General features: G+C 41.8%; 2 protein-coding genes across 12 annotated transcripts; both read right to left on the minus strand.

Moving 5' to 3' along the window:
* Positions 1-9,277: 9,277 nt before the first annotated feature.
* On the minus strand, positions 9,278-91,498 carry SETX (senataxin). 10 transcript variants are annotated; one of them, XM_041724777.1, is made up of 27 exons: positions 90,816-91,498; positions 89,623-89,738; positions 88,658-88,734; positions 84,677-84,860; positions 83,459-83,669; positions 80,697-80,806; positions 71,497-71,716; positions 70,600-70,719; positions 68,359-68,530; positions 68,138-68,225; positions 63,398-67,657; positions 50,718-50,817; positions 41,354-41,527; positions 39,115-39,347; positions 37,915-38,082; positions 37,024-37,180; positions 33,357-33,458; positions 33,042-33,157; positions 31,228-31,299; positions 28,824-28,973; positions 27,429-27,536; positions 24,141-24,328; positions 23,017-23,109; positions 21,337-21,501; positions 17,190-17,288; positions 16,023-16,110; positions 9,278-12,225 (listed from the first exon to the last, which is right to left on the minus strand). In XM_041724777.1, the coding sequence occupies exons 3-27, from the start codon at positions 88,669-88,671 to the stop codon at positions 11,479-11,481; spliced, it is 8,139 nt and encodes a 2,712-aa protein (XP_041580711.1). In that variant the 5' UTR covers positions 88,672-88,734; positions 89,623-89,738; positions 90,816-91,498; the 3' UTR covers positions 9,278-11,478. The 10 variants fall into 10 exon arrangements, with proteins under 10 accessions (XP_041580711.1, XP_041580710.1, XP_041580709.1 ...); XM_041724776.1 differs by lacking the exon at positions 90,816-91,498 and adding an exon at positions 90,414-90,503; XM_041724775.1 differs by lacking the exon at positions 90,816-91,498 and adding an exon at positions 90,381-90,503.
* Positions 91,499-110,239: 18,741 nt separating this feature from the next.
* TTF1 (transcription termination factor 1) lies at positions 110,240-136,043 on the minus strand. 2 transcript variants are annotated; one of them, XM_041725991.1, is made up of 11 exons: positions 135,995-136,043; positions 131,657-132,718; positions 129,848-130,074; positions 128,304-128,489; positions 126,535-126,613; positions 122,281-122,411; positions 120,085-120,319; positions 117,720-117,809; positions 116,560-116,625; positions 113,602-113,687; positions 110,240-112,937 (listed from the first exon to the last, which is right to left on the minus strand). In XM_041725991.1, the coding sequence occupies exons 2-11, from the start codon at positions 132,709-132,711 to the stop codon at positions 112,756-112,758; spliced, it is 2,337 nt and encodes a 778-aa protein (XP_041581925.1). In that variant the 5' UTR covers positions 132,712-132,718; positions 135,995-136,043; the 3' UTR covers positions 110,240-112,755. The 2 variants fall into 2 exon arrangements, 1 of the variants encoding a protein (XP_041581925.1); XR_005983163.1 differs by lacking the exons at positions 110,240-112,937; positions 113,602-113,687 and having other exon boundaries at positions 120,092-120,319.
* Between the last annotated feature and the right edge of the window lie 2,526 nt (positions 136,044-138,569).

Raw genomic sequence — 138,569 nt, forward strand, 5'->3', positions numbered from 1 at the left:
CTGGCTCAGGTTATGATCCTGGGGTCCCGGGATCGACTCCCACATTGGGCTCCCTGCTCAGCGGGGAGTCTGCTTCTCCCTCTCCCTCTGCCGCTCCCTACTGCTTGTTCTCTCTCTCTCTCTCTCTCTCAAATAAATTATTTTTTTTCTTTTCTTTTTTTTTTTTTTTAATGATAGTCACAGAGAGAGGCAGAGAGAGAAGCAGGCTCCATGCACCGGGAGCCCGACGTGGGATTCAATCCTAGGTCTCCAGGATCGCGCCCTGGGCCAAAGGCAGGCGCCAAACCGCTGCGCCACCCGGGGATCCCTCTCTCAAATAAATAAAAATCTTAAAATAAAAAAGTGCGGATCATGGCAGGCTGACACAAAATACAATTTTTAAAGAACTGGAATATTTTACACACAGGAGGTAGAAGAGAGGGCAACTAAATGCAATATGTAATCCTTGATTGGACCCAGAATTAATATCTTAAAAAAATACAGTAATGAAGGACATTTTAGGATAATTGTTGAAATTTGAACACAAACTAGATAATTCTGTCAGTTTTCAATAACAGTATTACTATTATGTTTTATTCCTTGGAAATATGTTCTCTGGTGTGTTCTCTGGTATTTAGGAGTGAGGGATCATGATATCACAATATACTTTGAAACTGTTCAGTGAGAACCAAAAGCATAAAGGGATGAATAGAGCAAGAAAGACAATGTAACATGGTGAGGTGTTGAGAACTGGTGAATCCAGGTACTTTAGGTCTTTATAAATTTAGGTCTCTTCACTGCACTATTTTAACTTTACATTAAAAAATTTCAAAACAAAAAGTCGGATGAAAACAGTAAGAGATTTAAGATAAACTCATTAATAATAGCGTTATTTGGCTGTTATTTATGAGAAGCAGGGACTATACAATTGGATCCTTTCCTCTTGTCATACATAAAAATAAATTCAAGAGGTTAAAGGCAAAGTAATGCTTTGAAACCTTTAGGGGATCCCTGGGTGGCGCAGCAGTCTAGCGCCTGCCTTTGGCCCAGGGCGTGATCCTGGAGACCGGGATCGAATCCCACATCGGGCTCCCGGTGCATGGAGCCTGCTTCTCCCTCTGCCTATGTCTCTGCCTCTCCTTCTCTCTCTGTGTGACTATCGTAAATAAATAAAAATTAAAATAAATAAATAAATAAAAAATAAAAGAATTAAAAAAAAAAAAAAGGGATCCCTGGGTGGCGCAGCAGTCTAGTGCCTGCCTTTGGCCCAGGGCGCGATCCTGGAGACCCGGGATCGAATCCCACGTCGGGCTCCCTGCATGGAGCCTGCTTCTCCCTCTGCCTGTGTCTCTGCCTCTCCTTCTCTCTCTGTGTGACTATCGTAAATAAATAAAAATTAAAAAAAATAAATAAATAAAAAATAAAAGAATTAAAAAAAAAAAAAAAAGGGATCCCTGGGTGGCGCAGCAGTCTAGCGCCTGCCTTTGGCCCAGGGCACGATCCTGGAGACCCGGGATCGAATCCCACGTCGGGCTCCCTGCATGGAGCCTGCTTCTCCCTCTGCCTGTGTCTCTGCCTCTCTCTCTCTCTCTCTGTGACTATCATAAATAAAAAATTTAAAAAAAATTAAAAAAAAATGAAACCTTTAGAAGATGGATAAATTCAACCCCGTTACAATAAAAATCTTCTCTTCCCAGATTAAAGCCCCCGGGAAAAAAATGCACAAGCCATGACTGAGACAAGATCTTGGAAATGCATGAAAGACATAAAGGATTAATGTTAAAAATATATTAAGAATTTCTTAAAAAAAAAAACAGGAATGAAGACAGCTCAAAGCAACGATGAGTGAAGGATGAGAGCCAGCAAATCCTGGAGGAGGGAACCCAAATTGTCAACAAACCTAAGAGAAGATCAACCCAGTGGGAATCTGGGAAATACAAATTTTACCCTCATCAGATTGGCCAAGAAGCTTTTTGAAAAGTCTGGTAACACCTTGTGTTCGTGAGGACGTGAGGCGATAAGATTTCACATGGGCTGCTGGTGGGGAAATAAATATATGATATATAAATATATGATAAATATATGATCTTGTATAATGTGCCTCTGCCTGGTGACTCCACTCCTAGGTATACATTCTAGAGAAAACCCCACATGAGGATCAAGAGTATCCATACAAGAGTGATCCCTGAAGTATAGGACAGTGAGTGATATACAGGAACAATCCAGATGCCTCTCCCCAAGAGGCTAGATGCGGGGGCATCCTGTGCTGGGGTAGCATCCAGAAGTGGCAGGGGATGACTGGGAGAGGGTCCTGCAGCTGCAGCATTGCTGGCGTTTGGGACCGGATCGTTGTGCAGCGGGGGGCCGTCCTTGTGCACCATGCCATGTTATGCAGCACCCCTGGCTTGTGATCGATGCTAGTAGCACCCACCCCCAAATTGCAACAACTGCCAACAACTGCCCCCCTCACTTGAGAACCACTAAATCAGAGCTATATGCCTCACCACGGGTTGTTCTTAAAATACAGTGTTTTTTTTTTTTTTTAATTTTTATTTATTTATGATAGTCACAGGGAGAGAGAGAGAGAGAGGCAGAGACACAGGCAGAGGGAGAAGCAGGCTCCATGCACCAGGAGCCTGACGTGGGATTCGATCCCGGGTCTCCAGGACTGCGCCCTGGGCCAAAGGCAGGCGCCAAACCGCTGCACCACCCAGGGATCCCTTAAAATACAGTGTTGAGCTGCAAATTCAAATCACAGGAGAGATGTAGTTAGTATCACATCCTCCGTAAAAAGGCTAAAACATACAAAACTATTGCATCAATTTGCCCAGAGTCCCGACTAGAGCCAGAGTGGGGCCAGAAGCCCCCCTGGTGGCGCACGTTTGTGCCGTTTAAAGAAGTCAGCGCCTGAAGTTTATAGATTTTTTTTTTTTTTGCGCATGTTGGCGCATCTTCCCTGATGAAGCAATGCATCCAGTGCCAGCAGCAATGGCGCTAGATGCCTTTCTTTTGTCTCCCTCTGCCCCTCCTCCCCTGGGACTTGTGGGGACACTGGCAGAGGCCATCAGGGGCTCCAGGTCTAACCAACTTTGAGAGCAGCCAATAAGATGGACAAAATTCACACCTTTCGACCAAGACTGCAGAACAAATTACATTTATCGTGGCGCACAACTGCACGGGGGGTGTATCCAAAGGAAAATCTGCTCCCCTACCTGCCAGCTCCTTTCAGCTCTGCCTTGCTCTTTGCCTCTTGCTCTTTGTACGTGGAGGCTGCAGGGTGGCAGCGCTGTTTGCTGTCACCATGGCCCACCTGGAACTGAGCAGGGGTGCAGATCCCCAGGCAGGTCCCCTCCATGTGCCCAGGGAGCTGGGGGCAGGCCGACAGCGCCGCCCTGCTGGTGGTGAGTTCCAGCACTGGCACACTTGGCCTGCACACCTGGCACTGGGGACCACCGGCATCCCTGGTGTAGCATCCAGCTGATGTGGACCCTGGGCGGCAACGGAGGCTCGTGTCCCCTGCCACGCAGCTGCCCCCCACCCAGCCATTCATCCTGTGAGCCCCTGCTGCACCCCTAGAACTGGAGGTCCTGAGAGGGAAGGCCAGGGGGCCTGGTGGCTGAGGCCGCGGGGGAGCCCAGGAGCCGGGGGGATGATGAGCACCTGCACAAGGCGGCTACAGCCCAGGAGCCCACCGCGGGCAAGCGGATCATCAGGCAGGAGGAAGATTTGCTAACACAGCCTTTCTTTAGGCGCCAGGGCAACACTATTTGTAAAAGAGAATGACCAAAGGAACTGGTGTTTCCTTTAAAATACAATTATTTTTATTACAAAAATAATTCATGCTCACTGGACAACAAAGGGAAAAATGAAAAAAAAAGGTATACAAAATAAACTTGCATTTACTCCCTGGAATAGTCAGGGCATGGAGGATTTCTCAGGCTTTGGAACTATCCTGGAGCTTGCTGCTGGAATGTCCTATGGGTGTCATCACGGGCCCATCCAGAACCATGGAAATCAGTGAGTGGGCCCTAATGTAAATCATGGACTTTTTTTTTTTTAATTAATTTTTATTGGTGTTCAATTTACCAACATACAGAAAAACACCCAGTGCTCATCCCGACAAGTGTCCACCTCAGTGCCCGTCACCCATTCCCCTCCAACACCCACCCTCCTCCCCTTCCACCACCCCTAGTTCGTTTCCCCGAGTTAGGAGTCTTTATGTTCTGTCTCCCTTCCTGATATTTCCCAACATTTCTTTTCCCTTCCTTTATATTCCCTTTCACTATTATTCATATTCCCCAAATGAATGGGAACATACACTGTTTGTCCTTCTCCGATTGACTCATTTCACTCAGCATAATACCCTCCAGTTCCATCCACGTTGAAGCAAATGGTGGGTATTTGTCGTTTCTAATGGCTGAGTAATATTCCATTGTATACATAAACCACATCTTCTTTATCCATTCATCTTTCGATGGACACCGAGGCTCCGTCCACAGTTTGGCTATTGTGGCAAATCATGGACTTTTGGTGATACCAACCTAGTCAGTGTAGGCTCATGGACTGCAACAAATGTCTACACCCGGGAGAGGGGTGTTGGCAGTTGGGGAGGCTGTGGATGAGTGTAGGGAGGAGGGTCTTTGGAGAATCTCTGTACCTTCCTCTCCTCTTGTGAACCTAAATGCTCTAAGAAATAAAAACTATTTTTAAAGACCCAACTATCTAACCCTTGTTAAACATGTTGGCAAATGTTCTTTTAGGTATTTTTTTAAAAGATTTTATTTATGTATTTGAGAGAGAGAATGAGTGAGCATGAGCAGGGGGAGGGGGGCAGGGGAGAAGCAGATTCCCCACACTGAGCAGGGAGCCCAGCTTGGGGCTCAATCCCAGGACCCCAAGATCATTACCTGAGCTAAAGGTCGATGCTTAACCCATTGAGCCACCCAGGCGCCCCTAGGATTTTTTTTTTATGACAAAAATCTGTGTGTTGTATGTATACACACACACACACACACACACACACACACACATGCACACACCAAAAATATGACCACACCTTACCACAATATTGTGAACCTTTTCCAGGTCAATAAAAATAATTGAAAACTATATTGGGGGTCTGTCACTGTGCCCCAGAGAGGTACCATCATTCGCCACTCCACTGCTGTTAGTTATAATGGCACACCAGGCAGTTGTAATGTGGCTGGTGCTGCAGGACCAGTCCCTATGCCCCATGAGACCTGGGAGGAGAGTGCCAGATATGAGGGTTCCAATCAAGGCATTTGAGTTGCTTTAAAACCTTCAAGGCCTCCCTATTGCCCTTTGGGTAACACCTGGCTGCTCACCAGCCAAAAAAGAACCTGCAGGAGCTGGCCTTCCTTAGCCAGTCCCACCCCCCGCCTCACTGCTGGCTCCTGCCGCTGGGTTCTCAGACCCAACCATGCTCTTCTTTCACTGGGGCTTCCCGCCTTTGTCTGCAATGCCAACTTCTACTCTACCTGTCATCTGTCTGTCAGCCTTCTCTCCTCCCCAGGTACGCAGCAGAACACTATCTCATTCTTCTTTCTATCTCATTCTTCATGGCATTCTTCATGGCATTCTGTGGGTCAGAAATTCTAATGCAGCTTAGCTTGGTGCTTCTGCTTCAGGGACTTTCTTGAGGCGGCAGTTGGGGTGTCAGCTAGGGCTGTACCATCTGAAGGCCTGACTGGGGCTGGAGGGTCCACTTCCAAGATGGCACCCTCACTGCCCATGTTGATGCTGCTGGCTGTTGGCGCAAGGCGGTTCCTCTGCACAAGGACCTCTCCCATGGAGATTCTTCAGTGTTCTCACAGCAAGGCAGCTGGCTTCCCCCACAGCAGGAGGTCTGAGAGAGAGAGAGAGAGAGAGAGAGAGAGAGAGAGGCTCGTACCTCTGCAGTCACACGTTTCCACAATATCCAGCTGCGTCTCAGTACCAGAGGGGACTACCCACTCTGCTACTGGGAGGGACCAGAGGGTTCTAGTGACTGAGAGTTCAGTTAAGCAGAACCACTGTAAAGAATCAACGTCAGGTATTATCTCCTGGACTTGGCCTTATGCAGTTAGGAGCTGGTGGAACCATTCCGGTGAGATGGTTGTCCTCATGCCTCCTGCTGGAGCTTAAAGTCTACAGGCGGGCAGTCGGGGAAGGAAGGCGTATGTGAAGTGGGAAAGGAAAGGCAAGCTGCAATCTGCGAGGTGCACTGGAGCCTGCGTCAGTCTGCCCACTATTTTGGAGACATGGCGTCCCCCAAGAGAAGCTGGGGCCAAACAGCCACCTGGCCCAGGTAGTGGACAAGCTCAACGACAGTTGCAGGCCCCATGCCAATGAGCCAGTGGTGACAAGAGGCACGAGTTCTGACAGGGCCTCTGGCCTGTCCCAGCCTTCAGAGCCTGTGATGGTAGGGCTGCTGCTTTCCTGGCCTCAGAGCTCACACGGTGTCCCCCGGCAGTCCCTCCTAAAGCAAACCTGCAGGGAATTCAGCCTGCTCAAACTGACGACGTACAAACGTACAAACGGCCACGGAAGGAATGTTCGTGTCTCCTCCTCCCCCACTCTGCCCCCCAAGGTGATGGGATCAGGAGGTGGTGCCTTTGGCAGGTGATTAGGTCACACAGTAGGAGCTCACGAGTGGCATTAGTGCCCTTACAAAAGAGGCAAAAGAGTCCCTGGAGAGCTTCCTTTTTTTTTTTTAATTGGAGTTCAATTTGCCAACACATAGCATAATACCCAGTGCTCCCTTGCGCCTCCTGAGGACACAGCAAGGCCAAGGCCATCACCAGACACTGTCCGCTGGTGCCGTGATCTTGGACTCCCAGCCTCTGCAGCTGAGAAATAAATGTGGTTTATAAGGCATCTGATCTCTGGTAACTTGTTATGGCAGCCCAAATGGGCTAGGACAGAAATCCATCACCCTCTTGGCCTTTCTCCCCAGAACCTCATGGATCAGGGCCTAGAATTTTGGAACTTACTTATGAAAAGAATCAGAAAAAAGAACTCAAACGCCAATCTCCACTTTGGGAAAGAAAGCAAAGCCCACGGAGGCTGCTAGCTGTAGGAAGCTGGCGGCCAGGACAGAGCTAAGGTGGACCTGCTTCCCCGCAGCTAACACCAAGTCTCTCCGAGGCCTGTTGTGTGTACACAGGCCTGGGCTGGCATTTGGTCCTGCTGGCACCTTCTGTTGGGCTTGTAAACAAGTGCTGGTCACCAGAACTAGAGCTGTGCTGGTTTCTGGCTCTCTCGCCCCGGGCAACTCATTCCACCCATAGGAGCTTGAACTGGAAAACCTCCAGCAACAAGGTGGTCTGGACATCAGTGCTTAGAGGGAAGGCTCCAGGATCACGTGCGGCGGGGACACGGGCCTCGAGGACCCCCTGTGTATGGTCTTGATTCAGCCTTCCTTGCTTACACAATCACAAGGGCTCCCTGGGGGGCGAGCACAGGCTGGTCGCCTTTTTGAGGACTCTTTGGCCACATGGACTCGCTGTGGATCTCCTCCCTTCTGATGGCACCAGGAGTCACCGGAGAGGTTTCCAGTTCTCCCCGCCTCCTGCTGTCCTTGGGGACCTCCTGAACACGCAAGCGAAGATGTCCAGATACCCTCTCCAGGGCTCCTGGGGGAGATGATGCATTGAGGAAGCAGACACGACCCCCATGGGCCTTCGGGCTACTCCTCTCTCTTCCCGAGCCCTAGGTGCCAGGCCTCAAGGCTGGCTGCTCAATGGAATTATCTGAGAGTGAGTTTAAGATAGTTTATAAAAAAGAAAGAAAGAAAGAAAAAAAAAAGGCAGCAAGCGCTGGGCTCTAAACCCATGACATCAGAAATTCTCGGGTAGAGCCCAGGAGAATTTTTCAAAAGCTCCCCAGGAGACTCGGAAGTGCGTCCCCAGGTTGAAAACTGCACATTAATACTTCTTGCAGGAATGTGTCTGAAATACAAAGGCCATCGCGTCAGCCAACTCAGCCGAGCTGGAGTGCTGGGCAGCAAGGCACACGGGGACTGCCTTGCGGGACTCCAGACACCCCATCTGTCTGTGGACACCGTGTATGCCACTTGATGTGGCCAATGCCTCCATAACAGTAGGACTGGGCGACAATAACTCAGGTCCCTTAAGGGTGATGGAGGGGTCCCTTGTGCACAGAAAGTGCTGCTGTGGCTCTGCACAACACGTAAATTCTATGTTAGCTGAAGCAAAATTTTAGTTTCCTCCCTGAATTATTTATTCCTCAATGAATGGCGAAACCTGGGAGGTGGTGGGGACTGCGTGGGTGAGCTGAGCAGGAGGGACTTTAAAAATCACCACTACAGATGCTGCAGTAATGAATTCTGCAGACAAAATGGCCATCAGGACCCTGGTTTCTCACCAGATCATTTGGCTAATTTAGGATGCCCCCCTTTCCCCCCATCCATCATTTGGCCCTCTCGGGGACCTGTGTGCGTGACTCTGGAATGAGCAGGTGCCATCCCACAGGAGCACGGTAGTCCCACGCCACACTCTGGAGCTACTGCTCGTAAGAAGCGTGGCCCACTTGTGGACATCACCCTCCCCAGCCTCTGCCTAAAGGTGAGCACGCTTCTGGGTCAGGGCCAAGTCTCCACACAGGACTGGCCACCACAGCTGTTGTGACACACCTTGTGACATCATGGAGCAGGTTTCACAGGGAGCCAGGAGGGGGCACCGGAGAAGAGACTTGAATAAAGCCAATCCGGGCCTCCAGCTTTTTGTAGAGGACACACCACACCAACAGCAGGCTGAGTGCACCAGGAGCATACTGCCCCTGAACCCCACCTAACTCAGGCCAGTTTTCCAGTGGCCACTTTTAATTTCACCAGTTTCTCTTAAGTGGAGGTTTTTAAAGAGGTTTTAAAGAGGGCTACTGTTTACCAAATCCCAGCCGTGAACTGAGAACGTAGAGTCAAAGCTGCAGCAAAGAATTATCTACACAACTACTTTTAGAAAATAGTACATTTTTGTTATAAAATCCATTTACAGGAGGTTATTCACATGTACTTATCAAATTTGCTCCTGGAAATATATGAAAACAGAACCATGCATATAAATCCAAGGAAAATTATACACAGAGAAGCAAAACAAGTTTTTAAGCAGAATATATTCAGGTCGAAAAGAACAGAAACTGAAGACAGGATACTTCCTTGTAACACCGTGGCTAAGACGAAGCAAACAGCTGTATTCTTCACTCTGTGAGAAGATTAACTACCAATCAACAACACAGCTATGACAGCCACATCAAGAAAGGCCCTGTTACACATAGGAAATGTTTTATGCCAACATTTATTTAATTTTTTACCAACTGGAATAACAAACGGTTTCAAATGCAGTGTCAGGTAGGATGTGTTTGCAGGGAAGAGGCTGCTAGGACACAGGCTGCAGATGCTCCCCTGCTCAGGCAGGGAGAGTGGGGAGCCAGCCCATGGACACGGTGCGGTGAGAAGAGGGATCACACTCAACAGGAAGGGGGAAGGAATGTGGCCCAGGTGTGGCAACAAAGTCTGCAGGCTGGGAACCTTTCTTTCTTCCCAGGCTGCACCAGCAGAGGGGGAACCTTCCTGACCCCAACTGTGGCTGTCATGCCTCCTTTCTCAGCCGAAAGAGTTGTAGACCTTTTAAATTGCTACCAAGAATCTGCTCAATCAAGCACTTTGCCAAGAGAGTAGTAGGAGGTCAACTCAATGTTACAGTGACATTTCTTGCCAAAGGCACAAGCAGGAAGCTTACAGAGCCCTGGACCTGGACAGGGTGCGGCTCGTCCTGCACTTTCTTACACTGTGTAGCCAAGGACCAGCACTCTACAAACAGGGAGCAGGTACTCCCTGAGGGCCAAGAGCGTCCGCTCCACGTCAACAGACGTCTGGACCCCAGTGGCGGGGGGAAGATGTGGGTAATGAAGAAGCAGAATGTTTGAACTTTTGGCAAACATTGTTTTAATGCTTTTAACAATCGGCTTGAGTAGAATTTCTGACACAAAGCCCTCTTTGCTTAAAGAACAGGTGGCAAAATTTTGAATGGTGTGCACTAACCTTCAGGGGTCTGTTTCCCTCCTCAAATTAGCTAATGGGCTGCATGGCATTCTCCACCAACCACTAGTTCTGACAAGTGGCAAATATCGCTACCATATATTCTTGTGTCTGTTTGGAAAACTGGACTTTGCAATGAGAGAGCCTCCCCTTGTGCAGGTACTCCAACATCAACTCACCATGGCACCCTGTTCCAGAGCACAACCCACTCTAACCAGGTGACCCTACAACAGTGGTGTCTTTTCATCAGTTAACAGTCTCCAAGGATCACAGGAAACCTGTCAACTCTCTTCTTCTGGGGTCCCAACTTCAAGTATCTGCCCTTCCCTTCACCTTTCTCTTTTAAAAAGGTGTTTCTCCCCTGCCTCCAGTATTCTATCTGGCCTACCCTCCCGGATCCCAAGCTGCCGGGTCGGTGAGTGGAGTCCCCTGGGGAGAGGTCTAACATGAAGTTCCCCAGGCTCCCCACAGAATGGACTGGATTCTTCAGGCAAGCAGCAAGCTTGTGCACACAAGCATTGAGTTCTTCGAGGGCTGACCCAGCACCCGGGAACCACGGGACCCATAACCCACCAGTTACAGGACAACTCACTATATGCTGGGGGCATCTGAGTGGTGTGTCAAGAATTATTCTTTCATTTTGTATTTGTCTATTCCAAGGAGAGTAAGAATTTTAGCCAGAAATTCTAAGAATTTCTGAATTCTAAAATTCTAAGAATTTTAGCTAGAAAACTGTGCTTCTGAAATAGGTGGATGGACTTATCAGAGAAATGAAACATCTTGTGCCAAGGAAACTCAGCTGCAAATTTCCAACAACAGCAGAACTTTACCTAACATGACTCTGCTTCCCAAAGTTTCCCCCAGGAGACTCCACTTGTTTTCTTAAAAAGAACCAGAGCCACCTGACCTACCAGCATTAACTCCGCTGCTTCCAGATGACCTGGGCTTCTGAAGAGGTCTGTCCTGCCCTGACAGTGTCTGAAAGGGCCTGCCCTGCCCTCCTCCTCCTCTTTTTTTTTTTTTTTTTTAAAATATACAGTTTGTTCTGTTGAAAATGATTTAACATTTTAAGCAGGGGAAAGAAAAGTGGTCTACTAGGTTAAATTTTAAAACAATTTTGTTATTTGCTATACAAATATACATTTCAACTTTTACAACATCCACTCCAGTCTGAGTCCTTATCTTAGAAGGACAAGAGACCAACATCTCAAGTCTCCCACTTTATGGACATTACAACACACGGAGGCCCTCCGAAGCTTTTACAACTGACAGAAACTATGGAAGATGACCAAGAGGCACAGGTGTTAGGATACATTTTCCATTTTTCCAACAGCACACCAACTCCTTTAAGGAAAACAAAATAATCTTATGTGAACAGTCCCGATCACTGGTCACCTAAGTCTTCACGCTGCTGTGGCTGCAGCCCGTGTCACCAGGCTGTACTATAAAAGCTTTCTTTTCTTAGAGCCACTGTCATCCTTCTCCAGCCCTCTCCTGTCCCAGTCCAGGTTCTTCCTCGAGTGCTTGCTGTCGGGGCTCCAGCTCTCCTGGTCCCCTTCACTGAAGGCCCTGCTCTCTCTTCTGTGGCTCAGCCCTGCTTCCCAGTCACCTTTCCTCTTACTTGTGGGAACATCTGTGCCCGCCGCTGGAGGCTCGCCTTGCACGTGAGGTCTGTGGTTGTTTGGCGTGGCTCCTCGGGTGGTGGCCTGGGGCACACCCCCTGGGTCCTGGTGACTCATGGGGAAGCCTGGCTCTCCTGAGGGAGGTGTTGCTCCAAGATGCTGGGGGCTCAGGGGCTGCGGATCCCGCAGGCACGTCCCTCTGGCCTCGGGGTCCATGCCCAACCTCCGAAGCAGTCGTGGGTCCCGCAGTCGGTCCTGAATGGGAGGCCTTTCGGGGTCCTTTGTAGTGACAGTCCCAGCAGATTCCTTGGAGTCAGATGCCGTGTGATACAGGGAAGACGTGAAAGAGGTCTTGGCAAACTCACTGTCTAGCTTGCCGCTGAGCAAGCCACCCTGGGGTCTGGATGCCTCCGGGGCTATGGCAGGAGGGTGAGTCAGACTTCTCTGCAGCACAGGCTTCAGCTTCAGAATCTTCGCCGCATCGTGCCTATAGTTCTTGTCACAGGTCTTGATGATGGCGCCCCGCTTCTGTGCATCCTGAATCAGATGATTCCAGTGCTGATTTTCCTTGAAATAGAGAAAAGAGAAATAATTACACACCAAAGACACTCACATGCTTGGGAAGCATGAAGTTTGTTTTCATTCCTGAGTAACAAGAAATATACTTCATGAACAGATTCTCAAGAATCCATTAAAGGAAAAATAAGTCCAAATACAGAGCGATGAAGCCATGTTAGCAGGAAAGAGCACTGGTCATCACCTTTAAGAAAAAACTTGCACCATTTTACTTTATGACCCATGCCATGTGGTAACCAACCAGCAGTTCTGCAGACTGTAGGGGCTGCCAGCAGACACAAGCAGCTATTTAAATTTCAACTACTGGGACGCCTGGGTAACTCAGTGTTTGAGCGTCTACCTTCGGCTCAGGTTGTGATCCCGGGGTCCTGGGATCAAGGCCCACCATCTGGTTCCACATGGTGAGCCTGCTTCTCCCTCTGCTTATATCTCTGCCTCTCTCTGGGTCTCTCATGAATAAATGAAATCTTTTAAAAAAGATTTTTTAATCAAGTATATTTGCTGCATGTCCTTGGTCAACTCGTCCTCTCTGAGCCGGTTTCCTAATCTGTAAAATGGGCATGTCTTATTTAACTGATGCTAAAATACCCGTTGTTTTCACATTTTATCATTTCTTAGTTTGGGTCACCTCCTGGCCAGGTAGTAGTTTCCAAGGACCTAATCCTGAAGAATTCATGGCTAGGCAACCACAACTCCCTGACTTTTAATCAATAAACCATTTAAAGAAAGAATGAGGGCAGCCCGGGTGGCTCAGCGGTTTAGCACCACCTTCAGCCCGGGGCGTGATCCTGGAGTCCCAGGATCGAGTCCCACGTCGGGCTCCCTGTGTGGAACCTGCTTCTCCCTCTGCCTGTGTCTCTGCCTCTCTCTCTCCTCTCTGTGTATTCTCATGAATAAATAAGTAAAATCACAAATAAAAAAGAAAAGAAAGAAAAGAAAAGAAAAGGAGTCCCAGCTCTTGCATGAAAACTTATCCACTGATACCTTCTGATAAGAAAGTATGAGTGCGGGCAGCCCCAGTGGCGCAGCGGTTTAGCGCTGCCTGCAGCCCGGGGTGTGATCCTGGAGATCCGGGATCGAGTCCCATGTCAGGCTTCCTGCATGGAGCCTGCTTCTCTCTCGCTCTCTCTATATAAATAAACAAATAAATCTTTAAAAAAAAAAGAAGAAGAAAAAGAAAGTACGAGTGCTAACACTTGGGAGAATGGAGACCAGGAGTTGGAAGAGAATCCTAAAGACCATGGCAAGGCACCCTTAGGAAGTGTGGAGTCGCCAACCCTCCTGACCACACAGGGGGGACAGTCTGTCTAGGAACAAGCCCACACGTGATTGTGACCTGGGAACTGATCCTGTAGTGCAAGACTCGGGAAGTGACATCCCTTCAGAAAGATCTCAGCCTATTCATTTTGTATTTTCTCTTTTATGAATGAACAAGGATGAGAGGATAAAAGTCTGTCTTGTCGAAACAAATCTAAAAGAATTCTTTTAATACAAAAACTCTAAAAAAAACAAAAAACAAAAAAACCAAACAAACAAACAAACAAAAACTCTAAGTGAAGATAAAGTGTCACAGTTTAATAGTAGTCCATGAAAATCATGATTCTTATCATAATGGCTTCTAGAATCTGACGAGCTGAGATTCTGTGAGGGCTAAAGGAAGTCTTGTACACACTCACGAGTATGGGACCAGCGTGCACTGGGCAGGCCCCAGGGCTCGAAGCCCTTCCTCACTTTGGAGCACTCTTCTAGAGATCCTCACCATGAGTCTGAAACATAGATAGGACATAAAGCAGAGGGCCCTATTTTTTGCCAAGTTGACAACACCTCAACTTGGTATTTAATCTGATCCTAGGATCACAAAAAAGTTTTGAGAAGGGGCAACTCCTCTTGATTTCTCAAAGCAAACCAAGTGCTTTCCCTGTTGATTCTACTTCCATAAGGGAAACCGTACTATTTTTAAAAAATAAATAAATAGGGAAGAAAGCTCCAAGGACCACAGAAGTCAGTTGGAAAGACCAGGTAGTAAATTGAAAGCTTTCCTTTTCTATTTCTTCTGTGTCCTTCTGCACCAGTGGCTCCTGTGAAGACACACCCCAGCTCCCTGCATGCTCCTGGGACTCTCCCGCCCCACTCCATCCTTCATGGTCCCAGCTCGTCCACCCCAATGCTGACCACTCCAGGCACATGCAGAAGAGCCAAAGAGATGGGGCAGTCAAGAGAGGGGTGCCTATGAAGGCTCCTTCAATCAGGGTGTCACTAGGAGACATGCAGCTCTAAAATTTTACCTTTCAGGTTAAAACATTACCAAAACTCAACTGTGTAAAAATAATAATTCTAATAGATTAACCAGTTGATAAGAAATCATTTTTTAACACTTAGATCCTTATGATCCCAGGAAAAACAATTCTATAAAAAGTCTATTCTTTTGAGGTAAGTATAGGTTCATAGGAAGCTGTAGAAAAAGCAGAGGAGTTCTGTGTACTGTTCACAAAGCTTCCCCAGATACTTATAAAAATATATATTTTTTTAACTTTCAATTTGTATATAAATTTTTGTGGTAGAGAAACGTAATATAGTGAGATAACAAGAAGGCTTTTAAATATGTATCTTCCTGAATTTTATCCCAAGCAAGTACAAATGGAAATTTAATTTCAAAGAACAAAATGACTCATATTGCTATCTGTCCCACTGGATTTAAGATTGAGGTAAATGATTTATCTGTAATAATTTTAGTTTTATTTTACACCAGTATTTATAATACATTCAAAACAAAATCTTTAGCAATACTTCAACTTACAATAATAAATTTTCAGTATCAACTTAAAAATAGGTGGTATGGGGGCAGCGCCGGTGGCGCAGCGGTTTAGCGCCGCCTGCAGCCCACGGCGTGATCCTGGAGACCTGGGATGGAGTCCCACATCAGGGTCCCTGCATGGAGCCTGCTTCTTCCTCTGCCTGTGTCTCTGCCTCTCTCTCTCACTCTGTATCTCTCATGAGTAAATAAAATAAAATCTTAAAAAAAAAAAAAAGGTGGTATGCAGCTTTAAAGACCACAAATGTGGGTAAGAACTCAATGAGAAAGACTGTATTTGAATGCCCTCTGGTGGTACTAACCAGGAAATAAGGGAAAAAGTAGTGAAAAAATCTCATGTGCTAGCTTCCTGTCCTAAGATAACCAATGGTTTTGTGAAATACAGAAATTAGAAGAATTCAGGGTCCTGACCTCTAATGAGGCAAGCAGCAAACATCTGCTTTAAGAGCTGTGATGCCAGTGAATGAGGCCACACTCTCTCTTACTGATGGAAACTTGCCATCTATGCTAGAGGAGCTCTGACACGGCTTCCCTCCTGCCAACTGACACAGAGCAAACAGTACTGCTTTAAGTGCCCAAACAGAAAAGAAGATCCAAGCTTCCTCTTGCAAACTCCCTCTACTGGCATTAAGCTGGGCCACATAGCTGAGTGCTAAGAGCAAACAATTGGTCTAGCACTTTACATGCATGGTTTATTTATCTCAATAATTCTATGATGGAGACATAAAAAAAAAAAAAAAGTCATCTTGAGAACCTGTTGTGGATACTTGGCCTTTGATGGGAAAAGGGTTACAAGTTTACATGTGTAAAAGCTCCCAGGCAGGCGCTGCTGAGAGACAGGACAACCAAGGGGAACAAAGTTCATGATTTTGTAATCCTGTAATCAATTCCATTTTGATGGAAAATAAAAACATAAACCCAGCATCAGTAACAATGGGCAAACTTTGGAGTACTCTGATCCCGAGAATGCACCTACCATCAGGGTCCTTAAATGTCCGAGGATGAAGAGACTGTACTTGGCTCGTGTGATGGTGACATTCAGTCTCTGCAAACTTGCCAGAAATCTAAGCAAAAAAAAAGCAAAAAAAAAAAAAAAAAAAAAAAAAAGTTCCTTTCTGCAGAATGACTTAATATATTAAGTGCAGGTGAGACCCAGACACTACTTCAGACAGCTTTCCTTGGCTCCTTCTCCTTCTTTAACGGTACATCGTTGTCTCCCTCTTTCCAACAGAGTTCCCAGCACAAAAAAGCAATTCCCATTAAAAACAGCAAACAAAAGGCCTGGAGCTTTCCTTCAAAGTGATGCACCTGTCCGTCAATTTCCTATTCTGACTTGGATGAGATGCTGGGAATTTTAACACTGTCATTCTTAAACTTTACAAACATCCTAAAAATATGTTCCTAGATCAGTTACTCTTAATTGAAATATATTTGAGGATCAGAAAAAGGTTGTGGAGCCGGAGCAGAAACAGAAAAATGCACCAAGAGATCTGAGGAGAGCTCAGAAATAACAGAACTGCTGTATGGAAAAAGTAACTTTTCCAATCCACAGGACGCTCCAGAGATCCCACGCCTCCACTGGTCTATGCAGACTTGCTCCAAACAGGGCAGAGGTAACCCACAGAACTATTTTCTTTAAGAGCAAGTAAACATACTTAAAACCTGTAAATTTTACCTGCTGCTCAGCAGCAGTAAAAGACAGCTCGCGCAAGAGTCTCAGGGTTCCAAGACTCAGGGGGCATTTCTGCCATTCATTATAGTGTTCTTGGCATCATTAGTGAGTAAACTGACAGTAGTTATTAAGGTTTACAAACTTAGCCAAAGCACAAAAACACAGAGAAGACGAAAAGCCACTCTGTGACAGATCATGGAGAGAACAGGCCCCTGCAAACTGCCCCTGAGCCAGGGGTCAGGTCACTCAGGAAGTAAAAGAACAGACTGTCCCTGGATGCAGGTTACATACCAGGTCCCAGAGAAACAGATCTGACAGGGCATCAACTTCACAAATGAAAAAGGAGACTCTCATGGTGTTATCCAAGTTTTTATAAAGGAAAATATAACAAATCGTGGTATTTTCCAACAGTGATCAAAACAGATCTGACTCGAGATTACAGACAAGTAAAAAGCCAATAATGACACTCACCCAATTGAGCCCTGCATGGCATTTGCTCTGACACATGTAACAATAACACAATCCTTCTGCCGGCCCTGGAACCCATCCACGGTATCTACTTCTGCTGGCCTATTTACAAAAGACAAATATGCTTATTGGAATAAGTTAAGATAATTATTAAATATGCAGATTTATATAGTAGCACTTTTCAGTTTTTCATGGTATCTTTTATCAACATACAATTCATGTAACAAAATTCACCACTTTCAAATACAGCATTCCATGGTTTTTCATATATTCACTATGTTGTATAACCATCACCACTATGTACTTCAACATTTCCTTCACTTGTGCCTATTAGCAGTTAATCTCGATTCTTCCCTCTCTCCAGGCCGGGCAACCACGCATCAATCTACTTTCTGTCTGGAAATTTCATATAAATGGAATCATAACATGTAGGCCTTTCCTGCTTGGCTTCTTTCACCTAGAACATGTTCACGGTCCATCCCTGCCATAGCGTGTAATAGCACTGCATCCCCTCTAGGACTGAGTATTTGTACAGATTCCCCATGACTTATTTATCCATTTACAACTGACGGACATCTGGGTTGTTTCCCCCTTTTGTCCATTAAGGACAATGTTGCCATGAATGTTTACTACATGCTTTCGTGCTAACATTTTTTTCAGTTCTTGAAAGTATGAATCTAGGAGCGAAACTGCTGGGTTGTATGGGAATTCTATGCTTCACTTTTTTTGAGAGAGAGAGAGAAAAAGAGAGTGCCCGCGTGAGCTCCTGCACATGAATGGTAGGAGAGGCAGAGGAAGAGACTCTCATAAAGGCTCCATGTCCAGCATGGAACCCAACTTGGGGCTTGATCCCACAACCCTGAGATCACCACCCAAGCTGAAATCAAGAGGACAAGTAACCGACAGAGCCACTCAGCCCCTATGTTTCACTTTTTGAGGAACTGCCAAACTGTTCTCCATAGTGATCTGCCATTTTACATTCTCACCAGGAGTCCGTTAGGGTTCCAACTTCCCAACATCCTTGCCCAAACTTGTTATTGTTAATGCCTTACTAGTCATTTAGGTGGGTGAAATGAGACCCTACTGTGGTTTTCATTTGCCTCTCCCTAATGACAAATGATGTGGAATGTCTTTTCATGTACTTGACCGTTTTGTTTATAACCTTTTAAGAAATGATACTTTTTATTATTGAGTTGAGTTCTTTATATGATCCAGATGACTCATCAGATACATGATTTGCAGGTACAGATTTTCCCTGACTTGGGATGGGGTTATATCCCAATAACCCATCAGAAGTTAAAAATATCCTAAGTCAAAAATGTAATTTACTACACTTAACCCACTGATAAACACTGTAGTTTAGCCTGGCCTACTTCCCAACAGGCTCTGAACACTTCTATCAGCCTACGGTCGGGCAGAATCATCTAATACAAAACCCCTTATAATAAAGCGATGGCCACTTCATAGAATTTATTTACTACACTGGAAGAGGTACAGAATGGTTGTCATTCTGGTCGTTTACCCTGGTGACTGAGGGGCTGACGGGGAACTGCAGCTGCTGATGGACCAGCATCGCAAGAGAGGCTCGTGCTGTATCACCAGCGTGGGAAAAGAGCCAGATTCAAAATTTGAAGTATAGCTTCTCCTAAAGGTGTACTATTTTCACACCATCGTAAAGATGAAAAATTCTAAGTCAAACCATGATAAGTTACGAACTAGACATATAGTTTCCCATTCTGGAGGCTGTCTTCACCCTTTTTTGATGGTGTACTTGGACATACACAAATTTCTAATTTTTAGGAAGCCTAATTTACCTATTTTTTCCTTGGTAACCTGTGCTTGGGTGTTACGCTGAAAAATTATGGTCTAATGAGGTCACACAGATGTATACCTTTGTTTCGAGTTTTGTAATTTTAACTCTTAAATTCAGTGTTCTGATATACTTTTGAGTTCATTATACTCTATATGGTGTGAAACAAGAATCAAAATTCATTCTCACAGTGCCTGGGTGGCTCAGTCAGTTAAGTGTCTGACTCTTGATTTAGGCTCAGGTCATGATGTCACGGTGGTGAGATAAGAGCTCCATGCTCAGCACTGGGCACAGAGCCTGCTCAAGATTCTCCCTCTCTCTTGGCCCGCCCCTCTCACACCCCCACTAGCGTACTATCAAAAAAAAAAAAAATTCTCTTGCATGTGGAGATCTAGTTGGCTCAGCACCATTTATAAAAAGCCTATTATTTCCTGATTGAATGGCCTTGGCACCCTTGTTGAAAATCAACTGGCCATAAATGAATAGGTTTATTTCTGAAATCCCAATTCTATTCTACTGGTCTACAGGTCTATCCTTAGGACAATATCAGTTCTGATAACCAGCTTTGCGGTAAGTTTGGGAATAGGAAAGGGCAAACCCTCTAACAATATTTTTTCAAGATATTTGGGGTATCTTGCATTTCCATGTGAATTTTAAGTCAAGACTGTCCATTTCTATAAAAGAGGCAGCTGGACTGTGACAGAGACAACACTGAATCTGTAGATCACTCTGGGGGAGTACTGCCCCCTCAACAGCATGAAGTCTTCTGATCCACAGACATAAGACTGTCTTTCCATTTACCTTGGTATTCTTTAACTTCCTTCAACAATGTTTCGTACTTTTTAATGTTTAAGTTTTATACTTCTTCACTATTTTTTTCCTATTTTGTTCTTTTTGATTCCATTATATACAGAATTAGATTTCCTTTTCAGATTGCTCGTCGTTATTGTACAAATGCAACTAATTTTTGTATTACTCATCTTGCATCCTACAAGTTGGCTGAACTCATTAGAATAGTTTATGTGGATTCTTTAGGGTTTTCTATCTCTAAGGTCCTGCTAACTTGCTAACTATGAAAAAGGATGGTTTTATTTCTTTTATAATATGGAGTTTTACTTCTTTACAATATGGATGCCTTTAATTTCTTTTTCTTGCTCAATTATTCTGCTTAGAACCTCTGATACAGTGCTGCACAGAAGTGGTGGGAGCAGGTGTCCTTCCTGATCCTGGGAGGGGGGCAGCACTCCGTCTCACCATCAAGTATGATGTTAGCTGTGGGTTTTTCATAGATCCCTTTTATTAGGTTGAGGAAGTTCCTTTCTATTCCTAGTCTGTTGAGTGTTTTTATCAAGAAAGGGTGTCGGATTTAGTCCAATGCTCTTTTTATATCTACTCAGACGATCATGTGGGTTTTCTCCCTTTATTCTATTAATATGGTGCGTCACATTGATTTTTGTATGCTGAACCAACCTTGCATTCCAGATAATCCCACTAAGGTCTTGGTATATAATCCTTTTAATATGCTGCTGAATTCAGTTCCCATTATTCTGTTGAGGATTTTTACATCCATAATCATAATACGGGCCTGTAGTTTTTCTCTTCTTGTGATGTGTTTCTGTGGCTCTGGTACAGTAATATTGGCCCATGAAAGGAGTTAGAAAGTCTTCCCTCCTCTTCTATTTTTTGGAAGAGTCTGAGAAGGATTAGTGTTAATTCTTATCTTAATGTTTGGTAGAATTCACCAGTGAAGGCTGGTCCTGGGTTTTCCTTTGCTGGGAAGTGTTTGATTACTAACTCCCATCTCTGTATTTTTTTACAGGCCTTGTTCAAATTTTCTATTTTTCTAGAGCCAATTTTGGTAGCTTTGTATGTTCCTAGGTTAAGAAATTTTTGAGTTAATGGATTTCCAATAATTAATCTTTAATTTTATTGTTGAGGAGTCAAAAAACATCATCTTCCCCTGTACATAAAGGCACGGAAAGGATTAAACACTTTATTCTAAGTGAAAGTGTTACTTCGCAAATCTTACTAGATGAGAATTCAGATTAACCAGCCCTGGCACTGAAGGAAAAGGCCTGGAGGGTTTCTCAGTCGGCTCCATGACCAATAGCGGTGGTGAGGACACTGCGACCAGCAGGAGGTACTCTGTCCAAGGCTGGTCTGTGGGGCTGGGAGTGTGAGCGTTCCCTACCCAGCATGACCAGAGCCTTGAGTCTCCTCCTGCTATACTACCACCGACTAAGACCATTTCCTAGAGTTAGATTTCCTTTTATCCCCTCTTTCTTCTTTTTTAATTCAACAGAAATACTGGAAATATCTGTAAAAATATAGATGCCTCACCCTTTTCTATCAAACTCTTTGTCCAAATCCTTCTGAATCATCGTCTTCTGAGCCTTGTAATGGGTTATTATGCCAATGTTCCGGAAAGTAACATCCCTTCTTTTGTCTTTAATAAGTTTAATTATTTCCATTACCAGTTTTATTTCTTGAACATTTACATATGAGCTAAATAAGATGAAAAAACAAACAAACAAACAAACACATCAAAACTAGTAGCAGCCCAACTGCTAGCTTCTGTGCTACTTTGTTTCCGTTACAGCAAGAGCAGGCAGGGAGGTTTCACCTTTATTCAGTCATCTGTGCTCAAAGAGGCTGTTACAATGAACCATTAATATCCTAAACTTGAAGACCTATAACCACTCAGTGAAACAGGGAGTTGTAAGAAACAAAAGGCTCTGAAATCAACTGAAGTTTACTCACTGATCCCTGTTGTAACAGGGTTAGCAACAGAAAGAAGGTATTTATGATAACAAAGATATGAATAATAAAGAGCTAACACTAAGAACTATCTTCCACACACTGAGAAAAGTGCTTTAGCTGTATCGTTGTCCTTCATCCCCAGCACCAGCTGTGCTGTGCGGCCAAAGGAGTGCTGTCCACACAGATTGTGCTGCAGCCCCTAGAGGTGAACAGCGTGGAATCTCACAGCGGGGTTGCATCCTTACTGGCCTCCCCACTGGCCACCTCCTGCACTCCCAGCTCATCTCCCAAACTACATGCACCTCCCCCTCCCTTCCCTGCTGCTTTAAGAGCAACATGCACCGCACCTGAGGCAACTTTAACAGCCTCAAATACAATCTTAACTTGTGACTCACTCCACAAAAAAGCCCCCTAGCCGACTATCTCTTCCATCCCTGAAGTCTAATTTACCTTCTTTAGTCACCTCTCATGTCAATGCTCCTCTGTGACCCCCACGATGCTCTATGGCATCGTTCTGTATCCCTAATGTCCTCTCCTCCCACCTGGGTAGCTCACCTAATACCTAATTCTTAACTGAGGATGCCACCTGCCCTACAGCACTCTCAGCAAAGAGGTGACATCTGTATCTCCCTGTGCTCCATGTGAGGACCTATGTTAACAAATGCTGCCTCCAAACTGTTACTCCTTTGTTTTCTCCCGAGAAGCCCGGACTCCTCTGCAGTTTCTATTAGCGGTCACAACTCCTTTCCGTCCCTCACAGACCACCTGCATGTGTTACCTTAATCACAATCCCACACATCAGGTACTGCCCCCTCTGTCTCCCACCTTAATTCAAATGGATCTATACTGAGCCTCACACCGCTTACCCCAGCTTATTACCCCAGGAATAAGTAATTATCTTGGTGGTAGCTTGATGATTACCCAGGTATGTCTGTCTCGCCTCTTAGATCACAAAAGCCATGCACTGGGGCCATGTCTGTCTTACTCACAGCTGTGATCTTAGCATGTACTTACTCAAGTGCTTACCATGCTAGGGATTACAATTCCCGTTATACAGTTAAGAAGAACTAAAAGGCCGAATTGTACAGAGAAAGAGATTAGTAATTTGCAATAAAAAAAAGGAAAAGCTAGTAGCCTAGGTACAGAAGAATGTGCACTAGCATTGGGCAGAGAGATGTAGGAAAAATGTTTTCCGTGTAAATATGAACAAAAATAACAACTGTGGGACTATCACCAGGGATTAGAGAGAGGAGAACATACTCATTATCCCGTCTTTCTGAACCGTCTCCAACATCAAACACCAGGTAAGGTTGAAATGGCCAGTCTGATGAACACCGATTGGTTTCAGTCTGTCTACAAAAAAGCAGCCACCATTCAGGAGATAAGTTATAAGAAAATGTTTTCTTTTTCTTACTAATTTTTTGTTAGGGAGGAAGTTGGGAGTAAGAAATACTTTATTTGACCAAAATGTGTTTTAGTGAAAGGTAAAAAACAAATTTTATTTCTGTTCTAGGTGAGGGAGAGTGATCTCCCTGTAATTAAAGATAACTGCAATTAAAATGTCACTCCCGATATAGTTAAGTGAGAAAAAAGCAAGCCACAGAATACTGACAGTCCCCAACTTAGGGGACTTACAATTTTTCAACTTTACTATGGTACAAAGGCAATACATTTTGGTGGAAACTGTACTTGGAATTTTGAATTTGGATCTTGCCCAGGACTAGCAACACGCAGTACCATCTTCTCACGAGATGCTGGGCAGCAGAGAGCTGCTACTCCCAGTCAGCCCCACAGTCACAATGGCAACCAACCTCTATGCTGACAACTGTTCTGTCACCAACAGTACAGTATTCAATAAATTATACAAGATACCCAACACTTTATTACAAAATAGGCTTTGTATTAAATGATTTTTGCCTAACTGTAGGCTAATATAAGTGTTCTGAGCACATCTGAGTAGACGAGACTATGTTTGGTAGCTTAGGTGTATTAAATGCAATTCTGACTTATGATACGTTTAGTGGGACATAACTCCACCGTTAAGTCAAAAAAGATCTGTACTATGCAGAGTATGGTGTGATGCTTTTTTTCAAAAATTTAGAAAGTGAAAAAGTAAAAAAAGATATACATAGTACAAGGACTGGAAATAGATATACCAAGATGTTACCAGTGATTATTTCTGGGGAGCATAAATAAGGGCAATGTTCTCTTCTTTTTTATCTGCATTTGCTAAAATCAACATGGCTTTTGTAATTAGGAAAAATTATTAAACCTTTGATTTATGCTTTTTATGACAAAACATAAGAACACAGTAAAATAACTATTCTTCCCAAGCACCTAAGCCTACAAATCAAATAAGCTAATGAGCAATGAATGGAACTCACCTATTTGTTTTCAAGCTTCTGTTATAAACATAATTAGAGGGGAAGAGACATATGTCTGGATGCATCCTGTACTGAACAGTCAACTGTAAAACAGGCAGCCTGCCGATCATATTGTGCTCCACATTGTCTTCTAGCAGCTTGTAGAAGCGTGCCATCATTGATTGGTCATAGCCATATTCCTGTGCTTTCTGCAAAGGGACAGAGGGACAGAACAACAATTTCCAACCATCTGTCTATACTTTTCCCACTATTATAAAAACAGTGACTGAGCTCTAATATGTAAACAGCAAGGTTTAAGGTTTAAGTGAAAACAGCAACATAAGATGACCAACAACCACAGATTCAGATCAAGATGTTTCTGACTTCAGGCCTTGAAAAGCCATGTAGCGTGACTATACAAGTTTATTTTACAAAACCCACATACTGATCATGTGATCTGGGGGGCTTGGCTGGCTCAGTTGGTAGAGCATGCAACCCTTGATCTCAGGGTTGTGAGTTCAAGCCTCATGTTGAGCATGGCACCTACTTCCTTTAAAAAAGGAAGGAAAAAAAGGAAAAGGAAAAGGAAAAGATGTGACCTTGTAATGGCCATAAGCGAAACTATTTTAATGCTAACAGAGGTCACCTGAAAGAACCAATGATAAAAGAAACAACTGCAATACAGATTTTAACAATTATTTCTAAGGTATTCTCTCACAAATGGAAATATTGGCTGTCATTGTACACAAGACTTTTTATTTTTATTTTTTAAGATTTTATTTATTTATTCATGAGAGACGCAGAGAGAGAGAGAGAGAGAGAGGCAGAGACACAGGCAGAGGGAGAAAGAGACTCCATGCAGGAAGCCTGACGCAGGACTTGATCCTTGGTCTCCTGGATCACGCCCTGGGCTGAAGGCAGTGCTCAATAGCTGAGCCACCCAGGCTGCCCACACACAAGTCTTTTTAAAAGACCAATCTCCTCATCCATCCATCCATCCAATATACATTGAGCACCTAAAATTTGGGGTGCTGAGACTGCTAAGGTGAATGAGATCAAGTGCCACAGAATTTCCAGTGGGCGGGACAGACAACTGACAGTAATTACTAAGTTGATTTCATAAACCCATTAATGAGTTGATCTGAAAAATCAGTGACCTAAAAGACAAATGAGGAGACAGTTTTAATGTTAACATAGCTGTGCCCAGGGATATATTTTTCAATGTCAACATCATACAAATATTCAAAAAGTATTATGGTCTTAAATAATCTAGAAGCAAATGTGCACTGAAAAATGCCCTAAGACAATGGATATGCGCTCTTCACACGTGATGCTGCAAGACATGGCACTGAAGATGTATGTGCGAAGTTTGAAAAACCTATTTCACAAATAATGAGTGAGCGGGGGGAAAAGGCATTACTTCCTAAATCATAGGTTGTTTCTATATGTGATTTTAAAGAGGTTTGTGTAAATAAAAAAGATATTATTAGTAGACGTTCAACAATTTTATCTACATCCTCAGAAGTTGATCTGTTCATAAGTTAGCCAAAACCTATTTTGAATCTTCTCTCTTGAGAAAAAGAAAAGGGTACAGTTCCACTTGTAGAAAAAAACTGAGTTTATCCTACAGAATAACACAGATTCCTATGTTTCTGTCAAGGAAGGATATTCCTGATCTATTTACCGACTGGAAAAAAGACAACTTGGTACAGAATGCTTCTGCTCCCTTTAAAGCAAACCTTACATATATATATACAACCACACACAAGTCTTACAGCCACCTGATATACCATAACTTAGTGACTTATTTACTTCTGTTACCCCGTAGATGCAAACTCCATAAGGGCAAGGATTTTTCCTGTTTTCCTCACCTTCTTAACACCAGCACCTAAAACAGTACTTGAATTAGGCTTGGCACTCAATGAATACTGAGAGAAAGAAATGAATAAACGAACACATGCCCAGCAAAATCTGTTAAAATACTCACTGAACTGTTCACAGTAATTCTTCTTAGAAACAGGTAGACAGAAAAGCATGTTGAGAAAATTAACTTTGTAACTGTTTTCTAAATTTTTCTCATAAGCCTATATTGCTTCTGTAGCAAAAATAAAAAGCGCAGATTTTTCTCATTTTTGCTGCTTTTATCAATCACCAAAGAAGGCAGTAAAGTTGGGGCCCATCAACAATCCCTTTTCACTACATGCTGAGGTCCTGGGAGAATTAAATCAGTAAATTTGTGAAATTCTGTGTTATTTACTTTTTATTAAAATAAGAGAAATGCAATACAGAGTTGGTTCTTTATTATTTTCCATGAACAAAATCACCTGCAGCTTTTCCCTACTGACACAGCTCTCCACTCAGAGACAGGTGTGCTTCTAGGACAACGCCCTAGCACAATCACACACGTGTGTTCAGATGTGAGGGACCACACATTTTCAGTAACTCTGAAGTCAAAACACAGTAATGACAATACCCACTTGCTTTCATTCCCCAACTGAACAGAAATGCTGTTAAATGATCTGTCCTCTGGTTGTTAATGCATCCATTATTCTGTATGTGTTAGTGAAATATACAACTATTATTAAATTCGGAGCCATGGTCTACACCTATTCAGATTACCCAAAACAACTACCAAGTCCCATTCTGGTATGCATTTCAATGAGCCTCTATGAGCCTGTGAGATAACAGAGAGGAGCACGCCACAGCAGAGATGCTGGCTGGTCCTTCCCACATGCGGGGCTCATTGCTCCTTTTCTTTTCCTGAAGCTGCACTTCAGAGGATGGGAGAGGCAAGGCGGTTTTTTTTTTTTCTTCTACGACAAGACACAGAACTCTAAAACTGGAAATGTACTCTAAAAGTACATTTAAAGTACTCTTTAAAATGTTTTCCTCAAATTTGCATACATTTAAATATAAATCAGGAGGTTAGGAAACGTAAAATTTTTATTACTGTTTTGGTGTTTGTGTTACTAAAATGGACTGGATACAGCCCTTAAAATTTAAATCACACGCTGCCTTTCCCAAAGAAAAAGCCCAACACACACACACACATGGAACATGGTCGTTCTCATCTTCTGGTCCCTGACGCTCACACTGCTCAGGTCACACATGCACATAAGCACAATCAGGAACAAAGGGACATTTTCACAGACCTTTACTATTAAAATTCAAACAGTGGTTCTCTTTTCTTAGCCATTCCCTACCTTTCCCTCCAAATAAGAGGTGATGATCCAAGAAAAACCCCCTCCAAACACAAGAACAAAAAAGGCTCTTCTACTTTAAAGTGGTATGAATGTGAAACTAACTTACCATAGAAATGACGGTGGGAGGGAGCTGTTTAGGATCTCCTACGAGGATGAGCTTGTTACAACGATGGATGAGCGGAGTCAGAGTCTCAACCTCACAAGACTGACCGGCCTTAGGAAGAAAGTATAGAATGAGAAAGTATTCTTAATCATCTTTGCGGTTTCTTTATCCATGTACACTTTTTTTTTTTATTAAGTTTTTTTTTTTTAATTTATTTATTTATGATAGTCACAGAGAGAGAGAGAGAGAGAGAGAGAGAGAGAGAGAGAGAGAGAGAGACACAGGCGGAGGGAGAAGCAGGCTCCATGCACCGGGAGCCTGATGTGGGATTCGATCCCGGGTCTCCAGGATCGCGCCCTGGGCCAAAGGCAGGCGCCAAACCGCTGCGCCACCCAGGGATCCCTATCCATGTACACTTTATCTAATTTATAAAAGTTGGAACATTCAGACAATTATCACATTTTCTCCTCTTGCCTTGAGTATCAAAAATAAGGATTTCTGAGTGTATTTATCATGATGAGCACCAAGTGATTAAAATAACTTAAAAAATAAGAAAAATAAAATGAGAAAAAAATAAGGACTTTTTTTTTAGTTAGAAAATAAACTAGCAACAACAGAAACACTCTAAACAATCAGTTAGAAAGAACCACCACACTTGTGCCATTAAGTCAGCACCACTTGGGTGCCATGACCACTTGGGAACCAGCCATGAGCAGGAAGGCGTGTAATGCCCCAAGCTCTGTTCTTTGTTCCTGCTGGGCACATGCCCAAGTGAACTGCAGGGCTGTGTGTCCCTCTCTATCTGCCTATCTGCCACCCCCTTTCTTCCTTGTTCCCTGTAGGCCTCATCAACTGCAAGACTCAAGCTTCCCTTCTATGACATTTTCTTCAATTATTTTATCACTTCCATGCTTTCTGTTCTTTGGTTTTGGTGAAACTGGATCTTGGATTGATCCTCTGTATCTCATTTTCCGTGTCTTTTCTCTTCTGGCTCTACATTCTGGCAAACGGCTAGTGCCCAACAAATGTCTGCTCAATGAATGAACTGCGAATAAAGGATGTTAACTAAAAATATTGTGGTTTGGGGCTGTCCAAAGTTATATTAAAACTGCTTCAAAAGGGAACCAGAGCTATTCCAAGCAGAAGCGAGATACTTCTTGGGAAGGATCTGCTGGGAATAATCAGGCATCTTTAAGACTATAATCCCAATTCTGGAAAAGCCATTTTAACTGTGGGGGGCCATCAGCAGCATGTTTCAACCTCAGAGACTACACATACATGACAGCAGGTAAAAGCTAGTTGCAAAGGCCTCTGCTCTCCCTATCTTGGGAGCAGCATGGTTCCCCCAGACTCGCTCTCACGGTACCATCCAAGTCACACGGCCAACTACCTACTGACCTCATCGACAATGACACAACTGAAGGGGACACCCCCTTGCCCACGAAAAGCAGACTCAAGCAGTAAACCACCACTCGTGCTCAATGTGCAGCAGATAACATGGGACTCTAAGATGATGATGCTCTGTGTTTTTTGTGGGCGTCCTTGAACCTAAGACAACAAAGAAAGGTTAATTGATATTTAGCTACATAGAGATTCAATTATGATAGGCCTATTTTTACTATAAAATGTCCACCATTTATTATGCAAAGATATTTAGGCAAGTGCTGAGGGGAAACCTTAAGTCTAGAGAATGGCAGAAACCCCTTGAGAGAATGCTGCTCTGCTCTACAGTCTAAGCTCAGAACAGGATTTTAGCACATTAGGAAAAATAAATTCAGGCTTGATTTGGTCAAAGCAAATTACAATTCTTACAGCAGATGTACGTGGGCAGGTATCAGAATGCGTAGAGATAGTTGTGAAGCAATTATCTGAGTTAAACTAGGGTCAAAACTCAGCTTGAACATATACTTTTCTGTTTTTAAGTATATAATGTTCTTTTACAATAGCTTGTACCAACAACAATGCTGTGAAAATGAGGAGCACTCTGCCTGCACAATAGGAAGACTACCTCGGTCTATCCCTGCCACACAGATACCATCACTGGCACCAGACAGTGCAAGTCCCACTAACGTCCAAGCTAATAAACCAGTGTTATTATCAGAGATTCTATGAGCCTGGTTCATCCCCGTGCATTTGTTCAACCACAGACTTGGACCCCCAAGCACGTGTGTAAGCTTCAGGGAGACAGTGGGAACTGTGGCACTCCCACGAGCACCGTGAGAGCATGGTCATATATATACCTTTCCTCTCAGCCATCAACTGAGGGAAACTGACAAGTACAATTCTTTTTTTCTTTTTAAGATTTTTAAAGATTTTTTTTAAGATTCTTTTTTTAAGGGATCCCTGGGTGGCGCAGCAGTTTGGCGCCTGCCTTTGGCCCAGGGCGCGATCCTGGAGACCCGGGATCGAATCCCACATCGGGCTCCTGGTGCATGGAGCCTGCTTCTCCCTCTGCTTATGTCTCTGCCTTTCTCTCTCTCTGTGACTATCATAAAAAAAAAAAAAAAAAAAAAAAACTAAAAAAAAAAGATTCTTTTTTTAAGATTTCTTTTTAAGATTCTTTTTAAGAGACACAGAGACACAGGCAGAGAGAGAAGCAGGCTCCATGCAGGGAGCCCGATGTGGGACTCAATCCCCGAACTCCAGGATCAGCCCTGAGCCGAAGGCAGACAGACACTCAACCGCTGAGCCAGCCAGGCGTCCCAACTACAATTAATTCAATGGCCCACAGAACAAGGTGAAGAGCAGCAAACTTGCCACAATATATGCAAATACAGACTTCATCCTTAAATTTGAGAAGATTAATCTCGGGCTCAGATTAATTTTAATAAAAACCTTTCCACATAATTTTTTATTTAAATGAATAAACAACTAATGGAAATATGGATTAAGTTCAACTATATTTATTCAGCTCTATTGGGAAGGCTAACAATACATTCAAGAGAAAAATCTCAGCTTAAAAATACTGTTACCAGCTGCTATATATAACCTGTTCTCCCTGGCCCCCGCTGGTTTATTAGGGCTGCAATCTGGTGATGAGGATATACATCTGACTCTTCCCAGCTTTGATTAATCTAAATCTTGTTCATTTTTTTTTTTTAAGAATTTTAAATTCTATGCCCAACGTGGGGCTCAAACTCATAACCCCAAGATCGAGTCACATGCTCCACCAACTGAGCCAGCCAGGTGCCCCTTGGTACTTTTATATCCAAAGAATACTAGGGAAGATATGACACATGCTACAGATTCTTACAATCAAAAACAAATGTAAGTTTATGCTTTCAGCTAAGAATTGTAAAACACTTAGTTTGTACTTTCTTATGCAAAAATCCCTAGCCACTGTCACTCTACTTGAATCCAGACATGTGATCTTCCTTTCTTTCTTTGTGTGTGTGTCCCTGGGTGGGCACAAATTTTATTTTCTTTTTGATAGGGAAAACACCTTCAAATCTACTTTCACTAACTATTCATCTGATGATAATTATCATAATGCACTTTTTAGTGGTGGGGCCATGAGGAGCACATAACAAGGGAGTTTAATACTTACCCAGACCTAGAAAAGAACAAGGTATTTTAAAATCACCTCTTTCTCAGAAATCTCAGGTGATGATAAGAATTATTAGGCTGAAGCAAAAAAAGCAAATGTACACGTACATAACTGTACCATTTTCTCTATTCTAACATTTAAAAAAGTTTTTAATAAACATTTTAAATGCAACTGAGAAAAGCCCATCAGTTGTGTGAAAGAATTCATAATAAAGAGAGAGAAAAGCCTGAAAAATGCTACAGGTGAACCACTTACCTCCTTAATTTTGGAAGCTAGTTCCTGCCTCTCTTTTGAAACTTTCGCAATTTTTTCATCTAATTCTTGCCTCTGGAAAAGGTTAGAGTGGAATCATTAAAGTTAAACTGAGCATTTTAAAAAGCTTTCCAGTTGACTGCCTTGCATTCAAGTGACACTACAATCTGCCCAACAGACATGCTATTCACTCAGTTCCTTCTCTCTTCACCAACAGAGACCTGACACCCATGCTGTGCTGCTCCCACACTACCCTGTGGTACTGCAACCTCACATCCATCTTGTCTGGCCAAGCAGCCTACAGAGACCTTCCTTTGACACCAGCCCTCACAAAAACACCAGGCACCAGGCAGGAAAGCAGCCACAGTCCCAGCAAATGGAAGCTCCAACAGGACTCCCCAATTGCCCTCATGACCAGCAGTCCTCCCTGCCTCTGGCACCTGTGTGCCTTATGCATCCCCATGTAGCTTACCAAAACCCCACTCTTGTGGTCTGAGTTGACCAATCCAGCCCTAGCTCAGAACCCCCAAAGCACCCCACCCACAGATCCCTAACAAAGATGTGCACCCCAGATCCTGCCTCTCTGCACTCTGCCTTGACCTCCTTGTGTGGCCCCTTGAGGCAGGACGAGTACTTCCTCCAGAACCTATGAGTAATAAACTTTTAATTCCAATTTCTCTGTGGGGTGCCAGACCACAGAGAAATTAAGCATTAATCTGATAAACCCTTTTTTTTTTTCTGATAAACCCTTAACCCTATACAAGATTCCATTCTGTCCATGTATGCTATTCTGTCTAAGCAGTCCAACCCCTGGGACTCATTTCTCTATGAATTTTTGGGTGCTTCAAATAGGTTATTAATCACATCCCAGTCACTCCTCTAGCCACAGTGATGGGCATATAACACAGGCCTGGTAAACTATGGTTCACATTTCCTTAAACAGGGATTAGACCTGTACACCCAGGGACTAGTCAAACTCCTTCCATGGAACTGATGCATGGATAGTGTGGAAAGCAACCCCTTCCATCCCTATGGGTTTTCTTTTCTTTAAGATTTATTTGAGAGAAAGAGTGCCTGCCTGCACAGTCAGGGGGGTGGTGAGAAGAGGAAGAGAAGCAGACTCCCTGCTGAGCATGGAGCCCAACTCGGAGCTCAATCCCACAACCATGAGATCATGACTTGAGCCAAAATCAAAAGTTGGATGCTTAACCAACTGAGCCACCCAGGCACCCTTCCCAAGGGTTTTCTAAGCTGGGGTGGTGGTACCCAGAATGGTGGCACTTGTCTTTTCCAAGATGAGAAATGTCTAACACACAGAAAAACAAATCAAGGAATGGAGAAATGACATCATCTGAGCCTCTGGATCCAGGTACACTGAAGTTAATCACTCCCAGAGCTCCTAGGTATATGAGTCCATGAATTCCCTCTTTGTCTAACTTGGGTTTAACTTGCAACTAAAAGATATCTAATAAATTCACTACAGCTTTAATATAAGGCAGGCAACAGCAAACTACAGGCTGTGGGCCAAATTCAGCTCATCATTTGTTTTTATAAATAAAGTTGTATTGGAACATAGCCACATCCATTTGTTTATGTATTATCTATCACTACTTTTATGCTACCACAGCAGAATTGAGTAGTTGAAACAGAGTAAACTTTGGCCTGCAAAGTCTAAGTTATTTACTACCTTTCCTTTTTAGAAAAAGTCTGTTAATCCCTAATATAAGGCAATGATAAAACAATGAGATCAAATACTCATCACTAGCTTGTGTTCTTATCAACTATTAAAAAATATTCACCAAGAAATGTTTAGATACCTGTATTTCCCTTCCACCTCGGCATAAAGCACGCTGGCGGGAAAGTTCATCAAGTTGATGATCTAGAAATTCCTTTCTTCTGTGCATCTCCTGAACATGAGAGGGTAAGTCTTTTTCTTAAATAAAATAAAATAAAAAATTATTATTTGATAATTCTGACAAATACATAAATAAGCATACACAATGAAAAGAAAAACTAGGTCTCAAAGCAAGACTATTTCAACTGTCTCCAAAGTACCTTTAATGCCCAAGACATTACTTATCACGTAAAAGGAATTAGAAGTAATGTTACTATGTGCCTTAATTAGTACTTACTCATTCTGTGGTTAACTTGGCTATCCAAACTGAATTTTAGGACTTCATTATTAATAGACTTTTCTGGACCCAGACGAACTAAATTTATATCTCCACAGTTTCCTGTTGATTAAAAAATCATACTTACAGATTAATAAGGACACTGCCAACCTATTGGCAAGTAAGCATATTAACAATCAGGGAAGGGAGCCAACATTAATTATATCAACTACACACCTGAACTCCACTAGAGGCTTCATACACATTAGACATTCACTACCACCCTACAGGGTACTTACCATTTCTACCAAATAAAAGCTACAGAGGTTGCATAAACAGGACATTACAAAGTTGAGACTGAATTGCATCAACACTTCTCAAACTATGTTCTGTACAACATTCCAAAGTAAAATACGTTTGGGAAAGGTGAGTAAAATAAGAAACTTCTTAACCACAGAATATTTCAGATATGTAAAGATTTTCATATATTAATACATATTTGAATTTCCAAGAAAGAATCATTTAGTAAAAACTATCAAATCCTTTTCTGTGGTATATTCACAACAAAGTTTTTGAAACTTTACTCCAAACATCATGCTGCTACCCCAGAATCTAAGGGACACAAGGTGCTGGAAATCGTGGAGTAGAGAACTGCCAACACTAAATCTCATTTAAGTGGTTATTAACCACACCTTTATTTTAGGTCACCACATTTTATATGTTATTTAATCTAAAAATCTCCAGCTCCATCATTGAGCTAAAATAGCAATCAGCACTTATCCTAAACTGACACATCACGTACTTCTTCTATTGTCAATCTCCTTCCACTGAATAGGGTTTTGCTGTGGTTGCCAGCTACTTCAGCAGCTGGCACAGAAGTACAATAAATCTAAGTTGAATGAATGAAAAACTTATTAAAGCAGATATCTACAACATATTTTTGTTCCTAGTTCAGCTCATTCTTCTAAATTTGAAGCCATAATCTCTGGCCAAGATTTACTTGAAGGTTTCAAAACTGCTAACCTACTTGTGTTTCCATGATAAACGAAGACGAAATTACCTGGAAACTCACCCACTACAAACACCTAGAAATGCTCCATAAATTAAAACAGACATCTTTTAAACTGCAGGGTGAGCTCACAGAAATGGAAGAGAAATTCCTAGGAGCCAAAAACAAAGAAAAAGCTCAAAACCAGAATTGAAAGCCCATGAACTGCAGAGGCTTCCCTGGGGGAACAGGATGAGTTGGGGCTGGTACTGTCTAGGTGCTCAGAATTTTTTTCCCCATACACTCAATGAAATGCACATATTTAAAAATCTTTAGTTCTACGGAGTTTGACAAATGTCTATATTGGCAAAACTATCATTCCAATGAAGACAAAGAAACTTTTAAGAGGCTTGGATTTTAAAGACTCCTGGAAAGGAAAAGGGTCTGGAAGAGATGGGAGGATGAAAATGAAGTGAATCTAACTGCCGAGGCTTAGCTGGGAAAAACTAAATTATCTTCCAGGACTTTCCAACCATAGGCCCATGCCACATGTGGATTTAGAGACCAAATATATAATACAGGGAATGACAAAGGTGACCCAATCAAAATATATTGAGAGTTTTAAAATGAGAATACAATGAGCAACCTTGTGCCAATATATTTGAAAACTAAGAGGAAGTGTCAATTTTTCTTGAAAGAAAAAAAAAATTAGCCTAATCCACTAAAAGAAAGAAACCTGAATAGGCCTGTAACAGTTAAAGACATTTGAACAGCAGATTAGAATTTACAATCTGTCAAAAAAAGACAATAAGCAACACTAAAAACAAATTAATCTTTAAGGAATGGATAATCTCTGTCATATATTAATCATTCCATGAATAAACAAAAAATTCTCCCCAATTCCCTTTTTAAAGTCAGTGTAACAAAAAACAAAGATGTGACAAAAGAAAGTCACAGGCCGGCCTCATTCATGAGTACTAGTTTTAAAATCCTAAATAAAATAGCAATCCAGCAATGTGTTAAAAAATAATACATAACCAAGTTGGTCTTACTCTACAAATCAAAGATACTTTAACATTACAAAAACATTGTAATTTGCCCAATTAACAGATTAAAGAAAAAAGCTTCATGAAAATGCAACAAGAAAAATGCATGCAATAAAATTCAATGGCCCTTCAAGATAGAAACTGACACAGGAACTTCTTTATCTTGATAAAGGGTAAATACTAAACCCCAGAAATGAACACCTACTTAATGGCGAGATGTCCAAGACATTTCTTTAAAGACTCTCAGGGGCAGCCCGGGTGGCTCAGCAGTTTAGTGCCGCCTTCAGCCCAGGGCGTGATCTTGGAGCCCCGGGATCGAGTCCCACGTCAGGCTCCCTGTGTGGAGCCTGCTTCTCCCTCTGCCTGTGTCTCTCATGAGTAAATAAAAAATAATAAAATAAAAAATAAAGACTCTCAAGGACAGCTTTTCAGTAGTGAAAAGAAGTGATATGAATGCAGTGTAAAAGATCAAAGTTCTTTCCTACAGCCAGAAGACACTATTTTCTAACAGAATTGAAGGGCAACCCCAGTGGCGCTAAGGTTCACCGCCGCCTGCAGCTTAGGGCGTAATCCTGGAGACCTGGGATCGAGTCCCACGTCAGCCTCCTGCATGGAGCCTGCTTCTCCCTCCTCCTGTGTCTCTGCCTCTCTCTCTCTCTAGGTCTATCATAAATAAATCTTAAAAAAAAAAAAAAAAAACCAAAATTGAGGATCCAACCCGGATGCCTATGTAGCCCTGTCTCAATCCTAGCCCTGCTGGGCTGTCAGCACACATGTGAGAGTGCTCACCTTTCCTCAGCCAGGGAAATGTTAAAATCACATCAATGCATATGCATGGGAGCTGTTCCAGGGCATGTAAACTGTTAGAACCACTTCTGAAAAGAATCTAGCACTACTTAGAAAACTGAAGATGCACAAATCCTTCAACACAGAATTTTCACTTCCAGGTCTACCTATGCAAGATCAAGGTTTTTTATAAACTCTTGACCTATCACATGAAGTCCACTTGACATCAAACCCAATACCGAACTCACACACCTCCCCAATGAAAACAGTACCTATTTGCCCTCACCACCTGTATCTCACTGGAGACAGTACAGTAAACAAACCCCCAAACCTTCGCCTTCATGGGGCTCATTATACTCTAGCTGTACTACACAGAGGTTCTCTCACCTCTGGTCATTTCTAGTGAATAGAAGCTTCTGCTAGAGTTCTCCACATCCCCCTCATCCTTTCCCATGGCTAACTCCTAATTGCTCTGCAGGATTCATCTCAGACATCATTTCTTCCAGAAGCTTTCCCTAACCCTCCCATGACTGGACCAAGGGCCGTTTTAAGGTGTCTGAGAGTAGCCACATCTTACTTTTCTTCTTTTCTTATAGAACGTATAGCTTTATACTCTAATTGCCCACTGATCTGCTTCCTCATTACTGTCTCTTGGAAGGTTTCACTGTTGAAATGTCAGTACTTAGCACAGTGCCTTGGCACAGAGAGTGCCTAATAAAATCTGCTAGCTGAATTGATGAGTACATATGGGCCACAGCCCCAAGCAGAAGTTATTACTCAAACTGGCTTGCTCTTTGGCATTCAAAATTGACCATACTAAACAGAGAATAAAACCAAAAACAAATTAAAAGCCATATAAGTATCATACCCAAAGGATTCTTCTTGTCTTTACATTTTTCTTTAAATTCGAGGATGATTTTTTTCATAAGTTCATCAACAGCTGCGTTGGAAGGTGCACACACAAGGACACGGTTTTGTTTAATTTTGGCATTGGAGTTTTCATCTGAATGCCCTTTCCTCTGGTTCTACAATTTGACACACACATGCCAAACAGACAAAAAATACTGATGAGCTCTGTTACAGAGTTTTCCAGTTTTTCTCTACTTCCATTATGTTTGAAAGCTCCTCCTTATGAATATTTAAAAATAAGTAAGAGGGGATCCCTGGGTGGCCCAGTTTAGTACCTGACTTCGGCCCAGGGTGTGATCCTAGAGTCCCGGGATTGAGTCCCACATCAGGCTTCCTGCATGGGGCCTGCTTCTCCCTCTGCCTGTGTCTCTGCCTCTCTCTGTCTTTCTCATGAATAAATAAATAAAATCTTAAAAAAAATTAAATAAAGTAAGAGCACCTACATCTTTACATGGACATTAAAATTATTCTAGCAGGACACTTTATCATTGCTTCCCTGAGCCTCACTTCATGTCCACTTATTTTACTCCATATTCAATCCAACCAAAACGTAGCCCAGCAATACAATACAATCCAGACAGTTTCCTGGCATTATACATGACCCATAACAAAGCCAGGAGGCCACCATTCTAGCCCTTCAGAACACTGTCACACAGGCCAGCATTTTCTGCCCTCTTCACTCTTTATACTCTCTCTCCTGCTACCTCTTTCTCTGATATGGTTTCACATGGTATCAGAAAGATACACACAGTGCAGGAGAAAAGACCGATAGTAGTTATTTACACATATCAATTAATCCGTGTGTAACAATGCTCTCAGCAAACAGCAATGACACCCTCACATACTCTACCTCTGTCAGGAGGCGGTACAGGAGGCCAACAATAGTTTTTGATTTCCCTGTTCCTGGTGGTCCATGAATCAGACAGATCTTGGCAACTGACGGGGAGTGTTTGACCATGGCATATGCAGTTTCTATTGCTTTCTTTTGGTCTTCATTGAAATCTCTTAAGTAGGCGACCTGTGCAAAAGACATTAGTGAAAATGAGTTGCTCTTCCTGAAGTGGCAAGAAGAGGAAACCTCTGTCTGAATTTCTTCTAGCCTTTATAAAACAGAAGCTTTGATGATGATCACCCAAAATGACCTTTAATCTAAAGAAACAATTTCACTACTATCAAGTTATTTATGAGTGTCTGCAGGCTTCACCCCATCTACAACTACTAAAACTGCATTTGTATTTGTGGTTCTTACAAAGAGGATCACAATAAACTGTTCTATACTTTTCTTCTATTTATTTTTTCCTTTGACGTTCCAATTTTAGTATATGTGCTGCCGAAGCGAGCACTATTTTTTCCTTTGACGATAAAAAAATTCCAAGACTTTCTTTCCTAACTCAAGTGCTACAGTGGAAAGAGCACAGATTTTGGGTCAGACCTAAACTTAAACCTCAGCTTCACTCACAAAAGCCAGGTCTCCAAACTCCTAACCTCCTCAGCCTATGCCTCTGTCATCCATTAAACCTGGGACTTCTGGGAGGACAAGAAGTTAATGAGATACTGCACAGGAAAGCTCTAGCACACAGCAGTGGTTCAAACACTATTACTTTTCTCTTGCCTTCCTCTGTATTAATCTCCTGGAGTGACTATATGGCTCTCACAGCTAGAACATGTTTTCATGCAAAATGGCAACTTTACCTGTAAATTCTCTTTCAATCATTCAAACACAAAATTAACTCTATTAACCCACTCCTACCTCTGAATTTTAAGTCCCTAACAAGCATTTAAGTAGGATACTCATCTAACATTTTAATGCTGCTCTTTAAGCATATTTTCAATTCTTTATTGCACTATGCCTTTTTCCTGAGGTAAGCTGAGTAACATAACACAGGCTGCCAACTTAAAGAAGATGGAGCACTATACTACATCACTGTGCACGCACAGGGATATGTCTTTGTCCCAGATACAAAGGAATATGCAATGAATAAACACAAAATGATGTCACATTCTGACATGAAATTTTCTGACTTTCCATTCTCATTTAACCATGACTCACAATTCTCTCAGACGTTGTAGTTAGTAAATCTTTTGTACAGAAGTCCATGGGATTTGGATTAAGAACAGCTCTGGCCAGTTGGTTCCGTCCACTCAACAGAGACATGGCTTTCAACTTCCTTTGCGTAGTTACCAGAGAACTGATTACAACACATTTCACGAATTCATTTAAATTGACTGGCAAATTATCTTGAGTCTGGATGTAAAGGAAACACTCAGACTTCCCGTTGCGCACTATTATCAAAAAAAAACAATTTCAGTTGCCAGTGAATAATGCGATCCAACTAATAAAAAGGTTATTCAGAATTATGTATTTTATAACTTATGTTTTGGTATGATATATTTATTATTTTTTGTATGATATATTATTTAAGTAATTCACTCAAATGTGAAATAAATGCCCAAGAATCAGACAATTATTTTTTAGAAGAAGGAAGCAGATAACCACATAAACATATCAGGTAGTGATGAGCACAATGAAGAAAGCAGAGAAAGGGAATGAAGAAGTATGAGGGATGCAAGGGGTATTACCATCGATAGGTGAGTCAGGGAAAGTCTCCTGATAAGATGGTATCTGAGCAGAAACTTGAAATAAATGAGTAAGCCACGTCCTTATCTGGAGAGAGGGTGTTACTGGTAAAGACTCAGCAAATGCAAAGACCAAGAAGCAGAGATGTGAATGGAGTATTTCAGGAATAGGATCAAGCCTAGTATGGCTGGAAGAAAAAGTAGGGAGATGTGTGTGACAAGAGTAGAGAAGAAAACGGGGCTCCATTTTAAAGGGCTCTGCAAGACCACGATACTGAATTTGAACCTTATTTTGGGTCAAGTAGGAAGCCACAGGGTAGCTTTGTACTGAGAAGTGACGTGCTTGAACTTAATATTAAAAGAATCACTTTTACTGCCGATGAAGAATAAATGCAATGGGAAAAGCACAAAAGCAAACAGGACACTCAGGAGGCCACTGTGGTTGATGGTCATGGGGACCAGGATGTAGTAGCAGATGTGGGGCTTGGACTTTGGGTACTTTGCTAAGGAAGAGTCAACAGGATTTGCTGATGAATTACATGTAGGGTGTAAGACAAAGATCAAGGATGACTGGGGTTTTCAGCCTGAGCAACTAGAAAAATGCAAGCCCCACTTACTGAGATGGGAAAAAAAGAAGGAATAGTTGATGTCAGGCAGAACATCAAGCGCCTCCTTTGGTCTTTTTTGTCTAAAAGATATTTAAATGGAGATGTCCATTTAAATAGTTGGACAACTGAGGAGTTTAGAAGGAGAATACCTCAGAAATATAAATACGGCAAGTGTCATCACTTCCAAGAGTCAAAAGCACAGACTAAGCTATATACCCTTCTGCTATTCCCCTATATGCATTCCACAGAAGAACTGGGGCTGGACCACAATTATGATAGAAATACAGCACACCAATTACAGCGCAGCATGACGCTCAACTCTAAGGAGCTCTGTTTTTAAGACTGGATGTAAAAAGGCAAAGGAATAATGAACTCATGTTCTCTTCACATAATTGAGACTAAGAAAGCAGCAATGTTAAAAAGGCCGCCTGGCATACAATAAAGAATGCAGACTACCCTACAGTCAAAACATATGCAGGTTTCAATTCTAGGCCTACCACTTAATACGGAGAATAACACTGTGTAAGTTACTGAACATCCCTGAGCCCTCATTTCCTGATGAGGACAAGACAAATAAACCTTACTGCTTTAAAAGGCTCTGAGGAAGATAAATGTGCCCAGGAAGGACAAGGCACATGGCCTGGTATACAGCAGGTACACTACTTCTGAGATGCTATTCCCAGAAGGGTCCCTACAAAATAAGGGATGGGAGCAATGGAAACAGCAAAACCTTCAAGTTGTCTTATAATGACTTACATGTTTTGGTCTTCTAATGATACTTAGCCATAAAACCAAGGTTGGAATGTGATTTAACATATAAAAAACAGATGATTTGCAAATTGTTTAATAACAAACACAATGAAGGAATGTATCAGAGAAAGAGAGGACATTTCAAAAGAAAGCTTTTTTTCCTAAGTCTAGAGTAATAAGAACTGGGCCTTTCCCAGATGAATTTAGAAAAACTAAAAAAAGGACTCTGAATGACAGCTAATCCACCTGGCAAATACATGTTTCGAATATGTGTAACAAACATGTGGCTAGTAAAGCACAGCACAACTCAGATAAAAATTAAAAGACATGTTACTCTTTACATTATCTACTTACTGACTGAAGTGCGGCGAAACTTATGAATATAACCGCAATGATATTCACGGAGATCCTGCATGCTATTTCTCTCTGTATCTTTCTTCTCTCCATTTTGTCTTTCAGAAACCAAAAACACCAAATCATTTTCCTTTGGATGAAGCTGTTTAGCTAGTTCACATTCTTCAAGATGAACTATGAAACAATAAAAAGTTGGCATTGACTCTAACAGAATTATTTTCAGTAAGATTAAAGAATCTTAAATCCCTGTACTAAGTTCAAGCAAGTGTACAGCACTAGACTTTGTTAATATACTTCCAAATGATACTCTAAGCCAGTTAACATTCTCAAATACAGATTATACAGTATTATAAAATGTTTAACGGCTAAAAAAGCCAAAATAAAATCATAATATTCAAAAGTAGTAAATTTCCTTGAAGTTTATTTTAGTTTTTAACCAAGGAATTTTCTCTTCTGCTCCTCAGTTTTACTTTCAAAATCCCAGAAGAAAACTCACAAACGGATCTAAGGACATATAAGAATTTTGAACCTACTAGTAGTGGCATTTCAAATAAGGGGGTAAGGCTAGTTGTAAACTACCAGGGCTGGGAAAACGGAACAAGCACCAGAACAAGAAAGTTCAGCACTAACTGCCAGATCCAGCAACAACACAATGACTAAAATACAAGCACTGGGATTGGGTAGACAGGACCACTAAATCAAAACAAGATTTTACAATGTGGCAGGTAAGGGGCATCTGGGTGGCTCATTTGGTTAAACTTCTGACTTTGGCTCAGGTCATGATCTCAGATTCCTGGGATCAAGCCCCACATCGGGTTTCAACAGGGAGTCTGCTTCTCCCTCTTCTTCTCGTCACACTTGTGTACTATCTCTCCCAAAACAAATAAAATCTTTTTAAACAAATAAATGAAATGTGGCAGGCAAGACTATCTATTTGAAGGCATCAGAGATCAAATACAGTAGTGAAGAATTACTGCTGGGATTCAAAAGAATGTGGAAATCCACTGGAGTTAGCCCACTATTTCCCCTAGAAACACCTGAACTACTCTTGGGAGTGGCAGCCTAGAAGCCAGGCCATACCTGGGACAGCTTTGTCGGACTAAAAAGACAAACATTGTGGAGTCTGGGGCCTGCAGAGTAGGGACCCTGGTAGCCCAATATGCTTCAGGTTGGGACTACAAAGGATTTAGGATTACACCTGAGGATGAACTAAGAGCAAACCCACCTTGACATGGACTACAGCCCAGCTTCCAAACACCTGGGTGCTTGAGAAAAGCCCAATCCCTTAAACCAGATGATCCCACATTGCAGGTGCCCCCAGAAGTCTGGCAGAAGTAAAGGAAAATCCTCTCTGGAGGAAGATAATATCATCCTAGGCCTCAAATTATTTTTATAAACGACTTTTCAAGATAATGACCAACACACACCAAAAATAAGCAAAGCACAAGGAGAAGATAAAAACTCAATAAACAACAAAGGACTGTCCTGGGAGCTACAGATTATGTCTCACACAGTTTAAAAGGTTTTGCCTTAGTTATGGAGACACTTAAAAGAGCTACTAAAACTACAGACTTTGGGTACTTGGGTGGCTCTGGTTGAGTGTCTGCCTTTGGCTCAAGGCATGATCCCAGGGTTCTGGGATCAAGTCCCACATCAGGCTCCCCTGGGGACCCTGCTTCTTCCTCTGCCAATATCTCTGCCTCTGTGTCTCTCTCATGAATCAATAGTTAAAAAAAAAAAAAAAAAAAAAACTTAAAAAAAAACCTTAAAACTTAAAAAATAAAACTACAGACTTTGATAATCAAGGATGCATATAAGTTTTAACCTGTTTTAAATAGCTAAAGATTTATAAATTGAGGTATAATTTCCAAACTAAAAAAAGATAAAAAAGAAATTTTAAAATGAGAAAAAAAAAATAGAAGATTTCAACTAAAACAAAAGGTAATACATGTAATATATAATCAGGTTCATTTACTTCTATTTTGTCTCATGTTTTTTTTTTTTAAATTCACTTTTGGTAATTTAATGGTTCAAAGCCTCATATATGAGTAAAAAGTATACTCTAATTCTATCTGATACTTCTTTATATATTTTATTATGTATATATATATATACATTAAGAATTGTCATCTCTTCTGCTGAACTAAAATTATTATGAAAAGATCTTTCTTTGGTAGTATTTTCTGTCTTAGTCTATTTAGTCTGATACTAACAGAGCTAAACATGTCTTTAAGATTTTATTTATTTTAGAGGAGAGAAAAAGAGAAAGTATGTGCACATGTGGGTGACTCCCCACTGAGCATGGAGCCTTGAATGGGGCTGGACTCCACAACCCTGACACCATGACCTGAGCTGACATCAAGAGTAGGATGCCCAACCGACTGAAACACCCCTAAACACATCTTCTTTTAGTGCAATTTGCACTTCTCCAATCTTTTTTTCCCAACCTTTCTGTATTCTTATGTCTACACATAATACATATAGTGTATTATTATACTGTTTTGTTTTTTTTTTTTTTGGAAGATTTTATTTTTCTGAGAGAGAGGGAGAGAAGCATGAGCGGGGGGGGGGTGGGGGGGGCAGAGGGAACAGACTCCTCACTGAGCAGCGAGCCTGATGTGGGGCTTTATCCCAGGACCCAAGTATCATGATCTGAGAAGACAGATGCTTAACCAACTAAGCCACCCAGACACCCCATACTATATTATTCTTGAAATACCATTTTCTTCTACAGGATGCTAAGGCTACTTAGCGAATTGCCAAGTTCAGATACAGGATCAAAGAATATAGAGGATATCGGTCATATCAGACAGCCACTCAAAAACTTGTAGGGTCCTACCTAAAGGGTTTAAATTATAATAGACAGAAACACAAGTATATTTAAGTCCATGCATTTATGAAATTTTTTTTAAAAAGCATTTTGGTCAACACCAGTGCTTGCAGTGAATTAACTCATTATTTTAAAAACTGGTCAAGAGTCAAGTACTTTTCTACCTTTCTATATATAAAGTATACCAAAGAGTAACTAGATAATACAGAGAAATTTCTTCATAGAATTATTGCAGCTAATAAATAAATGATCAAATAACAGTATCATCACAACTTTAATAAATTAACCTAGGCATTAAGCATCAACAGTTGTAAATACTAATAAAAGAGAAATTAGAGATGATACACATCCTGATAAAGGCACATAACACTATCTATGAAATAGTCTTGCCAAAAATAATCAAACTAGAATCGATGGTTGTCTCTAGATACAATTATCAATTTACAAGAAATGCAGAGGACAAAAAAACATACTAACAAGCACCAGGGGGACAAATCAATGAGTACAGACGGTAATTCTAAAGGCTCACTGCCTCAACTTTTTCAATAAACAAATTACAAAGGGGGGAAAAATAGGAAGAAAAAATTGTAGTTAAAAAAGACACATCAGGATCCCTGGATGGCTCAAGGATTTAGTGCCTGCCTTTGGCCCAGGGTGTGATCCTGGAGTCCCGGGATCAAGTCCCACATCGGGCTCCCTGCGTGGAGTCTGCTTCTCCCTCTGCCTGTGTCTCTGCCTCTCTCTGTGTCTCTCATAAATAAATAAAATCTTAAAAAAAAAAAAAAAGACACATCAACTAGCATCAGTTTCAAAGTGACTGAAAAAATTGTTATTTATGAGCAGCCCTAGTGGCTCAGCGGTTTAGTGCCGCCTTCAGTCCAGGGCGTGATCCTGGAGACCCGGGTTTGAGTCCCACATCAGGCTCCCTGCATGGAGCCTACTTCTCCCTCTGCCTGTGTTTCTGCCTCTCTGTGTCTCTATGAATAAATAAATCTTTAAAAAAAATTGTTATTTATGAGGAAATTAGAAATTTGAAAACTGACTGGCTATCTGATATTAAGGAACGACTACAATATTAGCAATAAAATGTTACCTTATTATAAATTTTAGGTCTGTATCTCCCAGAAATATTCACTGAATCTAATTACAAATGATGCTTGCCCCAAAATCAAACCAAAGATGATCTGTAAAACCTCTCCATCATGAGAGGTGCCCGGATGGCTCAGTTGTTTAAGCTTTTGACTCTTGGTTTCAGCTCAGGTCATGATCTCCAGATTGTGAGATAGAGGCCCACGTTGGGCTCTGTGCTCAGTGCAGAGTCTGCTTCAGATTCGCTTTCCCTCTCACCCATGCTCTTGCTCTCTCAAATAAATAAAATCTTAAAAAAAAAAATAACTTCCCCACTGTAAACTATAAAACATTATTGAAAATAAACCAAAATAACTGAATTCATGAATTAGAAAATAATTAATTAGAAAGATGGCAATTCTCATATTAAGAAAAAAAGAGAGAGGGCAGCCTGGGTGGCTCAGAGGTTTAGTGCCTCCTTCAGTCCAGGGTGTGATCCCGGATCTCCGGGATCGAGTCCCACATCAGGCTCCCTGCATGGAGCCTGCTTCTCCCTCTGCCTGTGTCTCTGCCTCTCTCTCTCTCTCTCTGTCTCTATGAATAAATGAAATATTTTAAAAATATAAAATAAGTGAAAAAAATTTTTAAAAAAGAGAGAAGATGTTAATTCTTGCCCAATTTCCCCCAATTTTTCCTCTTAAATTTATATGGGAACTCAAAGGAACAAGAATAGCCAAGACACTCTTAAGGCAAACAAAGGAGGAGGACCTGTTCAGTGGCCACTAAAACTCATTATAAAGCTGAACTAAGTAATTAGGCAACGTGATATCAGCACCAGGGTTGGCAAATGATCCAATCAAGAAGAAAATCAGTACAGAAAAAAATCCATGAATTAAATGGATACTAGATTTAGGCAAATATGGCATTGTAGAACATTGAGAGAATGGTCTTTTTTTAAAAATTTTTTTTAATTTTTATTTATTTATGATAATCACAGAGAGAGAGAGAGAGAGAGAGAGAGAGAGAGAGAGAGGCAGAGACACAGGCAGAGGGAGAAGCAGGCTCCATGCACCGGGAGCCCGACGTGGGACTCGATCCCGGGTCTCCAGGATCGCGCCCTGGGCCAAAGGCAGGCGCCAAACTGCTGCGCCACCCAGGGATCCCGAGAATGGTCTTTTCAACAATAAGTAACACCAGGAAAACCACAACTCCATTTGGAAAAAAAACTGAAACATGTTCCCTATACATCCCATTCATGCATAAAAAGAAATTCCAGGTTGACAAAACAATGAATCATCTAGAAAAGGGTTGCAAACTTCTTGTCAAGAGTCAAATGTTTTCTTTGCAAGCCACACATAAAGTCTGTTGCATATTCATAGACTTTTTCCAAAATTCTTTAAAATAATGTATAAATCGTACCCCAAGGCAGTCCACTAATAGGATATGGGGTAGTTCTGCAAGTTGTCATTTGCTGACACCTGGTTCTAGATGTTAAGATAATATATTTATGATCTGCAGCAGGGAAAGGTTTCTAAATGAAGCAAAAAAAAAAAAATTACCATAAAAAAAAAAAAATTAGCGGTGCCTGAGTGGCTCAGTAGGTGGAGCGTCCGACTATTGATCTCAGCTCCAGTCTTGATCTCAGAGTTTTCAGTAAAAAAAAAAAAAAAGATGCATTTACTATGTTAAAAATAAGAAATTCTAGGGGTGCCTAGTTGGCTCATTTGGGGAGCATGCAACTTTTAATCTTGGGATCATGAATTTGAGTCCCAGGTTGGGATTAGAGATTGCATACATACATCCATAAAAGAAATTTTTAATAAAAATAAAACTTTTAAAGACATCAGTGAATCAAAATGGAAGTCAGATTGAGAGAATGGCATGCATCCAGATTATATAAGGAACTACTACAAATCAATAAGAAAAAGATAACAGAAAATTAACAGTAACTTTGAAAAGGCACTTCCCAAAAGAGATTACTGAACTATCTACTAAATATATAAAAAAGGTGCTCAACCTCACTGATAACAAGGATATGACAAAATAAAACCACAAAAGGCCATCAATACAAACATGGCATAATAGCTGAAACTAACACAACAATCAATACAAATGTGCTGGTGAAGACCTCGAACAATGGGACTTCTCATACACTGCTGGTGGGTATAATGTATAATGGACTGGGCATTTCCTAGTCAACTTGAACATACACATACCCCGAGACTTCACAAACCACTCTAGATATAGGACTCAACAAAAATGCCCTCACACAAACATTGAGACAGGAATATCACAGTGGCACTGCTCATAAAATGCTGTGTAAGACTTAACATAGCATGCCGGAGGATACTACCCTCAGAAAGGTAAGTCTGCTTATGAGGTTGGCCCTTAGCACTGGGATCCTGGGTCTCGGGATTATTGCTTGATGATGAGAATGCCTCGCTGTGCCTGTTTGCAAAAAGAATATGGTCTATACCAAATACCTGCTTTCCTTCCGGAAGTCAGGAATTTATGCCAGGCAGAGAGGGTGGCTGGGGCACTAAGTTTCAAATAAGCTTCCCTAGGAGGTAACAGTATGCATGCCACACATTCTGACAATCCATTTCTGGATTGATTCTACTGGGAGAAGACTCTTTAAGAGGCTTGCTCCTGGTATTGTCCAAACTTCACACCATGCGCTTCTCTCCTTGCTGATTCTGCTTCGTAGTCTCTTAACATAATAGGCACATGAGCATGAGTATATGCTAATACCTGTGAGTTGCCCTAGGAAGTCCTTGAACTTTGGGGATCTGACACACAGGCCAAAAACTACTGAAAAAAAAAATGTCTATCAACAGTAAAATAATAAAAACAGAACAAAACCAAAAACCACACAGTAAAATCAGGACAAATTCACATATTGAAATATTACTATAATGATGACACACAAAATTAATGAATCTTACATAATGTGTTAAACGAAAGAAGCCAGATATAGATATTATGTGATTCTAACAGAAGATCAAGATAATGCCAGATAAATTCATAACTTAAATATTAATATTAAAAAGAAATATAGGGACGCCTGGGTGGCTCAGTGGTTGAGTACCTGTCTTCGGGCCAGGGCGTGATCCTAGAGGCCCAGGATGGGAGTCCCACAATTGGGCTCCCTGCATGGAGCCTGCTTCTAACCTCTGCCTATGTCTCTGCCTCTCTCTCTCTCTCATGAATAAATAAAATCTTAAGGGGACCCTGGGTGGCTCAGCGGTTTGGCGCCTGCCTTTAGCCCAGGGCGTGATCCTGGAGTCCCGGGATCGAGTCCCGCGTCGGGCTCCTGGCATGGAGCCTGCTTCTCCCTCCTCCTGTGTCTTTGCCTCTCTCTCTACGTCTATCATAAATAAATAAATAAATATTTTAAAAAAATAATAATAAAATCTTTTAAAAAAAAAATATATATATATATAAAACCACTACAAGAAAATATGAAAGTGGGGCACCTGGGGAGCTCAATCAGTTAAGTGTCTGCCTTTGGCTCAGGTTATGATCCCAGAGTCCTGAGATTAAGACCCACATCAGGCTCCCTGCTCAGTGGGGAGTCTGCTTCTCCTTCTCCTCCTCCCCCTGCTCTCTTTCTCTCAAATAAATAAAATCCTTTAAAAAAAAAAAAAGAATGAAAATATCCATTTTATAGGACCAACGTCAGAACCATAAAGAAGTAAATATGGTATTTTTAAACATGTGTAGAAATTGCACCTCAAAATCTCCACATGAAACTGAATAACAAACTGCAAAAAGCACACTACAACAATACATACACATTAAGAAGAAAACAAGGTCCTTAGTAGAAAAAGGGCTTGGGAGGGCACCTGGTATCAACCAACTCCTGTTTTTGGCTCAGGTCCTAATCTCAGGTCATGGGATCAAGCCCTGCAGGAGCGGAGTCGGCTTCTCTCCTTCTTCCTTTTTACCTCTGCCCCTCCCCCCATGCTCACTCTCTCAAAATAAAAAAAAAAAAACAACCTTTTTTTTTTTTTTTTTTAAAAGAAGGGGTAAAGGGCAAGAACAATTACCCCCATTTCCTCCTAAGAATATACATGGGCAGAAAAGATTCAGGGAGGAAAGTACAACCTCAGATGAGATAAATTTTTCAGACATAAAACTGGAAAACAAAGTTGAAACTAGCAAATGAGGGAGATCTACATTCTTACATTTTCATGTTACAAGTGAGACAGATTCCTTTTGGTAAGCAAAGGCAATATGATCAAGTCTTTTTTTTTTTTTTTTTTAACTTTTTTTTTCATTTATTTTAATTTATGATAGTCACAGAGAGAGAGAGAGGCAGAGACACAGGCAGAGGGAGAAGCAGGCTCCAAGCACCGGGAGCCCGATGTGGGATTCGATCCCGGGTCTCCAGGATCGCGCCCTGGGCCAAAGGCAGGCGCCAAACCGCTGCGCCACCCAGGGACCCCTGATCAAGTCTTAAAATGTGCACGCTGTTTGACCTAGCAAAGTTTACTCAGTGTTCGTAACAGTGAAAAGCTATAAACAACGTACATGTCTAAGTAGACACCACTGGTTAAACAGATCTGTGGAATAAACTTACAATGGAATTACAAATATTAAATACAATTATTTAATAATGCTGGAGAGACATTTACAATATATTAAATAAAATTAAGTCAAATATAAGCTTCTGAAAGCAAGAATCTTATGTTTTCACAGTTATATACATAGCATCTAGGATTATATCCTATTAGGTACCATAAAGTCAATAAATATTTGCTCAATGAATGAAAAAGGTCATAAAATAGGTAAAATGACCCTACTACATTCACATGTACACAATTCACATAGGTGAGTAGACAGTGTCACAGTAAGATATATACTAATATTTTCATAGGATTATCTTGGAATAGTGGGAATTGGTGGTATTTATCTTTCTGCTGGCTAATATTATTTCAATGTCCTACAATATACATACAGTACCTTTCCCAAAAGGATAAATGCCTTTTATTTTAAGTCATTCTATGGAATAGGATGGATTAGGGGTGAGTGGGGAAAGCAAAATTTTTTAAAGAATTCTGAATGTTTGGTTGATTTATAACTAATGCCTAAGTGTGATAAGTGTTTCAGACCAATGATGAAATGAGTAGATGATAGCAGGATGATTTACTCAGAAAATCTATTAACACTATTATAGTCTTGTCAAGTTCCCTTCACTCACCCTTCTCTTCCATGTCCAGCTTCCACTTTGGCCTGTAGTATTCTAACTACAGAATGGTTAAAACCATGAATTTTATATCTGTAACTGTCCCACTAATTAATATCATTAATTAAGACTTTAAACATTCTGTGTAAGAGATTACAAATTACAATTTCTAGGATCTTAGGAATCCTAGATCCCAGAAAATTTAAATGAGGTTGAGAGTTCCTCAAATAGATATCTCCAGTTACCATATATTTCAAATTACAGAAGAACGAACTTACCCACAAACTCCCAATATTTTTTATAATCAGCAGGAAATTTTCGTAAATGCAACTGATAGAATTTCTCTTTGTTTGGAGAGCTGATCCACTCCTGTGCCACCTATATACACAGCAAAAAGCATATTAAGAAAGTAAAAACATTCTGGCAAGTCAATGTTAAACAGCGAAGTTTCCCCAAACAAGCAATAGTAAAAAATCCAGAACCTAAAATTCCAAGTGGGAGAAACATGGAAAATTTGTGACTTTTGGTTTCCAGTTCATATATGGAACTTAGAAGTCACCAATTCATCCTATTAAGTAAAAAATTAAGCTGAAAAAAATCAACAACCAGTCAGTGCCAGGAGAGAGGAAACCCTGAACTAGAACAGATGAGCTGCTTGAGGCTCAATATGGATGGCTCTGAGTGACAATAAATCTAGGGGGACCCTGTCATAAGGGGGACCCCACAGTTTGCTTAGTTCTACCTCTAAGGAGCCCCTCCAAGCTCTTACACTGAGTACTAGAGAAAATCCCTTCATGCTTCCAGCACAAGGAGAAGGAAAGAGACCAGTATGAAATATACCAGAACATTCTGATCTTTTTTTTTTAAAAGATTTTATTTATTTATTCATGAGACACACAGAGAGAGAGGCAGAGACATAAGAAGAGGGAGAAGAAACAGGCTTCATGCAGAGAGCCCAATATGGGACCCGATTCCGGAACCCCAGGACCACGCCCCGAACCAAAGGCAGACACTCAACTGCTAAGCCACCCAGGCGTCCCTAGAACATTCTGATCTTACCAAGGCTTGATCTTGGAGAAATTCTTTTATTACCAGAGTCAAACTACTTGAGGAAAGAGAAATAACCAACTACAGCCCATTCTGGCCATCCTATCCCACCTGAGGTGGTGGATGGAACTGATAAGCATGTGTATGGTTGGTTCACAGTCCAGGAGCCAAAGCTCACCAAAGACTGCAAGTAACCTGTCACAGATTTACAGAACAATGCCCCTCCTCCACAACCAACCACGACATTACTAAAGGTCCACTTACTGCTGGCTGTTCCATTTCCCTACATCATTTCCACCCTACAATAAATATGATAAGGCACACTCAAAGGCCAAAAACAGAGAATAAATAAGCATCAGAATCAGAGACAGATATGGCAGGAATGTTAGAATTATTAGACCAGGAAATTAAACTGTAATTAATATACTAAGAGTTTAATGAAGAAAGTAGAGCACACAAGAGATGATAATGGGGGTGCATGGGTGGCTCAGTTGGTTAAACGCCTGACTCTTAATTTTGGTTCATGTCATGATCTCAGACTCGTGAGGTCAAGTCCTGCCTTGGGCTCTAAGCTGGCTATGGAGCCTGCTTAATACTCTCTCGCCCTCTCCTTCACTCTATTAAAAAAAGAGAGAGAGAGAATAGACAATAATGTAAATTCTAAGGTAAAAAAGAAATGCTATACAGATCAAGAAACACTGACAGAAATGAAGGATGCCTCTGGTGGGTTCATCAGTAGACTGGACAAGGCTGAGGAAAGAACTGCTGAGTTTGAGAATCTAGGAACAGAAACTACCAAAGCTGAAAGGCAAGGAGAACAAAAATGGGAGAAAAAATAATATCCAAGAACATGGAGCAAGTGCCAAAGACTCAACATCCATGCAATGGGACAACCAGGAGTGGGAGGGAAAGGAACAGAAGCAAGATTTGAAGCAATCATGACAGAAAGTGTCCCCAAATTAATATCTGACACCAAATCACAGATCCAGGAAGCTCAGAAGACACCAAGCAGAATAAATGCCAAAAACTATACATACACATATCATACTCCTACTTCAGGAATCTGAAACATCGAAGATAAAGAAAAAAATATAAGAGAAGTCAGTAGAGAAAAACATCTTGCCTACAGAGGAGAAAAGATAAGAGCAAGAATTACATCTAACGTCTCAGAAACCAGGCAAGCAAGAAGGAAGTGGAGCAAAATATTTAAGTTGTTGAGAGAAAAAAAACCACCAACCTAAAATCCGGAACAAAATGAAATTATTCTCTAAAAGGATAAAGACTTTCCTAAAGAAAAATTAAGGGTATTTGTCACTATTAAATCCATCTTGCAGGCAGCTGGGGTGGCTCATGGGCAGCCCAGGTGGCTCAGTGGTTTAGTGCTGCCTTCGGCCCAGTGCCTAATCCTGGAGACCCGGGATCGAGTCCCACGTCGGGCTCCCGGCATGGAGCCTGCTCCTCCCTCTGCCTGTGTTTCTGCCTCTCTTTCTGTGTGTCTCATAAGTAAATAAAGAGAATCTTTAAAAAAAAAAAAAAATTCCATCTTGCCAGAAATGTTGAAAAAAGATCTTGAGAAGGAAAGTCATATCGGTCAGAAACTTGGATCTACAGAAACAAAGAGCATCAGAGAATGAATAAATGAAGGTAAAATTAAAATCTTTATGTTTCTTTTTCTTAACTGATCTAATATTCAAAATAATAGCAATGATATATTCAATTACATTTGCTTAGGTGTGTATATGTATGTTTATACATAAGTGAAATGAATGCCAACAATGATAAAAGGGATGGAAGAATCAGTAATATTTTATTATTATAATGTACTCACACTACCCATGAAGTATTATCTGAAAGTGGATTCAGATTAGTTGTAAATATGTATTGTAAGCTTTATGGCAACCACTAAAAAAATAAAAAATGATATGCTAAGGGGAAAGAGAAAATAGAATCATATAAAATGATCAGTTAAGACCATAGTGGCAGAGGGGTGTCCGGGGGCTCAGCTGGTTAACTGTCCAACTCTTGATTTTGGTTCAGGTCATGAACTTGGGGTGGTGAGACTGAGCCCTGCCTTGGGCTGGGCATGGAGCCTGCTTAAGATCTCTCTCTCAGGACACCTGGGTAGCTCAGTAGAGTGTCTGCCTTTGGCTCAGGGCTCCTGTGAGGAGCCTGCTTCTCCCTGTGTCTATGTCTCTGCCTCTCTGTCTCTCATGAATAAATAAAAATCTTAAAAAAAAAAAAAAGATTCTGTCTTTGCCCCTCTCCACTCCTCCTCTCTCTAAAAAAAGAAAAAAAAACATGATGGCAGAAAAAGCATGGAAGACAAAAATAAGAACAAAGAACAAGGGTAACATATAAAACAGTTAAATACAGGAGAAATTAGTCCACTTTTATCAATAATCATCTTAAACATCAATGATCTAAATATACCAAATAAAAGATTGTCAGAGTGAATCAGAAAACAAGACCCAACTATATGCTGTCTACAAGAAACTTACTTTAAATATAAAGACACTACAGATTCAAGTGAAAGGATGGAAGGGCATGGGTAGGTCAGTCAGTTAAGCATCCTGATTCTTGATTTTGGCTCAGGTCATGATCTCAGGGTCATGAGACTGAACCCACGAAAGGCTCTGTGCTCAGCAGAGTCTTTTTAAGACTCTCTTCCTCTCCCCCTTCCCCCCTCCCCCACTGCTGTGGCACGCTCTCTCAAATAAATAAATCTTAAAAAAAAAAAAGAAGTAAAGGGACAGAGAAAGATAAACCATACTAACACTAATCAAAGGAAAGGGAATAGTTATCACATGAGGCAATCTACGTGTATTTAACACAACTCCACCTTCTAGGAGATTCCAGTTCCAGTTGAAATAACATGCCCAAAACAATACAGCTAGTAAATGACCAGGTAGGTTTTTTTTTAAATCTTTTTTTTTTTTTAAAGATTTTATTTATTCATTTATTCATTCATCCAGGATCACGCCCTGGGCTGAAGGTGGCACTAAACCGCTAAGCCACCAGGGCTGCCCCAGATAGTATTATTTTTAAAAAAAACTTATCTACATTTTCTAAGAGTCAACAGAAAGAGCATTTTAAATAAGAAAGAAGGAAGGGAGGGCGGGTGGGAGGGAAGCTATATTAATTTCCAACAGAGCAGAGCTCTCTTTTTAAAAAAAAAAAAAAAGAAAGGGACGCCTGGGTGGCTTAGTGGTTAAGTGTCTGCCTTTGGCTCAGGGCATGATCCTGGAGTGCCGGGATTGAGTCCCACATTGGACTTCCTGCGTGGAGCCTGCTTCTCTCTCTGCCACTCATGAATAAACAAAATCTTAAAAAAAAAGGGGGGGGAGACCTTAAGCAAGGAAAGTTATTAAGGATAAGAGGGATATCATGTGCTTGACAAATAAATCACTACTCCAAGATAAATGCGTCAATACTCCAAGAAGACATAATAAGCCTTCATATATATGTGCCTAAGAACACAGAATCAAAATAGGTGAGGCAAAACACAGAACTGAAAGAAAAAAATAAATACTTTAACACTCTTCTATCAGAAATGAGCAGATATAACAGGCAGAAAATTAGGAAAGACACAACTCAAAAGCACCATCGATCAACCAGAAATAAATGACATCTGGAGACTAACAGAGGCAAACTATATGTTCTTTTCAAGCTCACACAGCAAAACAGACCACATCTGGGGCCAAAATCCACACCTTAACAAATTTAAAGGAATAAATCACACACTGTCTGTTCTAGACTACAACAGAATTAAACCAGAAATCAACAAAAGATAACTGGAAAACCCAAAATATTTGGAGATTAAACACACATGGTCAAAGAATAAATCTCAAGAAAAAAATTAAAAATATATTGAAGTAAATGAAAATGAAAAATATAACTTATAAAGGGCACCTAGGTGGCTCAGTTAGTTAACCATCTGCCTTTGGCTCAGGTCATAATCTCAGGGTCCTGGGATTGAGCACGGATCCTGCTTCTTCCTCTCCCACTGCCCCTCCCCCCCAGCTCATGCTGTCTCGGTCTCTCTCAAATAAACAAATAAAACCTTAAAAAAAATACAAGTTATGAAGATTTTTTTTTTTTTTTTTTATGATAGTCACAGAGAGAGAGAGGCAGAGACACAGGCAGAGGGAGAAGCAGGCTCCATGCACCGGGAGCCTGATGTGGGATTCGATCCCGGGTCTCCAGGATCGCGCCCTGGGCCAAAGGCAGGCGCCAAACCGCTGTGCCACCCAGGGATCCCTTTTTTTTTTTTTTTAAGTTATGAAGATTCTTGAGATGTAGCAAAAGCAGTGCTTAGAGGGAAATTAATCCACACTGAATGCATAAGTTCGAAAAGAAGATTTAAAATCAGTAATCTAGGATTCCACCTTAGGAAACTAGAAAAAGTAAGCAAATTAAATCTAAAGCAAGCAGAAAAGAGAAATAATAAAAATTGGAGAAATCAATGAAATTGAAAATAGGAAATCAATAAGATCAATGAAACCAAAAGCTGGTTCTTTGAAAAGATCATAAAAGTGATGAGCCTTCTAGCCAGGCCAAGAAAAAAACAAGATACAAATTTCCATGGGACACCTGGGTGGCTCAGCAGTTTAGCACAAGCCTCCGGCCCGGGGCGTGGTCCCGGGGTCCTGGGATTGAGTCCTGCATCGGGCTCCCTGCTTCTCCCTCTGCCTGTATCTCTGCCTCTCTCTGTGTTTCTCATGAATTTAAAAAAAAAAAAAAAGAAAAAAAAAATCCAACATCAGCAATGAAAGAGGAGATAGGACTATAGATCTCACAGGTATGAAAAAGATAACAAAGGAATATTAAGAATAGCCCTATGACCACAAATCAGATAACGTAGGTAAAATGGACATATTCCTGGAAAGAAACAATCTGTCAAAATCCACACAAGAAACAGACAACATAAAAAAAAAGGGGGGGACCCTGGGTGGCTCAGGGGTTTAGCGCCTACTTTCAGCCCAGGGCCTGATTCTGGGGACCAGGGAACGAGTCCCACATTGGGCTCCCTGCGTGGGGCCTGCTTCTCCCTCTGCTTGTGTCTCTCTCTCTCATAAACAAAATCTTTAAAAAAAAAAAAAGGAAAGAAAAGAAACAGGCAACATGAATAGGGCCACATCCAGAATAGAATCAATAAAAAAAGAATCTTCCCAAACAAAAAACACCTAGGACAGCTGAATTCACTGGTGAATTCTACCAAATTTTTGAGGAAGAAATTATACCAATTTTCTACGATCTCTTCCAGAATACAGAAGCAGAATAATATTTCCTAACTCATTCTATGAGGCCAACATTACCCTAATACTAAAACCAGACAGACATTACAGGAAAAGAAAACTATAGCTCATATCTCTCACTAACATAGAAGTAAAAATCCCCACCAAAATATTAGCAAATGGAATCCAACAACATAAAAAAAAAATTACACATCACAGCAACCAAGTGGGATCAATCCAGGTACGTAACACTGGTTCAACATTTGAAAATCAGTTAATGTAATCTATATGATCAATAGACTAGTAAGGTTGCAGAATATAAGGTAAAATACAAGAATACTCCATATATACTAGTAATAAGTGGAGCTTGCAATATATAACAATTTACATTAGTACTCCCTAAAATGAAATTAAGTATAAATCTAACAAAATACATGTAAGAGTTATATGAAAAAACCCCACAAAACTCTGATGAAAAATCTCAAAGAACTCAATAAATGGAGAGATATTCCAAGTTCATGGATAAAAAGAGTCAATATTGTCAAAATGTAAAAAATTCTTCCCAATTTGATCTGTAAATTCAATGCAATCCCAATAAAAATCCCAGTAAGTTATCAAAAAACTGAATTCTAAAGTTTATATGGAGAGACAAATGACCCAGAGTAGCTAACCCAATATTGAAGAATAAAGTCAGAAGACCCAATTTCAAGATTTACCATAAAGCTACAGTAATCAAGACATGTGGTACTGATGAAAGAACAGTAGATCAATGCAACAGAACAGAGAGCACAGAAATAGACTTCCATAAATGATCTGACTCCAGTCAACTGATCTTTGGCAATGGAGCAAAGATGGTCTCTGTCAACAAATGGTGAACGACTGGACATCCACATCCACAAAAATAAAGGTAGACACAGACATTACACTTTTCTCAAAAACTATCTCAAAAATAATCATAGATCTAATGTAAAATGCAAAGCTATAAAACTTCTAGAAGATAACACAGGAGAAAACCTAAACATTATGGGTATGGTGACAAGTTTTCAGATATAACACCAAAGGCATATTTCATGAAAGAAAAAATTGATAAGCTGGACTTTGTTAAAATTAAAATTTTCTGCTCTGGAAAGACACTGTCAAGAGAATAAGAGAAACCACAGACTTAGGAGAAAATATTTGCAAAAGATACATCTGATAAAGGAGTATTATCGAAATTTATAAAGAACCCTTAAAACAGAGAACTCAACAATAAGAAAATCACTTAAAACTGGGCAAAAGACCTGAAGAGACACCTCACAAAAGAAGATACACAATGGCAAGTAAACAATGGAAAAAAATGTCCAAAATCCAGAATGAAAATTAAAATGAGGATGCCACTAAATGTCTATTAAAATAGCCAAAATCCAAAACACTGACACCACCAAATGCTGAAGAGGACATGGAGCAATGGGAACTCTCATTACTGGTGGGAATGCAGTGTAGCTATCAGGCATTTCCAGTAAAGCCTAAAGGACTATCGGACAGCCGATAGCTGAGATGATGCTACTTCCCAGCCAGGCCATTTCACAAGTCCACAGGACCTAGGTCTGTCACAAATTCTAATCAATGTGTTACATTAGCCATCCAGTTTCTAAAACTCCCTGCACTTATCTCCCAATCCTTTCCTAAAACCTCAAACTCAGAAGCGCCCTTGAGGATCTTCTAAAAAATAAAGAGGACAACCCCAAGTTTATAAAGTAAACTACTTGTGTAAGTAAGCGCTTTCAGGTTTCTTTTTTTTTTTTTTTCAGGTTTCAATTAAAAAAGAAAATCCACCTAACAGAAATTACTTTTTGGGCTTAATTATGTGCTTTATCTAAATGTTAACAGTTTAGTTATTGAGTACTTAAAACTACAATTGACTTTCATCAATGATGAGACTTATTACCAAAGACAACTTGTGGTAAGCTGCTTCTGCACAATGGTTAACCAACCAAGATTCTCCAGCAATTAATTATGTGGCAGAGCACTAGATTTGTGTTATTTGCTAGTGAGGTCAGATTCTGGTCCAACACAGGTACAGTCTGCATCACTTACTTCCACATCCAGAGTGCCCTACAGTATGGCAAGTCTGAACAATCACCTTCAAAGGTACATTCTATTCTATGTTCATAGAATCATTCCTGACTGCTAAAACCTGGAAACAATCCATGTTTTGTTCATCAACTGTGACTAGAAAAACATACATAATATTATCCATACAATGAAGTATTATTTGGCAATAAAAAGGCCTGAACAATAGGGATGACCCTCAATATCATGCTAAGTAAAAGGAGCCAAATGCAAAAGGTCACATTTTTTATCATTTTATCTATTAGATATATCCAGAAACAGCAAATCTGCAGAGTCACAAAGTAGATTCATGTCTGCCAGGGGGTGGGCTGCAGAATGGGCATGGCTGAAAATGGGCTCAAGGGATGGTTTTAGTGCTACTGGAAATGTCTAAAACTTGGATTATGGTGATGGCTACAAAACTGAATTTACTCAAAATTATTCATTTGTATAGTTTAAAAGGGTGAATTTCACAGTACGTAAATTATACCTCAATAAAGCTATTATTTTTTTAAGATTTTATTTATTCATGAGAGACACGAAGAGAGAGAGGCAGAGACACAGGCAGAGACAGAAGCAGGCTCCATGCAAGGAGCCTGATGCCGTACTCGATCCGAGGACTCCAGGGTCACGCCCTGGGCCAAAGGCAGATGCTCAACTACTGAGTCACCCAGGTGTCCCTCAATAAAGCTATTAAAATGCATCCTAGTAGGTACGAGGTTTTTTTTCCCCAATCAATCCTTGAATCTTTTGCTACTGATGGCAGTTGGAATTCCTATTTTACTCATCCATCCTAACTGGTTCCAATTCCATAAACAATCCTGTAAATAACATCCTAAGACCTACAGATCCCTATGGAGGGGGCACGGGAATGTTCTCCTGGTGATTAAACCTCATGTGAGACTAAGAAGCGAGCAGGGGTCACAAACTTTGGCTCACCACCCTGTTAGTTACTTTCACATACTTTCCTTCTTCATGTAGTTACCATTTAGTCTTCTCTTCTGTGGACTAATTGTATTTTTTATCCATCTTCTATTATATTCCCTGTATTTTTTGATTTCCAAAAGCTTCTTAAATATTCTGTCTCTTGTCACTTTTGGAATATTTTAACTCTTCTTCCCATCTGTTAACTATGAATATGGGGCCCTTCACTGAAAATTTCCTAACTTTGACAGAGTAAAATCCGTATTTTCATCTTGTGGTTAAGATGTCTTGGGTTTTTTTTTAAAGATTTTAGTCACCTAAATTGACGTATTTTCTGATAGTTTATTCTATCTTATGTAATTCTACCCTTCAAATATATGTGTTAATTGAAATTATGTGCTGTAAGGCAGTGATCTAGGCTAATTTTTTTCTGGAGTAGGCCAATTTTCCCAGTACTATCTATCTTTTCCCTGCTGACTTGTGGCGGCCTATTAGTCTTATCCTAAGTTGTCATACATGCAGGGAAGAGTTAGGTCTCAGGAGCCAAAGGGTCTCTCTCTTCCATTTCAGTGAGCTGTCTGCCCCCATGCCCCTCTCTTATCTACTACTATGCTTTGAAATATATCTTTATGTAAGATGAGTGTCCCTGCTTCTTTTTCTTTTTCAAAGTGACTATTAAAACATTTTATTCTCAGGGATCCCTGGGTGGCTCGGTGGATAATGCAAGCCCCAGGATGAAGAACGTGAGTACTTCAGGATAACCATTATAAACCAAGAATATGAAATTCAGATTACCTCATGTACCTGATCATGAGAGATTTAAAACATCCAAAAGAGTCTGAAGCTAATTTAGTTACATTAAGCATATAGAAAATCAGACAGTAAATCGAGAGAAAACCAAGAGCTGGGAAGGAAAGGAAAAGTAGTAGCATACTTACAGGACTTAGCTGTAGGCACGTTTATAAAGTCAAAATGACAAACACTGACCTAAAAATCCTAAGACAAATCCAAAATGAGGATGAGGGAACAGCAAAGTTGTGTGAGAATACAGGACTAGAAGAAAAAGTACTACCTGTAGCAAAAGAAGATGCCTAAAACTGAAAAATTAAGAAGTCACAACAGTGATGTGTTATTATTTAGAAATATGGAAGTAAATATCATAAGGATCCATTAATAATTAAAAACTGGTTACTGAGGGGGTAAGGGGTGCCCTGCCATTTTTCACAAAAGCATTCGACTATTTTTTTTTTTTTTTTTTTTTTATGAGAGTCATACAGAGAGAGAGAGAGAGAGAGGCGCAGAGACATAGGCAGAGGGAGAAGCAGGCTCCATGCACCGGGAGCCTGACGTGGGATTCGATCCCGGGTCTCCAGGATCGCGCCCTGGGCCAAAGGCAGGCGCCAAACCGCTGCGCCACCCAGGGATCCCAGCATTCGACTATTTTAAACTTTACATAAGGGGTGCCTGGATGGCTCACTTGGTTAAATATCTGTCTTCACCTCAGGTCACAATCTCGGGGTCCTGGAATTGAGCCCAGCTTCAGAGCCACTGGGCTTTCCTGCTCCTTGAGAAGTCTGCTTCTCTCTCCCTCTGCCCCTTCTCGTGCTCTTTCAAATAAATTAAAAAAAATAAAAACCTTTATGTATAAATGGAACTTGTGCCTATTCTGTTTTGCAAAAGCTAGAGTTACAAAAATGTCCTGAAAGGAAGAAACCTTATAGAGATTTGTAGGATTACCTCTTAACTCAGGGAACAAGAAATAAAAAAACACATTTGTCCCAAATATAAGGGCTGTGAATAGCTTCTCAGTGAGTTAGTGCTTTCCAGCAACAATAAAAATTACTAAGCTTCAGAATGAATAAAACTTATTTTTCCCAACTTATTTAACTACATATGCTGTTTACTGAGCCAAGAAATTTTCTATGGGAAGAAAATAATTCTAATACTAAATCAATATTTCACTTTGTTGGAGATATTTTATGGAGATATTAAAGATCCTTTATTGAATAGTTGTTTCTAATGCTTTTGAAATGCTATTAAAGTAAGTCTTTTTAAAACAATGGCTAAAATTGGGGGCATAAATTGAATAATAGAAGTCCCATTTTAAGGATTTTTTTTTTTTTTTTTTTATGATAGTCACACACACATAGAGAGAAAGAGAGGCAGAGACACAGGCAGAGGGAGAAGCAGGCTCCATGCACCGGGAGCCCGACGTGGGATTCGATCCCGGAGCCCGACGTGGGATTCAATCCCGGGTCTCCAGGATCGCGCCCTGGGCCAAAGGCAGGCGCTAAACCGCTGCGCCACCCGGGGATCCCTTAAGGATGTTTTGATTAAAATTTTATAACAAATATTCATGACTTCTTTGATGACCTTATGTAGTATACTTGCCCCTTCCTGCAATACATTTCCTTTTCTTTCCTTCAACACACTAAGCTTGACCTCACCTTAGTGTCTGCATTCACTCTGCCTGGAATATGCTTCCCATGGTTGATTCCTTCTATTTACTCTGATCTCAGTGTAAATACTACTCCTTGCAGAGGCTTTCAGACATTCCCGTCAGCAGTGCCCTGTCCTTTTTGTGCTGGATCACACAAGAGCCCTTCTCCTGACCTGGAACGATCACATCCAGAAGGCAGAGGCCTTGTCTGCCACGTTTACCACTTTACTCCCCAGGCCTGTAATAAAACTTGGCACCTATCAGGCACCCGACTATCTTGCAGGTAAATGAATACATAAATATTTACCTCAGTGTTCTTGGTTTTTAAGAATCTCAGGTTGTTACACACTCAGGTTATTTTTTTAAAATAACTTGAAAAAGTAAAAATCTAACTTCTGATCCCTAGCCAACTTTGAGAATAGCAAAACCATCTTTCAAAATGCAGTTGGACACTTACGCTGAAGATTTATTAGCTGCTTTTCTGAGGTTCAAATTTAACTGGGAATCTTGCATTTTATGTGGGGCGATCCCAGTCAGGAGGAGTAAGGAAGACAGAAGTAGTAGAATGGGATACAATGAAGTAGGGGAGGCAGTTAAAGGGAGAGAGCAATTGCTAAGATGAGTAAGCAGCTGGGAAGACAGATACATAAAGGGAAATTTAGGATTTACTGCTTTGTGTTATTCAGGGCCACTTCCTCAAGAAAACTTCAGTAAAGGTCTCTATTACTTTATAAATAAATGCAGGGACGCCTGGGTGGCTCAGTGGTTAAAGCGTCTGCCTTTGGCTCAGGGCGTGATCCCAGGATCCTGGGATCAAGTCCCATGTCGGACTCCTTGCATGGAGCCTGCTTCTCCCTCTGTGTCTCTGCCTCTCTCATGAATAAAATCTTAAAAAAAAAAATGCAAAAGAAAGACTATCTCCTTTGAGAAGTCTTCCCTTCCCTCTGTATCAGAAAACACTCCCATGCTACCTCTGGACTTGGTTCATTAGCACTCTGAATTGTGCCTAGAAGCTCCAGAAGGGCAGAGGTTAAGAGTGCTTCTCTGCATCATCGGTGTCTAGGACGACATCTGGCAAAAATGCCCATTCAACATGTAATCTAAGAGCTACATCTAAATCAAAACGAGGGCAGTTATTTTAACAATACTCTACTTACTACTGAAATTTAAAAAAGGAAGGAACTTCAAAGTCTGGGCAGGTGTACAATTAACATATACTTACGGTTTCAAAAGTATTCAATATCATCAAAGGGAAGAAAACATTAAAATAATCTCCACAATCTTGAAATCTGACAGGCACAGGTCTTGAGATGGACTGACAAAGGCTTGCTGGGGGCCCGCACTGATCAAAGTTGACGAACATTTCATACTTCCATTTTAAGATCTCTTTGACAAAGGTGTCAGAAATGGACTGTGATGACAAGAGAATGTTTACTGGAGAGGAAGCTGAGAAAGATTTGTTTTCATCAAATGTCAGTTTGTAACTCTGCCTGTTGGAATTATTTGGAGTCTGAGGAAGAAGAACATTGCACAGACTCTTCACTTCGCCCACTGCCTTTGGAGACAATAGAGAGGTTGGCTGTGGGGCTTTCAAAATAGCCTGTCCCCCATTTGACTTATTTTTTAGAGCTGGTGGAAGCCCCGAGGAACTCTCCAAAGACTTGGAAAGACTAGCAATTCGTGAGGTGCTGCTGGAGCTAAAAATCTTAGCAGTGGAAGGTCTCGAAGGCTTAGATGCAGAAAGAGGCAAGGCAGGTTTACGAAATACATCTTCATCTGCTGCTTTTGCTTCACAGTGTTTTGAGCAGTATTCACCCTGGTTTTCCGGGGTTTCAACACAATCTTTGTACTTACATTTTGTGCTACTCCACGATGCCAACTGAGGCTGACCTACAGAATCTTCTTCCACCTGAGCTGTATCTCTTCTATGAACTATTTCAATGAGTTTCTCATTACCATTCTCCATCTGTGAACATAAATCCATATCTTCAGGGTGGTGCTGGGTTAGAAATATATTCTCATCTTCTGGATCACTGTTGTATTCAGGCTCTCCCTCTTTCAAAGTTGCCAACTCTAAATGATGTATTGTTGGGTCACCTCCAGCTAAGGGGTCCGCTGATGCAGAGACAATGACTTCATTTGTTGGTATTCTTCCATTTAACACAACAGAGGCACACTGGTTCAAAAGACAAGTATCATCAGTCACTCGAGAGGCATATTTTGTTTTTATGGGTTCTGGTTCCGAAGACACACACTTTATTAATTGTTTCCCAGTGTTGTTAGCAACCACCTCAGTTCCTCCTTTAGAACTATAATCTGAGCTATCGGATTCTGGGACAAGTATGTCAGAATTCTGTGCTGGACGAGGACCTGCTCTTGTAGTCTCTTTACTTTCATAATCCAAAAGTCCTTTTTTATTTTGTTGTGATTTGGGTCTCATCTGCCTTCGAAACTGAAGATCCTGACTGGTCAGCAGTTTCTTATTGTTTCTGACAGAGAGAGTCTGAGGAGAAATTAACTTTGTCTTTTTTCTAGTATCAACCACTCCAACAGTTTTGCCGTGGTCACGTAATTGAACTAAATACTCTAGAGATCGCTGGGACAACTCAAATGCCCTACGAGGAGCCTTTTTCAGGCCAAGTTTCTCAACTGTCGAAGTTGGTTCAGGGCACTGGCGAAATTTCTTCGGTGGAACTACAGCAGGAGTTGTTCTACAACTTATGTAATTAGAATTTTTACTCTGTCCTTTTTTGGTATCTGAATGTGTCTTCTTGGGAGTTTTAGAAAGTGGGACTCTCCTAATGGGTTTGGAATAAGTACGAAGCTTTGGAGAAGACTTCTTTAGTGAAACTGTAGTGTTTTTGTCTCTACGAGCACTTGAACTGGGACTTGCCATCCTCAGGTCCCTATTTTTTAAATCATTTTCAGTCAGACCTCTCCCATTAAGAATATCAGGCTGGTCCTCATTTCTCTCAGATGATGAAGGCCGTACAGGATCTTCAGCCATAGGTTTCTCAAATCGTTTTCTCTTACGTTTTTTTACTTCAATTTTACAAAATTCCCCAACAGTACTACTCTGTGGTTCTGTGTGTTTTTCAATGCCCTCTGCTACTTTCTTAATAACCTCTTCAGATACATAATCTGTCTCATAACCCCAATCATTCATGAGATCAGCTATGTCAGTCGAACGTGAATTTTTTTCACCCTCTTGAACTGAATTCTTATCGGGTTCCTGATCTTGCCAAACTGAAAACACTTCACATGGACTTTCAAACTCAAAAAACTGAGAATCTGATTCCTCAAACTGCAGAAGGGTCTCCTCTTCCTTCATTAGCTTCTTTTCCACATTCGTACTAGCTATTGAAGTATGCTGCTCCAGATATTCTTTCTTGATGCCTATTTTATCTTGTTTTATAGGTTTCTCAAAACCCAGAATTCCTTCTTCTTCTTCTTCTTCATCATCATCAGAATCTGAAATAATGATAACCTGGCCCCAACAGGCTTCGCCAGTATTATTCTGGTTGGCCAGGAAACTTCTGTCTTTTACTTTTCTTCGTAGCTGGGAGGAGCTTTTTTGAGTTGAATCTGATGGGAACTTAATAACACTGGCTTGAGCTATTAAAGATAACTTGTGGAGGTCTCTGTCTATCTGAGAATCTGTTAAGGTGTCAGACTGAGGACTGAGGCCAGTAATGCGTTCTCTCAAGTGAGAAGATACCGGACTGGTACTCTTGCTAATTTCCTTATCTCTTGACTCAAGAATAGTCACAGGATCTTTGAAGGGAGAAGTTTTCTTCACAAAAGTATTGGTCATTTCTGTAAATGAGACCAAATCTTTATCATCAGTATGACATTCCTGTATTTGATAGCTGTTTTCATGGTGAGAGAAGATATCAAACTCTTCACTCTTTAACTGTTTCTTTTTCAGCAATAGACTCTTTTGAGATTTTTGTTCCCCATTTTTATCATCTAGAATGCCATTAGGGTCTAAAGAGAGACTGTGCATGAAGCTATCCCCTTTCTGATCGCCTGAATCTTTCCTTGAATAGAAATTGTCAACATTAGATACAGTCAGGTTTTCCTCTAAGTTACCAATATTATTGATAAAAGTACTTTTCCTGTGTTGCTTCTTTATTACATGTGATAACTTAGCACAGATTTCATCTTTCTGTGACTTAATTTTTGTTTTTGAGGTTTTGCCAAGAACATCATCCTTGAAAGAGAAATCCTCATTTGATGTGGACATCTTCTCCAGAGAATCGGTGCTAGAATCGGTCAACAAATGTGTTATTATTCCTCCGTCACATGCCCCTTCTGGACCATTTCTTGAAGTAAAATTCTGCAGTACACTTCTTGAAGTACAATTCTCTTTCACAGACTTCAGCTTCCCTGTACTTATTTTAACTTGATCTTGAGCTCTTTCAGTGAAAAGGCTTTTACTACTCTGCTTTATGCAAACTTGATCTTGAGCTCTTTCAGTGAAAAGGCTTTTACTACTCTGCTTTATGCATGACTCAGCTGAGAGATCTTCTAGCTTCAAATCTTTTATGTAATTTTGTTCATTATCCTCTTCTACGGTGTTACTTGCTTTAATCAGTATGTTCTCTTGCATTTGATACATCTCAGCTTTTACTGATTCTTTAGGAAATGTTGGACTGGAGTTTTCCATACAGAAAAGGTCTTTTTTAGACTTCCTCTCTATTTGTTCACTTTCTTCTTTATTGTAAGATACAGGAGAGCTTTTACATGTAGGACTCAGATCCACAAAATTGCTACATTGAGGTACTTTGACTTTAATGTTTCTAATAATTTGCTTTAAACAAGCTTGTAATTCATGGGTCTCCTGAGTAGTCAACTGCCAACCTAGAGATAAATTTCCACGCAGAAATAAGTTGAGCTTATCCCAGAATCGCTTACATAGAGTTTGCTGCCCAAGCTGATAACCTTCTTTAAGGAGACTTCTAATCAGCTGCACACAAGCCAGCTGTACAGAATTTGACGGCATTGAATGCAAAGACAGAGATGAGATCATTGCTGTTCCCTTGGAGCAATTTCCAGATGATTTCTCAGAATTCCTTGTGAATGCCGTAGTAGGAAGTTTGGCACATTTTACAACGGCTTCTACCCACTGCTGGGAACTAATCCACAGCAAATGCAAACATTTTTTATTTCTATGCAGCTCAATCACAGACACCAAAATCAGAAGAAAAAATTCAGTAACTTTGTCACATACGGCATCTGTTTGGTTGAGGACATCTTTGACTTCGGAATGCAGATGATGAATAACCTCTACTATGTAAGCCATACCCAAATCCTTAAGATCCATTAGGGACTGAACAAAAGGGATGAACCACAGAAACGTGCTGTTATGAACACGCATGTCTTGACCAATATCTGATTGAAGCACACTGGCTAATGTTTCCATCTCTTCATACATGTTAGGACAATAATCTGGGCAAATGGCTGATCTCCACCCCGAATCCTAAAATGAAAGAAATACTGACGTCAGATAAGCAAGCAGCATTCATGATGGGTTGAACACATGGCTGTAAACAAGAAAATAAATAGCCCAGTTTTCCTATTTTGGTTCACATTTATACACATACTTCCAAGAAATGGACAACACAGTTCAATGTCAAGGTCAAGGGTTCATGAGTACACCTCTATGTACTCTGGTCTTCCTTCCATTTGCTGGTTTTGACTCTAGTCATGTTACTTATCTCCTCCATCCTGCAACCTTTCCACCCGTCCTAACTGCCCTTAATCTTCCAAAGTGTGCACCCTGTACCGAGAGTCCATTTTCCCCATGCACAATACATCTGTTCAATCAGAAAGCCCCTATGCAGCAATGGATTCAGTACAACAATGTTATCATAACATCAGTAATTTAACTATCTATAACATCAATTACACAATAATAAAAGCAATACAGGGTCATCTGAATTTTCAAAATGTTTTATACCTTTTTGGTCTTTTCGGGATTATAGTTGTATACAATCTGGCTGCAAGTCACCATATCATCCGAATATGACTCCGGCTCTAACTTGGTCCTTAAAGAGTAAGAATAAATAGAAATTACTGAAATGAAGAAGAAAAGCAAAAAAACCCTATTGTTAAGTCAGTTACAACAAATTTCCTCATTGGGATTATTTTTTAAAATCCTGATGCATTAACTGAACTAACCTTACAGAGCTGTTCCGTATATTTTGGATCTCTCTATTGTAGCTCACATTGTTGATAATGGTTTGAAATGCCTCAATAGGATCAATACGTTGACCCCAGACCTTAGATCCAAGGCGATCCAGAATCACCATGAAACAGTGTAACGCTGGCCAGAAAGGATCCACACTATCATCTGAAATACAATGAAATAATTGCTGGATTACACAAAGCGATTAGAAAAAGATATTAAAACATACTGAGAATGAAGCATTCTTTATCTGGGTAGCAATAAAACTGAAAGCAAAGCAGCAAGTACTTTAAAGTGCTGCCAACCACAGGTTTTAAAAACCTGGTAAGCTTCACAGCTATTTTTGCATTTTTTTCATTTGATACTATACAACTCTAAGAAATGTTTTAATGGGGAACAAATTGAGATACTGTAGGTAAACTCACTTCCCCTACCCTCTTTGCTTTACCTGAAACAATCCTTCCTACTGAATAAAAGCCCATGATACCAGAAATTCTGGTTTAACATGATCTGAATGATGTATCCCATTTGGCTGCTGTAAAGGACTGAAGCCCTTAGCTAATATTAGGCTAGGCAGATACACACACATTTCATCCATCTATATCTCAATTTGGCTTTGCTATGTACTTTTCATCCAATTGGTCAGAATTTCCATTACTCCCCTCCAGTCCTTTCCCTCTTCTCTATCAGGTATGCAGTAGTAAAATACTGCCCTACTCAAAGGCCTTCAATTGTTCCTTAATGTCTTCCAAGAAAATTCAAAGTCCTCAGTCATCCACTTAGAGAACATCCTATTCTACTATTTCTTTCCAGCTTTATTTTTCATACTCCCATCATAGCACTCTATGTTATAGCAAAAATAGCTGGCTTTTTTCCCAAGTCAGAACCAGAATGTCTTCACTATTAGCCAACACCTCTCAGAATCCTATCCATCCTTCAAGCCCAGCTCATATGCTCCTACATCAAACGTTCCCTGGTCACTCTTCTCTAGCACTCTTCTGACACAGGTGCTCTCACTCACTCAGTTCCTGATGATAGGTTATCTGGTCACTGCAGATTTTTCTGCTTTATTTCCTTCAAGGGTCTTAAACTCTACTATCTTTACCATAGGCATTTGTGTAGACTTTCTCATACACTCTCTTATTCTCTGCTACAACCGACACAGTATCTTAGGCCTAGTAAGCTCTCAAGTAAGGAACAAAGTCATCAGTTAGGTGAAGACCATTATGAAAGGCTTCTTAAAGAGAGAACTTTCATCTCGAGGAATGTTAGGGGAGCTGGATTAAAGGAAAAGACAGTATTGTAGGGGCAAGCCAAAAAGAAACGAACTATTAATGTAGTAAATGCTGGACAACGAATTACTAATAGCTTCAAGATTAATCTAGCAAGAAAATAAATGCAATCAAAAAGATTAACATTTACACAGTTCTTTTAGAATCTTGCACAGATGAGTTTATATCTACGCTGGAGTTGTCTAAAGAGAAGTGAATGTGGGGGAGAAATGATATTATGTTTTCACAGGATGTGGCATCCTTGACCTTTGTTCATTTCATCAAGATTAGAAATATTCAGTACAGATCCTCCCTGATCAGCCTGATACAACCATGAGCACAAGAAAGTTAAGGTATGATAATAAACATTACTACAAGTTTTACACCCTATTTTCTAGACTACCTAAATAGCACTGTCCAAGAGTCCTTCCTGTGCTGATGGAAATATTCTTTATCCACACTGGTCAATACAGTAGCCACCAGGTACATGTGGCTACTGAGCACTCAAAGTATAGCTCGTGGGACTGCAAAACTGAATTCTTTATTTAACTTAAAATTAACTTAAGTTTAAATAGCCACAGTTGGCTAATAGTGCTGGACAGTGGAACCCTAGAGAACCAAAGTTAAATGAAGAAAAAGGAAGACACTGGAACAGGGGAGGCTTTCTCTACAATTTTGACTACCATGTCATTAGAAATTTATCTGCTAGTCTTGATTCTACCACTAACTGGCCATTTCAACATGAAACAGTTTAAATTAACTTCCCTGGGCTTGTCTCCTCCTTTATGAAGGTAAGGTATTGAAATTAAACTCTAAAGGTCCCTTCCAATTTAAAAATCTGAATCTGTGACTTAACCAAACAAATGTTCATACTTCTTTTCTCCACATTGTACTCCCAAATTCTTAAAATGACACTAGCATTTTACAGTATTCAAGAAGTAGTTAGCAAATAAAAGTTATTACCATCTGCTTGCCTCTCCATGGTGTGAAGTATTGATTGCATAAAATCATTCTGTTTGTCTGAGCCCAGCAACAGTGAGTCCATGGCCTGCTCCTCCAGAATGGTCAGCAACATGCAAATACCTGTAAGATCATTTACAGTTTTCTTTCTTTCTTTTTTTTTTTCATTTACAGTTTTCTGAACTTGATTAAATAACACTGCTTTCATGATTTCTCTGGTTCAGTTGGCAAAAGAGTAACAAGGCGGTAAAATGAAGCAAACCAGTATCCAACTCCTCAAACATTTAAGTCTTAGATATTCATACACAACTGCTCCCAAGTAACAGGACTTTAAACTGATTTGAAAATCAAGAGAGAAAATGGTACAAACTTGGTTAGAAAACAATTTCTAAGGTGACTGCCACAAAATTTCTATCTCCTCAAATCTAAGATGCCTTTAATTTTAAGATCACCATATTTTGAGTACCAATCACTGCCAAAGGCCCATGACTATAAGACTCAGAAGCAGCGAAGTAGGGTAGAACATTGTTGAATCAGTATAGAACTTGTTGAAAACCAAGCTAATACTTCTTTCAATCAAGGAAATACTTTATAGATGGGAAAATCTCTTTAAAATGTATCAAGCCCCTAAAATAAACTGCTATACTAAGATTTTGTTATATGTAATACTGCTTTACATAGATTTGCCATACCCAAACATGCACCTCTTATGAAGATGGCTTCTAGGATAAATAACGTTTAAAAACAATATGTGTAATGGCTAAATCAATTTAACAACAGAACAAGAATTGGGAACTATGAAATCCTTGATCAGATCACAAAGAAATTATATCCTTTGTGGAACACTCATTAAGAATTATGGAAAAATGCTAGATATATTTGTGGAGGAACAATACTTACCTAACCAATAGTTTTTGTAGTTGGTGGTATCATACATGTGTGAGGGCAGAAGAATCAGTTTACCCTTCTCAAGGACAGAAGAAGTATAAATGTCTGGACTTTCCAAAAGCCCCAACTCGATGACTTTAAAAAGGCAAGTCAAAACCTCCTGCAAGTCATAATAATCATCTCTGTCCACTTTTCCCAAATTTCTGGCAGTGAGGATAGCCCAACGCCGAACCTAAAGGCATAACATGTTCACTACTTCATTCAACAAACAATGGTCTACAAGCAGTAAGAACCTAATTAAAAAAACAGGATTCTCTATAGACTTTAAAAGACCTGCGATACTAATAATGCAATGGTTGGGCCCTATTTTATCCAGATTTGAACTAACCCTAAAAATACATTTAGGATATAAGTCACTTCTATTAATTTAAACATTGATTAGATATATATTAAGGAATTATTTTAGGTATGATGGTGATACTTAGTATTTTATGGATGAAATGCTCTACTGTCTAAGATTTGCTCTAAGTAATTCAAAGAGGAATAGAATACTGACCATGTATTCATAATTCCTAAAACTCAGTGATGGGATGTATGGGGTTTCATTATACCATTCTACTCTTGTAGGTTTATAATTTCCCATAATAGAAAGTTAAAAGGGGGAGAGGAAATGGAGCCTCAAAAGAAATCAAGTCATTTCTAAATGTCAATATAACATAGGGAAGTGATATTAAATTTCTCATGGGCTAGAGGCTCCTGTGTGGTATAGTCAGTTAAGTGCCCGACTCTTGGTTTTGGTTCAGGTCATGATCTCAGGATCATGAGATGGAGCCCCGAGTGGGGCTCTAAGCTCAGCATGGAGCCTGCTTAAGATTCTCTCTTCCTGGAATGCCTGAGTGGCTCAGTGGTTGAGCATCTGCCTTTGGCTCAGGGCGTGGTCCTGCAGTCCCGGGATCAAGTCCCACATCGGGCTTCCTGCATGGAGCCTGCTTCTCCCTCTGCCTGTGTCTCTGTCTCTCTCTCTCTGTGTCTCTCATGAATATATAAATGAAAATTAAAAAAAAAAAAGATTCTCTCTTCCTGGGCAGCCTGAGTGGCTCAGAGGTTTAGTGCCGCCTTGAGCCCAGGGCCTGATCCTGGAGATCCAGATCAAGTCCCATGTTGGGCTCCCTGCATGGAGCCTGCTTCTCCCTCTGCCTGTGACTCTGCCTCTCTCTCTCTCTCTGTCTCTCATGAATAAATAAAATCTTTAAAAAAAAATATCTATTCCTCTCCCTCTGCTCCCTCCAGCCCCATGCATGTGCATCCATACTCTTCTCAACAGTAATTAATCGTATAAAACTTTCTTGTGGGCTATGGATTAAATTTAGTAATCATAACCCATCTTTTAAAACTAAATAAAGAAAACAAAAAATAATCAAATAAATAAAATACAGATAAATTTCAGCATGCATCCTGCATGGAGAATTATTCTAGGAAATGTTTGCATTACATACGCATATTTACATGCATATCCAAAGAAAAACATTTTGTATTATAGGTTACAGTAAAAAAAGTTTGAAAAACACAGAGCTAATGGATATGATCGTAAGTAATGAATTTTAAGCTTTTAGAAAAATACAAAGGAATTCATGAGTCTACACTGTAATAAATAGGTAAATAAATGAGAAAAAGGCAAAAGGCTCTTGATTATAGTAAAATCAATGTCAAGTGCTAACTGGCAAAGGGGTAGAGTGCTGGGACTGGAAAATTATTTTACAATCTTAGAAAAACTGGTTCAGGCAAAAGCATCAGGTAACACTAAATTTAGGAGAAAACTATGATGAGGAGGACAGTTCTGTGATCTCCAGTATCTAAGAAAAAGAGATTACACAGTGAAGAAACAAGACAACATCTTGACTAGCTGATCAAAATTAACGTAACCACAATGGGCAAATGATACGGCATGCACCTATATAGGACAACTCTGAGAAGGACCTAATATCACTTTTATGGAATATCCCAATTGGGAATGCATAACCTGACTCTAAAGACTAGGAAATATTAGTCAACCCCAAAATGAGGAGCATTCTATTTTTTAAAAGGGGGTGGGGGCAGGGATGACTATGCTCTTTAGAAATGTCATCAAAGACAAAGGCTGAGGAAACGGTCCAGTATAAAAACTGATCCTGGACTGGACATCAGAGCTACGAAGAATGCTAGGGCACAAAGTACAAATGAAGATGGACATTACTAGATCAGTGTTCAATTCCCTGAAGCTTGTAACAACACTGTAGTTACAGAAAGAAAAGAGCCTCTTCTTCAGATATACACAGCAAGTATTTAGGGGTAAAGCACACTGATGGATGCAAGCAACTTTCAAATGGTTCAGGAAAGGGATGCCTGGGTGGTTCAGTGGTTGGGCAGCTGCTTCAGCTCAGGTCATGATCCCAGGATCTGGGATCGAGTTCCACATCAGGCTCCTGCGAGAGCCTGCTTTTCCCTCTGCTTATGTCTCTGCCTCTCTCTGTGTCTCTCATGAATAAATCTTTAAAAAAAAAACAAATGGTTCAGGAAGAAAAGCTGTCTCACTTGAAAGTAAATGATAAACTGAATGGAGTGAAACACTAATAATTAGTGATTATGGCCTAAGATTAAACATAATATTTTCTACTGTTTTTATTTTCTGACAATTTTCTCAAAGTGTGAGGGTATTTCCAAACAGTTACAAAACCAAAGCTAGTAGTTCTGGAGTTCAGCTGCCCATATATACACCCAGACCACCACACACAAGCCTGTGTGACTAGACAAGTCTGATTTGGTTTCCTCATCTATGAAATGTGGGCATGACCTGCCTTAGAGTTGCTGTAAGGTTTAAATGAGCTGGCATCCAGAAACTATACAATAGTGCATCCGAAATACAGTGGACCTAAATATTTACTGTCATGAAAAACCCATAACCAAACAAGCAGCATGTCATGGAATTCTTGGGATTGTCCAAATGACATGAAAAGGCTTGACATTAACTCTGCACAGAGACTGCTGGTGGCAAAGCACCCCAGCTAGTTTGAAAGGTCTTTATTTCCCCTTCTCTCTTGTGCACTTGGTTCCAGATCCGACAGCTACCATTCTTCAGCACAGGGAAGATACAGTCTCCACTATCATTCCAGTTTTACTCTTGTACTGAGAAGCTAACTGTAGCTCACCTGTAGGCAATCTTTTCCCTGGCTCCTTTAAGACTTCTCTGTCTTCAGTGTCCTCAAGTATTACTATAGTGTGAGTTGGTGTGGATTTTTCTTTTATCTTTCCACCTCAGGAGCTCTGTGCAGGCTTATTGGTCTTTCACTGGCTTTGAAAAGTAACACACCACTATCGCCTCTATATTGTTCCCAACAGAGTGAACTAGATTAGACCTTCCCACTGTATCCTGCCCTTTTCAGCTTTCTCCCCTCCATCCCTTTGTCTGTTGGCTAAGTAACCTATTCACCTTCCAAATTCATGAATTCTCTCTTTAGCCACACTTAACTAGCCACTCAATCCAAGTGTTTAATTGGTTTCATTTTTACATATTTTAATTAATCCTTAAAAAGTACTCCTGGATCTTTTGATAATGGGTTTTAAGTCTCTCTCCTATTGAAGCACTTGATATTCTGTATCTGCTCATTCTAATAAAGGAATTCTTTGGGTACACTTGCTTATTTTTATTACCACTCATGCACAGTAGTTTTGTTGTTTTAATTTTGGCACCATTAGTTGGGATATATCTGTGGGAAACTGGCAAGGACTCAGCTGATGATGTGTCTCTCTGGAAAGAGCTGCTAATGGTTTCTGCAAGTATCATGCAAACAGGAACTTCTCTTATGAAGAGAGGGCTTTGGTTAAAAATTTTCATGGAAGCCTTTTTATCCCCACCCGGATTTCAGAGACAGGCATATTTCTGTCACCCGGAATTATTTTCCACTATCCTTTTGACTGAAGGTGTGGCTCATCAAAAGTCTGTTTTATGGTAGAGCCTCTAGCTCCCTATCCCAATGCCTCACTATACATCTGTTAAACCCACACTTTTAGGTTTTACCAACTTTGGCTAATGCATCTCTGGGTGTCTGTGGCTTCACTGTCCACCTCTACTCTGGGTTCCAGTTCCCTGTCCATTATACTCTTGCCTTCTTGGACAAGCATATAAAACCTGTCATATTTTATCTGGCATATCTAAGGAGCACTTTTTTTCAATTTATAGAGACAATAGACTGCCAGAAATTGAAGTCTTTTGCTGACATCTTTTTTGGATGAGGGTTAGGGAAGAAGACCTCAAAATTAAGACTATAATCTTTCATTTATGACACACTTTCATCTTTGGTCCATGCATCATAGCCCACATTTAAATTTTATTACTAATCCAACATGCATCCATAAACTCATCATCCAATACAAAACTAAGGCCCTATTTACCATAACATGCATCTAATTATATGGGGCCCATCCCCCTATCTTCCTGCCCCTTCCAACCTGAGGTAACCGTCATCTCGAATAACATGTTCCTCATCCTCCTTGCTTGTTTTCTGAAATATAAGTTATGGCATCTAGCTATATTCCTAAATAAATATGTTTTATTTTTAACTTTATAAAAAGGGTTTCCTCCTATAAGTAATCTTTAGAGACTTTATTTCCCTTAATATTATATTACCAGGATTCACCTATTGTTTCAAGTTGATGGTTTAGATTGCTACATGACATTCTGTGTTAAGGTATTTCAGTTTACTCATGGATCCTCCACCACCAGGCATCCCAGCTGTTTGAAAGTTTTGTGAATTCTGAGTAGTGTGCTATGAAATGTCTTATATATGCCTCCTGTTACAAATGTTCAAGAGTATCTCTCTCTTACATATACACTCAGTAATGAGACTACTGCATCACAGGACATATGAATGTTCAAATTTAGATGAAGCTAAACTACTCTCCAAAGTGGTTGCCCTGATTTACACTTCTACCAGCAATAACGAGGTCCTACAGATCCACATCCTAATACTAGTAGCATCAAACTCGCACATACCATAGAATATACACTGTGGTTTTACTATTTCCTTGTTATTAATGTCAAATTTTCCGTCATGTGTCTATTGGCCACAGGTGCTTTCTCTTCCAGGAAAATGCCTGTTCAGGTCTTCTTCCATTTTTCTTTCTGGGGTTTTGGTGTTATTTATAGCTTCTCCCAATTTTTAACTTTTTTCACTTTAAGATGTTTTTTGATAAAAGTTCTTAATTTTGATATAGTTACATTTATCAGCCTTCCTTTCATTACCAATGATCTTGCCCTAAGATCTAAATGACATATATGTGTATTTTCTGCCAAGATTTTTGCCATTTTATTTTTGCCATTTAATCCATTTAGAGTTTTTAAATACATGATGATTTAAGTATATGATTCAAATATATGATTCTCAGGACGGCTGGGTAGCTCAGCAGTTGAGCATCTGCCTTTGGCTCAGGGTGTGATCCCGGGTCTGGGATGGAGTCCCACATTGGGCTCCCTACAAGGAGCCTCCTTCTCCCTCTGCCTCTCTGTCTCATGAATAAATAAACAAAAATCTTTTAAAAAAATGTTTATGTGTATGTCTGTGTGTGTGAATGTATATATATGATTCTCCCCAGAGATATCTTTGTATATTTCCATTTCCACTCCTTTTTCCCATTGATCTTATGCATCATCTCTATCAAATACCAAAGATCTAAGTATCAGTGAATCTGAGTCTTTATTCTACTCCATTGGCCAAAGTGTCTGTCTACACACTAATATCACACGGTCTCAATTACCATAGTTCCATAGTAAGTCTCCCTAGTCTTCAGAAACAACCTGGCAACTTTGGATCCTTCCTCTTCTATATACATGTTTTAGAACCATCTTAATAAAAAAAAGTTCTTTTTTAAGAAAAAAAAAAAAGAACCATCTTAATATATTACATCAAGAACTCTGCTGTAATTTATTTAAAACACTGAATCTATAGATCTGGAGCAAATGGACAGATCTTTGTTACTAAACCTTTTTTTTTTTTATGATTTATTTACTTATGATAGAGCGAGAGAGAGAGGCAGAGACACAGGCGGAGGGAGAACCAGGCTCCATGCCAGGAGCCCGATGTGGGACTCGATCCCAGGACTCCAGGATCGCGCCCTGGGCCAAAGGCAGGCACTAAACCACTGAGCCATCCAGGGATCCCCCTAAACCTTCTTATCCATGAACACAGGGTCTTTCTTATATAGGTTTCCTTTCATTTGTTAATTAAGTTCTGTGATTTTTCCTGTGGAAGTTTTATATTTGTTAGATTTATGCTTGGGTATTTAATATTTTGTCAATCTGTAATAAATGGAAACTTATCTTTGTTAATTTTTGGCTGGCTGTGTAGAGAAAGACTACTGACTTCTATAAATACATCTTTTGGGGATCCCTGGGTGGCTCAGCAGTTTGGTATCAGCCTTTGGCCCAGGGTGTGATCCTGGAGTCCTGGGATCGAGTCCCACATCAGCCTCCCTGCATGAAGCCTGCTTCTCCCTCTGCCTGTGTCTGCCTCTCTCTCTTTCTGTGACTCTCATGAATAAATCTTAAAAAAAAAAATATTTTATCTAGTTACCTTATTAAACAAACACCTATTTCTCAAAATTTGTAGATTCTTCAAGGTTTCCTATGTAAATGATCTTATTGTTGCAAATTATAGGATTTTATTTCTTCCTTTCAAATTCTAATGCCTCTTAATTTCATTTTCTCGATTTTTTTTTTTTTTTACTGCATCGACAAAAAGCCAACACTACAAAAAGTGGTGATAGTGAACACCCTTGTCTACTTTTGATTTGATTTGATTTTTTATTTTATTTTATTTTATTTTTTTACTTTTGATTTTAAAGGGAATGCTTCACGGGATGCCTGGGTGGCTCAGTGGTTGACTGTCTCCCTTTGGCTTAGATTCTGATCCCGGGATTGAGTCCCACATTGGGCTCCCTCTAGGGAGCCTACTTCTCCCTCTGCCTGTGTCTCTTTTATTTAAAAAAAAAATAATAATAATAATAATAATAAAGGGAATGATTCGCTAAAAGTTAAATTTGGATGTTTTCTTTAGGTATCTTAGAATTCCCTTCCATTCTGATCTGATAAGCATTTTTAATCTGAATGGGCATTGAATTTTATCAAATAGTTTTTCTGTATCCAATCAACATGGATTTTTTAACTTGTTACTAAGGTGAAATTCTATTTCCAAATTTTCCAGTATTTTGTTTAGAATTTTTTGTATCTACGTTAATGACCATAATTTACTCTTAATGTGTTAGGTGTTTTGTTTTTATTATAAGTATCATAATGGCTTCATAGAATAAATTTAAGAGTATTCTTTTTCTGGAGTACATACATAAAAGCAGGATAATCTATTATGAATAATCAGCTTATTAATTTGGAAGCTTTCTTCTTTTCCATAATTAAAGATATAAATTTCCCTGAAAGCACCTCTTCTGCTACATCCTATAATTTTTTTATGTAGCATCTTCATTATGATTCAGTTCTAGATATTCTTAAAGTCTTGATGATTTCTTTTTTAGTATGTATTAATTTCAAAATGTGGAAACTCATTCATCTTTTCATTAACTTCTATATAAACTGTGTTATGATCAGAGATCATGGCAGTCCTTGAAATGTGTTGAAACATTTATCTTGGGGATCCGTGGGTGGCTCAGCGGTTTGGTGCCTGCCTTGAGCTCAGGGCATGATCCTGGAGTCTGGGGATTAAGTCCCACATCGGGGTCCCTGCATGGAGCCTGCTTCTCCCTCTGCCTCTCTCTCTCTCTCTCTGTGTGTGTCTCTATGAATAAATAAATAAAATCTTAAAAAAAGAAAAAAAAAACATTTATCAGGGCTATGTGATCACTTTTATCATGTTCAACATATATTGGAAAAAATGGTTAAATGCCCAGCTCACATATATATCTATTAAGCTATGTTTGTAAACTAGTGTATATGCATATTCCCTTTCTTGCTGGGTTTTTTTTGTTTTTGTTTTTGTTTTGTCTACTGATTTCAATACTGAAAAAAAGGACATGGAAATCTTTTATAATAACAAATCTACTATCCCTTCTTGTAGTTCTACCAATAACTGCGTCTTTTGAGGCTATTTTAATTAGCATATTACTTATTTTAAAATGCTATATGGCCTTGATGAACTAAATTTTGTTCCTATGTAGTAAGTAACCTTATCCATCCTTGTCTAAATGTCTGTTTTATTTGATATTACAATAGCTTCACTGCTTTGTTTAGGTATTTGCCTATTGTTTTTCCATCTCTTACATCAACCTTTTTGTACCCTATGTTTTAGGTGTGCTTTTCTTAGAAATAAAGATATGGATTTTCTTTTGTAATTCAGTCTTGTCTTTTAACTGACAACTTCAGCCTTCTTACATTAAATATTGATATGTTTAAACCTGTTTACATGTATGAACTATTTTTTTCCAATTTCTTTTAAAGCATTTTAAAAATAAATCCATCATTTGAAATAAGTCACTATCTAGCTTTGCCCTAACCAGTTGAAAACCTAGCATGCATACTTTCGCATCTTTCATCTTCTTGCCTGCCAACCCTATCACATTGATACTACCTAGTCCAAGTTACTGATTGATTCACTTTCCTTGATCTTAGTGGGTTTCTTTTTTAAATAAACTTTATCACAGTATTCGATCAATTTTATATATTCCCAACAACATCTGAATTCTTCTCTCTCAAGTACTTCATTCAGCACTTTAACACCAGCAGCTCAGAACTCCAAACCAATGGTCACTTAAGGGACACTGCAGAATCAGTCTCGAAGCCTGTGAGTGCAGGGCCCAGGTCCTGGGTGCTCAGCTGGACCTGCTTCTATATAGCTGTACAAGGCCAGACCCAGAGGGCTCCTGGCTATACTTTCTTGCACAGGCAGGGGAGTCTCTCACCTTTATGTTGAGCACAGGCCTTGACTGTATTCCTATTAGCCTGACAAACTATATCCCCAGCTACCTACAGCCACCTAGGCCTACAGGTTTCCACCACTGGTCACTTTCTGTTTCTGCTCCATTGCTGGTCCACAGAAACATTTACCTTTTGAGAGCTATGATTATACATTTTTAACAGTTTAATATTTTAAACAAAATATACCCCAAACTCTCTATTATAGCGAGCTATGTGCAAAATCTATGTCCTTTCATTGCCTACCACTCATACTCACCATTTCATTGGGATGGACCAAAAACAGATAGATGCCTGGATGTTTGTCAAAAACCTGAAAGGAGCAATTAGCTTGTTCCATCCGACAAAGTGCTTCAACACACAGTTCACCTAAATAGAAAATATAAGACAGTAGATATAAGATATAAATATTATCAGCTTATCAAGAGTCCCTAAATCTAGGGACTCTTTTTTCCTTTGGTTGTTCTATAAATAAACTTTTTTTTTTTAAATGAGGCATTAAAAATGCCCATTGCATAACAATATTTACCTATCTGAAAGACTAAGCTAAGTGTAATTGATCACAGTGTGCTCCTATGAACTATTCTTTCCTGATATATACATTTTTTTTTTACACTTGGCATAATTATATCCAAAGGGTATCTTTTTAGAAGTATGGTTATAAGTCTAGTCCATTAGTATTTTGCATTTTGATCCACATGGGCTTTATTTGGTACCAGCGTGATAATGTGAGCTTTTCCCCAAAATGGCTTTTTTTGTCCTACCCTCATTTATTGACTACTCCACTTTCTCCAATGCTTGGAAAAGCTACCGTCATCAAACAAGCTTCCCAAATATGATTAGTTCATTTCTGGACTCAACACCATCTCACAAGTATATCCAGGCTTGCATTGTTCTGTTTCTGTTGCTTTACGGAAATCTTCACACTAATCTTTGAGAAATGCCCTACATTTACCTTATCTTTAATTTCTCAAACTTCTAAGAGCATTGTTAGTGATAGAGGACAGCTTTGGGGAACAGTGGTAATGATTGGAAAAACATGAAGGAAGCACTTGGATCCTATTAATGGTTGGTTTGGGTGCTGGCTACATAGGTGTGTTTGTTTGGTGAAAAATTATCATTCCTGTATTTTTCTTGGATACAGTATCCATCAATAAATGCTTGGAAACTGACTTGTTAGAATTTTAGAACCTAATTATTTAGAACTTATTTAGAAACAATTGACGTACCTAACCAAGACTTTTAAGATCTTTTCAGTTTACTGAAAATACAAACAAAGAAATTAACATCACAAGGAAGCAATCTGAAAAATCCAGAAAGTGCATTATCCTACAGGGTAACTATATGGTCTCAATAAGTCAAGGTTATGGCAAATAAAAGAAAAAAAGGAACGCCTGGGTGGCTCAGTGGTTGAGCGTCTGCCTTTGGCTCAAGGCGTGATTCTGGGGACCAGGATCAAGTCCCACACCGGGCTCCTTGCAGGGAGCCTGCTTCTCCTTCTTCCTGTGTCTCTGCCTTTCTCATGAATAAATAAAATATTTTAAAAAAAGAAGGAAGGAAGGAAGGAAGGAAGGAAGGAAGGAAGGAAGGAAGGATAAAGAAAGAGAGAGAGAGAGAGAGAGAGAAAGAAAGAAAGAAAGAAAGAGAGAGAGAGAGTATGTGTACAAGTTGACGGTTTTGGATTTAAAGAGATATACAGGGATCCCTGGGTGGCGCAGCGGTTTGGCGCCTGCCTTTGGCCCAGGGCGCGATCCTGGAGACCCGGGATCGAATCCCTATACAGGGGATCCCTGGGTGGCGCAGCGGTTTGGCGCCTTCCTTTGGCCCAGGGAGCGATCCTGGAGACCCGGGATCGAATCCCACGTCGGGCTCCCGGTGCATGGAGCCTGCTTCTCCTCCCTCTGCCTGTGTCTCTGCCTCTCTCTCTCTCTCTGTGACTATCATAAATAAAATAAAATAAAATTCTTTAAAAAATAAAAAAAAAATAAAGAGATATACAAAATATGAACCCATGTAATATATGGGTCCCTGATTGGATTTATTTAGGCAAACCTGCCAAAAACCTCATTTTGCAACTATGAGGAACATCTGAATATGGACTACATACTAGAGAACTTAAAGGTATTGCTATTTGGGGGGGGGGGAAAGGATCACAAAAATGTCTTTACTTTTGTGAGATTCATGTTAAGAAATGCTAATATAAATGACCCAAATCTAGGCAGCTGTAATATGCCATACTGCAGTTAATTAGTGGAAATTACTACAGACCTGTAGTTCCCAACCATGGATATTTTTGCCTCTCTCCACTCCTGCCCCCTCAATGCTGAAGGGACACCTGGCAATATGTGGAGACAGTTTGGTTGTCACAATCCAGGTAGGGGGAAGAGCAGAGTGCTACTGGCACCTAGTGGAGAAGAGGCCAGCGATACCACTAACATCCTATAACAGACAGCACAACCCCCACAACCAAGTACCCAGTCCAAAATACCAATTAGTGCCAACGTTGAAAAACTCTGCTACAGACAAATTACAAGAATGAAAATTAACTGAAGGATAAATAAGTAAATGTGTGATAAAGAAAATATGGCAAGATGTTAGCAACTATAGAATCTATGTGCTAAATATATGGCATTCACCATATCATTCAATTTTCTGTATGTTTGAAACTTCCATACTAAATATTGGGAAAAACTATTAAATATCCTAATTAATATCCTAAAACTTTATGTTTAACAAGCAAATTTTCAATATAGATAAAACTTCTTACAATTCTTAAAATAAGACTAATAAAAAGGGCTCCCTGGGTGGCTCAGCGGTTTATGCCTGCCTTCCGCCCAGGACATGATCCTAGAGTCTCGGGATCGAGTCCCACATTGGGCTCCCTGCATGAAGCCTGCTTCTCCTTCTGCCTGTGTCTCTGCCTCTCTCTGTGTGTGTGTGTCTCTCATGAATAAATAGGTGAAATCTTTAAAAAAAAAAAAAAAAGACTAATAAAACTTGTTTAACACCCATGATACTCACTAACACGCTCATGTAAAAGCAGATAAGGATATTTCAGTATTTCAAGAAGAGGAACTCGAAGCTTATTTTCAAAGTCTTGGCCAGTAAAGTCAAACAGCTGTGCCTCTCCATTATTGTCTACTATGTACAATTCATCATCGTCTTCAATTTCTGCCTTCATGGATTTTTCAAAGTGATTTATGAGACGTAAAGTTTCTAATTCCCATAAAACCTACAGAAAAAGAAGAATCAGTTGTATGTTTTATATCTTACTATCAACAAAATACTGGATGTCATGATCTTTTTAGAAACCTGAGTACAAAAATACAGTTTAAAGAAGCAGTAGATATCACATTAGATTTATCTGAAGAAACAGTCACTAAAACAAGGCCACTCTTATGATACATGACTACATGCAGCATGAGGTGTGTAAACACTGCTCTTGCAGAGTTTTGCTATAAGTATCTCAATATCCCTTATCAACTATTAAAAAGGGAATGATAGGGCACCTGGTGGCTCAACTGGTTAAGCATCGAACTCTTGATCACGGGTCTAAATCTCAGGGTCATGAGTTCAAGTCCTGAGAAGAGCTCCACCATCCACTCCCCCCAAAAAGATAGGAGGGGATGAGAAGTTGGAGCTTCTCTGTCTTCACTTCCATGGACTAGCCACAGGTACCTACCTTAAAAATTAGCGTCAGCATAAAGATACTGGTTAGCTTTGTAACTAGGAAACTGTAAATACAAAAAATTTCTCGATAGATTTCATAATTAACCTCTTCTCCTACCTATATATCTGTACATATCTCTACAGTCTGATTGTGTTTTTCATGTAATAAAACAAATATTCAAAGCCACATTTTAAAATTTGTTTCACTCTGGTCACCATGACCAGCAAATACACTTGCCCTTAAAAGTTTATACCATTTATCCATTAAAAAATGAAAAGAGAAAAAAGAATCAACCAATAAAAAAACAACCCAAGCCATTTAGACACATGAATGCAACACTGTCAAATATACAGACTTAAAAACATAAACTAAAAAGACCCCATACATCAAGTCATAAAATTGCTTTATATCACAATGACTAAAAGCGAGTGATCCTAAAATTCTGCTTTAGGTTTCAATTCAATTCCATCTGTCAATCTTGTTTCCTGAATGCTTCCAAAAGAGTTCACAGTTTTTTCTCTTCATCATTACCAAGCTCTGGAAAGTACTGTCCATCAAATGTAAATTACCTCATGCAAGAATGGCAGCTCATCCCTTGCTTTGTGGTATTCAGTCACACACTCTAAGCAGTAGCAGAGGTCTTCATCAGCTGTTTGAAACTCACTGGAGTAGATCTTGGATGCATACCGCTGCAGGAAGTCAACGGTGGAAATGCCACCTGGCGTACACCAACAACATGTGCTCATTCTGCACCTGCATCCAGAAAAGACAACATCTAAAGACTAAAAAAAAAATAATACTTCAGGCATCTTCTGTGTGACTGTTGTCTCCAACTTAGCATGTGACTCCACCATATCCAGAATGTTCTGCAGGCCAGCTTATCAATGACTGACTAAACTCAAATTTAAGCCCTTTTTTTTAAAAACTTTACCTTTGACACGTAAAAAAATATGAGGCAAAGCACTTAGTAAAAAAAAATCATGCAATACATAATTGTACTACAGATAAAGCTCAAAACTGGGAAGTATTGATGGAAAATTATAGAGACAGAGACTTATCAATGATTACGGTGTTCTAGTGATATACTGGAGTCAAGTCAAAAGTTCAGGGAACCTTTACATTCCTAGAAGACATGTTTTCCAGAAACCCGTGAAAAAGTAAAAACCTTTAAGTATTAATTCATACCAGTAACAAAAACTCAGGGAACTTTCTCTGGTTTAAAAAGTATGGATACAAGAATCTGCACATATGTGTATGAACTGCTGCCCATAACCCATTGTAAACTGTAACAGCTACAAATGTTAATCATCTATTGCTACTAAGTTTGTTACTTAGAATTTTTGACTGTCTCCAATTTTTTGTTTGTATACCACCAGAGCCTCCACCAAACTCATGTGAAAGGGTTAAGATAAAGTAATTTTCCAAACCTTAGCAGTGTCAAAAAGAGCAAAGTAACAGGAAGGTACCAGGAAATGAGGAAATCCCAAGAACCAAATGTGTCAAAAGATTTGAGTAAAGATACACGAATGAGGCAGGTTTATGAGAACTACAGACAGCATGACACTGAGTGGATTAGCAAACAGGATGGAAGCCAAAATCCAAAGAGATCTCCAATTCTAATGAGCTGTAATAAAAAAAGATGCAATCTTTTTATCCCTAAGTAAATGCATATAAAAGTAAATACAAAACTCGCAATTAGTAAGCAGTGTATAATGGCTAAACAAAAATACAAGGTGAGCCTCGAAATATAAAGTAATCAAAATACAAAAGGATGTGGGCATGTCAAAGGAACATAGAAGCCAACCTGAAAGACCTCTGGATGACCAAAACTGAAACAATCTGATCAACAAAATCGAACAATGTAATTGTGGATTATACCCCACAGTATAGATACACATGAATCCATTCCAATATAAATGAATGAATAAATGAAGGTGGGAGAGCAACCTTCCTTACAGAAGAATTCCAAGTAATACATAGAGATACTCTCTCTTCCAAGAGGTACATCTTGAGTGTGGACTTGGTGACTCATTGTCAAAGAATGGAGTATGGAAAGGGGGATACTGTCACATTACAGTGGAGACATCTGGCAAATACAAACTTAACCAAGTAATCAAGGCTCACAACCCCAGAGTTGATAACCCCTCACATAATGTACTGAGGAAGGAACTTCAACTTTGTGAGATGCTTCTCCAAAACCCGTATGTCCAGTCTATGATCAAGAAAAACATCAGACAAAGCCAAAGTGACCCTTACCTATACAACTAAGAGCCGGTCTGCAACAAGGAAGAAAACGCCACCTATGAGGAATTAAGCAAGTGTTCTTTCCTATGAAAATGATTTATTGGAATCAGGCCAGGAAAATATCCAACAAGCCTGATCTACAGAAATTTAACCTCAAATTAACTATCCAACAAATGTAAAATATCAGCCAAATTAATGGGAAACAAGTCAGAAACCCAAGTGTCCACCAACAATAAGGCCATTTCATAACTGGATGGACCTAACCCAGGCATTTCTCATCAGGGGTGACATCATCCTCAAGGAGACAAAAACTGGTTAGTGGGACACAAAACAGTCCTACCTCTTTTTATGTGAAAGCACAGATATGCATAAAGTACCTAAAAAGATATATAATGTATTGGTGGTTTAAAATTCATGGGGAAAAAAAAAAAAGAAAAATAATTCATAGGAAATTCATAGGAAAAAAAGGTCTAAAAAATTTCCTTTCAGGAAGGGAGAAAAGACACTAAAAGGTTAAGTAAGAAACATGACCAAGTCATTGAATATTTGGGTACAGAAACACAGCAGTGTGATGTTGTCAAATGCATTATCCTGAAGCTCAGGAGTACAAAAATCTCTGCTAATGGAAAATTAATGACATCTTGATACAAATTTTATTTCACTGCTGAGGCTTTTTTGGCATAATGCCAGTTCCTAAAAGAAGCTGATTTAAAAAAAAAAATTCTTTTTTTTTTACATCGATTAAAGAATTATGTAAAAATGCGTTCAGTAAAATCAAATACATGCATCTGTCATGTGAGGTTTTTAAATTTATTAAGTACTAATTGTATGTTTTTCTCATGCTAAGTTCTTAAAAGAACTCAGGGTGGCTTTCAACATTAAAGCTGAAGAGGGGAAAAAAAAAAAAAAAGCTGAAGAGGACATACAAAAAGGGACATTTAGAAAACATACAGAACATTAAAAAGGACAAATCAAAACTCATTTAGAAGACTATTTCACTAAGTCCTAAATGAGGAGCTTCCCGAAATGCAGGAACAAAAATAACGTGAGATAGACACTGCTCACTTGAAAAATTTTTAAGAAGTAGGCTAGTTTAGCTGGAGAATCCTACTCCTTCCTGACAATAATTCTAATTCAATTTTTTTCTACTAATGCCCACCCTGTGGCAAGTGTACAGCCAACTAGGGAACACCAAATAGCAAAATGGGTATTATGGTTTTGAATAATATAAAATTATTCAAAGAAAGAGTTTCTTACATTAAAAGACCAATATCACAATATTAGAAGTTAAAAGTCTGCAAAGACTGTTTTTTTCTGGTGATCTAATTCAAAGTGGGGAGTGAACTTAGAAGATCTAAAAATAGAAAGTGAAACTCCTTGGAGATTTCTCAATGGTTGTTGTATCAAGCAGGATTTGTGCAGTCAATCAAAACTGAAAAAATTGGGAACGACTGGGTGGCTCAGCAATTGAGCATCTGCCTTCTCCTCAGGGCATGACCCTGGAGTACAGGGATCAAGTCCCACATCAGGCTCCCTTCATGGAGCCTGCTTCTTCCTCTGCCTGTTTCTCTCTGTGTCTCTCATGAATAAGTAAATAAAATCATTAAGAAACAAAACAAAATAAAATTAACACTTAGCCAAAAAAACTTTCCATTAAGAAAATTAAAGAGTCTTTTTATTTCACTCAAAGAGCTAGCCTTCTCCCATACCCCAAAATGTAGGATAGAGCATGTCAACAGCAGAAAAAAGTTTCCATGATTCCTCTCAAAAGGCCATAAAAATGGGTTGTTATATCCCCAAATCTAAAATCATCATTGGCCTGATAGGTGAGCCCAAAAAAATCTAAATGAGGCACATAATGTAAATTTTTCTTTTTAAGGGAAAACTGCAGGTAGATGACCACAAAGTATGTAAGTTTTTGCACAACTTAGTTCTTCTGAGAGTCAGTTTTGTTCATTTCAGATTTTAACTGTTTGGAACCATTACTAAGCCACCCTCAAACTACAGAAGAGCCACACTGTGAGCATCAAGAAGGGAGCCAATCTGTCAATAAAATAGGACACTTTGCCAGAAGTACGGACCAACGTGCCCTGGGGCCATTTCTCATTATTAGCTGGCCAGAAACTTCAAATAGCAATCACTTCCCTCTACCTTTCTCAGCTAAACTTCTTGAAAAAAAGTAATCTAGATTCACTGCCTCAGCTCCTTGGCAATCTGGCTTCCACCTTTACATTTCACTGCATGTTGAACTAAGCAGTCCAAGTCCCTAATAACCTATTACCAAATCCCAAACGTTTATTACTTGCCTCTTTTGAAGCATATCCTAGCCTCTCAGATACATTCAATATCCAGCTGCACGAACTTCTAGTCACCTCACACGCACCTCAAAGACAAAAACAGAATAAAACCCCTCCCTTGTATCTGTTAACTTGCCCTGTGTGCCCTATATTCATGACATCACTAATCTCTACAGTTTTCAAATCAGTAACCTGGTAATTACCCATGTACAGTCTCCACCCTGAGCCCCCACACTGATAAATTCCATCAAGTCTATCCCCTTGATTACATCTGTACTTCACTCTCGGTGACACTTCCACCGCCTTAGTAGAATACATTTCCACTATTTGTGTGCGTTACAGAAGCCTAAATAATGTCTCTGGCTCTTGTTTCATCCATCACCAATGAATTCTCCCTCCAAAATGCTGAAGGGTAAAGCGAAAACTAAGCTTTCAATTCTCACAGCTTGAGAATAAAATTCAGATTTTTGACCTCCTCACAGAAGGCCCTCCCTAACCAGCTTCAGCATTTCCTGCCATCCTCCCTCACTTGCTCTTCCTAAAATGCTTCATAGTGTTTGGCATTTCCCTCCCTTTACAGAAGCTCCTTCCTGCCTTGAGAACCGAATCTGCCCTGTGTCCCTCTGCCTCGTTTTTAACCCTAAATGCACACCGGAGTTAGCAAAGGAGCTTAAGGAGAGGAGACATAAAATTCAGGTTCCCTATTTTAAAACGACGTCCGGGTGGTTCTGACAGAGCTCTGAGAGCTACCGTGTGCAGTGCGTCCCTGGGCGTCCCCACCCCCCTTCCGCCTGGGAGGACCCTGCCCGCGCTGGAGCTGGTTTGCGTCTCCCACCCCCACCACCTACTTGCTCCCTCCCCACCAATTCTGAGTCTGTCAGGGCAGCGATCCGTTCTGTGTATTTTTACTCCAGTGCTTGACACACATTCAGTGACAGAAAAACGTCTTAAATGTTTCTTTAGAAAATAATTACCTGGGCTAATGGCCTACAGAGAAGTGATCCTCTCAGTCGAGACTCCTAGGCTTATTTGTGAACGGGTGAGGATTTGCACTCCTATATACCCAAAGTCTGGCCCCAAAGTAACATTTCTGAAATGAGAGAGAAAACAAAACGAAACTGACGAAGCGGCTTCTCTACAACATGTGAGCGTCATTCTCGTTAATCCTACAGAGCGGAGGCAGATGCTGCCAATCCGCCCGCCCGGGCCCGGGGAAGGGGTCCCCGCGCACAGACCGCTGGGCACCTCGCCCACACCCCAGGTCGGCGAGCGGCGGGCAACCGCGCCCTCCGCCCCCTCCAGCCCCGGGACCTTCAGGGGGAAGGGGGGGCGCCATCCGGGACCAGCACTCTCTCCGAAACGGGGAGCAGGACCCCGGGGCTCGAGCACCGACGCGGTCTCCGGAGAGCCCCCGACTCATCCTCAAAGAAACTACGCAGTGGCCAGACCGAAGGCAGCTCGCACGAGGCCGCGGGGGAGACGACGGCGAGGGAGGGGCGGGGGTCCGGGGGTCCCGGGACCCGGGACCCGGCTGCAGGTGGCCCCACGGGCTGCTCCCGCCGCCGGCCGCGGCCCTGCTGAGGAAGCGGCCCCGCTCGCGCCGCCCCTCCCCCACCCGCCGCTCGGGCGCGTGAGGCCCCGCGGCGGTTACTCCACGCGGCCCCGCGCCCACCGACCGCGCGAGCGCTCAGGGCCGCCGGGCCCGCAGCCTCGAGCTCGCCGCTCTCCTCACCCCGCTCGGCCTCGCGTCGGCGGCTTAGCCCACCTCCATGCCTCGGCTCAACAGCCGGCCGAGGGCGGATGTGCGGCACAACACCCCGGAGCCTCCGTCCCCACCCGGCCACCCAACCCGGCGGCGCCGCGCACGGAGGCCCCGCCCCCCACCTCCGGCGCGCGGCGTCCGCCAAGCGCAGGCCCCGCCCCGGCCGCCGCTTTCTTGTTTTGGTGCGACGAGGGGCGGGACGTGGGAAGAGGCGCCCGGACTCCGCCGGGAGGCCGGGGTGGGACGTCACTTCCGGGATGCCGGGCTCGGCCAATCGGGAGCGCCCGTGGAGGGGGGACGGGGGGGGCGTGGGCCGCGGAGCGCTGAGCGCGGCCCCGCCCAGGCCCACCTCCTGGTAAGGGCAGCACCCGGATGTGGCTACCCCGCGGCGACTCCGGCGCGTACCCTCCAGTCTTTTCCGTTCCGTGATTTTTCTTCTCTTTTCGACGCCTCGGGTGCTTCCGCACGGTGTGTTACGAATCGAGAATTTTTTTCCGCTTTTTGATTTCTAAATACCTAAGATATATTTAATCCGCGCCTACTTTGAGGTGGGGGTAGACGATACCCCTCGCGTTACAGAAAAAGGATACACGAAGTCCGGCGAAGGCCGCCGCCTGCCCCGTCCGAGCCGCCGCCTGCCGCTGACCCCGACGGCGCGGTGCCTCCAGCGGCCTCTGCTCGGAGGGCGGCTGCCGACCGGCCGACTGACGCTGGCGGGCGCAGGCGAGCACTGGCGGCCAGCGACGGCCTCACCGCAGGACCAGTCCCTGGAGACTGAGCGGACGGCGGGGCCGCGGGCGGGAGAACATTCCAGAAGGGGCGGGGCTGAGGCTGGGGCGCCCCTCCCCCCTCCGTCCGTTGTAGCCGCTGAACGGACGGCGGAGCGACCGTTGGTCGCCGGGTTTCTAGACGCTTCTGCGCACGTGCCCCCCCCCCCCGCCCCGCAGGGGGAGCCCGCGCCGCTTCCCGCCGGCGCGTCGTGCGCGGCCACGTGTCTGCGGGGAGGCTTCGGAGAGCCCCCGGGCCTCGCCGCCCCGACCTCGTGTGCGCAGCCCCCGCAGGGCGTCCTCACGGCGTCCTCACGGCAGGGGGCTCACACTGACCTGGTGCCTCCCTAACACGGCGCTCCTCGCTGCCGGCAGTGCTGGGCGGGGACCTGCCACCCCACACCCGCCCGAGTACTAGCGTCTCGGGAGATTGGGGGGGAACCGCGCCAGTGTAGGTTGGGTCAAACCTTAGTGAACATACTGGTCTTTGTACCGACAGTCACCAAGTACAGTTTTTGAGATTTCTTTAAAGATTTTACTTACCCATGACAGAGAGGCGGAGGGAGAAGCCGGCTCCCCGCGGAGAGCCCAATGCGGGACTCGATGCCGGACCCCAGGATCACGACCTGAGCCCAGTGCAGACCCTCAACCGCTGAGCCACCCAGGTTCCCCAGCTTTTTATATTTTTAGGGAAGTGCTGATGGAGGCAGAAAGTGATGCCCAACCCAAGTCACTTTCATGCTGCCTCTGAGTCCACGGACTGCATTTGCTTTCAACCTGTGAATGATATATTGGTGTATTTGCTGGCTTTTTTAGTTTTATGAAGTAGCACTGAGTGCGTTTTTTCTGGAAACTTCTTTTTTTAACCCTCCACATCATGTCCCCTGACTCACTGATCCAGGATGTACACAACTGGAGGGTTGGGGTTATGGGCTGTAAGACCCCAACAGTCTCAGTACGTAAGTACAAAATTAGGAATAAAATTAATATTTGGAATGACTAGCACAAATTATACATTTTGTAAAGAGACAATCCACCAATATAAACCCCACCCTAACAAAAAAACTACAAACATAAATCGACAAAAATTGTGTATTGTGGCTTCACACACTTCAGTGACCTGGACAATCAGGTTGAAGATCAGTTTCAATAGAGAACACAAAGGGAATGCAGTCTTTTCTCTATCAAGGTTGATGGAATTTTATTCAGAGTTTAGGAAAGATTTGGGCACCTGGGTGGCTCAGTCAGTAGGGTGCACAACTCTCGATCTCTGGGTTGTGAGTTTGAGCCCCGTGTTGGGTGTACAGATTACTTAAAAATAAAATCTTAGGGGTGCCTATGTGGCTAAGTTGGTTAAGCATGAGACTTGGTTTTGGCTCAGCTCTTAATTTCAGGATTGTGAGACAGAACCCTGCATCAGGCGGTGCACTCAGCAGGGTCTGCTGGGGATTCTCTTTCCTCTCCCTCTGCCCCTCCCCTCACTCTCTGTCTCTCTCAAATAATAAATCTTAAAAAAATAAAATAAAATAGGAGCACCTGGGTGGCTCAGTGAGCTAAGGATCTGCCTTTAGTTCAGGTCATGATCTTGGGATCCTGGGACTGAGGCATGTGTCCAGCTCCTGGCTCAGTGGGGAGTCTGCTTCTCTCTCTGTCTCTCTCTCATAAGATAAAATCTTAATAAAAATGTTATAAAAGTTTATTTCAAATTATTCAATCTGATGTCATGAAATTTTTAAGATTGTCAAATTAAAATTACTATCAAGTTCTTTTTCACATATGACCTATAAGATTTCAGAGCACATAGTTTCTAATGTAGTGACTGAGCCTAAATATTTAGAATTGATGACACATTATTACAAGGTTGTGATAGATGTTCTCATTTTTTAGCAATATATTGTGACTTTTATGTGTCAGTTATGTTAAAATTTCAGTACTTTCGGGGTGCCTGAGTAATCAGTTGGGCACCTCTTGGTTTTGGCTCAGGTGTGATATCGGGCTCCATTATTTGTGAGAAATCTGCTTGGGATTCTTTCTCCCTCTCCCTCTGCACCTCGCCCTGCTCACATGCTCACTCTCTTTCTCTCTCTCTCAAATTTATAAATCTTTAAAAAAGTTTTCAGTACTTTCTCCAGTTTGATCATGTGACTCATTCCTCATTATTATTTGCATAATCAACAAGCATGAGAACCCGTTATTATTATTTCTATTTGAAATAGATCTCTTGGGTCACCTGGGTGGCTCAGTCAGTTAAGCTTCTGCCTTTGGCTCAGGTCATGCATGATCCCTGAGATTGAGCCCCACATCAGGCTCTCTGCTCAGCAGCAAGCCTGCTTCTCCTTCTCTTTCTGCCTGCCACTTAGGCAGTGTGCTCTGTCAAATAAATGAATAAAATCTTTAAAAAAGAAGAAACGGATTTCTTGTGTGCTCTGTCAAATAAATGAATAAAATCTTTAAAAAAGAAGAAACGGATTGTGTGCTTGTGTGCTCTGTCAAATAAATGAATAAGGGATCCCTGGGTGGTGCAGCGGTTTGGCGCCTGCCTTTGACCCGGGGCGCGATCCTGGAGACCCGGGATCGAATCCCACGTCGGGCTCCCGGTGCATGGAGCCTGTTTCTCCCTCTGCCTGTCTCTGCCTCTCTCTCTCTCTGTGACTATCATGAATAAATAAATAAAATCTTTAAAAAAAAAAAACAAATAAATGAATAAAATCTTTAAAAAAGAAGAAACGGATTTTTTAATAAATTGTTGAATTTTTGTTATAATTGCTACTGATTTCAATGTCATTTATCTTACTTTTGCCTCATAGTCATTTTGTCAAGTTTATGTAATTTATATAAAATCATACACAATAAAACAGAGATTCTAAGTGTTTGAGGACTTTTAAACAACTCCATACTTTCATGTACCATCTCCAATCATGATATAAAACATGTTTTTTCATCCAGAAAGTGCTCTTGGGACACTCTGCAGTAATCCCCTTCTCTATACTCACCAAATAGAACTGGTGGTCTGATTTCTATCACCTTATTTATCACCACAGATTCATTTAATCAATTCTAGAACTTTTTTTTAAAGATTTTACTTATTCATGAGAGACACACAGAGAAAAAGAGGCAGAGACACAGGCAGAGGGAGAAGCAGGCTCCATGCAGGGAGCCCAACATGGGACTCCATCCTGGGACTCCAAGATCAGGCCCTGGGCTGAAGGCGGCGCTAAACCGCTGAGCCACCCGGGCTGCCCGAACTTTTTTTTTTTTTTTTTTTTGAGAGAGAGAGAGAGAAAGAATCTTAAGCAGGCTCCACGCCGAGTGCATAGTCGCATAGGCCAACACCGGGATCAAATTCACAACCCTGAAATCATGACCTGAACTGAAATCAAGAATCAGGTGTCTGACTGACTGAGCCAGCCCAGGCACACTAGAACTCTTTTTAATGGAATTATACATTATGTAACATTTTGTCAGTCTTCTTTTGTTCAAAATAAAGGGTATGAGGATCAGAGATGTCACTGCATGTATCAGCATTCATTTTTATTATGGAGTATGATATTAAGTGAATATACCACAATTTTTTTCATTCATCTACTGATGGATATTGGGTGATTTTAAGTTTTCTGGTATGATGAATAAAACTGTTATGAATTTACTGTACAAGTCTTTCGATGGACATGTTTTCACTTAATTTGGATAAATAACCAAGAGTGGAAACGTTACATTACAGGGTATGCCCTTAAGGTTAAGACAATTTACAATCCACCTTCCAAAGTAATTTTTACCATCTTACATTCCTATCCGCCAATGTAAGACTTCCATTTTCTTCCACAATCTTGTCAAAACTCCCTATTGTGAATTTTTTAAACTTCAGTCAACCTATTGCGTTAAAAGTGTACCTCATTTGTATTTTCAATGATAACTAATAGTGTAGAATAGCTTATTGGGAATTAGTATATCTTTGGGAATTGTCTGCATGAGTTCCTTTGGCCATTTTTTTTAAGGACTTAATTTTTTTATATAACGCTTTTTTTTTTAATTTTTTTTTTTATTTATGTAGTCATACAGAGAGAGAGAGAGAGAGAGAGGCAGAGACACAGGCAGAGGGAGAAGCAGGCTCCATGCACCGGGAGCCTGACGTGGGATTCGATCCCGGGTCCCCAGGATCGCGCCCTGGGCCAAAGGCAGGCGCCAAACCGCTGCGCCACCCAGGGATCCCAAGGACTTAATTTTTTTAGAGTAGTTTTAAGTTCACAGCAAAACTGACAGTACAGAGATTTCCAATATGCTTACTGCCACCCTATATATGCACAACCTCCTCCACTGTCAGCATCCCTCACTAGAGCAGTACCTTGGTTACAACTGATGAAACTACACTGATAGATCTTTATCACCCAGAGTCCATGGTTTACATCAGGGTTCACTCTTTGTGCTGTACAATCTATCTAGCTTAAACAAATGCATAGAAAGGTATCTATCATTATATCATAGAAGGCTTTCACTGCCCTAAAAGTCCTCTGTGTCCTGTCTATTCATCACTCCCTGGTCTCACCCCTGGCAACCACTGATCTTTTTACTGCCTCCATAGTTTTCCCTTTGTTTTCCTTGTCATATAACTGGAATCACACAGTATGTAGCCTTTTCAGATTGGCTTCTTTGACTTAGGAATATATATTTAAGGGTCCTAGATGTCTTTTCATGTCTTGCTAGCTTTTTTGTTTTTTAGCACTGAATAATATTCCATTCTCCAGACGTACCACAGTTTACCCATTCACCTACTGAAGGGCCTCTTGGTTGCTTCCAAGTTTAAGGGATTATGAATAAAGTAGCTATAAACATCTATGTGCCAGGTTTTGTATGGAAATAAATTTTCAGTTCATTTAGATAAATAGCACAATCACTGGATCCTATGCTGAGTATGTTTAGTTTTCTAAGAAACCATCAAACTGTCTTCCAAAGTGATGGTGCCATTTTGTATTCCCACCAGCAATAGATGAGACTTCCCATTGCTCCACATTCTCACCAGTATTTGGGGGTGTCAATGTTCCAGATTTTGGGCAGTCTAACAGGTGTGTAATAATATCTCATTGTTGTTTTAATTTGAAAGCCTTCAATGAAATAGGATATGGAGCATTTTTTCATATATTGCAACCTGTATATCTTCTTTGGTGAAGTTTCCAAGTCTTTTGCCCATTTATTCATCAGTTTTTTTTTTTTAAGAGAGAGAGCGAGAGCAGGGGAAGGGACAGAGGGAGAGGGAAAGGGAGAATCTCAAGCAGACTCCCCGCTGATCTCAGAGCCTGAAATGGGGCTCAATCCCACCACCCTGACATCATGACCTGAGCCAAAACCAAGAGTTGTATGGTCAACAGACTGAGCCACCCAGACACTCCTGTTTGTTTGTTTGTTTTCTCATTGTTGAGTTTGAAGAGGTTTGTGTATATTTTGCATGACAGTTCTTGATCAGCTGTGTCTTATGCAACCATGTTTCCTGAATCTGGTTTCTCTTCTCACTCGACATTGTCTTTCATAGAGCAGAGGTTCTAATTTTAATGAAATCCAGAGTATCAATTATTTCTTTCACGGATTATGCCTTTGGTGTTGTATTTGGAAAGTCATCACCATAGCCAAGGTCATCTAGGTTTTTTTTTTTTTAAGATTTTATTTATTTATTCATGAGAGACACAGAGAAAGAGAGAAGCAGAGGCACAGGCAGAGGGAGAAGCAAGCTTCAGGCAGGGAGCCTGACGTGGGACTCAATTCCGGGTCTCCAGGATCACGCCCTGGGCTGAAGGCAGGCACTAAACCACTGAGCCACCCAGGGATCCCCTCTAGATATTCTCCTATGGTATTTCCTAGGAGTTTATAGTTTTGCATTTTATGTTTAGATCTATGATCCATTTTGATTTAATTTTTGTGAAGTGTGTATGGTCTATGTCCACCTTCATTTTTTTTGAATGTCCAATTGTTCAGCGCCACTTGCTGAAAAGACTATCTTTGCTCCATTGTGCTGCTTTCAAAGATCAGTTGACAGGTCAGATCACTTACGAGGATCTATTCCTAAGCTATTTTGTCCCATAGATCTACTTGCCTATTCTTGTACCAATATGATGCTGTCTTGATTACTATAGTTTTATAGTAGGTCTTGAAGTTGGGGTAGCATCAGTCTTCTTTGTTCTACTTCAGTATTGAGTTGGCTCTTCTGCATCTTTTGCCTCTCCATATAAACTTCAGAATCAGTTTGTCAATAGCCACAGAAAACTTGCTGGGAATTTGACCAAGACTGCATTGAGTCTATCAAGTTGGGAAGAACCAACATCTTGACAGTATTGAGTCTTCCTATCCATCTATTTACTTCTTTGTTATTTTTCATCAGAGTTTTGTGGTTTTCCTCATATATATCTTGTACATAATTTGTTAGGTTTATACCAAAGCATTTCACTTTGGGGAGTGCTAATGTAAGTGCTATTGTGTTTTTAATTTCAAGTTCCACTTGTTTGTTGATGGCATACAGGAAAGCAACTGACATTTGTGTATTGACCTAAATCTTGCAGTCCTGCTATAATATAATCTCTTATTAGTTCCAAGGGGTTTTTTTTAAAGATTTTATTTATTTATTCATAGAGACAGAGACTGAGAGAGAGAGAAAGAGAGAGAGAGAGGCAGAGACACAGGCAGAGGGAGAAGCAGGCTCCATGCAGGGAGCCCGATGTGGGACTCGATCCCCTGTCTCCAGGATCACACCCTGGGCTGCAGGTGGCACCAAACTGCTGAGCCACCCAGGCTGCCCAGTCCCAAGTTTTTTGTCAGTTCTTTTGGATTTTATAGATAGATGATAAAGTCATACATGAACAAAGATGGTTTTATTTCTTCCTTCTCAGTCTGTATACTTTTTATTTCCTTCTCTTGCCTTAATGCATTAACAAGGATTTCCAGTATAATGTCAAAAATGATGCTACCTGATCTGAATGGGAAAGCTATGAGTGGGACATAACTACTTAAATCTTTCCTATGGCTTCTTTCAAGAATTCTTTTTTTATCTTTGACTTTCTGTGATTCGAAAATGATATGCCTAGTTGTAGTTTTTTTTGGCATGTATCCTCTTGGTGTTCTCTGAACTTCCTGATGTGATTTGGCATCTAACATTAATCTAGGGGAAATTCTCCACCATTATTTCAAATATTCTTTCTGTTCTTTTCTTTCTTTCTTTTTCTTTTTTTTTCTTTTTTTTTTTTTTTGGCAAACAGCCCCCAGCTGTCCTTCCTTTTTTCTTTTCTTTTTTTAAGATTTTATTTATTTATTCATGAGAGACACACAGAGACAGAGGCAGAGACACAGGCAAAGGGAGAAGCAGGCTTCATGCAGGGAGCCCAACGTGAGACTCGATCCCGGGTCTCCAGGAACATGCCATGGGCTGAAGGCAGTGCTAAACCGCTGAGCCACCTGGGCTGCCCCCTTTTCTTTTTTTTTCTGGTATTCCCATTATGGGTATGTTACACCTTTGTAGTTGTCCCATAATCCTTGGATACTGTTTGTTTTTCAATCTTTGTTTTCTTTGCTTTTCAGTTTTGTTGTTGCTGTTTTGTTTTTTTTGCTTTTGTTTCGGTAATCTTCATTGCTATATCCTCAAGCTCAGATTCATTTCTTAGCCATGTCCAGCCTACTACTAATAAGACCATCAAAAGCATTCTTCATTTCTGTTACAGTGCTTATTTCTAGCTTGCCTTTTTAATTGTTAGGATTCCCAACTCTGTACTACATTGCCCATCTGTTCTTGCATGCTATCTACTTTATCCACTAGAACGCTTAGCATTTTAATCATAGTTGTTTTATTTTTATATTTATTTGAGGGACAAAGAGCATGGGGATGGGAGGGAGGGAGGGAAGGAGGAAGGGAGGAACAGAGGGAGAGGGACAAGCAGACTCCCTGCCGAGCACGGAGCCCAACACGGGACTTGACAGGGGGCTCGATGGGGCTTGATCCCAGAACCTTGAGATCATGACCTCAGCCAAAGTCAGGTGCTTAACTGACTGAGCCACCCAGGTGTCCCAATCATAGTTGTTTTTTTGTTTTTTTTTTTTAATTCCCAGTCTGTTAAGTCTAAAATCCTGGCCATGTCTAGTTCTGATGCTTGCTCTGTCTCTTCAAATTGTGTTTTTACCCTTTGGTATGCCTCAAAATTTTCTTGATAGTTGGGCATAATGTACCATGTAAAAGCAAAAGTTGTAAACAGGTCTTTTGTAATGTGATGGTGAGTTGGGGGGGGGGGTAAGTGTTTTAGAGTCTTAGGATTAGACCTCACTCTTTTTTTTTTTTTTTAGACCTCAGTCTTTCTTTTAAGATTTTTAATTTATTTATTCATGAGAGAGACACAGGCAGAGGGAGAAGGAGGCTCCATGCAGGGAGCCTGACGTGGGACTCCATCCCAAGTCTCCAGGATCATGCCTTGGGCTGAAGGGAGAGCTAAACCGCTGAGCCACCTGGGCTGCCCTAGATCTCAGTCTTTTAGTGAGCTTCCACCATTGGACTGTTAACTTTAAAAGTGTTTATAATTTTTTTCTTCCCTTTAGGAGAAAATGGCCAGAGTGGGCTGCAGTTGGGCATTCCCCTACCCCCAGGTACTGGAGTTGATTGGATTTGGGTCTTGTCCTTCCCCCTAGGTCATTTAGGTTCTGACAACACCCAGGCACATTGGACTCTGGTTAGCTAGTTTCTCCTGAGGTCAGGTCTTGTGAAAACAGGGTGCTCTAGTGTATTTCAAAATGATTTTTTCCCTTTTCCCTGCTGGAAAAACAAGGGTTTTTTTCCCTCTGATATTTACTGTGGAAACCTGGTTAAGGTCCTGGAGGTCAATCTCCTAAAACAGTGAAGGCGCCTCTCCAAATCAATGTTCCTGGAGTTTGTAATTCTAAGTTGTCTGCACCAAGCCTCCAAGGATTCCTCAATCACAGGGCAGGTTTTCCTACTCAGCATTTGCTCCCATGGTGGTTTCCATTTGTGGTGTCTGCTCATGGAAGCTGTTATCCTATTTGCCTGCTTGTCTCTCTAATCTTTGAAGCAGCATGTTGCGTGTGTCCTCCTCTCTCTTATAGACCCCAGAAGAGTTGATTTTTCAGTCAGTTCAGCTTTTTACTTGTTAGGATGGAGCAGTGGCTTCTAAGCTCCTTACATGTAAGAACTGGAGTTTATTATATGTATTTGCCTCTCTCAACTTGTGGCTTACATTTTAATTTTCAACAGTATCATCAGCAGAGTATAAGTTTTAAATTCTGATGAAATTCAGTTAGGGACAGGTGGGGCCAGGCAGGGAAAGATAAGGGAAAGGCCCAGAGTTGCTCCTATAAATCTCTGGGCTCCCATAAATCCCAAGGACACCAAAAGGCCCAGAGTCACGTTCCTACCAATCCCAAGTTAACAGAGATAAAGCAACAAAAACAGAGAAAAAAAATTTTTTTAAACCCTGGCTTCCTAGCTCCAGAATGTTAGGGAGTATCTCCCTTTGATGGTTACTAAGCAATCACAGAAACTCACCAGACCCCCAAACAGCCATATGTCAATCACACAAGACAGCACAAAGAAATCTCAAGGCTGTGGGCTCCCTGGTTAGTTTCTCAGTAAATGGCCAGCCAAAAAAGCCGCCCTTAGTGGCAACCCTGTTGGGACCCCTCTCACTTCTGAGAGCTTTCTCTGTATTTTTGCTTAATAAACATTTATCACTTTACTCACTCTCTTTGTCCTTGAGATTCATTCTTCGACTCTTGAGACAAGAACCTAGCTTTCCTGTATCAAAATCCAATTTACCAACTGCGTGCTTTTTGTGTTCTAAGAATTTATAAGGATTTTGTCTTATATTTTCTGCCAGAAGTCTTATATTAACATTTTTTCCACTGTGTATGCAATGAAGTAAGAGACTAGATTTCCATTTTTCCACTTCTCAGAGGGGAAATTACAGCTGTAGATACTTTCATTAAAAAAACTCAAATCATTGTACACTTTAAAAATCTATTAAGTGAAGAGCAAAGAGAACCCAAGATTAGCAAAGGAAGGAAATAAAAGTAAGAGTGGGGAGAAATGAAAAACAAGAGAGAAAATTAACAAAAGCAGAAGTTAATTCTTTGGAAAAGTTAACAAAATTGGCAAATATTTAGCTAGACTGACAAAAAAGAGGTAAGAGCCAAATCACTAAAATTAGAAACAAAGTGAGGACATATAATACTGGCCTTACATAAGTCAGAAGGGTGCAAGAGAATCCTGAGGAAATTGTAGGCCGACAGATTAGATAAACTTGGTGCAATGCACAAATTCCTAACCATCCTCCTCCCCGCCACCAAACTATGAAGACTGACTCAAGAGAAAATAGTGTCTGAAAAGACCTGTAACATTAAAGAGATTGAATCAGTGACTGTTTTTTTTTAAGACTTTATTTATTCATGAAAGGCCAACTCTAAAACACTGAGCCACGCAGGAGCTCCTGAATCACTGATTAAAAACTTCCCAAGGGGCAGCCCGGGTAGCTCTGCGGTTTAGCACCGCCTTCAGCCCAGGGTGTGATCCTGGAGACCTGGGATGGAGTCCCACGTTGGGTTCCCTGCATGGAGCCTGCTTCTTCCTCTGCCTGTGTCTCTGCCGCACCCCCCCCCCCCCCCGTGTCTCTCATGAATAAATAAATTAAATCTTTAAAAAAAAAAAACTTCCCAAGAAAGAAAAATCCAGGCACAGATGGTTTCACTTGTGAATCCCACCAACCATTTAAAGAAGAATTAATGCCAATGTTTCTCAAAGTCTTAAAAAACAAAAAACAAAAAACAAAAATAGAAGAACAGGAGGTCATTCCGTAAGGCCAGCATTACCCTGATATCAAAACCAGATTAAGACATCACACGAAAATAAGACTACAGGCCAGGGTCCTTTATGAGGAAACACGTAAAAATCCTCAACAAAATACCAGCAAAACAAACTCAGTTGTACATGACAAAGATTATACACCATGACCAAATGGAATGCAGGGTTTGTTCAACACAGGAGAAATCAACCAATGTACATTAATAGAATAGAGGGGGGAAAAACATAGGATCATCTCAATTGATGCAGAAAATAACATCATCTTTGACAAATCAGACCTCCTTTCATGATTAAAAAAAAAAAACCAAACACTCAGGAAACCAGAAATAGAAGGGAACTTCCTCAACATGACGAAGAGCATGTATGAAAAACCCCTAGTGGACATCATACTCAATGGTGGAAGACTAAGAGCTCTCCTTATACTTAGATGAGGAACTCGATGAAGATGGCTGCATTCACCACTGCTATTTGATATTTCTGGAAGTTCTAGCTAGAACAAGTGAACCAGAAAAAGTAATAAAAGGCTTCCATATCGGGTAGGAAGAAGTAAAACTATCTCTAAACCCAGGTGATGGGATTCTGTATACAGAAAAACCAAAGAAAGCACAAAAGACTAGAAATAACACCCTTCAGACAAAGCAGGAACTTACAAATTCTCAGTCATGTTTTTGAAACATTCTGAAGCATCTTTCCAAAGTCGAAAGTTGTCTTTCCTTTTTTTTTTAAGAGAGAGAGAAAATCTTAAGCACTCCACACCCAACAAGGAGCCCAGCACAGGCTCCATCTCACAACCCTGAGATCATGACCTGAATGAAAATCAAGAGTTGGATGCTTAACCAGCTCACCCAGGCACCCCAAAAAGTATTATTTCTATATGAAACCCCCCTAAAAACACATCCCCAAAATGTCCACCACCCTCCCAATGCCACCTTCCCTAGAAGTAACAAGTTTAAATCAGTTGAAGTTGAAATAAATACCATGCTTTTGAAATGCTTATAAAAATGTTTTACTTGGGATCCCTGGGTGGCTCAGTGGTTTAGCGCCTGCCTTTGGCCCAGGGCGTGGTCCTGGAGTCCTGGGATTGAGTCGGCTCAATCGGCTCCCTGCATGGAGCCTGCTTCTCCCTCTGCCTGTGTCTCTGCCTCTCTCTCTCTGTGTGTGTCTCTCATGAATAAATAAAATCTTTAAAAAAAAATGTTTTACCTCCTAATGCAACAACTTCAAATACAGTTTTTCCCAGTATTTGGTAGAAAACTTGATCCTAGGAGAACAGAAAGTGAGGTATTTACTGTCACCGCTGAGCTAAATTTCAGTCCCATGCCCTTCCATCCCAGGTCCTAGGCCCTCCTCATACCCTCCAAACGTCTGCCTGTGCTTCTCTTCCCATGCTGTGAGAGTTGGCAACAGGGCCACTTCACCATTGGATCCATGAACACAGAGTCCAGGGCTTTGGAATTTGCAAGAGGTTATTAAAATATTGCAATTCTGGAAGGAAATTACTGAATACAAAATCTAAAACTATAATAAATGTTGAAGCTTTTACAAAAAGAAACATGTCTAACCATCAACTGCAATTCATTTCCACTCACAGGATTTTATGCCAATATCCTCAAATGTGGGCTGTGGGTATCTTATATAACATGAGAGACATAGGGCTTCCAAGAAAGCCAGAGTGCATGGAGCCAGTAGAGGCTTTCGAACAGCCCTTGCTGGTAGCTTGGACTTCTCTTCAGCTTTACCAGTGTTCCCAAAATCAGGCTACATAGCCTCCTCTGCTTGCAAACAATGGTGCCCCCAGAGGAGATGAACAAACATTCCTTCTGGACCTGCCTGTGCCACTATGACAAGCCTGAGGGTGAAAGGTGTTCTTTGATCCCAAGCTGAAAACCACTCAACAAAACAACATTTTCAAGGAAGGAAGTCAATGTTCCAGAGGCAATGACTGGTCTGAAAGAAGAGAAATGCAGGCTTATTAATCTTTTGATGGGTCATATGAAAGACATGCTCTCAAGTGAATAGATGCAACACACAGGGACTTTATTACTGAGCCTGGGGAGGGAAAATAAAACACACAAAATTTAAAAAAAATTTTAACCTTCTGAATACATGATGAGAGCATCTCTAAGCACCTGAGAAAATGCCCTTGCAAAAGATGGCCCCCGGAGCTGAAGATTTAGGAGCTTCATGGTCAGTTCATCTCTGCATCCATCAATCCATTCACTCATGAAATATTTATCGATCACCACCTAAACTAGGGGGACAGCTATGAAAAGATCATTGCCCAGAATTATGATGTGCTGTTGTTGTATTTTTCTGTTTGTTTCATTGGTCTGTCTTTGCAACAGTGCTATATTATAGATTTAGAGTAACTCTTGAAATTTGCATGTAAATATTCCCGCCTTGTCTCATTCCAAGATTGTACTTTTTGTCTTTCCATATAAGTTTTAGAATTAGCTTATTAATTTCATAGCAAATCCTATTGATATTTTTACTTTATTGTATAGGGTCTATAGGTCAATTTGGGGAGAACTATCATCTTTACAATGGAGTCAATCATTAAATATACTGTATCTCCCCATTTGTCTTTTAAAATTTCCATCAGTAATATATGTGTATATGTATTCATACATGCTTGTTTTGTTTTATTTAGACATCTTTAATATTAAGACATATACCTTTATAAAAAAAATTTTTATTTTGGGACGCCTGGGTGGCTCAGGGCATGATCCCGGGGATCAAGTCCCATATCGGGGCTCTCAGCTGGGAGCCTGCTTCTCCTCCCTCTGCCTGTGTCTCTGCCTCTCTCTTTGCCTCTCATGAATAAATAAATAAAATCTTAAAAAATAAAATTAAAAAATTAAAAAGATTTTATTTTTATTAATTTCTCCACCAGCGTGGGCTCAAACTCACCTCGAGATCAAGAGTCACACACTCCACTGAGCCTGACAGGTACTACAGCATTATACCTTTTTTAAGAAAAGTGTTATTTATTTTTTAAAAAAAGATTGAGAGAGAGAGAGAGTGCGTGCTAGAGAGAGAGACCATGAACGGGGCGGGGCAGGGAGTAGGGGAGGGACAGGGAGAAGCAAACTCGCTGTTGAGCAGGGAGCCGCATGTGGGGGGTTGATCCCAAGATCCTGAGATCATGACCTGAAGCAAAGACGCCCCAAATAAAGTATTATTTAAAGAAATTATATAAGGTAAAAAAAAAGTCAAATAAAAGTCAAATATCAGTATTTACCAATGCTTTCTTTATCTGAAACATTATTTCAGTTGTAAAAAAAACCATCTCCTATTACAAAAAAATAATCAAAATCTTTACTGGATTTAACTCATTTTTAAAAAGTCCTAAATCTTTTTTTCCCTTCTTTTTTTTTATAGATTTATTTGAGAGAGAAAGAGAGAGAGGTTTGGGGGAAAGGGCAGAGAGGGAGGGAGAGTGAGAATCCCAGACTCTGTACTGAGCCCAGAGCCTGATGTGGGGCTTGATCCCACAACCTTGAGATCATGAACCGAGCCAATACCAAGAGCCAGATGCTTAACTGACCAAGCCACCTAGGTGTCCCTGAAGTCCTAAATCCTAAGTAGAAAATATGGTAATTTTAAAAGTTTGGTATATTACTTCTATGGCTTATTAACATATATTATGTACATACAGCTTGTCCTTTTTATAGTAAACCTGGCTAGATGAATCACTTATACTAAGCACTGTAAAATAAAAGCAAGAGCAAAATGTTTTTAGCAAAATTCTCTGCATGAGAGAACTCTAAGTATTAAAGATATTCATTAGTAGTTGTTACGGACTGAATGGTGTCCCCTACCTTCCCAAATTCATATGTTGAAGCTTCATCTCCAATGTCACTGTGTTTGGAGACACAGCATTTAAGGAGATAATCAAGGTTAAATGTGGTCATAAGGGTGAGTCCCTAAAACCAATAGGATTGGTGTCCTTATAAGAGGGAGACACCAGGAGAGCACACAGAGGACCACAGAAGACAACAGCGAGAAGGTACCACCTGCCAACCAAAGGGAAGGCTCACCAGAATCCAACTCTCCTGGCATTCTCATCTTGGAATTGTAGCCTTCCCAACAACAAATTTCTGTTGTTTAAGCGATATTGTTATGGTAGACCTAGCCCATGAATACAGTGGTTGATCATCATCTGCTACAAAACATGTAACAAAGCATTTTCATTGAATTGTTTTCCCTATTGCAGCTGTCCTTTGGCATCTAAAAGAAGGATTTCCCATAACAATAAGCTGCAGTGAAATTCACTTAATGATTAGTTTATAACAATCTCTTTAAAAAAATTTTTTTTCTTTCTGCCTATTCTCATAGGGGCATCATGATATTGGAAGTATTTATAGGAAGATATTATTTGAGTAATTTCAAATGATGCATAGCCCTTCATGTTAGAAAGGTGCTTTGTGGTCACAACTACTTCAAAACATTAATTATATTCAAATAACCTGACATATCAAGCTTCAGCAATTCCAGAAGCATGGTTTTGATACACAGCAATTTTTTAATCATGCAAATGTGAAATGTACAGTGCTGCAAAACTCAGATAATGACCTAAAGTCCAGATAACATAACCAGCTCACAGTAAGCCATACTACATCATCAAGACTTTGGGGAGCATAATTCCAAAGAAGGGAATACCTTTCCCATTGTTACAACATTTCACTATATCAATACAGTAGTCTTTAACACAATAGTCATACTTTTGTTGGAATCACATACTACTTTCAAGATGATTTTCACTCCATGATTTAAGTACCAAAACAAAGTAAGTCTCATGATGGACTGCAAGATCATTCACAGAAACTCATAAGGCTTTTAAAAGAATGTATTTCTCCACTTAAAAGTAAATTTACTCATGCAAGCTGTTGAGGTTTAAGACAGCAGAGCAATTGTGTGTATATAAAATGTGGCTCCTCTTTATCCAGGGGTTGGTCTGAAAGCACGTAGTTTCAATACACAAAAAAGCTTCAAAATTCTACCTTAAGGAGATCCAACAGCCTTTAAAAAATTTTCCCAATAATATTTTATAGTTCTTTTGCACAGAGGACTGGGACATTCATTCCTAGGAAAGTGATACTTTTTCATGTTATTATAAATTGTGACTGTAACAGACAGAATCATAGTCCTCAAAGATGGCCATATCATAATCCCCAGAGCCTGTGACTATGTTACATTAAGTGACAAAAGGGACTTAAGGTTTGCAGTTCACAATTAAGGCTGTTAATCAGATAATCTTAAAGCAGAGATCATCCAGGTGGGCCCAATCTACTTAGCTTAATGGCTAAAGACTGAAGCAGAAGAGTGGGTCAAAGGGATGCTACACAGGGATTCAATCTCTCTGCTGGCTTTGAAGATGAAGGAAGGGGACCACAAGCCAAGGAAAGCAGTGGCCTCCAGAAGCTGGGAATGACCTTGAATTTACATCCAGCAAAAAAACTGCTCTGCAACCACAAGGAACTAAATTGTTCCAACAAAGCCAAAGGAGCAGGAGGCAGAATCTCCTAGATCTTCCAGAAGAGTGCAGCCCTGAAGACCTCTTCATCTTAGCCTTGGGACCCCGACCTTTGAAGATACTATGACATAGAGTTTGACATTCCCCCCAGTGCAGAGTAACCCATAGGGGACTCACATCATGGATTTTAAACAGGGTGGTGTGATACAACCACATCTGTAGCTGTGGGAGGACACCAGGAAGGGCCAATAAGTGGAAGCAGGAAGATCAGTGTAGTTCAGAGAGGATGATGTCTGAAACCATGCCAGATGGTGGTGGAGGTGGACAGATTCCAGATGATTGGCTGGAGGCACAGTTGATGGGTCTGCCAAGGGACTGGTTGTAGAGGGTGGGCAGCAGCAACACTGGATGGTTCCTAGATTTCTGACTTGAAATCAGTGAATATGATTTCCCTGGTGGAGATGAGAAAACCTGGGCAGGTGACACACTTTGATGTACGTGTGGGTGACTAAGAAACTAATGTGTCAAACTTGAGATGTGAGACACCTGAATGGAGATCACAGGTAGGCAGACACATTTTTCATTCTTAAAGAAATTTTTAAAAGCTTGTGTTAGGTCATCTCTACCCCCAACATGGGGCTCAAACTCACAACCCCAAGATCAAGAGTGCACGTTCTATCGCCTATGCCCCCCAGGAGCCCTCCAGCAGATGTCTTTTTAAGCTTGGAGTTCAGGGGAGAATCTGACCTGCAACCACACAACTGGAAGCCATCAGCATGTAGATGTCGTTTCAAGGTACTGAGATGTGAAGAGAACCCCCGATAGCCCTGAGGAACACAAACATTTAGAAGTTGGGTGCAGGGGCAGCCCTGGTGGCTTAGCAGTTTAGTGCCACCTTCAGCCCGGGGCATGATCCTGGAGACTGGGGATCAAGTCCCACTTCGGGCTCCCTGCATGGAGCCTGCTTCTCCCTCTGCCTGTGTCTCTGCCTCTCTCTGTGTGTGTGTGTGTGTGTGTGTGATGAATAAATAAAATCTTTTAAAAAAAAAAAGAAGTTGGGTGCAGTGGAAGGAGCACCGTGTTAAGTGTTGATTCCGCACTTGTACTAATACATACATATTATATATATATATATATATACATATATACATATACATATATATAAGATTTTATTCATTTATTCATGAGACACAGAGAGAGGCAGAGACACAGGCAGAGGGAGAAGCAGCCTCCCCCCAAGGAGCCCGATGCGGGACTTGATCCCATGATCCTGGGATCACAACCTGAGTCAAAGACCACTCACTCACTCAACCACTCAACCACTGTGCCACCCAGGTGCTCTTATGTATATATTTAAAGATGGAAAAAAAAAAAAAAAGATGGATGGTATGGGAACACCGGAACCGGTGACGATGATCCAGAACAGGAGAGACGACAATTTAGGAGAGGGATAAGCAAGAGATCCAACTCTCCAAGAGACAATGTAAGGGGCAGAGTGCAGGGCTCAGGTGCAGGGCGCGGCTTCTGGCAGGAGGAATGAGTACAGAAGAGGTAGGTTTGCCTGGTTGGTGGAGGGAAGAGGGAGTATAACATCTGCCGCCTTCATCCTGCTCAGTAAATCATGAAAAGAGCAGAAGGGTGGGGGAGGGTTGAAGGTACAATAGCTGATGTAGGGAAAGAACAACTAAGTATCAGAGATCAGAGTAGGATTGGATCCTCTGGTGACTGACTGTGTGTCTGAGGTTGACAACCATTAAAGTGAAACCAGCCAGCTCAGTTGTGTGGTTTTCTTCTAGAAATACTCAGCTCTTAGGTGTAGGGAGAAGGCACTCATCCAGGCTTGGCGTCTTGAACAGGGAAGGGCCAAGGGAGAGGATGCAGACACGGGGTGTTGGATGGATGCACTGGTGGATGGATGCACTGTTTGACAAGGTCAGAGAACTAGGGCTGGTGTGTATTTCAGGAGGTGAACTGGAAATGGTGTTCAGCAAGCTTTTAGACTGTGCAGCCTCCAAATCTGCACTTTTAGCTCCCTGCAGCACCTGACTCACCATGTGTGGTCAAAGCTTGCATAACTGAAAGCACATAGGAAAATCAGGGTCTTGTCTGATTACGATGCTCATGCTCCACCTCCTCTGTGCTGTGGTCTTGGACCTCTTTTTTGGGGAATGATGTCTACAAATGAAGCTGAAGAGTTGAAAAACATGCCTACTGAAAAGTGCAAGTGGCCAGCACTGATCCAGGAGTTCAAACCATGCACAAGCCAGACTTTCAAAAACAATTCTCTTTGCTCCTCCATCTTGTTTCTTATGAGCCAGGCGCACTTTTTTCTCTCTCTGGGTCTGCTAATCCTCCTTCACGTCCTCCCAAGTAGACCTTATGTTCCTCTTCCTTTTTTCTGACTCTAAATTGCGCTTGTCCCCTTGCTGGCTCAGCCCTCACCTCCGTGGAGCTGACAAATCTGCATCTCTTGCACGGCTACTGCTTCTCTTCCACCCATTCTACTCATGCCATGGACCAGGCATCTCCGCAAAGCCTGTACATCCCAAATTCAACTCCATTTGCCCTCACAAGCCTCTCTTCTTCTGGACCTGCATTTGACATATACAGTTTACCCTAACCTTCTTTTTCTCCCATATTCCTGGACTCTTCTATGTAAAGACAGTGTTTGGCAAAGGTTAATATTTGCATGGTACTTTTTTTTTGAGGGGGTAGGTATGGAGATATCAAGAAAAAGTTACGAAAATAGAACTTTTACAAAAAGTACACAAGTTTATTGGGTAAGATTCACGGCACGGGCAATGACCCACTGTCAGCACACAATTGTGGGTTGCATCCTCAGAGTCTGTTCACCTCCTCTGCTTAGGGGCCCTGATTTTTTTCACTGGGGTATTTATCCTCTCAGCTGCCCCAGGCATGCTGAGCTAAATCCCAGCTCCAGAGGTGAGCCCAGACTGGCTGAACACAGTCCTATCTTCCTGGCTCCAGTGATGGTTCAGAGCTGGACACAGGCTCTAATTTGGGCTCTAGAAGCAAAACCCAGGATGTAAGCAAGAGTAATTGGAAGAAACCTTTTTTCCTTCCTATGAACAGGGACCTGGTCTGCTGAAGCCTGTGGCTGTGTAAAGGGGCCTCCCTGTGTGCACTGAAGATGAATACACACATGGCAAAGGGGGGAACAGAGAATCTGCAAGGAACCCCATCTTTGGTGACTCCGAGTAGCTAGATCAGTCCTTACTTAAAATGAGCACTCCCTCCAGACTTCCAGGCTTGAGAGTTCCTGGATTCCTCAGACCTACCTGGGTCCCATTTTCTGGCACTTGCAGATCAAGAGTTGTACCCCGTAAATTCACAATCCCACTGCCCCGAGAAGCAATATCGATACTTTGGGTTTAATTTCTCCCATATAGTTTTAATGCATCTATGTATATACAATTTTTTTGTTACATTAATAAAATTGAAAATATATACTCTTCTGAAATATTTTAGTTGATAATATTCTTTACTCCTTTTTATGTTGGCCCAATCTATCATGATTGTTCTCAATTATCAGATGACGTCCCCTTCTAGGAATATTCCATAATTGAGATTTCCATTAGGGAACATTTACATTTTCGTCTGTTTCTCAAACTATAAACGTGCCATTCTTATACACGAGTTCTTTTACTTCTAAAAAGTGAAACTGCTCTATCTCTATAAGTGAAATTGCTGGATCATAAAATACATATATTCTTAAGGCTGTATTTCACCCAATCGCCCTCCAGAAGGAACTTCTATTCCCATCAGCAAGGAGACAGGTTACATTTGACAGACCGGAGATGACCAAAGGTAAAATGCTCACTAAAAAGAAATAGCCACTTGTTTGCTGCATATTTACTGTGTCTTTTTTCTGTGCCCAACACTGTGGCAGGTGCTGGGGATACACCAGCCTCCTCCTAGACTTGTCTCTGGATCCTTCCTTCTCCAAGGACGGCAGCTTTGGAGAAATGTCTAGCTTTGTGGATGACTTAACAGCACACACATCATGATGTTAGATAAGTGGCATCAGAGAGAACACTTAGGAGATGGTAGAGTTCCATCTTGGCACAGATGGTGACATCGCCGCAGGGGATGCTGCTCACCTATGCTTTCTCTTATGTTCAGGTGTGGCCAGAAGCCTGGAAAGCTCACACCCCTTGCTGGCAGGGTTCTGCTGAGAGAAGGCTCATGGAAGACACTCGGAAGATGCTGGGAGGCAGCAGGCATTGTGTTCCAAGAAGACACAGACTCCAGCAAGGGCAGGGGCAGCAGACAACCCAGGTCACCGCGGGACACGCAGGGCTGCAGTACCTTCCCTCAGCTACCCATGGCTAGGCAAGTCAGCTTTTCTGTTTGTGCCCTCATCCTGTTTAACAATCCTTACCTTAAGTCCTTCTCTGTTTGAAACATCTAGAGTGGTTTTGTTTCCTGACTGACGGAATCGCCCAACATCTAAATTATCCTTGAAATTCCATGAGGGGTGATGAGCTGTGCCTTAGACCCACGTGGCATCTTTCCATAAATCTAACAGAGCCAGACCTTCTGGAAGCAATGGAAGAGACTGCTGGGTTTTTGTTTTGGATTTTTTTTTTTTTTTTCCCAGCTAGAACACCAGATGAATTCAGTAAATGGCTTTAAGCTTTGAGAACGCAGCTTGGATGCAAAATATGTATCCTTAAACACTTGGCTCCCTCAGGAAGATGAGATCCACACGTGAGGCAGGTACATACAAACAGAAGCCAGTTGGAGAGAGCAGCAGATCTATGACCCCTGCTAATGCTTATCTCATACTCACATACACTGGGAGCATAGAGTGACGACCAGGAAAAGAGAAAGCAAACTGGCCTCACGCTGGACTATGTCGGCAATCCCTGTTTTGCGGAGTGTGTACGGTGAGATCCACACAATACAATGTTCATGGGACATGACTCTATCCTCTGCTGCAGTGAGAGGGATGTGGGATACTGTTGTTTTATAGAAACTGCTAGTTGTGCTTTTCAATGGTACAGAAATAGTAAATCGACCCTGATGCTTATTTTTCTTTATGTGCTCCAACACACTAGAGTATGAATGTGTGAATCACATAGGGGTGCTCCACAATATGAAATATCATAGACATCCCCTCCCGTGGCCAGGACCCCTTCCCTACTAAACATCAATACTGAAAGCAGTTTCTTTGTCCCATGCATAGAAATACAACCAAACCTGGAAAGCAAACGTGGGGAGGCGAACAAGACACAGTGCCATCCCCTAACTCTTCTCCTCCCCGTCTTCTCCTTCACTGTCGTCATCACGATAAAAGATGTCTCTGAACAGAAAGACCTGCCTGGGTGCTGCGGGACTCTGGATTTCGGTACCTTCTTTCTCCATCTTCTTCTCTAACTTTTCCTTGAGCAGAGGCAGGGTGGTCTCGTAAAGGTAGTCTATAATCTCTAAAAAAAAGAAATGTTAGTAGGGGCAAATGCAGCCAGGATTCAAACCCTGGCAAGGTTTCTGCTGAGTGCCAGAAGAAGGTCATCATACACTTCAGGGCAGTGTCACCCAAACCTATGGTTCTGGAATACTGCTGCTGGGCAGACTGAGTGAGGCTCTCCTGTCTGCTAAGAGAAAATTTAGACTCTAGACGCAGCTTGGAGGTTAGGATTTAGGATGTATGGGACAAGGCCCAGGTATATATGTGTTCAACAAAGTCCCCATAGGAGTCTGATGATCTGAGTTTGGGAATACCTAAAAAACCCACAAATGGCTGCAGAGAAGGAACTGGACGTCTTAGGTTTATTCTGGAATTGTGTGTGTGGCGTGGTGTGTATGTGTCATGTATGTTGTGTGTGCCCAAGATGGTGATCCAGGAACACTCACAGTTATTTACTGAGTGCTTGCCACACACCAAGCACGCTGCTGACCACGATTCATCTATTATCTTGTTTAGTACCTTTGAAAGTCCTGTCAGGTGGGGATGAGGATGTGACAATCTGTACCATTTTACAACTGAAGAAACTGAGGCTCCCAGAAGATAAGTCACGTGCCCAGGGTAACACTCCCACACAGGGTACCACCTGCTGTGTTCTTAACTATTTCAATGTTGGAAATACTGACCTGGAAAAGTCTTCTTCTGCCAAAAGGGAACACAGGTAGCTTTCAGCTTATAAAATTTAGTTTGAACATAGGATGGAGGAACATCACTTTAGAAAGGAAAAGATAAAAAAAAAGTTAGCATCGGTTTCAAAATCTGGCCATTTCACCACTGTGTACAGAGCACGCTGATTCGGGAGAAGCTACAGACAAATCCCACACTCTTTACTGCAACACTTAGGGTAAATGCGTTTTTGTCATAATCCAAATGCAGATGTCCCCTGATTTTTTATTTTGTGAAGCTAAAAAAAGCAGATGCTTATGATATTTTGGTGAGTCACATGTATTTTCAATTTACGCTAAGGACAGAAATGACCAAATCAAAAACTGTTTCTTAAAGTAAAAATCCCTGACTTCATGTACTGGACACTTTTTCTTAGACAACAAAAGCATGACTTACTTGTTTCTAATAATTACTCTAGTAGTTAAAATAATTAGTGTGAATAACTACTCTTATCAGATTCTTCCTCATAGCAACCACTAGCCAGATGCACAGTGTGTCTGCACTGGGCTACGTGTCCTCCACGCACGATCTCCCTGGTCCTCATTATGGTCCTATTAAACCATTTTATGGATGAAGAAATTGAGGCTCAGACACAAGTTAGGGAACAATGTGCCCAAAGGCAGCTAGACAATCATCACCAAGAGTCAGTGCCAGGTCAGTCTGACCACAAAGGCCAAGTTCTAAGGCCCCTATGCCTTTCCTCTTCTGCAGTGCCGTGTGCCCAATGGGGCGTACTGCAGACCCAAGCTTGGGCTTGGACAAGTCACAATAATGGATCTGGATGTTTTCAAACCCATGAGGCATTCATTATATCTCAGTAGGCGGACATGCTTTCTTTATATCCTGCCTAAATAATTCACAAGAGAGGCTTTAAGACTCCAAAAAGACTCAACTTTTAAATTTACTTGATTATTTTTCACGTTTAAATTCATTTTTAAAACTTGACAATGCACTATTTTAAACAGTATTGGACTAGATGCCATCATCTCTATTTTATGGTTTTGAGATTTATTAATCTTAAGTGGAACAATCTGTTTTTAAAATACATAATTTTACTAAAAAACATTAAAAGCCCATAATTTAAAAATATTTTATTTATTCATTTGAGAAAGATACAGAGAGAGGGAGAGGAGGAGAGAGAGAAAACTCATCACTGAGCAGGGAACTCAACTCGGGGCTTGATCCCAGGACCTGAGCGGAAGGCAGACATCTAAGCCATCCAATCCAGGTGCCCCATTTTAATTTAAGAACTTGTGATCTGAAGCAACATCATAAAATATACAAGAATTACTGGAAAAGCCCAATTTTTCAAAAAGTGGTTTGCTATTCTTTACAAAGAGAGGGCTTTGCGGCCATGAGTGCTTCTCAAGATGGGAGTTGGTGGGTACAGAGCAAGGTCCCCTCTTTCAAAGCACCTGCCACCCTCACCTCTCAGGGACCCATGATACTGAGCAGTGGGCTTCCCACCCCCTCAGGTCACCTGGAAAAGGAAAGGGTTTGGAACCATGAGCATGTCTGAGACATGGCAAACTTCCCATTCTCCAAGTTACAAAAACCAAACTAATCGTTCTTTGTCCATAATCCCAAGGTGCTAGTAACTATGAGACCCAGTTTAAATCCTCGTGGATCAAGGACAATGTCACACTTCTGAAAGTCAGCCAGGTGGCAGCAACCCTGCCCCACTGTCCAACCTTCCAAAATTAAATGCCAAATGACACCTAACACCCCTGCTTCTGAGAGCTCATCAGTCCCCGCACACCACAGCCCTCAAAAATCTGCTCTGCTTACGGGGATTCACTTTGCGAGCGATAAATTGATGCCGAGAGTGGTGGCCTCTGTCTTCAGTAGCAGGAAGGGTTTCAAAACATAAGGACAATTCACAAAAAAGGCTCATGGCAAAGGCCAGCAGAGGTAGCTTATAAACATAGGAAAGTTCACTTCACCCCCACAGATGAGAGATGCAAATGAACATGGCCCTCAAAGTACCAAGGGAGCCTTGAAGGAGGAACAGAACCTTCACATGGTCCCAAAATATCTCCCACACCCTTTCTTATCCCCAGGAGAAACACTGGTATACAGTTAAACAGCGAGGCAACATGGCAGATGCCACCAGAGCCAAAGAATCAAAACTCAGAATCATGGGCCTCACGACATGATGATAAAGACACAGCATCACCTATGTCATATTTCTGCCTAAAATACAAAAACCTAACCACGAAGAGGCACCAGATAAACTCCAAGCAAGGGACAGTCTACAACCAGCCTGTGCTCGCACACGTCCTCAACATCCCAAAGACACAGAGATTCCTGATGGAGAAGACACTAAGCAGACAGGACAGTTAAATGTGTGGAGCTGGATCGGATGGTAAATCGGGGGGAGATGCTATAGAGGACATTACCAGGACATCGTTAGTGGGGAAATTTGAATGTGGACTGTGGTTTAGAGCACAACACTGCACCAGCATCTGATTTCCTGAATTTAATAACTGCACCGTGATTATGCAGGATGACATTCTTGTCTAGGACACGCTGCCCACCACTAACCCTGTGGTTAAAGGAAACTACTTTATTCCCTTGGAAGTGGGAGCGGGAGTGGGAGTAGGAGGGTGGATGATGGAGCAAATGTGGCACACTCAAGAATGTATGATTTGGGGCACAGGGTTTGTGGGGTCTCTATGAGTCATTCAACTTGTTAGCTCCCAGAAGCTCTCACTTTGCACATGTTTCACTGACACTTCCTACGGGTCTTCAGTGAGGTGGCGGGGTAGAGGAAGGGTCTGATTGGCCCAGGCACCCTGATCAGAGGCTCTATATACATGCACATGCAGAATGATTTACATGCGAATCCCATCAAATCTGTCACTCACAAGGCCAGCTCTCACCTTTCAATTAGTCTCACACTGAACACATGGCCTTACCCTATGGCGCTTGCGAGGTCTTCCCAGTCTATCTCGTTAGTGTCCTCCACATTTACCTCATACAATCTACGAGAAAAAAATGAACACAAGGTTTTTGAGCACACATCAGCACGAGGGATACCCTCGTGAACTCACATACGTCCCAGCTTCCTTAGCCCAGTGAGGTTGGCATGCCAGCCCAAGGTCATTCACCACAAAAAAAGCCATCTCTCCTCCTCCTGGGCCCTTTGCATCTCCCACCAAACCGTGTTGCTTTCCCCCAGTAAACAGTCCTGCAGACACATAGTAATGGCACCTGTGTGCCCAACATCATCATGTGCCAGAGCTGTGTTGAGACTTTCACACTTGCTGAGGTCAGGGGAGTACCTCCGTTCCATAGCAGAGGGAACGGGGCCAAGGGCCTGAGTCACTGGCTCAGGGTTTCATGACTATTGGGGCGTGCCAACACTGGAGCCCAGGCCTGCCTGACACGATGGCCTCCTCAGGGCTGCTAGTCTCTGTGCTGCCTCTGGTAGAAGGGAGGTGGAGGCACCACAGACCAGGCCATTGTGGAGAACTTCAAGCAGGGCTTAGGACACAGAGCAGGAAGGATGAGGCTGGACAGGGTGGCCGAAATCCCAAGTTTCTTCTGCTCTTTGCTGTTACCCATTTGGGCTCATGAGCCCAGCCCATGAGCCTTGATGGCTTTGGAAATAAAACAGGCCTGTGCCTCCCCTGCCTTCAGTGGAGGGAGGACTCTGGGTGGACCAGGAACCAAAGACAAAACCAAAGACCAGGCAACAGTGATACCAACTAAGCCATGCTGAAGAGCAGCAGGGCTCAGCTAGAATTGACCTCCACTTGCCAAAGGACAGACTTTCACCCACACAGAACTTTCAAAGTCTGAGACTACTCCATTTATCACGTATGCAGTTCATTTTACATGCATTATTTCACTTCTCCTCCCCAAAACACCAAGAGGCAGGTACTGTTATTATCACCCTCATTTAAAAGGAACCAACCAAGACCTAGAAAGGCAGGAAACATCCCCAAGGTCATACATGTAGGGAGCACTGAAAGATGGCTCTGAACCTTAGCAATGTCACTGCGGATTGTGCTGCTCAACAGATACTCTTGGGTGAGAGAGAGAAATAGAACAGCATTGCTTTCTATTTCGGTACCTTTCGATCAGGTTGATTTTGGCCTGTAGGGCATTAACTCCACGGTATACATCCCGACCATTTGTCATCCTCTTGGTTAGGATTTCCGTCCTGTGTGAAAAGAAGCAAACACACAGTGTCCTTTCAGGGGTGAAGTTTGCATTGATTTCCAGCACTTTTCTCACCTACATCACCATTACTGAGAACTAGTTTCTGACTTGTGACTCGTCACCGCTAACATTTTCCACCACGGAGAGTATGTCTATTTCCTTTCTGAAAGTGGGAAATGATCAACAAAATGATAGAAAGTTGATAGTTACTGAAACTGGATGAAGGATACAAGGAGTTCTAAATTCTTGTGTGCTATGAAACTTCTGTAATACAAAGTTACAAAAGTGAGAAGAGAAGCAGGTGCTAAAAGAAACTGTAAGCTCTATTTTTGATTGTCTTAAAACAGAGGGACACTGCTGTTGTGACTGTCACCGGCTCTCGGGAACACCAAGAGAGATTTAGTACAGTCATAAATGATTCCACTAAAGACCCAAAGCTAATGGCTGGAGGGAAGGGTGACTGGAGCTCCTAATGAGAGCTCCAAACAACCCAGTCAAAAATATTTTTTAAGTACTCCTCTCAAATAGCAAAACTGGTCATGATCTGATGGATAGGATCTCTAGCTGGATAAGGGGATTCACAATACACATTATGAGGATGATGCTGCTGTTCATACTAGCAACCCTCTGTTCGTTTGAAATGCATCCTCCAGGCGCCTGAGTGGCTCAGTTAAGCAACTGACTCTTGGTTTCAGTTCAAGTCATGATCTCAGGGTCTCAAGATGAAGCTCATCACCGAGACTGCTTAGGATTCTGTCCCTCTCCATCCCCCTCCAACCTCTGCCACCCCAAGCACATGCTCCCACTCAAACAAATAAATGAAACATATCATCTTTAGGTCATTTCAATTTATAGGAAGGAAATCTACATTCAGGTTTCAAGTTTCCTGCTCTTCAAGTTAAAAAGCAGTCACTCTTACACATCCTCCTAATTACACTATCCTGAAGCATGGCTGCTCCGCAGCATTTCCCTTTTAAAACACTGATCTATCATCCTCCAACTGCTTATAAAACACTCCTTCTTTTAGTCTAAACTATAAGGGTAGAAAAGGACCCCGGTTCCTCCATATTAACATGCTTTGTCCCCTAAAACATCATCTGTTCTGTGGAGTTTATGTCCTAGTGTGTAGACTTCCATGAAAATAAACAGGTAATTCTGTGACAGAATTCTTTTTTTTTTTTAATTAATTTTTATTGGTGTTCAATTTACCAACATACAGAAAAACACCCAGTGCTCATCCCGTCAAGTGTCCACCTCAGTGCCCGTCTATGACAGAATTCTAAGGTAACAATAAATGATATTAATTTAGGAGTCTTCTTTTAAAAAATATACCAAACTCTGGATCTCACTCTCATTTGACACTGATGATGACTGCATGTCCTGTGTACAAGGTGTGGGCCATGAGCTGTGGGACCCCTACTCCAAGGGGCCCTGCAGCAGCTGAACACCCAGCTCAGAGACCTTGCAGGACTTGGAAAAGCCACGTCAGGCAGAGAATGTGCAGGGAGGTCAGGACTGAGAATGCTACTATGTGACAAGTGTGTCTTAAAAAGTTCTACAGTAGGGATCCCTGGGTGGCGCAGCGCTTTAGCGCCTGCTTTTGGCCCAGGGCACGATCCTGGAGAGCCAGGATCGAGTCCCACGTCGGGCTTCCGGTGCATGGAGCCTGCTTCTCCCTCTGCCTGTGTCTCTACTTCTCTCTCTCTCTCACTGTGTGCCTATCATAAATAAATAAAATTAAAAAAAAAAAAAAAAAAGTTCTACAGTGAATACCACACCTCAGCTAGTGAGGATAGAAGAACCACCGAACAAGACAGGCTTGTGGAAAGGGCAAGCTACTGCATAGCACCGTGCTTGTGATCTCTCTCCTAAAGGGGAGTTTTGTGGGGTTTTTTTGTTTTTGTTTTTGTTTTTTTATGCTGCAAAGAGACAACTATCTTGTTTTACTAAAGACTTAGCAAGGGACAGAGTGAAGAAACTAAAAGTCAATAATGGGTATTAAAGATGTTCAGGTTCCTTTTGAGGAAACCACATGATGAAGCAGGGTAAGTGAAGTGCTAACTTGGATCGGATGCTGATACTGAAGTGGTTGGAATGGCTGGCCAGAGATGATCATTCTTGCCATAGAAGGCTTTGTACACACTACTCACACAGCTCTCCTTACTAATCCCACTCATCTCCCCACTCTAATGATGTGCGTGGTGTGTGTATGTGGGGGGGGGGGGTGGGAAGGAGGGAAATATCTTGAAATTTATATAAGAAGCCTTAAAACTTACCACTTACTTTTACACTGCATCCAATTTCTGGTTTCTACTTTGGCTTCTACTTCTACCCAAGATATGCCCTTGTAGAGTTTTTCCCTAACAATAGACAAGCAGCCTTCAGGATTATCTTGGAGTTTAGAATCCACCTCTTTTAACTCATGGGGAGACATTTTCTTTAGAATCACTTCTTCAACAGCCTTGATAAGCTTCTGGGTTTCCGTCTTACTCCAAGCACCGTGATTTCTTGCTACAGACATAAAAGGATGATTTTATAGTTGCTATTTGTTTTCAAGCACAGTATTAAGAAAAAATGATAGTGATGGATATATCCCATTACACATTCGTCCAAACACATATACCACCAAGGGTGCGCCCTAACAGGAACTATGGACCTGGGGGATAATGATGGGCCAGCATAGATTCATGGACTGTGTCATTTGTGGAAGGGAGGGAAAGATGTTGATAATGAGGGAGGCTGTGTGTACGTGGGCGCAGGGTACATACGGGAAATCTCTGCACCTTCCTTTCCATTTAACTGTGAACCCAAAGCCACTCTAAAAAAATAAAGTCTAAGGGGTGCCTAGGTGGCTCAGTCAGTTAAGTGTCCGACTTAGGATTTTGGATCAGGTCATGATCTCAGCTCAGGTCATGACCTCAGGGTCTTGAGATCCAGCCCTGCGTTAGATTTCATGCTCAGCGTGGAGTCTGCTTGATATTCTCTCTCCCCCTCCCTCTGCTCCTTCCTCCTTCACCCACTCACTCTTTTCTCTCTAAAAACCTAAATAAATCCTTAAAAAAAAGATAAGTCAGGCACTTTTCAGAAGACAATGGGCAACATCTCAATACACAAACATACAACCGTCAAACATAGCTACACACAAATTAAAATGGAACCACTTCTTTTTAAGGAACACTGCCAATGGGGGCTGGGAGGCTTAGTTGGCTAACCATCCACTTTTGGATTTGGCTCAGGTCCTGATCTCATGGCTCATGAGATCAAGCCCTGCATCAGGCTCTGTGCTCAGCAGAAGACTGTGGGAATATTCTCTCCCTCTGTCCACCAAGCCCCCAACCCTGCGCTCATGCTTGAGAGCCCTCTCTCTCAAATAAATAAATCTTAAAAAAAAAGGGGGGAGGGGAACCAATGCTAGAAAAGTCCTTTCTTAAGGCAATGTATGTTTTTTTATTTCAAAAACATTGTTCTTGTTTCTGAGAATAATGTTTCCCAGGTGAACCTGGGATGTTCTCAAACATTTAATGGGGACAAAATACCCACACACCACCACTCTGGTGGCCAAACCAAAGATATCTGTAGGCTGGTTTGAGGCCTCTTCCTCAGCCTGACTGTGACCATCTAGACAAGGAGGATGAACCACAGATGGTTTGATGCCCTCCTCAGAGGTTGCCTTGAAGTTCAAGTGCCCTTTGTCATTGTGGCCTGGGGTCACAATGCAGCCCAGTGACCCACTGGGAGCTCCTGGGGAGAGTTATAGACAATATAAAGTGGTGGTGTTACTTTTTCTCCACAATTTAGATGAATATTTAAAAATCAAGAGTACTACAGGAAAAAAAAAATCTACACTACACACACACACACAGACACCCCAAATCCAGACTTCTGTTTTACTTCTCAGAACCTGGAAGAACTGGCCACACTGAGTCCTTGCATGGCTCCAGTGGCTGGATGTGGTGGCACAAAAGGCATGGCTCCCAGTCACGCCAGGTCCACAGATGCCCGGCCACTCCTCCTGCCACACGGCCCTGCCATGTGATGGAGGATGTCACCCCTTGTGGGCTGTCCTCTTTAAGCAACTCAGGATTTTATAATGCAACAGATAGAACCAAGAAAACTTTTTATGAAAGAGGAGAAAAAGACACAGGAGTTTTGGAAAAGTCCTTGCCTAACCTCTGTTGCCCTCTGGTGGGGGGTACCTCCTCCACGCTGGCTCTGCTACCCGCCAGCTCCCTAGGGTATTGGTCAAGCTGGTGGTGAGAGCTGCGCTGAACGGGACCAACCTCAGGTGGCAGGAATCGGGCTTGTGAATAGAGGCTGTGTGGTTTCAGAAACATACATGAGGAAATGCAAAGAATCAGGATGGAGGACGGCTTAAAAAGTGCTCCCTCAGAAGACAGGCAGGCCTGGATGCCTGCACCAGGGGTCCGGGGGCTCATCTGCTCACCCGGGGGGCACCAGAGACCACCACTTACGACTGCCAATTTGGGAGAACTTCAGGGCAACGGAGAGGCTGCTTCGAGCCACCATTTCGCCAATCTTTTTCCAGTCGTTCCCATGCAGGGAATGGTATATCTTTAACTTCTCCATATCTCCTTTGCTATACCTGAGAGAGGGGAAACATGTCACAATTCTCAATTAAGTACAAGATGCCCGAAAAACTGTATTTTCGGGGTGCCTGGGTGGCTCAGTTGGTTAGGCGTCTGCCTTCGGCTCTGGTTGTGGTCCTGGGGTCCTGGGATCGAGCCCTGAGTCGGGCTCCCCGCTTAGTGGGGGAGTCTGCTTCTCCCTCTTCCCACTGCTCATGTTCTCTCTTGCCATCTCTCAAATAAATAAGTAAAATGTTAAAAAAACAAACGAAGTGTATTTTCTTCGCAGTTCCCTGTAGTTCTGAGAAGAGTTGCTGGGACAGGCTGGTCCCAAGGACCAAAGCTCCCGTCACTTCCTATCCCAGCATCTTGGATATGGTCACCCTATAAATCAGTCACTGCAGTCCCAGGCCATAGGCCTGGCTCAGTTACACAGGAGCCAGAGCAAATAACTGGGTCACTTTATTCCCCATCCAAACCCCCAAGGCTTTGTACTGCACACACAAAATACCAGCTCCTCCATGTGCCTACTAGGCCCAGTGCTCCCTAGAGTTCAGCCCCACTAGCCTTCTTTTCCTTCTTCCTCTTTTTTTTTTTTTTTAGAGATTTTATTTATTTATTCATGAGAGACACACAGAGAGAGGCAGAGACATAGGCAGAGGAAGAAGCAGTCTCCCCACATGGAGCCCAATGTGGGACTTGATCCTGGATCACGCCCTGAGCCAGAGGCCAACACTCAACCACTGAGCCACACTGGTGCCCGCCCCGCCCCCCCCCCCCCCCCCCCCCCCCCCCCCCCCCGCCACTAGCCTTCTTTAGGCCTTTCTCCCCTAGGAGCCTCTGTGCTGTGGTGAAAATGGCCTTCCTCCACCCACCTGGATGGTTCCTGAAACCCCTGCGGGTGGCCCATCTTCAGCGAGGCTGCCCCGACCACCTGAGCATCCTGTCCCCTTGCTGTTCTCCTCCAGAGAAAGCTCTGCCCCTTTCACTGCACTCCCCACAGACAGGCAGTAGCACATCTAGGGGTCCCATCATTTACCCATCTCTTCCCCTAGACCAGTGCGGTCCAACATAAATGTACCATGAGCCATATATTTAATCTAAACCTTGTAGTGGTTGGGTGAAAATGAATTTTATATCATTTTAATAAATTTAATAAAATACTAGATTTTTAAAAAATTTTTATTTATTTATGATAGTCACACAGAGAGAGAGAGAGAGACAGGCAGAGACACAGGCAGTGGGAGAAGCAGGCTCCATGCACTGGGAGCCCGACGTGGGATTCGATCCCAGGTCTCCAAGATCGCGCCCTGGGCCAAAGGCAGGCGCTAAACCACTGCGCCACCCAGGGATCCCTAAAATACTAGATTTAATCCAATATATTAAAAATGTTGGGATCCCTGGGTGGCACCGCGGTTTAGCGCCTGCCTTTGGCCCAGGGCGTGATCCTGGAGACCCGGGATCGAGTCCCACGTCGGGCTCCCGGTGCATGAAGCCTGCTTCTCCCTCTGCCTGTGTCTCTGCCTCTCTCTCTCTCTCTGTGACTATCATAAATAAATAAAAATTAAAAAAAAAAAATGTTAATCATTTCGACATGTAACTGGGATCTGAAAGTATTAATGAGATATTTCATGTTATTTCCTTCTAGCTCCAGCATGTATGTCACTCTTACGACATCTCTGAACTTGGACTAAATTGATTTCAAGTCCTCCTCAGCCACATGAGGCTGGTGGCCACTGCGATGGACAGGACGGTTCTAAAGGGCATGTCCTACGAGGGCAGGGGCGCTGTTGTTTCTACACCATGGTATCCATAATGCTTGACAGACAGCAGACATTCAATAAATATGTAACAAATGGCTTCACACAAATACTCAATTATTTAAGGAACGTACAGTGTATTAATCCCACATGAAAACAAATATTCTAAAGACAAGGACCAAAAAAAACACTAAAAGTGGATTTGGAGATTAAATCCCTTCAGTGTCTAAGTGAAATGAAAGCAATCCTTAGGGCATTCTATAATTCCTTAATATGGGGATGGGGAATGGTGGTTATGTTATTACTAACTCAATCTAAGAAAGCCTTAGCAAACTACTAACCGTTCTTGAGGACAGTGATCCAGAACTACTTTCAACAGTGCCTAGCACTCTCAGAAATTCAACTACAAATGCAGAGTGCAATTTAGTAGAAACCTATAATCCTTCAGTAAAGAATCAAGCTTTCTAGCAGTTTCCTTCTCAAGGCAGTCAGGGTATTTCTGAGATTAAAAACAAATTAATCAACAAAAAAGGAGGAGAAGAGAGAGAAAGTAAGGACATAACAATGAGGAAACAGGTACTGACCTCTGAAGTTCCCCAGGGCTTTAAAACTCTTTGATTTTTGACTTTCTGTGGGGTTTTTTTTCCAGTTAAGAATCCTTAACTTAGAAAAAATATTCTAAGGGCAAATGGTTAGCATACACAAATCATGTGGTGCAAACAAATGAATTAACTTTCTTATTAGAATGACAGACTTCTATTATTCTAAACCTTTCATTCCCATGCTTATGTCGCAGTTAGAAAAATTCACCTCAGCTGCCACCATTCATTTGCCAAAAGCACATTCTTTCAAGTCTCACTTAAAATGTCATCTTTAGTGAATATCCTTAAGGCTCTGTCCACAGATGTCCAATCCCAGGGCTTGGGAAAAAGGGGAGGGCAGGTATTAGTCTTCAGGCAATCTTTTCCTCTGCTTAAGGTGTATTTTTTTTGGTCAAAATTTAAGAAACCAAGGTCATATCAGTGTTTGGAGGTCAGATAATACGTATGTCTTGGTTTAAAATCATGCAGCTAGGGGCGCCTGGGTGGCTCAGTTAAGTGTCTGTCTTCACCTCAGGTTGTAATCCCAGGGTCCTAGGATTGAGCCCCATATCAGGCTCCCTGCTCAGTGGGAAGTCTGCTTCTCCCTCCCTCTGCTCCTTCCCTCTCCCTCTCTCAAATAAATCAATAAAACCCTTGAAAAAAGTAAAAAAAAAACAAAAAAAACAAAAGACAATGATGCAGCTACCTGGAACACAACTGGCCCTGCCACTAGATTTACTAAATCTGCTTTCCAGAGTGAGATAAAGTAGCTGAGCCACTGGTTGCTTGTCTGGGCCCTCAGAGGGAGAGGCTGATGCCTTCTTGCCTATTCCCTCTCTCCTAAAGCAAAGTGCTTACCTGTAGCTAACACCTGAACTATGCTAGTTTTATCTGGAACGTTAGGAACAAAATATAATTGGGTATTTTACTTGGGGAAAAAGGGAGAATGGCTATCACAAGACACTCTGCATTGTCACTACCGACCCACTCCTATGTGACCTCCTGTTAGTGTTTATCCCACCTTCAAATATTCACTAAAAACTCAAAGAATTGTGCTGAGTGCTGAAGGGAACACCGCAATGAAAGGGAACGTTTGAGGGGGTGCCTGGGTGGCTCAGTGGGTTGAGTGTCATGGCTCAGGTTATGATCTCAGGGTCCTGAGATGGAGCCCCACGTCTGGCTCCCTCTTCAGCAGGGAGTCTGTGTCTACTTCTCCCTCTCCCTGCTGCTTGTGCTCTCTCACTTTCTCTGTATCTCTCAAATAAATGAAATCTTAAAAAAAAAAAAAAAAGGAAAAAAGAAAAGGAATGTTTGGGTACACAGGGAGCTCAAAAATTAGCAGAGAGCAAAGAACTTTATGACTTAACATTAAAGAGGCATGGTACACTTAGTGCTAAAAAAAAAAAAAAAAAAAAGCCAAGGATTTAGAATGGGCAAGATCACAAGTGTTTACTAAAGATGCAGAAACTGGGCAGCCTGGGTGGCTCAGCCATTTAGCATCGCCTTCAGCCCAGGGCGTGATGCCTGCATGGAGCCTGCTTCTCCCTCTGCCTATGTCTCTGCCTCTCTCTCTCTGTCTCTCATGAATAAATAAATAAAAATCTTAAAAAAAAAAAAAAAAGAGGCAGAAACTGAAATGGGCTCTGAAGATATACACCTGACCACAGACATACAGTCTGCTTTCACACACAAAAGATGTTCACGGTTTTTTACCTCTAATGTGTTGTGGACATTCTGATTTATACCATCAGCGAAGACCAGAGAAATGTTCTGCTCAAGCTGCTAAGACTTTTTCTTACCTGCCTTTGTAGTTATTGATATCAAACATCTTCTTTGCTCGATAGTAAACAAGCTTCCAGGGCCGGGCGATGCCCTTTCCTAAAGCCAGAAGAAAGGCAGTCAGGGGGACACATAGGTTTGAAACGGAGTCACAATTGTAAAAGGAACCCAGCATGGCTCCTTTTATTTTTTATTTTTTATTTTTTATTTTATTTTATTTTTTTTTTGCATGGCTCCTTTTAACACCATGACCCTAGACCCTGTGTCAAGGCTGGGATCTCACACACCCTGCACAGCGCCAGGTGGGAAGCAGATGCACAAAATCACCAGAGTCCTCGGAGAGATCTGAAAACTACCTGCTTACTATGTCAAGGCTCTCATTTTTGGTCTACCAAATTCCAGGGAAAGGCCCTTATAAAGCAAAGTATCATTAACAAAATTTGATTCAAGAGCAAAGGATGCTAAAGTGGAGGACACATGCCAACAGTTTCCCATAAGATTAACAGAAGAGCTTTCCAAACAAGCAAGCTTTGCTTGCTTCCTCACTCTAAGGACAAAATGGCCTCTTGACAGGGGCGCCCTAGTCTGTTTTCTCTTGTGCACTTGATAGAACACCTAAGAAATCATCCTCTTTAAATTCAGGGATTTTTTTTTTTCAGTCTGATGACGTGTTGCTTCATAACTTTCTCACTTTCCAAGGACATCTGCAGGAGGAGGGTTCCAGTGGCAAAGCACAGAGAAGGCAATACTTGGAAAACTTCGAAGACCCTGGTGCACATAAGAATGTGCTTTGGGGTGCCTGGGTTGGGTGAGCATCCGACTCTTGATTTCAGCTCAGGTCATGATCTCAGGGTCATGAGATTGAGCCCTGCATCAGGCTCTGTGCTCAGCAAGGAGTCTGCCTGAGATTCTCTCTCTCTCTGGCTCTCTAATAAATAAAATCTTCTAAAAAAGAATGCGCTCTGTGCAGCATATGCAAAACAACACATAATAAAGACTGGGAAGAGAAACCAAAATGATACTTATTACCAGGTAGGAAAGCTAGAAGTTGGTCGTGTCACTTTTTATAAAATCTGTAAAAGCGCTATACTGGGGAGACAAGAACACATTCCAAATGCCCAAAAGTACAGGCTGTCAGTAAGAATGCTACTGAGTTAGCGACAGATGGGGCCAGGCAGGGAAAGATAAGGGAGAGGCCCAGAGTTGGGCTCCCATAAATCCCAAGGACACCAAGGCTCCTACCAATCCCAAGGAAACAGAGATAAGGCAGCAAAAACAGGAAAAAAAAAAAAAAAAATCTGGCTCCCTAGCTCCAAAATGTTAGGAAGTATTTCCCTTTGATGGCTAGCAAGTAATCACAGAAAGTTTTCACCAGACGTGAAAGACCAGACCACAAAGAAATAAGTCCTTAAGGATATTATCAGTAGTCTTTGCTCAAACCAAAACTACACAAGAATCTCAAGGCCACAAGCTTCCCAGTGAGTTCTCAATAAAAGGCTGCCACTAACAGCCTTTAGTGGCAACCCTGTTGGGACCCCTCTCACTTCTGAGAGCTTTCTCTGTATCTTTGCTTAATAAACTCCTATCGCTTTACTCACTTTTCATTGTCCACGAGATTCATTCTTCGATCCTGTGAGAAAAGAACCGAGCTCTCCCGTATTACTACTAACCACAGCAGCAGGTAACATGTACCACGTGGGCCAGGTGCTGCACTAAGTACTTACCATGGGTTCTCCCTTTAGGGTTGGAAGGCTGTGGATGGTCAAAAAGCAAATAGTTTTAAACTTACCAATGTGCAATCGAAATGCATATTTTCTTTTTAAGTCGGTGATCACAGATTTCTCCTCTGGGTATCTGTCTGTGTACAGCAGTTTGTCTGCATTCTCGATTCCTGTCAGGGACAGAAATTCTTGCACGTTTTTCTCTAGCTGCTTATTTTCCTTTACAGAAAACTTGCCAAATCGAATAGCAACACCTAGGATTTGGGTGGTGAGAAAAAGTATGTATTGTCAATAATGAGAAAAGCCTACCACCTGATCTTCAGCAATTACAATAAGGTAGCCCGCCAGCTGCCAGCCACCCCCCCCCCACCACCCCCAGCAAACTCCCCGCCCCCTGCCGGCAACAGCCCCTGGCACTGGAGGTGAGCTTCCCTGGCCTGGCTGGCTACACTACCCCGACCCCTGCTGTGGACCTCTTACCCCTTCAAGTATAGCATAAGCCCCTCAGCTCCCAAAGTCTTCCCTGGTCATCCTCTTCCAAAGTGATCTTCCCCATTTATTAATCTCTTTTGAAAATAGTTATTTTTTTATATTAAAAAAGAATATACATTCATTAAAAATTCAAGCAGTATGGAAATAAACATCTAAAAGCAGCAACCTTCCCCTTTACTCTCTTCTGCTACACTCCTCTCCCCAAGGTGGTGCTGTGAATTGGCCAAGAAGAGCGTGAATATTCACATACCCTCTATGCATACCTATGTGGGGTAGGGGTAGCAACGTCACCATGCTTTACATTCTTTCATAAATCCCTTTTATAACTCAAAGCAACCAAGTTTTATTATGTATTGATAGTCTTATATACTATGTTTTTCTACGCTTAGACTCATTTTAAGAGTATCTTTTTATAAAATACACAAATAGAATGGGACCATTCTATAGATACTACTCTATGAATTATATTTTTCTTGTCTGTTTTTTCAAGTGAATCTTTTCAACATGATTAACTCCGTAAGGCCAGCATTCTACTTTTCACAATGACCAGAAGTACTGGGCCTCACGGAGCTACTCAGTAAATAATTACTTATTTGTGGCACACAGCCTTAAATTTGTAGTTTACTCTTCAAATTCCATAAGCTTTCTGGGAGGTTCTTAAAACAGTGAAATTAAGGAGACTACACACTGGGTCCTTGTGTGAAACGGTGGCCACTATGACCAGCCTACCCTCAACTTAATACCTTGGGGAAAGAAGCTATAGTTCATCAATACTGTTTTCATTTTCTTTTACTACTGCATCCTCCCCAAGGGTTCAGCCACTGGGCCTCCTCTTCTTCTGGGCTACACTGGGCTCCTCCACCCCATCCTTCTGTGCCTCCCCTATCAGAAGCTAGGTGGAGAAGACCAAGAACCAGGCTTCTAGACCCAGGCTTCTCATTTTGCTAATTTTATGGCTCAGATAACAATTCAGGAAGGAGGGGAAGCTGAAGGCACTCTAGAGGATGCTTCTTGTGAACCTAGAAATCTGCATCACTCACAAAACAAAGGCAGGGGCTCCCGAGGCAGACAGGAAAGTAGACAGGAAAGTTTGACAAATATTAAAGTGCCACCAGCTCACCCTGTGCTTTAAATTCCTTAAACCGCCCCAAGTCATCCCGGTACATCCGCTTGATTGTAGTGGCGGCCCTTTCCTTGATGTCTGGAATGAATTCTTGGAGCTGCTTCACAGCGGAGTCCAAATCCACATCTGAGTCACCCGAATCTCTTGAATCTTCTGATAGATATTTTGTTTCAGAATCTTTGGCCAATTCCAAGTGGATTTCCTCTTCATTTGTAGGTTCTAAGCTGTGAGGAGAGAATTGGATGGACTCACATTAATGTATCACTTGCCCTAGTGGATTTCCGATTCTTTTCTTAAAATGATCCTTACTTAGGCTAGACAGTGTTAGAGCTAGGAGGGATGTTGGAGCTGATTTGGTCTGTGACATTTGGACTCTCTGATGTAATTTTACTAATGTGCACACACCTCAGAGGCCAGGAGGCCTGAAGCCCTATTTCCAGGATGTGCTAGTTATTTCTTATGTCACTATATCCCAATTATTCTTGTGTCAGATACTGACTTCTTAATGAGCTAAGCCCTGTTCTATCCCATGGACATTCAAGACACCTCCCCCTTAACCCTTCCAAGGACTTAAATTTTGTGATAATGGTTACTAATCAATTAAATCACTATTCAGGGTCCATGTGGTTACAGTTCCTTTGCTGCAGGTGACAATGGCCACATTTTCCCCCTCTGCTTAGTTTTCTATGCATCTGTCACTAATTAATCCCCAAACTCTGCCAGATGTCCAAATCCCCTCTATGGTCAATCTTATCAGCTAACCACTCAGGCAGGAAACTTAAAAAAAAGAAGAAAAAGAAAAATTGTGTGCATTTGTCTGAGCAAAGGCTCAGCAGCTTTCAGAAGGCCCACAGCCCAATACAAGTTTCAAACCACAGTCCTCAATATGCCTGCCTCATATCAGCATTTCCCCTGATGGAGAAGAGGTGAGTGGGCCCCACTTACTGATACCACCTGAAGTGGCATCCTCTCCCATTGAACTTTTTTTGTGGGAAACCATTTTAGGCCAGGGCTACCTAACAAATATAAGAAAGAAAAAAAGAGCCATTGAGTAAAAACGGGGAGAAAAATCTGTCCCAAGTCCTAGGAACCAAGATAAAGTGGTTTAATAAAAAAAAAACAAAAAAACAAAACAAAACAAAACAAACTGCTCTATTATAAATGCTGTGTTTATTCTATCAGCCAGTTGACTTACACAATAATTATATAATTATGCCTAAATTTCTTTTATTAGGGAGAACCCTACTTCAAGGTCTTTCCTGCTCTATAAAAATTCTAAGTTACATGATCCTTTTCTTCTGTGTTATGCACACAGACAAAGGTAATTCAGAGGTCTTAGGATGCCCTTTTATTTATTATTATTTTTTAAAGATTTTATTTATTTATTCATGAGACACACTGAGAGAGAGAGGCAGAGACATAGGCAGAGGGAGAAGCAGGCTCCATGCAGGGAGCCCAATGTGGGACTCGATTTCTGGACTCCAGGATCACACCCTGGGCTGAAGGTAGATGCTTAACCGCTGAGCCACCCAGGCGTCCCTTAAAATGCCCTTTTAAACCTATTTGTAGAATTTCAGGGATGGCATAGTTCTCAGTGAAAATCCAATATAACTGCTTTACTTTATACATGAAGAAAGGAAGCTTCCTGCCAAGTGACTCAGTTCAATGTATACATCGTTCTGTACATTTGATGGTCTGTCTCTCTATGATTTCTGCCATTTACTACAGATGCACTGGATAAAGAGGTCATGGGCAGAATTCACACAAAAGACATACACACCAGGAGACACAACATTCCCACGTTACCTCTGCACCTCTTCCAAACAGGCCTGGGTTTTCTCCTCCTGTGGCCTGGGTTTCGCACTTTCTTCAATCAGGGCACCATTACCTTCTAGTGAATCAGAATGTGCATCCTCAAAGCTTGCAGCAGGCACTGTGAAATCACCACCTGGCATTACGAGACTTTCAGCAGAAGACCTTCGCTTCCTCTTCTTAGACTTTTTCTTCACTCGACCAGCAGTCCCAACTTCTGCAGTCCCAACTTCACTGACCCCTTGCCATTCTTCTGTGGTCCCAACTTCACTGACCCCTTGCCATCCTTCGGAGTACGCATTCTCGACACTACCAGGCCCAGCCAATGCCTCAAGTTCCTGGTGGTGTGAAATTTTTCTCTTTTTTTTCTTACGCTTTTTTTTATCGGCTGCTACTGGTAGTTGTGGGATTCCGCCCTCTGGGCCCACAGAAAGCAGGCCTTCCAGCTCCTGCGGATCCGGATCCGACTTGGGCAGGGCGAGCCTAGCAGGTGGGCTCTCCTGCTCAGCATCACAGGAGGCCTCTTTCCTCCGATGTTTTTTTTTACGCTTTGTCTCCTTAACTCGACAGTTCAGCTCTTCCAACTCGTTTTTATGTGACTTAGGAACTGAATGTAGTTCACCTGCTTCAGGATCTTTTGCTGGTTTTTGTTCCTGGCTCACATCAACATACACGACATCGACATCCCTCCTAAAATTCTTTGGGGTGTTCTCGATATTTTCTTTATCCACTAGGACATACACCACACCTGTTTCCTCATCCACTCCTGAATCTCTGTGCTTTTTCTTTCTTTTCTTTTTGGGTACAGAAGTGGCCATTTCAGTCTCATCACATATTTCTGATTTTTTCAAAGGGGAAGAAAGAAGATGCTGGAAATCCTTTCTTTTTTTTTTATTCTTGGTTACACGAGACTGCTCACTTGCCAGGGGGGAGTCTCTGACACTTTCATGGGGATGCCTTAGATGTCCTTCCTTATATACAGAATACTTTTTCTTTTTCTTGTCAAAAACTGGAGTATGAATTTCCAGTCTGCTCGATTCTCCTTCCATTCTGTTCCTGTGGGGAAATGACAACAATGGTTTATTTTGGCAAAGCATTTATTTATTTTTATTTGTTTAAAGATTTTATTTATTTATTCATGAGAGACACACAGAGAGAGGCAGAGACATAGGCAGAGGGAGAAGCAGGCTCCTCACAGGGAGCCCAATATGGGACCTGATCCCATGACCCTGGGATCATGCCCTGAGCTGAAGGCAGATGCTCAACCATTGAGCCACCCAGGTGTCCCCTGACAAAGCATTTAAAACCTCACTCTCAGGGAAAAAAAACAAAAAAACAAAAAAATCACAGAAAATTAAGATTGTATGACAAATGACAAGGCTAGTGTCATGATCATAAATTTTGTATTATTCTAAATGCACAGAAAGTTCACTGTAATTTGCTGTCTGGTCCCACTGGCTTTATGATATGGTAAAAAAAAAAAAAAAAAAAAAAAGTTAATAGAGATTAACAGTACCCAGCATGATCAGGGCCCTGTTCCCCTCCTGCCTCATCTTTTACCTCTCCTGTCCAACTTTGTGCTCTAGCCACACATGCCTTTTTTTGGGTTCCTCAAACATGCCACATTCTTTCCCTGGCTCAAGGTCTTATACCCTAGGAGTCCCTCTTTCTAGAATGCAATCTGCAGCCTCGCCATCCTCCCACTTCTTTTCATCCTTCAGAGCTTGGCTTTAGTATGGCCTCTTCAAGAAAGCTCTCCCTAGCTAAAGAGTTACATTATGATACTATGTCTACTAAGTTTAAAACCACAAAACAATTTTACATTATCTTTTTGGATAACATTTGTCTTTTCTGATAACATTTATTTTATAGGTGTGGGGATTACAACTGGCAAATGCAGAGATCAGGGACAGTACAGAGCCAATTTCTCTTATATTTGTCATCTTTCATTTCTTTTATTAATTGGTGGTAATGAGAACAAGGGTGTTTGTTATATTTTTATTTACACTTATTTGAATGCTTGAAATAGTTCACTTAAAAAGCAAGAAGTAGAACAAGGGTACAGATGGCTTTCATTTGTATTTAAAAACAAGCAACTAGGGATGCCTGGGTGGCTCAGTGGTTTAGCACCTGTCTTTGGCCCAGGGCGTGATCCTAGAGTCCTAGGATCGAGTCCCACATCAGACTCCCTGCATGGAGCCTGCCTCTCCCTCTGCCTATGTCTCTGCTGCTCCCTCTCTGTATCTCTCATGAATGAATGAATAAATAAATAAATCTTAAAAAAAAAAAAAAGCAAGCGACTAAAGGATATACACATATAAGTATTTACAAATGGGGGAAAAGGAGGAGGAGGAGGAGGTGATGGAGAAAGAGAAAAGCATTCTTTGACTCCCTGGGTCCATGCATTCCAAGGTGATATACTTTCAGAGCAAGCTGTACTTCACCTTTGTAGCACTGAGATCATACTGTACTTTAAAGAATAAAATGCTTAGTTATTTAACTAGTCATTTCATGTCTGTCTGCTCTGCTAAAAAAGTAAACTCCCAAGAAAGAAGGCAGTTTGCCTGTCTTCTTGCCCTCTGTATTTCCACCATCTAGAATCCACATTCTGGAATTCCTTTAGAGATAAGTTTCCATGCATCTTTGGGTGACACGAGGTAGAAAGGCCTCTAGGTGCCTCCACTGAAGGGGAGGTCCTGGGACCGGGGGATCTGACTTATGGGGATAAACCCACATGTTCTTTCATACTTTTCCTTCCCTCTAGCCACACAATTCTCAAAGCATCTTCACTACCCATGAAAAATTAGGGACCCTATCCCTCTCCTGTATCTTCAGGCTGTCTCTTCTGCAGTGGCTCCCTTCTGGCCACATTAACTTCTTTGTAGCTTCCACCCCCACTCCTCTGCTGAGACTGCTCCAGTAAGAGTGCTTATGACCTCCAAACCACTAAATCCAAGAGACACTTTCCTAGCTCATCTTTCAGGACTTCTTAATAACAATGAACAAAGCAGGTAATTTATTTAAGTATTTTCTCCTTTCTCTCTCCACCATCCTTTTTCTTTCTTTCTTTCTTTCTTTCTTTCTTTCTTTCCTTCTTCTTTCTTTTTCCTTCCTTCCTTCCTTCCTTCCTTCCTTCCTTCCTTCCTTCCTTCAGTACCTCTTAAATTTCTCCCTCTGGTCTCTGGAACTCAGCATGACCTTTTATTTTTTATTTTATGATTTTATTTATTTATTCATGAGAGACACAGGTAGAGAGAGAAGCAGGCTCTATGCAGGGAGCCCAATGGGGGATCCGATGCTGGGTCCCGAGGATCACACCCAGGGCCCAAGGCAGGCACTAAACCGCTGAGCCACTCGGGCTGCCCGCAGCATGACCTTTTAAAAACATAGTTGCACCTCACCAAAACTTTTTATTTTTTATTTTAGATACAGAGAGAAGTGAGTGAGCATGAGGGGGAGTGGCAGGGGGGAGAGACTCTTAAGGAGACTCGGTGCTGACCCTGGAGCCCAACTCAGGGCTTGATCTCATGACCCTGAGATCATGACTGAGCTGAAACCAGGAGTCGGACACTTCACTGACTAAGCCACCCAGGTGCCCACCCCACCAAAACTTTTTATGGTTTCCCTGTCATTCTTAAGATCAGGTCCCAAATCCTTATAGACCTACCATGCCCTTCGTCATCTCGTCTGGTCCACGTCTACCTCTCCCCCTATCATTTTTATCTGGGTTTCAGACACGCTGCTTCTTCTCTCAGTTCCTAGAATGCACAAGTCCATTTTCATTCTCAAGGACTTTTCAAAAGCAATTTGTTCTGCTGGTGATGCTCCTTCCTCTGAGTTACCTTTCTTCGCGTTAACTGGTCTCAGTCCGAAAGTCGTTTCCTTAAGAATGCCTCTCTCTAATCGCTGCCTGGGTGTCGGCTGCCGGGACGCAGCTGCCCTCTAGCACTCGGTGCCGCCGGAACACGATCGGCCTCCCTAAGGCTGGCATCTCGTCGATCTGGCTCCTAAAGGTGCCCTCGTGCTCGCCACATCCGGGGACAAGCATCTGAGCCCACCGGCTGGGAACACGCCCTCTCCCGCCACTTGTGAGGTGCGACAGAAACCCTGCTCGGTGACCGGCGCTCCGGGGCCGACAAGGGCGGCACGGCCCGGTGTCCGACTCTCGACCCTGTCCTGCCCAAGACCCAAGCCTCGGCCCCCGCGGGCCGGCCTGGAGACCAACGCCATAGGCGGCCTCTGCGAGGCGAACGCCCCACCACACACCACCGGACTCCACGCGCGCATCAAAAATCCCCAACAATCAACGAGCCGAAAAGCTTTTCAACCTACCGCCCAAAACGCCGCCACCTTTTTTCCAATCCGGAAGTGCAGCGGTGGTGGAAGCGGAAGTAGTCACGCGTCACTTCCGGTTCCCGCCTCGGCATCACGCTGCCATGGCAACAAGCACGCCGCCGCGCTTTGACGTAGGCGTCGGAGCCGGTGGGTTTGGTTCCGGGTCCTCCCGGAGCGCAGTGGTGTAGGGTAGAGTGTGATCCGAAAACACAGGGGACAGAAGTCCCCGCCTGGCCTTCTGGCTCGCGCGTGCGTTCCACCGCGTCACGTTTTTGCAGAGCTCGTTCTAGTTCAGGAGTGAACCGGGCGGTGAGATACCTGACCTAAGCAAGACGTAAACAAATGAACCATGATCCTGTTACGTTATCCTAGGGAAAGGAAAACAGGGTACTGTGCTGGAGAGTGACGGTGGACAGCGAGTGTGGATGGAGTATCGTAGTGCTGTGGGTGGAAGGGGAGTGGTGCTGTAGTGCTGTAGGTGGGAGGTAGCACTGTAGTACTGCAGGTGGAAGGGAGATTGCAGTGTAGTACAGCAGATGGAAGAGGGATAGCGCTGTAGTTCTGCAGGTGGAAGGGAGATAGCGCTGTAGTACTGCAGGTGGAAGGGGGATAGCGCTGTAGTTCTGCAGGTGGAAGGGGGATAGCGCTGTAGTTCTGCAGGTGGAAGGGGGATAGCGCTGTAGTTCTGCAGGTGGAAGGGAGATAGCGCTGTAGTACTGCAGGTGGAAGGGGGATAGCGCTGTAGTTCTGCAGGTGGAAGGAGGATAGCAGTGTAGTAGTGTAGGTGGAAGGGGGATATCCAATACTGTAGTACTGCAGGTGGAAGGGAGATTGTACTGTAGTTTAGGTGGAAGGGAAGGTTCTTCCAGAAGTAACATTTGAGCTGAGTTGTAAATGATAACAGGGAGTAGAAATCTAAATGGAAGATTGTTCGAGGCTGGAATCAAGGGCAAAGGCCCTGCTCTTGGTCACTGGTGGAACTGGAAGCCAGCCAGGCAGCTGGAGCAGAGTAACTATGAGAGAGGGTGGTAGAAGTTGAAGGCAGAGGTGGGCAAAGGCTACTGCGTTAAGCTGACTTGAAGCTAGAAGGATCCTTGTATTCCAATCCTGCTGTTGCAGCTGTGCCCTGAAGAAACTTGGCTCATGATTCAAAGTAAAGCTTTTAAGTGGAGGCTAGTATATAAACTACTCAAACTAATTTTAGACTCATTGAATAGTGGACATAACCATATTGGCAACTAGCTTTTTCACTGAATCCTACGACTAGCCCATGTGGGTATTGTAGGATTATCTTTATGAGGTGTTACCAGCCTCATGCTGTGGATGAGAAAACTAGGTCTTACTGTCATTTGTCCAAGGGGACTTATGTGGCCCAGGCAAGATTCAAACCTGTGCTCTCTCCACTACTCCACTAACCTGCCCCTCCCTATGATAAGGAAAGATGTTGGGGTTCGGAGCCCTCAGCCAAGAAAGAATTCTTAAGTTGTCTTTGGTGCAAAAAGGTGGTTTTATTAAAGCATGGGAAGTGGACCTCTGTGCAGAGAGAGCTGTACTCCTCACGGGAAGTGATTCATTATATACTTTCAAGTTGGGAGGGATTAGGGAGAGCCTAAGTCTCTAAGGAATTTTGGAATAAAAGTGTCCAGGACCTTGAGAGGGCTAGTTATTGTTAGGAAAAGGTCATTTATTACCGTCTAATAAAACCCGAGTCACCAGACCCTTCAGATGTATTTGGGTGGGTCATATGCTTGGAGGATGGTTGCTAACATGTATCTTGGGGGGTAGAGATAAAGAATGCTTCCAAGGGAATTTTTATACATTAGACTCATAGGATCCTGGGAGTCAGGCTAAGTTTGCCTGTTGCCCTTAGCAAAGTATTAACATCGAGGCAGCTGAGTTCCTAGAGGAATGTCACTCTGCATGTTTCAAGGACTTGCCAATGGGCTGTAGGTAGTAAGGACATTTAATTTTTCTTTCGCTTTGGTCTCCCACATTGCCTATACCTACCACCTGACTTCCTCTGTGTGAACTGCCATGCGGTTTTGATTAAAAGTGCACACCCTGAATTTCTGTGAAAGTCTTGAAGTAAAATAGGCTGGAGAAATCATAAGTACATACCATATCACACACCACCATTGCCACCACCACCACCGAGCAGCTGCTCCGGGTCTTGGATGAGCGACTGGAAGTCAGCATGATCTGCCCTGGAAATGCAGTGCTCATGTTGTCCACTGTTGGTCTATAAGAACTTGAAGTGCAAGTTTGCTGCTGATGCAGCTTGCTCTTGGTAAACCCTCTTACCCAGAGCGTTGTGGGTATTTGCGAATTTAATGAAGATGGTGAGGGATGAACGAACCCACAAAAGGCCGGAACTACAAGGCAGAATAGAGATCATCCAGGCCAGTAGTTCCAAAAGCACTGTGCCAACTTGGCACACAGACATCAGACACTACTTTTGTATCATATTAAGATCCATGGACATGGGGGATCCCTGGGTGGCGCAGTGGTTTGGCGCCTGCCTTTGGCCCAGGGCGCGATCCTGGAGACCCGGGATCGAATCCCACGTCGGGCT

The sequence above is a fragment of the Vulpes lagopus genome, chromosome 12 (assembly GCF_018345385.1).
Source record: "Vulpes lagopus strain Blue_001 chromosome 12, ASM1834538v1, whole genome shotgun sequence".
Classification (NCBI taxonomy): Eukaryota; Metazoa; Chordata; class Mammalia; order Carnivora; family Canidae; genus Vulpes; species Vulpes lagopus.

What these genes read in the sequence shown, in the direction of transcription:
- SETX (XM_041724777.1), bottom strand. An exon ending in CTACAACGTCTGAGAGAATT is followed by an intron (nt 38,083 to 39,114) that starts GTGAGTCATGGT and finishes TCTTTTGCACAG; the next exon opens with GTCGCCTACTTAAGAGATTT. An exon ending in CTCCCACCGTCATTTCTATG is followed by an intron (nt 24,329 to 27,428) that starts GTAAGTTAGTTT and finishes GTCCCTTTGCAG; the next exon opens with AAAGCACAGGAATATGGCTA.
- TTF1 (XM_041725991.1), bottom strand. Translation starts at nt 132,711, where the DNA reads ATGGAAGGAGAATCGAGCAGACTGGAAATTCATACTCCAGTTTTTGAC. An exon ending in ATCAATAACTACAAAGGCAG is followed by an intron (nt 122,412 to 126,534) that starts GTAAGAAAAAGT and finishes CCCCTCTCTCAG; the next exon opens with GTATAGCAAAGGAGATATGG. An exon ending in AAAATCAACCTGATCGAAAG is followed by an intron (nt 116,626 to 117,719) that starts GTACCGAAATAG and finishes TTTTTCTCGTAG; the next exon opens with ATTGTATGAGGTAAATGTGG.